Consider the following 144,179-nt stretch of genomic DNA (forward strand, 5'->3'; position numbering starts at 1 on the left):
ATATTTTGTGTACAGTATATAATATATACTTGGTGAAATTTGATATTTTATGTTCAGTACATAATATATATTTGCTGTACTTTTATATTTTATACACAGTATACAATATATATTTGTTTAAATTTGATATTTTATGTACAGTATATAATAATTATTTGGTGAAATTTGATATTTAATGTACAGTATCTGATGTGTATGTGGTGAAATTTGACATTTTATGTACAGTATATTATATATATCTGGTGAAATTTGGTATATTATGTACACTATATAATATATATTTGGTGAAATTGGATATTTTATGTAGAGTATATAATGTATACTTGCTGAAATTTGATATTTTATGTACAGTATATAATATATATTTGGTGAAATTTGATATTTTATGTACAGTATATCATATATATTTGGCGTGCTTTCATATTTTATATACAATATATTATATATTAGGTGAATTTTGATACTTTATGGACAGTATGTAATATTTATTTCGTGAAATTTCATGTTTTGTGAAGAGTATATAGTATATATTTCATGAAATTTGATATTTTATGTACAATATAATATATATATTTAGTGAAATTTGATATTTTATGTACATTATATCATATGTATTTGGTGAAATTTGATATTTTATGTGCAGTATATCATATATATTTGATGTACTTTCATATTTTATGCACAGTGTATGATATATATTTGGTGTACTTTGATATTTTAGGTACAGTATATAATATATATTTGGTTAAATTTGATATTTTGTGTACACTATAAAATAGAGAAGGGGAAATTCGATATTTAACGTACAGTATTTAATATATATTTGGTGAAATTTGATATGTTATGTACAGTTTATAACATATATTAGGTGAAATTTGATATTTAATGTACAGTATATAATATATATATGGTAAAATTTGTTGTTTTATGTACAGCATATAACATATATTTGGTGAAATATGATATTTTATGTAGAGTATATAATATATATTTGGTGAAATTTGATATTTTATGTACAGTATAGAATATATATTTTGTGAAATTTGATTTTTCATGTAATTTGATATTTTATGTACATTATATAATATATATTGATTTACTTTGATATTTACTTTCATATTTCATGTATAGTATAGTATATATTTGGTGAAATTTGATATTTTATCTACAGTATGCAATATATATTTGTGAAATTTGATATTTTATGTGCAGTATGTTATATATTTGGTGAAATTTGATATTTCATGTACAGTATATTATATATTTGGTGAAATTTTATATTTTATGTACACTACATAAGATATATTTTTTGAAATTTGAAATTTTATGTACAGTATATAATATATATTTGTTGAAATTTGATATTTTATGTACAGTATGAAGTATATATTTGGTGAAGTTAGATATTTTATTTACAGTATATAACATATATTTGGTATACTTTTACATTTTAGGTACAGTATACAATATACATTTGGTGTCCTTTGATATTTTATGTACAGTATATAATAAGTTTTTGGTGAAATTTGATATTTTATGTACAATATGAAATATATACTTGGTTTACTTTGATATTTTATGTACAGTATGTAATATATATCTTGTGTACTTTGATATATTATGTACAGTATCCAATGTATCTTTGGTGAAATTTGATATTTTATGTACAGTATATAATATATATTTCTTGAAATGTAACATTTTATGTACAGTATATAATATATATTTGGTGAAATTTGATATGCAATGAAATTTGATATTTTATGTACAGTATATAATATATATTTTTTGAAATTTGATATTTAATGTACAGTATGTGGTATATATTAGGTGAAGTTTGATATTTTATGTACAGTATGTGGTATATGTTTGGTGAAATTTGATATTTTATCTACAGTATATGACATATATTTGGTATACTTTTACATTTTAGGTACAGTTTATAATATATATTTGGTTTACTTTGATATTTTACATACAGTATATAATATATATTTGATGAAATTTGATATTTTATGTACAGTAGATAATATATATTTGGTTCACTTTGATATTTTATGTACAGTATGTAATATATATCTTATGCACTTTGATATATTATGTATAGTATCTAATATATCTTTGGTGAAATTTGATATTTTATATACAGCATATAGTATATGTGGTGAACTTTGATATGTTTTGTACAGTATGTAAAATATTTTTGGTGAAATTTGATATTTTTTGTACAGTATATAATATATACTTGGTGAAATTTGATATTTTATGTACAGTATATCAAATATATTTGGTGTGCTTTCATATTTTATGTACAATACATTATATATTTGATGAAATTTGATATTTTATGGACAGTATATAATATTTATTTCGTGAATTTTGATGTTTTGTGTACAGTATATAGTATATATTTCATGAAATTTGATATTTTATGTACACTATATTACATATATTTGGTGAAATTTGATATTTTATGTACAGTATATCATATATATTTGGTGAAATTTGATATTTTATGTGCAGTATATCATATATATTTCATGTACTTTCATATTTTATGCACAGTGTATGATATATATTTGGTGTACTTTGATATTTTAGGTACAGTATATAATATATATTTGGTGAAATTTGATATTTTGTGTACACTATAAAATATATATATGGGGAAATTCGATATTTCATGTACAGTATTTAATGTATATTTGGTGAAATTTGATATGTTATGTACAGTTTATAATATATATTAGGTGAAATTTGATATTTAATGTACAGTATATAATATATATTTGGTAAAATTTGTTGTTTTATGTACAGTATATAACGTATCTTTGCTGAAATATGATATTTTATGTAGAGTATATAATATATATTTGGTGAAATTTGATATTTTATGTACAGTATAGAATATATATTTTGTGAAATTTGATTTTTCATGTAATTTGATATTTTATGTACATTATATAATATATATTTATTTACTTTGATATTTACTTTCATATTTTTTGTATAGTATAGTATATATTTGGTGAAATTTGATATTTTATGTACAGTATGCAATGTATATTTGGTGAAATTTGTTATTTTATGTACAGTATGCAATATATATTTGGTGAAATTTGATATTTTATGTACAGTATAGTATATATTTGGTGAAATTTGATATTTTATGTACAGTATATAATATATATTTTGTGAAATTTGATATTTTATGTACAGTATATAATATATATTTGTTGAAATTTTATATTTTATGTACAGTATGAAGTATATATTTGGTGAAGTTTGATATTTTATCTACAGTATATAACATATATTTGGTATACTTTTACATTTTAGGTACAGTATATAATATATATTTGGTGTACTTTGATATTTTATGTACAGTATATATTATATATTTGATGAAATATGATATTTGATGTAAAGTATCTTATAGATATTTGGTTTACTTTGATATTTTATGTACAGTATGTAAGATATATCTCGTGTGCTTAGATATATTATGTACAGTATCTAATATATATCTGGTGAAATTTGATATTTTATGTACAGTATATAATATATATTTGGTGAAATTTGATATTTTATGCACAGCATATCATATATATTACATGAAATGTAATATTTTATGTACAGTGTGTGGTATATATTTGGTGAAGTTTGATATTTTATGTACAGTATGTGGTATATGTTTGGTGAAGTTTGATATCTTATCTACAGTATATAACAAACATTTGGTATACTTTTACATTTTAGGTACAGTTTATAATATATATTTGGTTTACTTTGATATTTTACATACAGTATATAATATATATTTGATGAAATTTGATATTTTATGTACAGTAGATAATATATATTTGGTTCCCTTTGATATTTTATGTACAGTATGTAATATATATCTTGTGCACTTTGATATATTATGTACAGTATCTAATAAATATTTGTTGAAATATGATATTTTATGTACAGTATAAAATATATGTGGTGAACTTTGATATATTTTGTACAGTATATAAAATATTTTTTTTGAAATTTGTTATTTTGTGTACAGTATATAAGATATACTTGGTGAAATTTGATATTTTATGTACAGTATATAATATATATTTCCTGTACTTTTATATTTTATACACAGTATACAATATATATTTGTTTAAATTTGATATTTTATGTACAGTATATAATACATATTTTGTGAAATATGATATTTTATGTACAGTATTTGATATATATGTGGTGAAATTTGACATTCTATGCACAGTATATCATATGTATCTGGTGAAATTTGGTATATTATGTACAGTATATAATATATATTTGGTGAAATTGGATATTTTATGTTCAGTATATAATATATACTTGGTGAAATTTGATATTTTATGTACAGTATATAATATATATTTGGTGAAATTTGATATTTTATGTACAGTATATCATATATATTTGGTGTGCTTTCATATTTTATGTACAATACATTATATATTTGGTGAAATTTGATATTTTATGGACAGTATATAATATTTATTTCATGAAATTTGATGTTTTGTGTACAGTATATAGTATATATTTCATGAAATTTGATATTTTATGTACACTATATTATATATATTTGGTGAAATTTGATATTTTATGTACAGTATATCATATATATTTGGTGAAATTTGATATTTTATGTGCAGTATATCATATATATTTGATGTAATTTCATATTTTATGCACAGTGTATGATATATATTTGGTGTACTTTGATATTTTAGGTACAGTATATAATATATATTTGGTGAAATTTGATATTTTGAGTTCACTATAAAATATATATATGGGGAAATTCGATATTTCATGTACAGTATTAAATATATATTTGGTGAAATTTGATATGTTATGTACAGTTTATAATATATATTAGGTGAAATTTGATATTTAACTTACTGTATATAATATATGTTTGGTGAAATTTGTTGTTTTATGTACAGTATATAACATATATTTGGTGAAATATGATATTTTATGTAGAGTATATAATATATATTTGGTGAAATTTGATATTTTATGTACAGTATAGAATATATATTTTGTGAAATTTGATTTTTCATGTAATTTGATATTTTATGTACATTATATAATATATATTGATTTACTTTGATATTTACTTTCATATTTTATGTATAGTATAGTATATATTTGGTGAAATTTGATATTTTATCTGCAGTATTCAATATATATTTGGTGAAATTTGATATTTTATGTAGAGTATATTATATATTTGGTGAAATTTGATATTTTATGTACAGTATATAATATATTTTTGTGAAATTTGATATTTTATGCACAGTATATAATATATATTTGTTGAAATTTTATATTTATGTACAGTATGAAGTACATATTTGGTGAAGTTTGATATTTTATCTACAGTATATAACATATATTTGGTATACTTTAACATTTTAGGTATAGTATATAATTTATATTTGGTGTACTTTGAATTTTTATGTACAGAGTATATTATATATTTGATGAAATTTGATATTTTATGTAAAGTATCTAATGTATATTTGGTTTACTTTGATATTTTATGTACAGTGTGTAACATATATCTTGTGTACTTTGATATATTATGTACAGTATCTAATATATATCTGGTGAAATTTGATATTTTATGTACAGTATACAATACATATTTGGTGAAATTTGATATTTTATGTACAGCATATCATATATATTTCTTGAAATGTAATATTTTATGTATAGTATATAATATATATTTGGTGAAATTTGATATGCAATGAAATTTGATATTTTATGTACAGTATATAATATATATTTTTTGAAATTTGATATTTTATGTGCAGTATGTTGTATATATTTGGTGAAGTTTGATATTTTATGTACAGTATGTGGTATATATTTGGTGAAGTTTGATGTTTTATCTACAGTATATAACATATATTTGGTATATATTTGGTCAAGTTTGATGTTTTATCTACAGTATATAACATATATTTGGTATACTTTTACATTTTAGGTACAGTTTATAATATATATTTGGTGTACTTTGATATTTTACATACAGTATATAATATATATTTGATGAAATTTGATATTTTATGTACAGTAGATAATATATATTTGGTTCACTTTGATATTTTATGTACAGTATGTAATATATATCTTGTGCACTTTGATATATTATGTACAGTATCTAATATATATTTGGTGAAATTTGATATTTTATGTACAGTATAAAATATATGTGGTGAACTTTGATATGTTTTGTACAGTATATAATATATTTTTGGTGAAATGTGATATTTTGTGTACAGTATATAATATATACTTGGTGAAATTTGATATTTTATGTACAGTATATAATATATATTTCCTTTACTTTTATATTTTATACACAGTATACAATATATATTTCTTTAAATTTGATATTTTATGTACAGTATATCATACATATTTGGTGAAATATGATATTTTATGTACAGTATTTGATATATATGTGGTGAAATTTGACATTTTATGTACAGTATGTCATATATATCTGGTGAAATTTGGTATATTATGTACAGTATATAATATATATTTGGTGAAATTGGATATTTTATGTAGAGTATATAATATATACTTGGTGAAATTTGATATTTTATGTACAGTATATAATATATATTTGGTGAAATTTGATATTTTATGTAAAGTATATCATATATATTTGGTGTGGTTTCATATTTTATGTACAATACATTATATATTTGGTGAAATTTGATATTTTATGGACAGTATGTAATATTTATTTCGTGAAATTTGATGTTTTGTGTACAGTATATTGTATATATTTCATGAAAATTGATATTTTATGTACACTATGTTATATATATTTGGTGAAATTTCATATTTTAGGTAGAGTATATCATATATATTTGGTGAAATTTGATATTTTATGTGCAGTATATCATACATATTTGATGAACTTTCATATTTTATGCACAGTGTATGATATATATTTGGTGTACTTTGATATTTTAGGTACAGTATATAATATATATTTGGTGAAATTTGATATTTTGTGTACACTATAAAATATATATGGGGAAATTCGATATTTCATGTATAGTATTTAATATATATTTGGTGAAATTTGATATGTTATGTACAGTTTATAATATATATTAGGTGAAATTTGATATTTAATGTGCAGTATATAATATATATTTCGTAAAATTTGTTGTTTTATGTACAGTATATAACATATATTTGGTGCAGTATGATATTTTATGTAGAGTATATAATATATATTTGATGAAATTTGATATTTTATGTACATTACATAATATATATTGATTTACTTTGATATTTACTTTCATATTTTATGTATAGTATATTATATATTTGGTGAAATTTGATATTTTATGTACAGTATGCAATATATATTTGGTGAAATTTGATATTTTATGTACAGTATATTATATATTTGGTGAAATTTGATATTTTATGTACAGTATATAATATATATTTTGTGAAATTTGATATTTTATGTACAGTATGAAGTATATATTTGGTGAAGTTTGATATTTTATCTACAGTATATAACAAATATTTGGTATAGTTTTACATTTTAGGTACAGTATATAATATATATTTGGTATAGTTTGATATTTTATGTACAGTATAGAATATATATTTGGTGAAATTTGATATTTTATGTACAGTGTAAAATATATATTTGGTGAAATTTGATATTTTATGTACAGTATAAAACATATATTTGGTGTACTTTGATATTTTATGTACAGTATAGAATATATATTTGTTGAAATTTGATATTTTATGTACAGTATATCAAATATATTTGGTGAAATTTGATATTTTATGTGCAGTATATCATATATTTGATGTACTTTCATTTTTTATGCACAGTATATAATATGTATTTGGTTTACTTTGATCTTTTAGGTACAGTATATAATATATATTTGGTGAAATTTGATATTTTATGTACAGTATGTAATATATATTTGTTGTACTTTGATATTTTATCTATAGTATATAATATATATTTAGTGAAATTTGATATTTTATTTACAGTATATCATGTATATTTGGTGAAATTTGATATTTTTTGTTCAGTATCTCATATATATTTGATGTCCTTTCATATTTTATGCACGGTATATAATATATATTTGGTGTACTTTGATATTTAGTGTACAGTATATAATACATATTTGGTGAAATTTGATATTTTATGGGCAGTATATAAGATATAATTGGGGAAATTCAATATTTTATGTACAATATATAATATATATGGTGAACTTTGTTATATTTTGTACAGTATATAAAATATTTTTGGTGAAATTTGTTATTTTGTGTACAGTATATAATATATACTTGGTGAAATTTGATATTTTATGTACAGTATATAATATATATTTGGTGTACTTTTATATTTTATACACACTATACAATATGTATTTGTTTAAATTTGATATTTTATGTACAGTATATAATACATATTTGGTGAAATTTGATATTTTATGTACAGTATCTGATATATATGTGGTGATATTTGACATTTTATGTACAGTATATTATATATATCTGGTGAAATTTGGTATATTTTGTACAGTATATAATATATATTTGGTGAAATAGGACATTTTATGTAGAGTATATAATATATATTTGGTGAAAATTGATATTTTATGTACAGTATATAATATATACTTGTTGAAATTTGATATTTTATGTACAGTATATCATATATATTTTGTGTACTTTCATATTTTATGTACAATACTTTATATATTTGGTGAAATTTTATATTTTATGTACAGTATATAGTATATATTTGGTGAAATTTGATATTTTATGTCCAGTATATAATAAATATTTGGTGAAATTTCATATTTTATATACAGCATATAAGGTATATTTGGTGTACTTTCATATTTTATGTACAGAATATAATATACATTTGGTGAAATTTGATATTTTATGTACACTATATAATATATATGTTGTGAAATTTGATATTTTATGTACAGTATATAATATATATGGGGAAATTTTACATGTTTTGTACAGTAGATAATATATGTTTGGTGAAATTTGATATTTTAAGTACAGTATATAATATTTATTTGGTGAAATTTTATATTTTTTACAGAATATAATACATATTCGTTGTTCTTTTATATTTTATATACAGTATACAATATATATTTGGTGAAATACGATATTTTACGTATACTATATAACATATATTTGGTGAAATTTGATATTTTATGTACAGTATATAATATATAATTGGTGAAATTTGATATTTTATGTACAGTATATATTATATGGTGAAATTTGATATTTTATCTACAGTATATGATATTTATTTGGTACACTTTGATATTTTATGTACAGTATATAATATATATTTGGTTAAATTTGACATTTTATGTTCAGTGTGTAGTATATATTTGGTGAAATTCGATATTTTATGTACAGTATATAATATATACTTGGTTAAATTTGATAATTTATGGACAGTATACAATATATATTTGGTGGTATTTGATATTTTATGTACAGTATATAGTATATATTTGGTGAAATTTGATATTGTATGCACAGTATGTAATATACATTTGGTGAAATTTGATATTTCATATACAGTATATAATCTATATTTGGTGTACTTTCATATTTTATGTACAGTATATTATATATTTGGTGAAATTTGATATTTTATGTACAGTATATAATATATATTGGGTGTACGTTCAAATGTTATTTGCAGTATATGTTATATATTTGGTGAAATTTGATGTTTCATATTTGGTGAAATTTGATATTTTATGTACAGTATATAATATATATTTGGTGTACTTTGATATTTTATGTAAGTATATCAAATATAGTTGGTGAAATTTGATATTTTATGTACAGTATATAATATATGTTCGGGGAATTCGATATTTTATGTACAGTATATAATATATATGTTGAAATATGATATGTTTTTTACAGTATATAATATATATTTGGTGAAATTTGAAATTTTATGTACAGTTTAAAATATATACTTGGTGAAATTTGATATTTTATGTAGATTATATAATATACATTTGGTGTACTTTTGTATTGTATATACAGTATACTCTATATGTTTGGTTAAATTTGATATTTTATGTAATGTATATAATATATATTTGGTGAAATTTGATATTTTATATACACTATATAATATATATTTGTTGTACTTTCATATTTTATGTACAATACATTATATATCTGGTGAAATTTGTTATTTTATGGACAGTATATATTTATTTCGTGAAATTTGATGTTTTGTGTACAGTATATAGTATATATTTCATGAAATTTGATATTTTATGTACACTATATAACACATATTTGGTGAAATTTGATATTTTAAGTACAGTATATAATACATGTTTGCTGAAATTTGATATTTTATGTACGGCATATAATACATATTTGGTGAAATTTGATATTTTGTATACTGAATATCATATATAATTGGTGTACTTTGATATTTTATGTACAGTATGCAAGATATGTTTGGTGTTCTTTTATATATTATCTACAGCATATAGTATATATTTGGTGAATTTTGATACTTTATGTACAGTATATAGTATATATTTGGCGAAATTTGATATTTTATATACAGTATATAACATATATTTGTAGTAATTTCATAGTTTATGTAGAGCATATAGTATATATTTGGTGAAATTTCATATTTTATACACAGTATACAGTATATTTTTGGAGAAATTTTATATTTTATGTACAGTATACAGTATATATTTGGTGAAATTGATATTTAATGTACAGTATAAAATATATATTTTGTGAAATTTGATATTGTATGTACAGTATATAATATATATTTGGTGAAATTTGATATTTTGTGTACAGTATATAATATGTATTTGGTGTACTTTGATATTTTATGTACACTATAAAATATATATTAGGAGTAGTATGATATTTTAAATACAGTATATAACATATATTTGTTGTATTTTGTTATTTTTTGTACAGTATATAATATATATTTGGTGTAATTAGATATTATTTCTGCAGTATATAATATATATTTGGTGAAATTTGATATTTTATGTGCAGTATATAATATATATTTGGTGTACTTTGTTATTTTATGTATAGTGTACAATATATATTTCGTGAAATTTGATACTTTATGTTCAGTATATCATATATATATGAGGAAATTTGATATTTTATGTGCAGTATCTAATATATATTTGATGTACTTTCATATTTTATGCACAGAATCCAATATAGGTTTGGTGTACTTTCATATTTTGTGTACAGTATATAATATATATTTGGTGAAATTTGATATTTTATGTAGAGTTTATAATATATATTTTGGGGAAATTCGATATTTTATGTACAGTATATAATATATAGGGTGAAATTTGATATGTTTTGTACTGTATATAATATATATTTGGTGAAATTTGATATTTTAAGTACAGTACATAATATATATTTGGTGAAATTTCATATTTTATCTACAGCATATAAAACATATTTGGTGAAATTTGACATTTTATGTATAGAATATAGTATATATGTTGTGAAATCCGATATTGTATGTACAGTATATAATATATATTTGGTGAAATTTGATATTTTATGTACAGTATAAAATATATATATCGTAAAATTTGATATTTTATTTACAATATATCATACATAATTGGTGTACTTTGATATTTTATGTACAGAATGTAAGATATATTTCGTGTACTTTCATATTTTATGTACAACCTATAGAATATATTTGATGAAATTTGATACTTTATGTACAGTATATAGTATATATTTGGCGAAATTTGATATTTTATGTACAGTATATAAAATATATTAGGTGTACTTTCATATTTTATGTACAGAATATAGTATATATTTGGTGAAATTTCATATTTTATATACAGTATACAGTATATATTTGGTGAAAGTTGATATTTCATGTACAGTATATGAGATATATTTGGTGAAATTTCATATTTTATGTACAGTACATAATATATATTTCGTGTACTTTGATATTTTATGTACAGTATGTAATATATATTTGGTGTTCATTCATATTTTATGTACAGTATATAGTATATATTTGGTGGAACTTGATATTTTATGTTCAGTATATAATATATATTTGGTGTACTTCGATATTTTATGTACAGTATGTAATGTATACTTGGAGAAATTTGATATTTTATGTACAGTATAAAATATATATTTGGTGAAATTTGATATTTTATGCACAGTATGTAATATGTATTTGGTGTACTTGGATATTTTATGTACAGTATATAATATATATTTGGTGAAATTTGATATTTTATGAACAGTATGTAATACATATTTGGGGAAATTCGATATTTTATGTATAGTATGTAATATATATGATGAAATTTGATATGTTTTGTACAGTATATAATATATATTTGTTGAAATTTGATATTTTAATTACGGTATATATGATATATTTCATGAAATTTGGTATATTATGAACAGTATTTAACATATATTTGCTGTAGTTTTATATTTTATATACAGTACACAGTATATATTTGGTGAAATTTGATATTTTATATACAGTATATTATATATTTCCGGTGAAATTTGGTATTTTATGTACACTATATAATATATATTTGGTGAAATTTGATATTTTATGTGGAATATATAATATATATTTGGTGAAATTTGATATTTTATGTACACTACATAATATATATTTGGTGAAATTTGATATTTTATGTACAGTATATAATATATATTTGGTGTACTTTCATATTTTATGTACATTATATTACATATTTGGTGAAATTTGATATTCTATGGACAGTATATAATATTTATTTGGTGAAATTTGATGTTTTGTGTACAGTGTATACTATATATTTCTTATTATTTGATATTTTACGTTCACTATATAATATATATTTGGTGAAATTTGATATTTTATGTACAGTATATAATATATATTTGGTGAAATTTGACATTTTATGTATAGTATATAGTATATATTTGGTGAAATTCGATATTTTATGTACAGTATATAATATATTTCTGGTGAAATTTGTTATTTTATATACGGTATATAGTATATATTTGGAGTACTTTGATATGATATATACAGTATATAGCACATATTTGGTGTACTTTGATATTTTATGTACAGTATATTATATATATTTGGTGAAATTCGATATTTTATGTGCAGTACATAGTATATATTTGGTGAAATTTGATATTTTATGTACAGTATAAAATATATATTTGGTGAAATTCGATATTTTATGTACAGTATATGATATATATTTGGTGTAGTTTGATATTTTATGTACAGTATTTAGTATATATTAGGTGCAATTTGATATTTTATGTACAGTACATAATATATATTTGGTGAAATTTGATATTTTATGTACAGTATATAATACATATTCGGTGAAATTTCATATTATATGTACAGTATATAATATTTATTTCATGAAATTTTATATTTTATGTAGAATATATAATATATATTTTTTTGAAATTTTTTTTTTATGTACAGTATATAATATATATTTGGTGAAATTTGATATTTTATGTACAGTATATAATATATATTTGGTGAAATTTGACATTTTATGTATAGTATATAGTATATATTTGGTGAAATTCGATATTTTATGTACAGTATATAATATATTTTTGGTGAAATTTGTTATTTTATATACGGTATATAGTATATATTTGGAGTACTTTGATATCATATATACAGTATATAGCACATATTTGGTGTACTTTGATATTTTATGTACAGTATATTATATATATTTTGTGTACTTTCATATTTTATGTACAGTGTATAGTATATATTTGGTGACATTTGATATTTAATGTACAGTATATAGTATATATTTGGTGAAATTCGATATTTTATGTGCAGTACATAGTATATATTTGGTGAAATTTGATATTTTATGGACATTATAAAATATATATTTGGTGAAATTTGATATTTTATGTACTGTATATGATATATATATTTGGTGTAGTTTGATATTTTATGTACAGTATATAATATTTATTAGGTGAAATTTGATATTTTATGTACAGTATATCATATGTTTGGTGAAATTTGATATTTTAGGTGCAGTATATCATATGTATCTGATGTACTTTCAAATTTTATGCAGAGTATATAATAAATACTTGGTGTTGTTTGATATTTTGTGTACAGTATATAATATATATTTTTTAAAATTTGATATTATATGTACAGTATATAATATATATTTGGTGAAATTTGACATTTTATGTGCAGCATACAATATATATTTGTTGAAATATGATATTTTACGTTCAGTATATAATATATATTTGGTGATAATTGATATTTTATGTACAGTTTATAATATATATTTGTTGAAATTTGATATTTTATTTACAGTATGTAGTATATATTTGAAGTTTGATATTTTATCTACAGTATATGATATGTATTTGTTATACTTTTATATTTTATGTACAGTATATAATATATATTAGGTGTACTTTGAGGTTTCATGTTCAGTATATAATACATATTTGATGATATTTGATATTTAATGTGCAGTATATAATATATATTTGTTTTACTTTGATATTTCATGTACAGTATATAGTATAGATTTGGTGTACTTTGATATATTATGTAGAGTATATTACATATATATGGTGAAATTTCATATTTTATGTACAGTATATAATATACATTTGGTGATGTTTGATATTCTCTGTACAGTATATAATATATATTTTGTTAAATTAGATATTTTATGTACAGTATTTATTACATATTTGTTGAAATTTGATATTTTATGTACAGTATATAGTATATATTTGGTGAAGTTTGATATTTTATGTACAGTATACAATATTTATTTGATATACTTTGATATTCTATGTACAGTATATAATATATTTTTGGCTTAATTTGATATTTTATGTACAGTATATAATATATAATTGATTTACTTTGATATTTTATGTACACTATATAATATATATTTGGTGAAATTTGATATTTTATGTACTGTATATAATATATATTTGATGAAATAAGATGTTTTATGTAGAGTATATAATATATATTTGATTTACATTGATATTTTATGTACAGTATATAATATATATTTGATGTATTTTGACATTCATGTACAGTATATAATACATATTTGGTGAAATTTGATATTTCATGAAATTTGATATTTTATGTGCATTATATAATATATATTTGATTTACTTTGATATTTACTTTCATATTTTATGTACATTATAGTATATATTTGGTGTAATTTGATATTTTATGTACAGTATATAATATATATTTGGTGTACTTTCATATTTTATGTACAATATATTACATATTTGGTGAAATTTGATATTCTATGGACAGTATATAATATTTATTTGGTGAAATTTGAAGTTTTGTTTACAGTGTATACTATATATTTCTTATAATTTGATATTTTATGTTCACTATATAATATATATTTCGTGAAATTTGATATTTTATGTACAGTATATAATATATAGTTGGTGAAATTTGATATTTTATTCACAGTATATAATATATATTTCATGAAATTTGGTATTTTTTATACAGTATATAAGATATATCTGTTGTATTTTCAAGTTTTATGTACAGAATAAAAGATACCTTTGATGAAATTTGATATTTTATGTACAGTGTATAATACATATTCGGTGAAATTTCATATTATATGTACAGTATATAATATTTATTTCGTGAAATTTTATATTTTATGTAGAATATATAATATATATGATTTTGAAATTTTATATTTTATGTACAGTATATATTATATATTTGGTGAAATTTGATATTTTATGTACAGTATATAATATATATTTGGTGAAATTTGATATTTTATGTATAGTATATAGTATATATTTGGTGAAATTCGATATTTTATGTACAGTATATAATATATTTTTGGTGAAATTTGTTATTTTATATACGGTATATAGTATATATTTGGAGTACTTTGATATGATATATACAGTATATAGCACATATTTGGTGTACTTTGATATTTTATGTACAGTATATTATATATATTTTGTGTACTTTCATATTTTATGTACAGTGTATAGTATATATTTGGTGACATTTGATATTTAATGTACAGTATATAGTATATATTTGGTGAAATTCGATATTTTATGTGCAGTACATAGTATATATTTGGTGAAATTTGATATTTTATGTACTGTGTATGATATATATTTGGTGAAATTTGATATTTTATGTACTGTGTATGATATATATTTGGTGTAGTTTGATATTTTATGTACAGTATATAATATATATTAGGTGAAATTTGATATTTTATGTACAGTATATCATATATTTGGTGAAATTTGATATTTTAGGTGCAGTATATCATATGTATCTGATGTACTTTCAAATTTTATGCAGAGTATATAATAAATACTTGTTGTTGTTTGATATTTTGTGTACAGTATATAATATATATTTTTTAAAATTTGATATTATATGTACAGTATATAATATATATTTGGTGAAATTTGCCATTTTATGTGCAGCATACAATATATATTTGTTGAAATTTGATATTTTACCTTCAGTATATAATATATATTTGGTGATAATTGATACTTTATGTACAGTTCATAATATATATTTGTTGAAATTTGATATTTTATGTACAGTATGTAGTATATATTTGAAGTTTGATATTTTATCTACAGTATATGATATGTATTCGTTATACTTTTATATTTTATGTACAGTATATAATATATATTAGGTGTACTTTGAGGTTTCATGTTCAGTATATAATACATATTTGATTATATTTGATATTTAATGTGCAGTATATAATATATATTTGTTTTACTTTGATATTTCATGTACAGTATATAGTATATATTTGGTGTACTTTGATATATTATGTAGAGTATACTACATATATATGGTGAAATTTCATATTTTATGTACAGTATATAATATACATTTGGTGATGTTTGATATTCTCTGTACAGTATATAATATATATTTTGTTAAATTAGATATTTTATGTACAGTATTTATTACATATTTGTTGAAATTTGATATATTATGTACAGTATATAGTATATATTTGGTGAAGTTTGATATTTTATATACAGTATACAATATTTATTTGGTATACTTTGATATTCTATGTACAGTATATAATATATTTTTGGCTTAATTTGATATTTTATGTACAGTATATAATATATAATTGATTTACTTTGATATTTTATGTACACTATATAATATATATTTGGTGAAATTTCATATTTTATGTACAGTATGTAATATATATTTGATGAAATAAGATGTTTTATGTAGAGTATATAATATATATTGGATTTACATTGATATTTTATGTACAGTGTATAATATATATTTGATGTATTTTGACATTCATGTACAGTATATAATACATATTTGGTGAAATTTGATATTTCATGAAATTTGATATTTTATGTGCTTTATATAATATATATTTGATTTACTTTGATATTTACTTTCATATTTTATGTACAATATAGTATATATTTGGTGTAATTTGATATTTTGTGTACATTATATAATATATATAGTGAAATTTGATATTTTATGTACAGTATAGTATATATATTTGGTGAAATTTGATATTTTATGTGCAGTATCATATATATTTGATATCCTTTCATATTTTATGCACAGTATATAATATATATTTGGTGTACTTTGATGTTTAGGTACAGTATATAATACATACTTGGTGTACTTTGATATTTTATGTATAGCGTATAATATATGTTTGGTGAAATTTGATATTTTATGTACAGTATATAACTTTTATTTGGTGAAATTGTATATTTTATGTACAGTATATAATATATATTTGGTGTACTTTGATATTTTATGTAAAGTATGTAATATATATTTGAAGTACTCTGATATTTTATGAACGGTATATAATATATATTTGATGAAGTTTGATATTTTATGTACAGTATATAATATGTATTTGGTGTACTTTGATATTTTATATCCATTTTTTAATACATATTTGATTTACTTTGATATTTTATTTATAGTATATAATATTGGTTTGTTGTATTTTCACATTTTATGTACAGTATATAATATATATTTGGTGTACTTTGATATGTTATGTACACTATATAATATATATTTGGTGAAATTTGATATTTTAAACAGTATATAATACATATTGGGTTAAATTTGATATTTTATATACAACAGATAAGATATATTTGGTGTACTTTCATATTTTATGTACAGAATGTAATATATATTTGGTGAAATTTGATATTTTATGTACACTATATAATATATATTTGGTGAAATTTCATATTACATGTACAGTATATTTTATATATTTGGTGAAATTTCATATTTTATGTACTGTATATAATATATATTTGGTGTATTTTGATATTTTTTGTACAGCATATAATATATATATGGTGAAATTTGGTATTTTATGTATGGTATATAGTATATATTTGGTGAAATTTCACAATTTATGTACAGTATATAGTAGAAATTTCGTGAAATTCGGTATTTTATATACAGTACATAATATATACTTGGTGAAATTTGATATTTTATACACAGTATATAGTATATATTTGGTGTACTTTGATATGTTATATACAGTGTATAGTACATATTTGGTGTACTTTGATATTTTATGTACAGTATATAATCTATATTTGGTGTACATTCATATTTTATTTTCTGTATATAGTATATATTTGGTGAAAATTGATATTTTGTGTAGATTATATAATAAATACTTGGTGAAATTTGATATTTTATGAACAGTGTATAATATATATTTGGTGTACTTTGATATTTTATGTACAGTATAAAATACATGTTTGGTGACATTTGACATTTTAAGTACATTATTTCTTATATATTTGGTGAAATTTGATATTTTATGTGCAGTATCTCATATATATTTGATGTTCTTTCATATTTTATGCACAGTATACAATATATATTTGGTGTACTTTGATATTTTATGTACAGTATAAAATATATATTTGGTGTACGTTGATATTTTATATACAGTATATAATATATATTTGGTGTACTTTGATATTTTATGTACAGTATAAAATATATGTTTGGTAAAATTTGACATTTTATGTACATTATTTCATATATATTTGGTGTAATTTGATATTTTATGAACCGTATCTCATGTATATTTGATGTCCTTTCATATTTTATGCACATTATATAATACATATTTGGTGTACTTTGATATTTTATGTATGGTATAAAATATGTATTCGGTGTATGTTGTTATTTTATGTACTGTATATAATATATATTTGGTGTATTTTGATATTTTATGTACAGTGTATAGTATATATTTCGTGAAGTTTGATATTTTATCCACAGTATATGAAATGCATTTGGTATATTTTATATTTTATGTACAGTATACAATATATATTTTGTGTTCTTTGATATTTTATGTATAGTATATAATATATATTTGATGAAATTTTATATTTTGTGTACAGTATATAATATATATTTTGTGAAATTTGATATTTTATGTGCAGAATCTCATATATATTTGAAGTCCTTTCATATTTTATGCACTGTATATAATATATATTTGGTGTACTTTGATATTTTATGTATAGTATAAAATATATATTTGGAGTAGGTTTATATTTTATGCACAGTATATAGTATATATTTGGTGTATTTTGATATTTTATGTACAGTATAATGTATATATTTGGTGAAGTTTGTTATTTTATCCACAGTATATGATATGTATTTGGTATACTGTTATATTTCATGTACAGTATACAATACATATTTGGTGTACTTTGATATTTTATGTAAAGTATATAATATATATTTGATGAAATTTGATATTTATGTACAGTATATAACATATATTTCATTTACTTGGATATTTCATTTACAGTATATAGTATATATCTGCTGTTCTTTGATATTTTCTGTACAGTATATAATATATATTTGGTGAAATGTGATATTTCATGCATAGTATATAATATATATTTGGTGTACTTTGATATTTTGTGTACAGTATTTCATATATATTTGGCGAAATTTGATATTTCATTTACAGTATATAATATATATTTGGGGAAATTCGATATTTTATGTACTGTATATAATATACATTTGGAGAAATTTGATATTTTATACACAGTACATAGTATATATTTGGTGAAATTTGATATTTCATATACAGTATTTAATATATATTTCGGGTAGATTCATATTTTATGCACAGTATATTATATATTTGGTGAAATTTGATATTTCTGGTTCAGTATATAATTTATATTTGGTGTTCATTCATATTTTATCTGCAGTATATAGTGCATATTTGGTGAAATTTGATATTCTATATTTGGTGAAATTTGATATTTTATGTACAATATATTATATATATTTGGGGTACTTTGATATTTTTTGTACAGTATATTATATATATTTGGTGAAATTTGATATTTCATGTACAGTATATCATATACATTTGGTGAAATTTGATATTTTATGTGCAGAATCTCATATATATTTGATGTCCTTTCATATTTTATGCACTGTATATAATATATATTTGGTGTACTTTGATATTTTATGTACAGTATAAAATATATATTTGGTGTAGGTTGATATTTTATGTACAGTATATAATATATACTTGGTGTACTTTGATATTTTATGTTCAGTATAAAATATATGTTTGGTGAAATTTGACATTTTATGTACTTTATTTCATATATATTTGGTGAAATTTGATATTTTATGTGCAGTATCTCATATATATTTGATGTCCTTTCATATTTTATGTACAATATATAATATATATTTGGTGTACTTTGATATTTTATGCACAGTATAAAATATATAATTGGTGTAGGTTGATATTTTATGTACAGCATATAACATAAGTTTGGTGTATTTTCATATTTTATGTACAGTTTATAGTAAATATTTGGCGAAGTTTGATATTTTATCCAGAGTATATGTTATGTATTTTGTATAGTTTAATATTTTATGTACAGTATACAATATATATTTGGTGTACTTTGATATTTTATGAACAGTATATAATATATATTTGATGAAATTTGATATTTTATGTACAGTATATCATATATATTTCGTGAAATTTGATATTTTATGTGCAGAATCCAATATATATTTTATGTCCTTTCATATTTTATGTACTGTATATAATATATATTTGGAGTAATTTGATATTTTATGTACAGTATAAAATATATATTTGGAGTAGGTTGATATTTTATGTACAGTATATAATATATATTTGGTGTATTTTGATATTTTATGTACAGTATATAGTATATATTTGGTGAAGTTTGATATTTTATCCACAGTATATGATATGAATTTGGTATACTTTTATATTTTATGTACAGTATACAATATATATTTGGTGTACTTTGATATTTTATGTACAGTATATAATATATATTTGATGAAATTTGATATTTTATGTACAGTGTATTATATATATTTCGTTTACTTGGATATTTCAAGTACAGTATATAGTATATATTTGGTGTTCTTTGATAATTATCTACAGTACATAATATATATTTGGTGAAATTTGATATTTTATGCACAGTATATAGTATGCATTTGGTGTACTTTGATATTTTGCGTACAGTATGTAATATATATTTGGCAAAAGTTGATGTTTCATTTACAGTATGTAATATATATTTGGGGAAATTCGATATTTTATGTACAGTATATAATATATATTTTGTGTTCTTTGATATTTTGTGTACAGTATGTAATATATATTTGGTGAAATTTGATATTTTATATACAGTATATAGTATATATTTGGTGAAATTTGATATTTTATATAGAGTATGTAATATATATTTGGTGTACTTTCATATTTTATGCACAGTATAATATATATTTGGTGAAATTTGATATTTATGTACGGTATATAATATATATTTGGTGAAATTTGATATATTATGTACAGTATATAATACATATTTGGTGAAGTTTGATATTTTATATACAGTATATAGTATATATATGGCATACATTGATATGTTATATACAGTATATAGTACATATTTGGTGTACTTTGATATTTTATGTACAGTATATAATCTATATTTGGTGTGCATTCATATTTTATGTTCAGTATATACCATATATTTGGTGAAATTTGATATTTAATGTACAATATATTATATATTTGGTGAAATTGCATATTTTATGCACAGTATATGATAAATATTTGGTATACTTTGATATTTTATGTACAGTATGTAATATATAATGGATGAAATTTGATATTTTATGTACAGTATATAATATATATTTACTGTACTTTGATATTTTATGTATAGTATATCATATATATTTGGTGAAATTTGATAATTTATGTGCAGTATATCATATATATTTGATGTAATTTCAAATTTTGTGCACAGTATATAATAAGTATTTGGTGTTCTTTGATATTTTGTGTGCAGTATGTAATGTATAATTGGGGAAATTTGATATTTTTTGTACAGTTTATAATATATATTTGGTGAAATTTGATATTGCATATACATTAAATAGTGTATATTTGTTGAAATTTGATATTTTATGTACAATATATATTATATATTTGGTGAAATTTGATATTTCACTTACAGCATAAAATAAATATTTGATGTAGTTTGATATTTTATATACTGTATATAATATGTATTGGTGAAATTTGATATTTTATGTACAGTATATAATATATAATTGGTGAAATTTGATATTTTATGTACGGTATATAATATATATTTTGTGAAATTTGATATTTCATCTACAGTTCATAATATATATTCGATGAAATTTGATATTTTATGTACAGTGTATAATATACACTTGGTGAAATTTGATATTTTATGTACAGTATATAATATTTATTTGGTGTATTTTGATATTTTATGTACAGTATAAAATATATGTTTGGTGAAATTTGAAGTTTTATGCACATTATTTCATATATATTTTGTGAAATTTGATATTTTATATGCAGTATCTCATATATATTTGATATCCTTTCATATTTTATGCACAGTATATAATATATATTTGGTGTACTTTGATATTTTATGTGCAGTATAAAATATATATTTGGTGTAGGTTGATATTTTATGTAAAGTATATAATATATGTTTGGTGAAGTTTGATATTTTATGCACAGTATATGATATGTATTTGGTATACTTTTATATTTTATGCACAGTATACAATATATATTTGGTGTACTTTGATATTTTTTCTGCAGTATATAAAATATATTTGATGAAATTTGATATTTTATGTACAGAATATAGTATATATTTCGTTTACTTGGATATTTCATGTACAGTATATAGTATATATTTGGTGTTCTTTGATATATTATTTACAGTATATAATATATATTTGGTGAAATTTGATATTTTATGCACAATATATAATATATATTTGGTGAACTTTGATATTTTTTGTACAGTATATAATATATATTTGGCGAAATTTGATATTTCACTTACAGTATATAATATATATTTGGGGAAATTCGATATTTTATGTACAGTATATAATATACATTTGGTGAAATTTGATATTTTATATACAGTATATAGTATATATTTTGTTAAATTTGATATTTTATATACAGTATGTAATATATATTTGGTGTACTTTCATATTTTATGCACAGTATGTTATATATTTGGTGAAATTTGATATTTTATGTATAGTATATAATATACACTTGGTGTACGTTCTTATTTTATCTGCACTATATAGTGCAATTTTGGTGAAATTTGATATTTTATATTTGGTGAAATTTGATATTTTATGTTCAATATATAATATATATTTGGTGTACTTTGATATTTTATGTACAGTATATAATATAAATTTGGTGAAATTTGATATTTTATGTACATTATATCATATGTACCTGGTGAAATTTTATATTTTTTGTGCAGAATCTCATATATATTTGACGTCCTTTCATATTTTATGCACTGTATGTAATAAATATTTGGTGTACTTTGACATTTTGTGTTCAGTATATGATATATATTTGGTGAAATTTGATATTTTATGTGCAGTATATAATATATATTTGGGTAAATTGTATATTTTATGTATAGTATATAATATATATGGTGAAATTTGATATGTTTTGTATAGTATATAATATATATTTGGTGAAATTTGATATTTTGTCAAGAGTATATAATATATACTTTGTGAAATTTGATGTTTTATGAACAGTATATAATATATATTTGGTGTACTTTTATATTTTATGTACAGTATGCAATATATATTTGGTTAAATTTGATATTTTATGTACAGTATATAATATATATTTGGTGAAATTTGATATTTTATGTACGGTATATAATATATATTTGGTGTACTTTCATATTTTATGTACAGTATATTATATATTTGGTGAAATTTGATATTTTATGGACTGTACATAACATTTATTCGGTGAAATTTGATGTTTTGTGTACAGTATACAGTATATATTTCTTACAATATGGTATTTTATGTACACTATATAGTATATATTTGGTTAAATTTGATATTTTATGTGCAGTATATAATTTATATTTGGTGAAATTTGATATTTTATGTACAGTATGTAGTATATATTTGGTGTAATTTGATATTTTATGTACAGTATATAATAGATATTTGGTGAAATTTGATATTTTATATACAGTGTATAATATATATTTGGTGAAATTTGATATTTTATATACAGTGTATAATATATATTTGGTGAATTTTGATATTTTATATACAGTATATAAGATATATATGGTGTCCTTTAAATTTTATGTGCAGAATATAATATATATTTGGTGAAATATGATATTTTATATTCACTATATAATACATATTTGGTGAAATTTCATATTATATGTACAGTATATAATATTTATTTGGTGAAATTTGGTATTTTATGTAGAGTATATAATATATATTTCGTGAAATTTGATATTTTTTGTACAGTATATAATACATGTTTGGTGAAATTTGATATTTTATGTACAGTATGTGGTATATATTAGTTGTAGTTTGATATTTTAAATACAGTATATAACATATATTTGGTGTATTTTGATATTTTATGTACAGTATGTAATATATATTTGGAGTAATTTGATATTTTTTGTACAGTATGAAGTATATATTTGGTGAAATTTGATATTTTATGTACAGTATATAATATATATTTGGTGTACCTTCATATTTTATGTACAGTTTATACTATATATTTGGTGTACCTTGATATTTTATGTACAGTATATAATATATATTTGATGAAATTTGATATTTTATGTACAGTATATACTATACATTGGGTTTCCTTTGATATTTTATGTAAAGTATGTAATATATATCTTGTGTACTTTGATATATTATGTACAGTATCTAATATATATTTGGTTAAATTTGACATTTTATGTACTGTACATAATATATATTTGGTGAAATTTGATATTTTATGTACGGTATATCAAATATATTTGTTGAAATTTGATATTTTATGTGCAGTATATCACATATATTTGATGTACTTTCATTTTTTATGCACATAATATAATATATATTTGGTGTACTTTAATATTTTAGGTACAATATATAATATATATATGGTGAAATTTGATATTTTATGTACAGTATATAATATATATTTCGGAAAATTCGATATTTTATGTGCAGTATATAATATATATTTGGTGAAATTTGTTATGTTACGTACTGTATATATTATATATATGTTGAAATTTGATATTTTATGTAGAGTATATTTTATATATTTGGTAAAATTTGATATTTTATGTACAGTACACAATATATATTTGGAGAAATATGATATTTTATGTAGAGTATATAATATATATTTGGTGATATTTGATATTTTGTGTACAGTATATAATATATATTTGGTGAAATTTGAAATTTCATGAAATTTGATATTTTATGTACATTATATAATATATATTAGATTTACTTTGATATTTACTTTCATATTTTATTTACAGTATAGTATATATTTGGTGAAATTTGATATTTTATATACAGTATATAATGTATATTGGGTTTACTTTGATATTTTATATACAGTATGTAATATATATCTTGTGTACTTTGATATATTATGTACGGAATCTAATATACATTTGGTGAAATTCGGAATTTTATGTACAGTATATAATATATATTTGATTTACTTTGAAATTTACTTTCATATTTTATGTCCAGTATGTTATATATTTGGTGAAATTTGATATTTTATGTATAGTATATAATATATATGGTGAAATTTGGTATGCTCTGAAATTTGAGATTTTATGTAAAGTATATATGTTTGTTGAGATTTGATATTTTATGTACAGTAAGTGGTTTATATTTGGTGAAGTTTGATATTTTATCTACAGTATATAATTTATATTTGGTATACTTTTACATTTTATTTATAGTATATAATATATATTTGGTGTAGAAATTTGATATATTATTAACAGTATATAATATATATTTGATGAAATTTGATACTTTATGTACAGTGTATAATATATATTTGGTTTACTTTGGTATTTTATGTACAGTATGTAATATATATCTTGTGTACTTTGATATATTATGTACAGTATCTAATATATATTTGGTTAAATTTGATATTTTATGTACTGTATATAATATATATTCGGTGAAATTTGATATTTTATGTACAGTATATCATATATATTTGGTGAAATTAGATATTTAATGTGCAGTATATCATATATATTTGATGTACTTTCATACTTTATGCACAGTATATAATATATATTTGCTGTACTTTAATATTTTAGGTACAGCATATAATATATATTTGGTGAAATTTGATATTCCATGTACAGTATATAATATATATTTGGGGAAATTCGATATTTTATGTGCAGTATATAATATATATTTGGTGAAATTTGATATGTTATGTACAGTATATAATATGTATTTGGTGAAATTTGATATTTTATGTACAGTATGTAATATATATTTGGTAAAATTTGATATTTTATGTACTGTATATTATATATTTTGTGAAATATGATATTTTATGTAGAGTATTTAATATATATTCCGTGAAATTTGATATTTCATGAAATTTGATATTTTATGTGCAGTATATTATATATTGGATTTACTTTTATATTTACTTTCATATTTTATGTACAGTATAGTATATATTCGGTGAAATTTGATAATTTATGTACAGTATGCAATATATATATGGTGAAATTTGGTATTTTATGTACAGTATATTATATATTTTGTGAAATTTGATATTTTATGTACAGTATATTATATATTTGGTGAAATTTGATATTTTATGTACAGTATATAATATATAATTGGTGAAATTTGATATTTTATGTGCAGTATATAGTATATATTTGGTGTAATTTGATATTTTATGTGCAGTGTATAATATATATTTGGTGAAGTGTGATATTTTATGTACAGTATATAGTATATATTTGGTGAAATTTCATATTTTATGTACAGTATATGATATATATGGTGTAGTTTCATATTTTAGGTACAGTATATTTTATATTTGGAGAAATTTGATATTTTATGTACAGTATATAATACATATTTGGTGAAATTTGATATTTTATGAAATTTGATATTTTATGTACATTATATTATATATTTGATCTTCATTGATATATACTTTCAAAATTTGCTTACAGTATAGTATATATTTTGTGAAATTTGATATTTTATGTAGAGAATATTATATATATTTGGTGAAATATGATATATTTTTTAGAGTATATAATATATATTTGGTGAAATTTGATATTTTATGTACAGTATATAGTATATATTTGGTGAAATTTGATATTTTATGTACATTATATAATATATATTTGATTTACATTGATATTTACTTTCATATTTTGCTTACAGTATAGTATATATTAGGTGAAATTTGATATTTTATGCACAGTATATAGTATATATTTGGTGAAATTTTATATTTTATGAAATTTGATATTTTATGTACAGTATATAATATATATTTGTTTTATTTTGATATTTTATGCACGGTAGATAATATATATTTGGTGTACATTGATATTTTATGTACAGTTTACAATATATATTTGGTGAAATTTGATATTTTATGTTCAGTATATTATATATTTGGCGAAATTTGTTATTTTGTATTGAGTATATAATATATATTTGGTTTACTTTGATATTTTATCTACAGTATGTAATATATATTTGATATAAATTGATATTTTATGTGTGTTATATAATATATATTTGTTGTATTTTGACATTTTATGTACAGTATCTAATATGTATTTGGTGTACTTTAGTATTTTATGTACAGTATATAATATATATTTGTTGAAATTTGATATTTTATGTACAGTATATAGCATATATTTGGTGAAGTTTGATATTTTATCTGCTGAATATGATACATATTTGCTATACTTTTATATTTTATGTACAGTATATAATATAAATTTAGTGTACTTTATTATTTTATGTACAGTATATAATGTATATTTGATGAAATTTGATATTTTATGTAGAGTATATAATACATATTTGATTTACTTTGATATTTTATGTACAGTATATAATATATATTTGAAGTATTTTGACATTTATGTACACTGTATAATATATATTTAGTGAAATTTGATATTTTATGTAGAGTATATAATATATATTTGGTGAAATTTGATATTTTTTGTACAGTATAAAGTATATATTTGTTGAAATTTGATATTTTATTTGCAGTATATAGTATGTATTTCGTGAAGTTTGATATTTTATGTACAGTATATTATATATTTGGTGAAGTTCCATATTTAATGTACGGTTTATATTATATATTTGGTGAAATTTGATATTTTATGAAATTTGATATTTTTTGTACAGTATATAATATGTATTTGTTGCATTTTGACATTTTATGTACAATATATAATATATATGGTGTAGTTTGATATTTTATGTACAGTATATAGTATATATTTGGTGAAATTTAATATTTTATGTACAGAATATAATATATATTTGGTGTAATTTGATATTTCATATACAGTATACAGTATATATTTGGTGAAATTTGATATTTTATTAACAGTATATAATATATATTTGGTGTACTTTGATGATTTATCTACAGTATATAATATATATTTGGTGTACTTTGATATTTTATGTAGAGTATATAATGTATATTTGGATTAGTGTGATATTTTATGTACAGTATACAATATTTATTTGCTGAAATTTGATATTTTATGTACAGTATATTATATATTTGGTGAAATTTGATATTTTATGTACAGTATATAATATTTATTTGGTATACTTTTACATTTTATGTACAGTATGTAATATATATTTGGTGTGCTTTGATAATTTATGTACAGTATATAATATATATTTGATGAAATTGGATATTTTATGACTGTATATAATATATATTTGGTGAAATTTGATATTTTATGTACAGTATTTAATATATATTTGTTGTACTTTGATATTTTATGTAGAGTATATAATTTATATTTGGTGTACATTCATATTTTATGTGCAGTACATAATATATATTTGTTGAACTGAGATATTTTATGTTCAGTATATAATACGTATATGGTGTACTTTCATATATTATGTACAATATATAATATTCATTTGGTGTAATTTGATAGTTTATGTACAGTATATAATATTTATTTTTTGTATTTTGATATTTAATGTACAGAATGTAATATATATTTTTTGTACTTTGATATTTTATGTACACTATATATTATATATTTGTTGTACATTGATATTTTAAGTTCAGTATATATTATATATTTGGTGTACTTTCATACTTTATGGACAGTATATAATACATATTTGGTGTACACTGATTTTTTTTGTACGATATATAATATTGATTTTGTGTACTTCGATATTTTATGTACGATATATAATATAGATTTTGTGTACTTTGATGTTTTATGTATGATACATAATATAGAATTATTGTACTTTGATATTTTATGGATGATTTATAATATAGATTTTATGTACTTTGATATTTCATGTATAATATATAAGATATATTTTCGGTACTTTCATAATTCATGAACAATATATGTTATATTTTGTGTCCTTTTATATTTTGTGTACATTACATAAGATATATTTTGTGTACTTTGATATTTTATGTACAATATATAATACATATTTTGTGTACTTTCATATCTTATGTACAATGTATAATAAATATTTTGTGTTCTTTGATATTTTATGTGCAATATATAACATATATTTTTTGTACTTTGATATTTATTCACAATATAGAAAATATATTTTGTGTAATTTGATATTTTCTGTACAATATGTAACACATATTTTGTGTACTTTGATATTTTATGTACAATATGTGATATATGTTTTCTGTACTTTGATATGTTATGTACAATATATAATATATATTTTGTGTACTTTGATATTTTATGTGCAATATATAATGTGAATTTTTTTTGTGCTTTGATAATTTGTGTACGAAATATAATATGCATTTTGTGTACTTTGATATTTTATGAACACTATGTAGTATGTACTTTTTGTATTTTGATATCTTTTGAAAGATATATGTTTTGTGTACTTTGATATTCTATCTACAATATATAATTGATATTTTCTGTACTTTAATATTGTATGTACAATGTGTAACATATATTTTGTATACTTTGATATTTTATGTATGAAATATAATACATGTTTTGTGTAGTTTGATATTTGAAGTACAATATATAAGTTTTGTGTAACTTGGTATTTTATGTACAATATATAATATAAGATTTGTGTACTTTGATATCTTAAGTACCATATATAAGATATATTTTGTGTACTTTGATACTTTATGTACAATATAAAATATATATTTGGTGTACTTTGATATTTTATGTACAATATGTAATACATATATTTTGTAATTTGATATTTTATGTAGGATATGTAATATATAATTAGTGTGCTTTGATATTTTATGTAGAATATATAATATATATTTAGTGTGCTTTGATATTTTATGTACAATATAAAATATATATATTGTGTACTTTGATATTTTATGTATAATATATAATATTTGTTTCATATACTTTATTATTTCCTGTACAATGTGAAATATGTATTTTGTGTACTTTGATATTTTACGTACCATACATAATATATGTTTTGTGTACTTTGATATTTCATGTACAATATATAATATGTTTCCTGTACTTTTACATTTTATGTACAATATATAAAATATATTGTGTACCTTCATATTTTTTGTACTCTATATAAATATCATATATTTCTTATAATATGTATCATATATTACATATGTCAGAAATTTTATTTAATATATACTATATGCTACAGGTTATTTATCTTAAATCTATATTATATGTTATATATCATATGTATATAATATAGTGTACTTTGATAATTTATGTACAATATGTAAGATACATTTTGTGTAGTTTGATATTTTATATACAATATATAAGATATATTTTGTGTACTTTGGTATTTTACGTACAATATAAAAGATATAGATTGTGAGTTTGATATTTTGCGTACAATATATAATATATAGCTTCTGTACTTTGATATTTTATGTACAACATATAAGATATAGTTTGTGTACTTTCATATTTTATGTACAATATATAAGATATAGTTTGTTTACTTTGATATTTTATGTACAGTATATAAGATATAGTTTGTGTAATTTGATATTTTATGGACATTACATAAGATATAGTTTGTGTACTTTGATATTTTATGTACAATATTTAAGATATGGTTTGTGTACTTTCATATTTTATGTACACTATATAAGAAATATTGTGTGTACTTTGATATTTTATGTACTATATATAAGATATAGCTTGTATACTTTGATATATTATGTACAATATATAAGATATAGTTTGTGTAATTTGATATTTTATGTAAAATTTATAACATATTGTTTGAGTACTTTCATATTTTATGTACAATATATAATATATGTTTTTTCTTCTTTGATATTTTATGCGCAATATAATATCTATTTTGTGTACTTTGGCCTTTTATGTACACTATATAACATATATTTTGTGTAAATTGAGAAGTTATGTACAATATGTAATATAATTTTTGTGTACTTTGATATTTTATGTACAATATATAATATAAGTGTTCTGTATATTGATATTTTATGTACAATATAAATTGTAGATTTTGTGTACTTTGATATTTTATGTACGATATATAAATATAATATATTATATATACTATATATCATTTATTACATATATCATACATTTTATGTAATACCTATCATATATTATATGTTATATATCATATATTATCAATAATATATACCATATGATTCAGTTAATATATATCATACATTATGTAATATATTACAGATGTTATAAAATATATATAATATATTATATAATATATAGCATATATTACACAATGTATATCATATATCATATTATATGCCACATATCATATAATATACATCAAACATTATATTATTTATATCTTTTTTATATAATATATGTCACTTATTATATTTATTACAGACGGTGTATATTACCGATAATACATTATGTACTTATCATATAGTATATAGTTTAAATATTATAAAATATATTATATATTTTGTTTAACATATAATACATATAATGTATATATTATAAGTTTTATGTATGATATATTTAATATACAATATATATAAAATATTTAGTATATAATATATATGTATAATATATAATATATGTATATTATAAATGTTATATAAAATAATATATATAATATAATATATATTTAAAAATATACATGTCATAAAATTAAACATATTTCATAGATTACTATATAAAACACATATTATATATTAGATAAAATATATAATATATATATTATATATAATATAAATAGTATATATTATATGTCATATATAAAATCATATAAAATATTCTATATATTATATGTAATATATAATATATATAATATATAATATGACATAATATTTTCTATTTATACTATGAGATATTATATATTATTTTGTATATTACAAATATAATATATTGTATTATAAATAATGCATATATATAATATATGTTATATATATAATTGTTTTTAGACAGAGTCTTGTTCTGTTGCACAGGCTGTGGTGCAATGGCACCATCTCGGCTCACTGCAACATCGGCCTCAGTGTTTCAAGAGATTGTCCTGCCTCAGCCTCCCAGGTAGGTGGGACTACACCATACTGGGGCTACTCCAGCTGCCACCATGCCTGGCTAATTATTTTTAGTTTTCGTGGAGACAGGATTTCACTTTATTGGCCACGATGGTCTTGATCTCCTCACGTTGTTATCCTCTTGCCCTGACCTCCCAAAGTGCTGGGATTAGAGGCCTGAGCCAAGATACATATTTTTTAAATGAAGAAAAATTTCAAAGGTACTCTGCTTGGTACAGTAATCAAACATATAAACTGAGGAATAAAACATAACCATCAAACATATTAATAACTGCATATGGAAAATACAGAGGATAATGTTTTAAATAACATATTTGGAAAGCACTAACTAATAATTTGAAGAGTTTGCATTTGACAGGCCAGTATGAACATACCTTGAAGGCAGCAACACAAGTTCCACATGAGAAAAATCAAAATCAGGGAAAATGAAACCACAAAGGTTCAATCTGCTCTGAGCTTTGAAAAACTCAGCACAGACAGTGGCACTCAGGACCAAGGGCAGGAGATCCCTAATCCCAACACCACGGCGATAGGGCACAAACATTCCAGGGTGAAGGCACAATCCACATTGTGAGGTTCAACGGCTGCCAGCCAGTCAGGAGTGCTTCTACATGTACAGGAAGGTGATTGAAAGCTCAGCGTTTTGTTTCAAAAACGGAATCCCAAGCCCACACATTACTATGCTGTACTTCTTAAAATAGGTGATGAGATGGGAAATAGGGCACAACAAAATATATATATATGTGTGTATATATATATAATTTATATAATGTAATTTATAGAGCTTACATAATATGTATAACACATATAAAATTTTCTTTTACATCCTGCATCCTTATATTATATATGATATATGATGTATAATATAATATATAATGATATGTCAGTATTATATACAATAAAATGCATGCAATAATAGATAATTATTACATAAAACATAATATATAATAATATATAAAATTATACAGTTATATATATACTTATATATAACATAATAATATATAATATATGTGATATATCACATATAATATATATGTTATCTAATATAGAATATCATATGTATAACATATTATATAATATATAATATTTACTATATGATATAATATATAATGTATTATATATTACATATGATAAGTAATATATTATACATCATACATAACATAGTAGATATTGTAAAATATATAATATATTATATACTAGATATTATGTATTATACAACATATTGTATATCATATCACATATTATATATTATAATATGTATATGACATATAATAGATAACATATTTTACAATATTTTACATTATCTATATTAATATAATATAATATATAAAATATTATGATGTATTATACATAATATATTTCGATATAATATATAATATATTAAGATATTTTATGTGAAATATATAATATAATCATACATCATAGAATAATATATATTATATATTGTAAAACTAATACAGTTCATTTATCATATATAACATATATTATGTATTATATTTCATATATCATATTTATTATGTATAATATATTTCATATATCATACATTATACATAATAAATATCATATAATATATGTCATATATCATATATTGTATGTTATATATCATATATTATCAGAAATATATATTATAGGTTCAATGTAATATGTATTATGCATTATATAATATCTAGCATATGTTATAAAACATATATAATATATAATAGAAAACTTAGCATAGATTTTATAATATATATCATATGTCATATTATATACCATATATATCATATAATATACATCATATATTATATAATATATATTTTAAGTTATATATTATATGTCATATATTATATTATATATAATATGTTATATAATATATGTCATATATTATATTTATTATAGATGGTATATATTACCTGTAATATATCATTTACATATCATGAATTATATAACTTAAATATTTTATAATATATTATATAATTTGTTTAATATATTATATATATAATGTATATATTACATATTTATATATCATATATTTGATATATTATATATAATATATGTTATATCCATGTCATAAAATATAATATATATTACAGATCATTATATAATACACATATTATATATTAGATAAATATGTATTATATAGATCATATACATTATATATAATATAAATAATATATTTTATGTGTAATATATAATGTCTTATAATAAATAATACATTATACATTATACGTAATATATAATACATATAATATATATTATATATAATATGACATAATATTTTTATGTATATTATGAGATATTATATATGATATATCTTATGTATTACAGATATTATATATTATATAATATATAATGCATAGATATTATGTATTATATATATAATTGTTTTTAGACAGAGTCTTGTTCTGTTGCACAGACTGGCGTGCAATTGCACCATCCTGGCTCACTGCAACATCTGCCTCATGGGTTCAAGCGATTGTCCTGCCTCAGACTCTCAGGTAGCTGGGACTACACCATACTGCGTCTACTCGGGCTGCCACCATGCCTGGCTAATTTTTTTTAGTTTTAGTAGAGACAGGATTTCACTGTATTGGCCACGATGGTCTTGATCTCCTCACGTTGTGATCCTCTTGCCTTGGCCTCCCAAAGTGCTGGATTTAGAGGCCTGAGCCAAGATACATATTTTTTAAATGAAGAAAAATTTCAAAGGTACTCTGCTTGGTACAATAATCAAATATACAAATTGAGCAATAAAACATAACCATGAAACATATTAATAACTGCATATGGAAAATACAGAGGATAATGTTTTAGATAACATATTTGGAAAGCACTAACTAATAATTTGAAGAGTTTGCATTTGACAGGCCAGTATGAACATACCTTGAATGCAGCAACACAAGTTCCACATGAGAAAAATCAAAATCAGGGAAAATGAAACCACAAAGGTTCAATCTGCTCTGAGCTTTGAAAAACTCAGCACAGACAGTGGCACTCAGGACCAAGGGCAGGAGATCCCTAATCCCAACACCACGGCGATAGGGCATAAACATTCCAGGGTAAAGGCACAATCCACATTGTGAGGTCCAACGGCTGCCAGGCAGTCAGGAGTGCATTTACATGTACAGGAAGGTCATCGAAGGCTCAGTGTTTTGTTTCAAAAACTGAATCCCAAGCCCACACTTTACTATGCTGTACTTCTTAAAATAAGTTATGAGATGGGAAATAGGGCACCCACAAATATATATAGATGTGTGTATATATATATAATTTATATAATGAAATATATGTAACTTATATAATATGTATAAAATATATTTAATTTTCCTTTACATACTGCATCCTTATATCATATATAATATGTATTATGTAATATATAATGATATGTTATTATTATATACAATATAATACATGTAATAACATAATTATTACAAATAATATAATATATTATTACATATATAATTATATATAATATAATAAAATTTAATATATAGTATATAATATACTATATAATATAGAATATCATACGTATAACATATTATATAACATATAATATTTACTATATAATATAATACATAATGTATTATATATTTTGTATAATATGTAATATATTATACATAATATATAATATATTACATATTATAAAATATATAATATATAATATATTATATATTATTATATATTATATCATAATATAATAAATATTATAATATTATATATGACATATACTAGATTGAATATTATATAATATATTACATTAGATATAATAATATAATATGATATATAATACCTTATGATATATTATATATAAATAATTATAGAATATAAATTATATATTGAAATTTTTTATATAATATATAATATAATCGCATATAATATAATATTATATATTATATATAATATGTAACGTAAATAATATATTTCATAAATCATATATAATATATATCATGAATTATATATCATATATTATATATAATATGAATCACATATGACATATTTCGTATATTTTGTGTAATATATATCATATATTTTATGGCATATATCATATATTATATGTTATATATCATATATTATGAATTATATATCATATATTCAATGATATATATATCATACATTGTATAATAAATAGCACATGTTATAAAATATGTATAATATATTATATAATATATAGCATATATTATATAATGTATGTCATATATCATATTATATACCATATATCATCTAATATACATCATACGTTATATTATATATCATATGTTATATAATATATGTCATATATTATATTTATTATAGACAGTATATATTACCAATAATACATTATTTACTTATCACATAATATATAATATAAATATTATCTAATGTATTATATATTTATTATTATATATTATATATTATATATTATATTATATTATTATATATTATTGTATATAATATATATTATTTATTTTATATATGATATATTTAATATATAATATATATCATCTATTATGTATATAATACCTAAGAGATTATATATATTATATACATGTCATAAAATATAATATATATTATAGATCATTATAGAATATGCATATTATATATTAGATAAATTATATAATATATATTATTGATATTACATATAATATAAATAGTATATATTATATGTAATGTATAATGTCATATAATATATATAGTGTATTATATGTAATATATAATCCATATAATATGTATTATAAATAATATGACATCCTATTTTTTATGTATATTATGAGATATATATTACAGATATATTATATAATATATAATGCATATATATAATACATGTCATATATATAATTGTTTTTAGACAGAGTCTTTTTCTGTTGCACAGACTGGGGTGCAATGGCACCATCTTGCCTCAATGCAACCTCTGCCTCACGGGTTCAAGAGAATGTCCTGCCTCAGCCTCCCAGGTAGATGTTACTACACCATACTGGACTACTCCAGCTGCCATCATGGCCGGCTAATGTTTTTTTTTAGTTTTAGTAGAGAGAGGATTTCACTGTATTGGCCAGGATGGTGTTGATCTCCTCAGGTTGTGATACTGTTGCCTTGGCCTCCCAAAGTGCTGGATTTAGAGGCCTGAGCCAAGATACATATTTTTTAAATGAAAAAAAATTTCAAAGGTAGTCTGCTTGGTACAATAATGAAATATATAAATTGAGTAATAAAACGTAACCATGAAACATATTGATAACTGCATATGGAAAATACAGAGGATAATGTTTTAAATAACATATTTGGATAGCACTAACTAATAATTTGAAGAGTTTGCATTTGACAGACCAGTATGAAAATACCTTGAATGCAGCAACACAGTTTCCACATGAGAAAAATCAAAATCAGGGAAAATGAATCCACAAAGGTTCAATCTGCTCTGAACTTTGAAAAACTCAGCACAGACGGTGGCACTTAGGACCAAGGTCAGGAGATCCCTAATCCCATCACCAAGGCAATAGGGCATAAACATTCCAGGGTGAAAGCACAATCCACATTGTGAGGTCCAAATGCCGCCAGGAAGCAAGGCGTGCTTTTACATGTTTAGGAAGGTTATTGAAGGCACAGTGTTTTGTTGCAAAAACTGAATTCCAAGCCAAAACATTACTATGCTGTACTTCTTAAAATAAGTTATGAGATGGGAAATAGGGCACAACCAAATATATATATGTGTGTGTATATATATATAATTATATACAATGTAATATATATAACATATACAATATGTATAACATATATATAATTTCCTTTTACATCCTGCACCCTTATATTATATATAATATATTACATATAATGTAATATATGATACATTTTTATTATACAAAATATAATACACATAAAAATATATAATTATTATACATAACATAATGTATGATTATATATACAATATAATAATATATATAATTATATATAATAAAATTATATATAATATAATATATATTATATAACATATTTTATATCTATTATATAACATATTATATAATATAGAATGTCATATGAATAGCATAGGATATATTATATAATATTTAATATATAATATAATATACAATGTATTATATATTACATATACTATGTAATATATTACAAATAATATTTAACATATTAGATATTATAAATTATACCATATAATATCTGTTATATATTATGTGTTATATAACATATCATATATTATATAATAATATAATATATATCATATTATATACTTGACATATATTAGACTAAATATTATATAATATGTTACTTTATGTACAGTAATAATATGATAAAATATAAAATATATTATGATATAATATATATAATATATGATGATATAATATATTATATATAGAGATATATTATATGAAGTACACAATATAATCTATATAACAGAATATTACATAATTATATATAATATATAAGATACGTTATATATATATTATATCACATATAATAAATATTTTATGTACAGTATAGAAAATATAATTTCTGTACATTGATATTTTATGTACAGTATAGAATATGTATTTCGTGTACATTGATATTTTATGTATAGTGTAGAACATATTTTTGGTGTACTTTGTTATATTATGTACAGTGTATAATATATATTTGGTATACTTTGATATTTTCTCTGGAGTATAGAATATATATTTGGTGTGCTTTCATATTTTGTGTACAGTATTGAGAATATATTTGGCGTACTTTGATATTTTAAGTACATTATAGAATATATATTTTGTGTAGTTTGATATTTTATGTACAATATGAAATATATATATGTTGTTCTTTGATATTTTATGTACAGTATGTAATATATATTTGGTGTTCTTTGATTTTTTATGTAGAGTATTGAATATATATGTTGCACTTTGATATTTTATGTACAGTATAGAATATATATTTGGTGTAGTTTGATATTTTATGTACAGTATAGAATATATATTTGGTGTACTTTGATATTTTATATACAGTACTAAATATATATATGGTGTAATTTGATATTTTATATACTGAATAGAGTATATATTTGGAGTGCATTGATATTTCATCTACAGTATACAATATATATTTGGTGTACTTTGATATTTTATGTACAGTATAAAATATATATTTGGTGTACTTTCATATTTTATGTAGAGTATACAATATATGTTTTGTATAGTTTGATGTTTTATGTACAGTATTGAATAAATAGTTCGGTTACTTTGATATTTTATGTACAGTACATAAAATATAGTTTGGGTACTTTGATATTTTATATACAGTACATAATGCATATTTTGGGTAATTTGATATTTTATGTACAGTACGTAATACATAGATTGGGAACTTTGATATTTTATGTACAGTACATAATATACAGTTGGGGTACATTGATATTTTATGTACAGTGTAGTATATATTTTTGTGTACTTTGATACACTTTGTGCAGTATAGTATGTATATTTTGGTTACTTTGATAAATTACGTACAGTATAGAATATATATTTTTTGTAATGTCATATTTTATGTGTAGTACAGAATATATATTTTGGGCACTTTCCTATTTTATGTACAGTAAAGGATATATATATTGGGTATTTTGATATTTTATATACTGTATAGAATATATATTTGGAGTAATTGATATATAATGTACAGTACAGAATACATATTTTGGACACTTTAATGTTTTATGCACCGACTAGAACTTATAATTTGGTTAATCTGATATTTTGTTCACATTATGGAATATATATTTTGGGTACTATGATATTTTATGTAGAGTATAGAATATATATTTTGGGTACTTTGATATTTTATGTACAGTATAGAATATATATTTGGTGTACTTTGATATTTTCTGAACAGTATAGGATATGTATTTTGTGTAGTTTGATATTTTATGTACAGGATGGAACATATATTTGGTGTACTTTGATATTTTATGTACAGCATGGAAAATATATTTGGAGTACTTTGATATATTATGCACAGTGTAGAGTATATATTTGGTGTACTTTGATATTTTTTGTACAGTATATGATACATGTTTGGTGTACTTTGATATTTTATGTACAGCAAATGATATCAAGTTGGTGTACTTTTATATTTTATGTAGAGTATATGATGCATATTCGGTGTACATCGACATTTTATTTACAATATATGATGCATATTTGGTGTACTTTGATAATTCATGAATAGTATATGATACATATTTGGTGTAATTTGATATTTTATGTACAGTATATGATACATGTTTGGTGTATTTTGATATTTTATTTAAAGTATGTGATTCATAGTTGCTGTATTTTGATAATTTATGTACAGAACATGGTACATATATGCTGTACTTTGATATTTTATGTACAGTATATGATACATATTTGGTGTACTTACATATTTTATGTACACTGTATATTAAATATTTTGTGTACTTTGATAATTTATGTACAGTAGATAGTATATATTTGGGGTATTTGGATATTTCATGTACAGTATATGATACGTATTTGGTGTACTTTGATATTTTATGTAAAGTATATACTATATATTTGGCATACTTTGATATTTTATGTACAATATATGTTACATATTTGGTGTAACTTGATATTTTATGTACAGTAAATAAAATATCTTTGGTGTACTTTGATATTTCATGTACAGTATGTAATACATAGTTGCTGTATTTTGATATTTTATGTACAGTATGTGATATATATGTGGTGAATTTTGATATTTTATGTATATTATATGATACATATCTGGAGTACTTTGATATTTTCTTTACAGTGTATGACACATATTTGTTGTACATTGATATTTTCTGTACAGTATATGATACCTATTTGGTGTACTTTGATATTTTATGTACAGTGTATGATACAAATTTCCTGCACTTTGATATTTTATGTACAGTATATAATATATATTTGTTGTATTTTTATATTTTTTGTGCGGTATATAATACATATTTGCTGTACTGAGATATTTTATATACAGTATATGATACTAATTTGGAGTACTTCATTATTTTATGTACAGTATACCATACATATTTGGTGTACTGTAATATTTTATGTACAGTATATGATATATTTTTGTGTACTTTAATATTTTATGTACTGTATATGATACATATTTCGTGTACTTTGATATTTTATGTACAGGATACAACACATATCTGGTGCATTTTGATATTTTATGGACAGTGTATGATACATAATTGGTGTACATTGGTATTTTATATAAAGTATATAATATATATTTTGTGTACTTTGGTATTTTATGTACAGTATATAATATATTGTTGGTGTACATTGATATTTTATGTACAGTTAATAATATACATTTGGTGTACTTTGATATTTTATGCACAGAATATATTATATATTTTGTGTACTTTAATATTTTATGTACAGTATATAATATATATTTGGTGAAATTTGATATTTTGTGTACAGTATATAATATATGTTTGGTGAAATTTGATATTTTATGTACAGTATATAATATATATTTGGTGAAATTTGATATTTTATGTATAGTATATAATATATATTTGGTGATATTTGATATTTTATATACAGTATATTATATATATTTGGTGAAATTTGATATTTTATGTACAGTATATAATATATTTGGTGAAGTTTGATATTTTATGTGCAGCATATTATATATTTGGTGAAGTTTCATATTTAATATACAGTATATAATATATATTTGGTGAAATTTGATATTTTATGTACAGTATGTGGTATACGTTTGGTGAAGTTTGATATTTTATCTACAGTATATAACATATATTTGATATACTTTTACATTTTAGGTACACTATATAATATATATTTGGTGTACTTTCATATTTTATGTACAGTATATTATATATTAGGAAAAATTTGATATTTTATGTACAGTACATAATATATATTTTGTGAAATTTGATATTTTATGTACAGAATATAATATATATTTGGGGAAATTTGATATTTTATGTACGGTATATAATATATATTTGGCGAAATTTGATATTTTATGAACAGTACACAATATATATTTCGTGAAATTTGATATTTTGTGTACAGTATATAGTATATATTTGGTGAAATTTCATATTTTATGTACAGTATGTTTTATATGTTTGGTGAAGTTTGATATTTTATGTACAGTATATTATATATTTGCTGAAGTTTCATATTTAATGTACAGTACATAATATATATTTGGTGAAATTTGTTATTTTATGAAATTTGATATTTTATGTACAGTATATAATATATATTTCACGGAATTTCATATTTTATGTGCAGTATATAATATATAGTTGGTGAAATTTGATATTTTATGTACAGTACATAACAAATATTTGTTGAAGTTTGATATTTTATGTACAGTATATTGTATATTTGGTGAAGTTTCATATTTAATGTACACTATATAACATATATTTGGTGAAATTTGATATTTTATGTACAGTATATAATATATATTTGTTGCATTTTGACATATTAAGTACATTACATAATATATATTTGGTGTAGTTTTATATTTTATGTACAGTATATAGTATATATTTGGTGAAATTTGATATTTTATGAACAGTATACAATATATATTTGGTGAAGTTTGATATTTTATATAAAGTATATAGTATATATTTGGTGAAATTTGATATTTTATGTAGAGTATATAATATATATTTTGTGTACTTTCATATTTTATGTACAGTATATTATATATTTGGAGAAATTTGATATTTTATGTACAGTATTTTATATTTATTTGGTGAAATTTGATATTTTATGAAATTTGATATTTTATGTACAGTATATAATATATATTTGCTTTACTTTGATACTTACTTTCATATTTTATGTACAGTATGTTATATATTTGGTGAAATTTGTTATTCTATGTACAGTATATAATATATATTTGGTGAAATTTGATATGTTATGAAATTTGATATTTTATGTACAGTATGTAATATATATTTGTTGAAATTTGATATTTTATGTACAGTATGTGGTATATATTTGGTGAAGTTTGATATTTAATCTACAGTATGTAATATATATTTGCTATACTTTTACATTTTATGTACAGTATATAATATTTATTTCGTGTAATTTGACATTTTATGTACAGTATATAATATATATTTGATGAAATTTGATAATTTATGAACATTTTATAATATATATTTGACTTACTTTGATATTTACTTTCATATTTTATGTACAGTATAGTAGATATTTTGTGAATTTTGATGTTTCATATACAGTATATAATATGTATTTGTTGTATTTTGACATTTTATGGACAGTATAAAATATATATTTGTTGTACTTTAATATTTTATGTACAGTATACAATATATATTTGGTGAAATTTGATATTTTATGTACAGTACTTAATATATATTTGGGGAAATTTCATGTTTTATGTGCAGTATCTCTTATATATTTGATGTCCCTTCATATTTTATGCACAGTATATAACATATATTTGATGAAATTTGATATTTTGTGTACAGTATATAATATTTATTTGGTGAAATTTGATATTTTATGTGCAGTATATAATATATATTTCATGAAATTTGATACTTTATGTACAGTATATAATATATGTTTCGTGAAATTTGGTATTTTATGTACAGTATAAAATATATATTTCGTGTACTTTCAAATTTTATGTAGAATATATTATATATTTGGTGAAATTTGATATGTTATGGACAGTGTATAATAGTTATTTCGTGAAATTTGATGTTTTGTGTACAGTATATAGTGTACATATGGTGAAATTTGATATTTTATGCACACTATATGAGATATATTTGGTGAAATTTGATATTTTATGTACAGTATATAGTTTATACTTGGTGTAATTTGATATTTTATGCACATTATATAATATACATTTAGTGTACTTTTGAATTTTATATACAGTATACTATATATTTGGTTAAATTTGATATTTTATGCACAGAATATATTATATATTTGGTGAAATTTGCTATTTTATCTACAGTATATGATATGAAATTGTTATAGTTTTATATTTTATGTGCAGTGTATAATATATGTTTGGTGTACTTTGATGTTTTATGTACAGTATATAAGACATATTTGATGAAATTTGATATTTTATGTACAGTATATAATATATATTTGGTGATATTTGATATTTTATGTACAGTATATGATATATATTTGGTGAAATTTGATATTTTATATACAGTATATAAGATATATTTTGTGTACTTTCATATTTTATGTACGCAATATAATATACATTTGGTAAAATTTGATATTTTCTGCACACTATATAATATATATTTGGTGAAATTTGATATTTTATGTACAGTATATAATATATATTTCGTGAAATTTGATATTTTATGTTCAGTATATAGTATATATTTGGCGAAGTTTGATATTTTTTCTACTGTATATAATATATATTTGGTATACTTTGATATTTTTTTGTACAGTATATAATATATACTTGGTGAAATTAGCTATTTTATGTACGCTATATAATATATATTTGGTGAAATTTGACATTTTATGTTCAGTATATAGTATATATTTGGTGAAATTCGATATTTTATGTACAGTTTATAATATATACTTGGTGAAATTTGATATTTTATGTACAACATTTAATATATATTTGGTGGAATTTGGTATTTTATGTACAGTATATAGTATATATTTGGTGAAATTTGGTATTTTATATACAGTATATAATATGTATTTGGTGTACTTTCATATTTTATGTACAGTATATTATATATTTGCTGAAATTTGATATTTTATGTACAGTATATAATATATATTTGTTGCACGTTCATATGTTATGTGCAGTATACAGTATCTATTTGGTGAAATTTGATATTTCGTATTTGGTGAAATTTGATATTTTATGAACAGTATATAATATATATTTGGTGTACTATGATATTTTATGTACAGTATATAATATATATTTGGTTAAGTTTGATATTTTATATGCAGTTTATCGTATATATTTGGTGAAATTTGATATTTTATGTGCAGTATCTCATATATATTTGATGTCCTTTCATATTTTATGCACAGTATATAATGTATATTTGGTATACTTTGATATTTTATGTAGAGTATGTAATATATATTTGGTGAAATTTGCTATTTTATGTACGGTATATAATATATATTTGTTGAAATTTGACATTTTATGTTCAGTATATAGTATATATTGTGTGAAATTCGATATTTTATGTACAGCATTTAGTATATACTTGGAGAAATTTGATATTTTATGAACAGTATATAATGCATCTTTGGTGGAATTTGATATTTTATTTACAGTATATAGTATATATTTGGTGAAATTTGATATTTCATATACAGTACATAATATATACTTGGTGAAATTTGACATCCTATATAGAGTATATAGTACATATTTGGTGAAATTTGATATTTTATATACATTATATAATATATATTTAGTGTACTTTCACATTTTATGTATATTATATTATATATTAGGTGAAATTTGATATTTTATGTTCAGTATATAATATATATTAAGTGTACGTTTACATGTTATGTGCAGTATACAGTATATATTTGGTGAAATTTGATATTTCATATTTGGTGAAATTTGATATTTTATGTACAGTATATAATATGTATTTGGTGTACTTTGATATTTTACGTACAGTATACAATATATATTTGGTGAAATTTGATATTTTATGTACAGTATATCACATATATTTGGTGAAATTTGATATTTTATGTGCAGTATCTCATATATATTTGACGTCCTTTCATATTGTATGCACTGTATATGATATATATTTGGTGAAATTTGATTTTTTGTGTACAGTCTATAATATATATTTGGTGAAATTTGATATTTTATGTACAGTATATAATATATATTTGGGGAAATACGATATTTTATGTACAGTATATAATATATATGGTGAAATTGGATATGTTTTGTACAGTATATAATATATATTTGGTGAAATTTGATATTTTATGTACAGTATATAATATATACTTGGTGAAATTTGATATTTTTTGTACATTATATAATATATATTTGGTGTACTTTTATATTTTTTAATCAGTATAAAATATATTTTTGGTTAAATTTGATATTTTATGTAAAGTATATAATATATATTTGGTGAAATTTGATATTTTAAGTACAGTATATCATATATATTTGGTGAAATTTGATATTTTATGAGCAGGAACTCATATACATTTGATGTCCCTTCTTATTTTATGCACAGTATATAATATATATTTGGTGGACTTTGATATTTTATGTACAGTATATAATATATATTTGGTGAAATTTGATATTTTATGTATAGTATATGATATATATTTGTTGAAATTCGGTATTTCATGTACAGTTTATAATATATATGGTGAAATTTGACATCTTTTTACAGTATATAATATATATTTGGTGAAATTTGGTATTTTATGTACAGTATATAATATATACTTGGTGAATTGTGGTATTTTATGTACATTATATAATATATATTTGGTGAACTTTTATATTTTATATACAGTATACAATATATATTTGGTTAAATTTGATATTTTATGTAAAGTATATAATATATATTTGGTGAAATTTGATATCTTAAGTACAGTATATAATATATATTTGGTGAAAATTGATATTTTATGTACAGTATATTATATATATCTGGTGAAATATGGTATTTTCTGTACAGTATATAATATATAATTGGTGAAATTTGATACTTTATGTACAGTATATAATATATATTTGGTAAAATTTGATATTTTATGTAGAGTACATAATATATATTTGGTGAAATATGATATTTTATGTAGAGTATATAATATATATTTGGTGAAATTTGATATTTCATGAAATTTGATATTTTATGTACATTATATAATATATATTTGATTTACTTTGATATTTACTTTCATTTTTTATGTACAGTATAGTAAATATTTGGTGAAATTTGATATTTTATGTACAGTATATAATATATATTTGGTAAAATTTGTTATTTTATGAAATTTGAAATTTTATGTACAGTATATAATATATATTTGTTGTATTTTGACATTTTATGTACAGTATATAATATATATTTGTGTACTATGATATTTTATGCACAGTATACAATATATTTTTGGTGAAATTTGATATTTTATGTTCAGTGTATTATATATTTGGTGAAATTTTTTATTTTATATATAGTATATAATATATATTTGGTTTACTTTGATATTTTATCTACAGTATATAATATATATTTGATTAAGTTTGACATTTTATGTACTTTATATAATATATATTTGTTGTATTTTGACATTTTATGTGCAGTACATAATATATATTTGGTTAAATTTGATATTTTATGTACAGTATATAATGTATATTTGTTGCATTTTGACATATTAAGTACATTACATAATTTATATTTGGTGTAGTTTTATATTTTATATACAGTATATAGTATATATTTGGTGAAATTTGATATTTTATGTACAGTATACAATATATATTTGGTGAAGTTTGATATTTTATATAAAGTATATAGTATATATTTGGTGAATTTTGAAATTTTTGTAGAGTATATAATATATATTTGGTGTACTTTCATATTTTATGTACAGTATATTATATATTTGGAGAAATTTAATATTTTATGTACAGTATGTTATATTTATTTGGTGAAATTTTATATTTTATGAAATTTGATATTTTATGTACAGTATATCATATATATTTGAATTATTTTGATATTTACTTTCATATTTTATGTACAGTATGTTATATATTTGGTGAAATTTGATATGTTATGAAATTTGATATTTTATGAAATATGATATTTTATGTACAGTATATTATATATTTGGTGAAATTTGATATTTTATATAGAGTATATAATATATATTTGGTTTACTTTGATATTTTATCTACAGTATATAATATATATTTGATTTAGTTTGACATTTTATGTACATTATATAATATATATTTGTTGTATTTTGACATTTTATGTGCAGCACATAATATATATTTGGTTGAATTTGATATTTTATGTACAGTATATAATATATATTTGTTGCATTTTGACATATTAAGTACATTACATAATATATATTTGGTGTAGTTTTATATTTTATATACAGTATATAGTATATATTTGGTGAAATTTGATATTTTATGTACAGTATACAATATATATTCGGTGAAGTTTGATATTTTATATAAAGTATATATTATATATTTGGTGAAGTTTGATATTTTATTTAGAGTATATAATATATATTGGGTGTACTTTCATATTTTATGTACAGTATGTTATATATTTGGTGAAATTTGATATTCTGTGTACTGTATATTATATATATTGGTGAAATTTGGTATTTTATGTACGGTATATAATATATATTTGGTGAAATTTGATATGTTATGAAATTTGATATTTTATGATATTTGATATTTTATGTACAGTATATAATATATACTTGATTTTCTTTGATATTTACTTTCATATTTTATGTACAGTATATTATATATTTGGTGAAATTTGATATTCTATGTACAGTATATAATATATATTTGGTGAAATTTGATATGTTATGAAATTTGATATTTTATGTACAGTATGTAATATAGATTTGTTGAAATTTGATATTTTATGTACAGTATGTGGTATATATTTGGTGAAGTTCGATATTTTATCTACAGTATATAATATATATTTGCTATAATTTTACATTTTATGTACAGTATATAATATATATTTGGTGTACTTTGATATTTTATGTACAGTGTATAATATATATTTGGTGAAGTTTGATATTTTATGTACAGTATACAATACATATATTGTGAAGTTTGATATTTTATATAAAGTATATAGTTTACATTTGGTGAAATTTGATATTTTATGTAGACTATATAATATATACTTGGCGTACTTTCATATTTTATGTGCAGTATATAATATATTTGGAGAAATTTAATGTTTTATGTACAGTATATAATATTTATTTGGTGAAATTTGATATTTTATGAAATTTGATATTTTATGTACAGTATATAATATATATTTGATTTCCTTTGGTATTTACTTTCATATTTCATGTACAGTATGTTATATATTTGGTGAAATTTGATATTCTGTGTACAGTATATTATATATATTTGGTGAAATTTGGTATTTTATGTACGGTATATAATATATATTTGGTGAAATTTGATATGTTATGAAATTTGATATTTTATGAAATTTGATATTTTATGTACAGTATATAATATATACTTGATTTTCTTTGATATTTACTTTCATATTTTATGTACAGTATGTTATATATTTGGTGAAATTTGATATTCTATGTACAGTATATAATATATATTTGGTGAAATTTGATTTGTTATGAAATTTGATATTTTAAGTGCAGTATATAATATATATTTGTCGAAATTTGATATTTTATGTACAGTATGTGGTATATATTTTGTGAAGTTTGATATTTTATCTACAGTATATAATATATATTTGCTATAATTTTACATTTTATGTACAGTATATAATATATATTTGGTGTACTTTGATATTTAATGTACAGTATATAATATATATTTGGTGAAGTTTATATTTTATGTACAGTATACAATACATATATAGTGAAGTTTGATATTTTATATAAAGTATATAGTATATATTTGGTGAAATTTGATATTTTATGTAGACTATATAATATATACTTGGCGTACTTTCATATTTTATGTGCAGTATATTATATATTTGGAGAAATTTAATGTTTTATGTTCAGTATATTATATTTATTTGGTGAAATTTGATATTTTATGAAATTTGATATTTTATGTACAGTATATAATATATATTTGATTTCCTTTGGTATTTACTTTCATATTTCATGTACAGTATGTTATATATTTGGTGAAATTTGATATTCTATGTACAGTATATAATATATATTTGGTGAAATTTGGTATTTTATGTACGGTATATAATACATATTTGGTGAAATTTGATATGTTATGAAATTTGATATTTTATGAAATTTCATATTTTATGTACAGTATATAATATATACTTGATTTTCTTTGATATTTACTTTCATATTTTATGTACAGTATGTTATATATTTGGTGAAATTTGATATTCTATGTACAGTATATAATATATATTTGGTGAAATTTGATTTGTTATGAAATTTGTTATTTTATGTGCAGTATATAATATATATTTGTCGAAATTTGATATTTTATGTACAGTATGTGGTATATATTTTGTGAAGTTTGGTGTTTTATCTACAGTATATAATATATATTTGCTATAATTTTACATTTTATGTACAGTATATAATATATAATTGGTGAACTTTGATATTTTATAAACAGTATTTAGTATATATTTGGTGTACTTTGATATTTTATGTATAGTATATAATATATATTTGGTGTACTTTCATATTTTATGTACAGTATACAGTATATATGGTGAAATTTGATATTTAATGGACAGTATATAATATACATTTTGTGAAATTTGATATTTTATGTACAGTACACAATATACATTTTGTGAAATTTGATATTTTATGTACAGTATATAATATATATCTGGTGAAATTTGATATTTTATGTACAGTATATCATATGTAATTGGGGAAATTTGATATTTTATGTGCAGTATCTCATATATTTTGATGTACTTTCATATTTTATGCACAGTATCTATTATAGATTTGGTGTACTTTGATATTTTGTGTACAGTATGTAGTATATATTAAGTGAAATTTGATATTTTATTTACAGTATGTAATATATATTTTGGGGAAATTCGATATTTTATGTACAGTATATAATATATATGGTGAAATTTGATATATTTTGTACAGTATATAATATATATTTGGTTAAATTTGATATTTTATGTACAGTATATAATACATATTTTGTGTACTTTTATATTTTATATACAGTATACAATATATGTTTGGTGAAATTTGATATTTTACGTAGAGTATGTAATATATATTTGGTGAAATTTGATATTTTAAGTACAGCATATAATATATATTTGGTGAAATTTGATATTTTATGTACCGCATATAATATATATTTGGTGAAATTTGATATTTCATCTACAGTATATTATATATATCTGGTGAAATTTGGTATTTTATGTACAGTATATAATATATATTTGGTGTACTTTGATATTTTATGTACAGTATATAATATATATTTGGTGAAGTTTGATATTTTATGTACAGTATACAATACATATATTGTGAAGTTTGATATTTTGTATAAAGTATATAGTATATATTTGGTGAAATTTGATATTTTATGTAGACTATATAATATATACTTGGCGTACTTTCATATTTTATGTGCAGTATATTATATATTTGGAGAAATTTAATGTTTTATGTACAGTATATTATATTTATTTGGTGAAATTTGATATTTTATGAAATTTGATATTTTATGTACAGTATATAATATATATTTGATTTCCTTTGGTATTTACTTTCATATTTCATGTACAGTATGTTGTATATTTGGTGAAATTTGATATTCCGTGTACAGTATATTATATATATTTGGTGAAATTTGGTATTTTATGTACGGTATATAATATATATTTGGTGAAATTTGATATGTTATGAAATTTGATATTTTATGAAATTTGATATGTTATGTACAGTATATAATATATACTTGATTTTCTTTGATATTTACTTTCATATTTTATGTACAGTATGTTATATATTTGGTGAAATTTGATATTCTATGTACAGTATATAATATATATTTGGTGAAATTTGATTTGTTATGAAATTTGATATTTTATATGCAGTATATAATATATATCTGTCGAAATTTGATATTTTATGTACAGTATGTGGTATATATTTGGTGAAGTTTGATATTTTATCTACAGTATATAATATATATTTGCTATAATTTTACATTTTATGTACAGTATATAATATATATTTGGTGTACTTTCACATTTAATGTACAGTATATAATATATATTTGGTGAAGTTTGATATTTTATGTACAGTATACAATACATATATTGTGAAGTTTGATATTTTATATAAAGTATATAGTATATATTTGGTGAAATTTGATATTTTATGTAGACTATATAATATATACTTGGTGTACTTTCATATTTTATGAGCAGTATATTATATATTTGGAGAAATTTAATGTTTTATGTACAGTATATTATATTTATTTGGTGAAATTTGATATTTTATGAAATTTGATACTTTATGTACAGTATATAATATATATTTGATTTCCTTTGGTATTTACTTTCATATTTCATGTACAGTATGTTATATATTTGGTGAAATTTGATATTCTATGTACAGTATATAATATATATTTGGTGAAATTTGGTATTTTATGTACGGTATATAATATATATTTGGTGAAATTTGATATGTTATGAAATTTGATATTTTATGAAATTTCATATTTTATGTACAGTATATAATATATACTTGATTTTCTTTGATATTTACTTTCATATTTTATGTACAGTATGTTATATATTTGGTGAAATTTGATATTCTATGTACAGTATATAATATATATTTGGTGAAATTTGATTTGTTATGAAATTTGATATTTTATGTGCAGTATATAATATATATTTGTCGAAATTTGATATTTTATGTACAGTATGTGGTATATATTTTGTGAAGTTTGGTGTTTTATCTACAGTATATAATATATATTTGCTATAATTTTACATTTTATGTACAGTATATAATATATAATTGGTGAACTTTGATATTTTATAAACAGTATTTAGTATATATTTGGTGTACTTTGATATTTTATGTATAGTATATAATATATATTTGGTGTACTTTCATATTTTATGCACAGTATACAGTATATATGGTGAAATTTGATATTTAATGGACAGTATATAATATACATTTTGTGAAATTTGATATTTTATGTACAGTACACAATATACATTTTGTGAAATTTGATATTTTATGTACAGTATATAATATATATCTGGTGAAATTTGATATTTTATGTGCAGTATCTCATAGATTTTGATGTACTTTCATATTTTATGCACAGTATCTAATATAGACTTGGTGTACTTTGATATCTTCTGTACAGTATGAAATATATATTTAGTGAAATTTGATATTTTATTTACAGTATATAATATATAATTTGGGGAAATTCGATATTTTATGTACAGTATATAATATATATGGTGAAATTTGACATATTTTGTACAGTATATAATATATATTTGGTTAAATTTGATATTTTATGTAAAGTATATAATACATATTTGGTGTACTTTTATATTTTATATACAGTATACAATATATGTTTACCAAAATTTGATATTTTACTTACAGTATATAGTATATATTTGGTGAAATTTGATATTTTATGTACAGTATATAATATACACTTGGTGAAATTTGATATTTTATGTACCGCATAAAATATATATTTGGTGAAATTTGATATTTCATCTACAGTACATTATATATATCTGGTGAAATTTGGTATTTTAAATACAGTATATAATATATATTTGGCGAAATTTGATATTTTATGTACAGTATATAATATATTTTTGGTGTACTTTCATATTTTATGTACAGTGTATTATATATTTGGTGAAGTTTCATATTTAGTGTACAGTATATAATATGTATTCGGTGAAATTTGATATTTTAAGTACAGTATTTATTATGAATTTTTGCATTTTGACATTTTATGTACATTTTATAATATATATTTTGTGTAGTTTTATATTTTATGTACAGTATATAGTATATAATTGGTTAAATTTGATATTTTATGTACAGTATATAATATATATTTGGTGAAGTTTGATATTTTATTTACAGTATATTGTATATATTTGGTGAAATTTGATACTTTATGTAGAGCATATTATATATATTTGGTGTACTTTCATATTTTATGTACAGTATATTATATATTTGGAGAAATTTGATATTTTGTGTACAGTACATAATATATATTTTGTGAAATTTGATATTTTATGCACAGTATATAATATATATTTGGTGAAATTTGTTATTTTATGTACGGTACATAATATATATTTGGTGAAATTTGATATGTTATGAAATTTGATATTTTATGAAATTTGATATTTTATGTACAGTATATAATATATATTTGATTTACTTTGATATTTGCTTTCATATTTTATGTACAGTATGTTATATATTTGGTGAAATTGGTATTCTATGTACAGTATAATATATATATTTAGTGAAATTTGATATGTTATGAAATTTGATATTTTATGTACCGTATATAATATATATTTGTTGAAATTTGATATTTTATTGGCAGTATGCGGTATATATTTGGTGAAGTTTGATATTTTATCTACAGTATATAATATATATATGCTATAATTTTACATTTTATGTACAGTATATAATATATATTTGGTGTACTTTGATATTTTATATACAGTATTTAGTATATATTTGGTGTACTTAGATATTTTATGTACAGTATATAATATGTATTTGGTGTACTTTCATATTTTGTGTACAGTATACAGTATATATATGGTGAAATTTAATATTTAATGGACAGTATATAATATACATTTTGTGAAATTTGATAATTTATGTACAGTACATAATATATATTTCATGAAATTTGGTATTTTATGTACAGTATATAATATACATTTGGTGAAATTTGATATTTTATGTAGAGTATATAATATATATTTGATAAAATTTTATATTTTATGTACAGTATATAATATATATTTGGTGATATTTGATATTGTATGTACAGTATATAATATGTATTTGGTGAAAATTGATATTTTATGTACAGTATATAATATGTATTTGATGAAATTTGACATTTTATGTACAGTATATAGTATACATTTTGTGAAATTCGGAATTGTATGTACAGTATATAATATATATTTGGTGAAATTTGATATTTTATTTACAGTATATCATATGTATTTCGTGAAATTTGATATTTCATGTGCAGTATCTCATATATATTTGATGTCCTTTCATATTTTATGCACGGTAAATAATATATATTTGGTGTACTTTGATAATTTGTGTACAGTATGTAAGACATATTTGGTGAAATTTGATATTTTATGTGCAGTATATAATATATAATTGTGGAAATTCGATATTTTATGTACAGTGTATAACATATGTGGTGAAATTTGATATGTCTTGTACAGTATATAATATAGATTTGGTGAAATTTGATACTTTGTGTACAGTATATAATATATACTTGGTGAAATTTGATATTTTATGTACAGTATATAATATATATTTGCTGTACTTTTATATTTTATATACAGTATACAATATATATTTGTTTAAATTTGATATTTTATGTACAGTATATAATATATATTTGCTGAAATTCGATATTTTATGTACAGTATATAATATATGTATGGTGAATTTTGACATTTTATGTACAGTATATTATATATATCTGGTGAAATTTGGTATTTTATGTACAGTATATAATATATATTTGGTGAAATTGGATATTTTATGTAGAGTATATAATATATATTTGGTGAAATTTGATATTTTAGCACAGTATATAATATATATATGGTGAAATTTGACATTTTATGTACAGTATATAATACATATTTGGTGAAATTTGATATTTCATGAAATTTGATATTTTATGTACAGTTTATAATACATATTTGGTGAAATTTGTTTTTTAGGAAATTTGATATTTTATGTACAGTATATAATATACATTTGATTTTCTTTGTTATTTACTTTCATATTTTATGTACAGTATGTTATATATTTGGTGAAATTTGATATTTTATGCACAGTATCTAATAAAGACTTGGTGTACTTTCATATCTTGTGTACAGTATGAAATATATATTTAGCAAAATTTAATATTTCATTTACAGTATATAATGTATATTTTGGGGAAATATGTACAGTGTATAATATGTATTTGGTGAAATTTGATATTTTATGAACAGTATATTATATATTTCTGGTGAAATTTGATATTTTATGTACAGTATATAATATGTATTTGTTGCATTTTGACATTTTATGTACATTATACAACATATATTTGGTGTAGGTTTATATTTTATGTACAGTATATAGTATATATTTGGTGAAATTTGATATTTTATATACAGTTTATAATATATACTTGCTGAAGTTTGATATTGTATATACAGCATATAGTATATATTTGGTGAAATTTGATATTTTGTGAAGAGCATATAATATATATTTGGTGTAGTTTCATATTTTATGTACAGTATATTATATATTTTAATATATTTGATATTTTATGTACAGTTCATAATATATATTTCATGAAATTTGATATTTTATGTACAGTATATAATATATATTTGGTGAAATTTGATATTTTATGTACGGTATATAATATATATTTGTCGAAATTTGATATTTTATGTACAATACATAATATATATTTTGTGAAATTTGGTATTTTATGTACAGTATATAATATATATTTGATTTACTTTGTTATTACTTTCATATTTTATGAACAGTATGTTATATATTTGATGAAATTTGATATTCTATGTACAGTATATAATATATATTTGGTGAAATTTGATATTTTAGCACAGTATATAATATATATATGGTGAAATTTGACATTTTATGTACAGTATATAATACATATTTGGTGAAATTTGATATTTCATGAAATTTGATATTTTATGTACAGTTTATAATACATATTTGGTGAAATTTGATTTTTTAGGAAATTTGATATTTTATGTACAGTATATAATATACATTTGATTTTCTTTGTTATTTACTTTCATATTTTATGTACAGTATGTTATATATTTGGTGAAATTTGATATTTTATGCACAGTATCTAATATAGACTTGGTGTACTTTCATATCTTGTGTACAGTATGAAATATATATTTAGCAAAATTTAATATTTCATTTACAGTATATAATGTATATTTTGGGGAAATATGTACAGTGTATAATATGTATTTGGTGAAATTTGATATTTTATGAACAGTATATTATATATTTCTGGTGAAATTTGATATTTTATGTACAGTATATAATATGTATTTGTTGCATTTTGACATTTTATGTACATTATACAACATATATTTGGTGTAGGTTTATATTTTATGTACAGTATATAGTATATATTTGGTGAAATTTGATATTTTATATACAGTTTATAATATATACTTGCTGAAGTTTGATATTGTATATACAGCATATAGTATATATTTGGTGAAATTTGATATTTTGTGAAGAGCATATAATATATATTTGGTGTAGTTTCATATTTTATGTACAGTATATTATATATTTTAAGATATTTGATATTTTATGTACAGTTCATAATATATATTTCATGAAATTTGATATTTTATGTACAGTATATAATATATATTTGGTGAAATTTGATATTTTATGTACGGTATATAATATATATTTGTCGAAATTTGATATTTTATGTACAATACATAATATATATTTTGTGAAATTTGGTATTTTATGTACAGTATATAATATATATTTGATTTACTTTGTTATTACTTTCATATTTTATGAACAGTATGTTATATATTTGATGAAATTTGATATTCTATGTACAGTATATAATATATATTTGGTGAAATTTGATATGTTATGAAATTTGATATTTTATGTACGGTATATAATATATATTTGTTGAAATTTGCTATTTTATGTACAGTATGTGGTATGTATTTGGTGAAGTTTGATATTTTATCTACAGTATATAATATATATTTGCTATACTTTTACATTTAATGTACGGTATACAATATATATATGGTGTACTTTGATATTTTATGTACAGTATTTTATATATGTTTGATGAAATTTGATATTTTATGTACATTATATAATATATATTTGATTTACTTTGATATTTACTATCATATTTTATGTATAATACTGTATATATTTGGTGAAATTATATATTTTATGTACAGTATGTAATGTATATTTGGTAAAATTTGATATTTTATGAAATTGAATATTTTATGTACAGTATATAATATATATTTGGTGTAATTTTATATTTTATATACAGTTTAAAGTATATATTTGGTGAAATTTGATATTTTCTGTACGGTATATATTATATGTTTATTGTAGTTTTATATTTTATTTACAGTATATAGTATATATTTGGTGAAATTTGATATTTTATGTAGAGTATATGATATATATTTGGTGTACTTTCATATTTTATTTACAGTATATTATATATTTGGAGAAATTTGATATTTTATGTACAGTACATAATATATATTTTGTGAAATTTGATATTTTATGTATAGTATATAATATATATTTGGTGTAATTTGATATTTTATGTACGGTATATAATATATATTTGGTGAAATTTGATACGTTATGAAATTTGATATTTTATGTAATTTGTTATTTTATGTACAGTTAATAATATATATTTAGTGTACTTTGATATTTACTTTCGTATTTTATGTACAGTATGTTATATATTTGGTGAAATTTCATATTCTATGTACTGTATATAATACATATTTGGTGAAATTTGATATGTTATGAAATATGATATTTTATGTACACTATAGAATATTTATTTGTTGTAATTTGATATTTTATGTACAGTATGTGGTATATATTTGGTGAAGTTTGATATTTTATCTACAGTATATAATATATATTTGCTATACTTTAATATTTTATGTGCAGTATATAATATATATTTGGTGTAATTTGATATTTTACGTACAGTATATTATATATATTTGATGAAATTTGATATTTTATGTAAATTATATACTATATATTTGATTTACTTTGATATTTACTTTCATATTTTATGTACTGTAGAGTATATATTTGGTGAAATTTGACATTTTATGTACAGTATATAATATATATTTGTTGATGTTTCATATTTTTTTAACAGTATATACTATATATTTGGTGAAATTTTATATTTTATGTACATTATATCATATATATTTGGTAAAATTTGATATTTTATGAAATTGAATATTTTATGTACAGCATATAATATATATTTGGTGTAATTTTATATTTTATATACAGTTTACAGTATATATTTGGTGAAATTTGATATTTTCTGTACAGAATATAATATATGTTTGGTGTAGTTTTATATTTTATATACAGTATATAGTATATATTTGGTGAAGTTTGATATTTTATCAACAGTATATAATATTTATATGGTTTATTTGATATTAAAAGTACAGTATATAATATATATTTGGTGAAATTTGCTATTTTATGTACGGTATATAATAAATATTTGGTTAAATTTGACATTTTATGTTCAGTATATATTTTGTATTTGGTGAAATTCGATATTTTATGTACAGAATATCATATATATTTGGTGTACTTTGATATTTTATGCACAGTATATGATATATGTTTGGTGTACTTTGATATTTTAGGTACAGTATATAATACATATTTGGTGAAATTTGATATTTCATGAAATTTGATATTTTATGAAAAGTTTATAATATATATTTGATTTACTTTGGTATTTACTTTCATATTTTATGTACAGTATAGTATATATTTGCTGAAATTTGATATTTTATGTACAGTATACAATATATATTTGGTGAAATTTGATATTTTACATACAGTATATTATATATTTGGTGAAACTTGATATTTTATGTACAGTATATAGTATATATTTGGTGAAATTTGATATTTTATGTACGGTATATAATATATATTTGGTAAAGTTTGATATTTTATATACAGTATATAGTATATATTTGGTGAAATTTGATATTTTATGTACAGTATATAATATATATTTGGTAAAGTTTGATATTTTATATACAGTATATAGTATATATTTGGTGAAATTTGATATTTTATGTACAGTATATAATATATATTTGGTAAAGTGTGATATTTTATATACAATATATAGTATATATTTGGTGAAATTTGATATTTTATGTACTTTATGTGGTTTATATTTGGTGAAGTTTGATATTTTATCTACAGTATATAATATATATTTGGTATAGATTGACATTTTATGTACAGTATATAATATATATTTGGTGTAGAAATTTGTTATTTTATTTACAGTATATAATATATATTTGATGAAATTTGGTATTTTACGTAAAGTATATAATATATATTTGGTGTACTTTGATATTTTATGTACAGTATGTAATATATATCTTGTGTACTTTGATGTATTATGTACAGTATCTAATATATATTTGCTTAAATTTGATATTTTATGTGCAGTATATCATATATATTTGATGTACTTTCATATTTTATACACGGTATAAAATATATATTTGGTGTACTTTGATATTTAAGGTACAGTATATAATATATATTTGGTGAAATTTGATATTTTATGTACAGTATATTATATATTTTTTGAAATGTTATATTTTATGTAGAGTATTTAATATATATTTCGTGAAATTTGAGATTTTTTGTAGAGTATATAATTTATATTTGTTGAAATTTGATATTTCATGAAATTTGATATTTTATGTACAGTATATTATAGATATTTGATTTACTTAGGTATTTACGTTCATATTTTATGTACAGCATAGAATATATTTGGTGAAATTTGATAGTTTATGTACAGTATACAATATATATTTGCTGAAATTTGATATTTTATGTACAGTATATTACATATTTGGTGAAATTTAATATTTTAAGTGCAGTTTATTATATATTTGGTGAAATTTTATATTTTATGTGCAGTATATATTATATATTTTGTTTAATTTGATATTTTCTGTGCAGTATATTGTATATATTTGGTGAAATTTGATATTTTATGTACTGTATATAATATATATTTGGTGAAGTGTGATATTTTATATACAGTATATAGTATATATTTGGTGAAATTTGTCATTTTATGTACAGTATATGATATATATTTGGTGTACTTTCATATTTTACGTACATTATATTTTATATTTGGAGAAATTTGATATTTTATGTACAGTATATAATGCATATTTGGTGAAATTTGATTTTTTAGGAAATCTGATATTTTATGTACAGTATATAATATATATTTGATTTTCTTTGTTATTTACTTTCATATTTTATGTACAATATGTTATATATTTGGTGAAATTTGATATTTTATGTACAGAATATAATATATATGGTGAAATTTGATATGCTATGAAATTTGATATTTTATTTACAGTATATAATATGTATTTGTTGCATTTTGACATTTTATGTACATTATACAATATATATTTGGTGTAGTTTTATATTTTAAGTACAGTATATAGTAAATATTTGGTGAAATTTGATATTTTATGTACAGTATATAATATATACTTGGTGAAATTTGATATTTTATGTACAGTATATAATATATATTTCGTGAAATTTGGTATTTTATGTACAGTATATTATACATATCTGGTGAAATTTGGTATTTTATGCACAGTGTATAATATGTATTTGGTGAAATTGGATATTTTATGTACAGTGTATAATATATAATTGGTGAAATTTGATATTTTATGTACAGTATGTAATATATATTTGGTGAAATTTGATATTTTATGTACAGTATATTATATATATTTGGTGTACTTTCATATTTTATGTACAATACATTATATATTTGGTGAAATTTGATATGTTATTGACAGTATATAATAGTTATTTCGAGAAATTTGATGTTTTGTGTACAGTATATAGTAAATATTTCGTGAAATTTGATATTTTGTGCACACTATATGATATATATTTGGTGAAATTTGATATTTTATGTACAGTATATAATATATATTTGGTGAAGTTTGTTATTTTACATACAGTATATAGTATATATTTGGTGAAATTTGATATTTTATGTAGAGTATATAATATATATTTGGTGTACTTTCATAATTTATGTACAGTATATTGTATATTTGGAGAAATTTGATATTTTATTTACAGTTCATAATATATATTTTGTGAAATTTGATATTTTATGTACAGTATATAATATATATTTTGTGAAATTTGATATTTTATGTACGGTATAAAATATATATTGGTGAAATTTGATATGATATGAAATTTGATATTCTATGAAATTTGATATTTTATGTACAGTATATAATATATATTTGATTTACTTTGTTATTTAATTTCATATTTTATGTACAGTATGTTATATATTTGGTGAAATTTGATATGCTATGTACAGCACATAATATATATTTGGTGAAATTTGATATGTTATGAAATTTGATATTTTATGTACAGTATATAATATATATTTGTTGAAATTTGATATTTTAAGTACAGTATGTGGTATATATTTGGTGAAGTTTGATATTTTCTCTACAGTGCATAATATATATTTGCTATACTTTTACATTTTACATACAGTATACAATATATATTTGGTGTACTTTGATATTTTATATACAGTATTTAGTATATATTTGGTGTACTTTGATATTTTATGTGCAGTATATAACATATATTTGGTGTACTTTCATATTTTATGTACAATATACAGTATATATATGGTGAAATTTGATATTTAATGGACAGTATATAAAATACATTTTGTGAAATTTGATATTTTATGTACAGTACATAATATATATTTCGTGAAATTTGATATTTTATGTACAGTATATGATATATATTTGGTGAAATTTGATGTTTTATGTACAGTATGTCATGTATATTTGGTGAAATTTGATATTTTATGTGCAGTATCTCATAGATTTTGATGTACTTTCATATTTTATGCACAGTATCTAATATAGACTTGGTGTACTTTGATATCTTGTGTACAGTATGAAATATATATTTAGTGAAATTTGATATTTTATTTACAGTATATAATGTATATTTTGGGGAAATTCGATATTTTATGTACAGTATATAATATATATGGTGAAATTTGACATATTTTGTACAGTATATAAAATATATTTGGTTAAATTTGATATTTTATGTACAGTATATAATACATATTTGGTGTAATTTTATATTTTATATACAGTATACAATATATGTTTGGTGAAATTTGATATTTTACTTACAGTATATAGTGTATATTTGGTGAAATTTGATATTTTATGTACAGTATATAATATATATTTGGTGAAATTTGATATTTTATGTACCGCATAAAATATATATTTGGTGAAATTTGATATTTCATCCACAGTACATTATTCATATCTGGTGAAATTTGATATTTTATGTACAGTATATAATATATATTTGGTGAAATTTGATATTTTATATACAGTGTATAATATATATTTGGGTAAATTTGATATTTTATGTACGGAATAAAATATACATTTGGCAAAATTTGATGTTTTATGTACAGTACATTATATATATTTCGTGAAATTTGATATTTTATGTACAGTATATAATATATATTTGGTGAAATTTGATGTTTTATGTACAGTACATCATATATATTTGGTGAAATTTGATATTTTATGTGCAGTATTTCATAGATTTCGATGTACTTTCATATTTTATGCACAGTATCTAATATAGACTTGGTTTACTTTGATATCTTGTGTACAGTATGTAATATATATTTCGTGAAATTTGATATTTTATGTACAGTATATAATATATATTTGGTGAAATTTGATATTTTATGTACCGCATATAATATATATTTGGTGAAATTTGATATTTCATCTACAGTATTTTATATATATCTGGTGAAATTTGGTATTTTATGTACAGTAGATAATATATATTTGCTGAAGTTTGATATTTTATGTACAGTATATTATATATTTGGTGACGTTTCATATTTAATGTACAGTATATAATATATATTTGGTGAAATTTGATATTTTATGTACAGTATATAATATGTATTTGTTGAATTTTGACATTTTATGTACATTATACAATATATATTTGGTGTAGTTTTATATTTTATGTACAGTATATAGTATATATTTGGTGAAATTTGATATTTTATGTACAGTGTATAATATATACTTCGTGAAATTTGATATTTTATGTGCAGTGTAAAATATGTATTTCGTGAAATTTGGTATTTTATGTACGGTATATTATACATATCTGGTGAAATTTGGTATTTTATGTACAGTGTATAATACGTATTTGGTGAAATTGGATATTTTATGTACAGTATATAATATATAATTGGTGAAATTTGATATTTTATGTACAGTATGTAACATATATTTGGTGAAATTTGATATTTTATGTACAGTATATAATATATGTTTGGTGAAATTTGATATTTTATGTTCAGTATATTATATATATTTGGTGTACTTTCATATTTTATGTACAATACATTATATATTTGGTGAAATTTGATATGTTATGGACAGTATATAAAAGCTATTTCGTGAAATTTGAGGTTTTGTGTACAGTATATAGTAAATATTTCGTGAAATTTGATATTTTATGCACACTATATGATATATATTTGGTGAAATTTGATATTTTATGTACAGTATATAATATATGTTTGGTGAAGTTTGTTATTTTACATACAGTATATAGTATATGTTTGGTGAAATTTGATATTTTATCTAGAGTATATAATATATATTTGGTGTACTTTCATAATTTATGTACAGTATATTGTATATTTGGAGAAATTTGATATTTTATTTACAGTACATAATATATATTTTGTGAAATTCGATATTTTATGTACAGTATATAATATATATTTGGTGAAATTTGATATTTTATGTACGGTATATAATATATATTGGTGAAATTTGATATGTTATGAAATTTGATATTCTATGAAATTTGTTATTTTATGTACAGTATATAATATATATTTGTTTTACTTTGATATTTACTTTCATATTTTATGTACAGTATGTTATATATTTGGTGAAATTTGATATGCTATGTACAGTACATAATATATATTTGGTGAAATTTGATATGTTATGAAATTTGATATTTTATGTACAGTATATAATATATATTTGTTGAAATTTGATATTTTAAGTACAGTATGTGGTATATATTTGGTGAAGTTTGATATTTTCTCTACAGTACATAATATATATTTGCTATACTTTTACATTTTACATACAGTATACAATATATATTTGGTGTACTTTGATATTTTATATACAGTATTTAGTATATATTTGGTGTACTTTGATATTTTATGTGCAGTATATAACATATATTTGGTGTACTTTCATATTTTATGTACAATATACAGTATATATATGGTGAAATTTGATATTTAATGGACAGTATATAAAATACATTTTGTGAAATTTGATATTTTATGTACAGTACATAATATATATTTCGTGAAATTTGATATTTTATGTACAGTATATGATATATATTTGGTGAAATTTGATGTTTTATGTACAGTATGTCATGTATATTTGGTGAAATTTGATATTTTATGTGCAGTATCTCATAGATTTTGATGTACTTTCATATTTTATGCACAGTATCTAATATAGACTTGGTGTACTTTGATATCTTGTGTACAGTATGAAATATATATTTAGTGAAATTTGATATTTTATTTACAGTATATAATGTATATTTTGGGGAAATTCGATATTTTATGTACAGTATATAATATATATGGTGAAATTTGACATATTTTGTACAGTATATAAAATATATTTGGTTAAATTTGATATTTTATGTACAGTATATAATACATATTTGGTGTAATTTTATATTTTATATACAGTATACAATATATGTTTGGTGAAATTTGATATTTTACTTACAGTATATAGTGTATATTTGGTGAAATTTGATATTTTATGTACAGTATATAATATATATTTGGTGAAATTTGATATTTTATGTACCGCATAAAATATATATTTGGTGAAATTTGATATTTCATCCACAGTACATTATTCATATCTGGTGAAATTTGATATTTTATGTACAGTATATAATATATATTTGGTGAAATTTGATATTTTATATACAGTGTATAATATATATTTGGGTAAATTTGATATTTTATGTACGGAATAAAATATACATTTGGCAAAATTTGATGTTTTATGTACAGTACATTATATATATTTCGTGAAATTTGATATTTTATGTACAGTATATAATATATATTTGGTGAAATTTGATGTTTTATGTACAGTACATCATATATATTTGGTGAAATTTGATATTTTATGTGCAGTATTTCATAGATTTCGATGTACTTTCATATTTTATGCACAGTATCTAATATAGACTTGGTTTACTTTGATATCTTGTGTACAGTATGTAATATATATTTCGTGAAATTTGATATTTTATGTACAGTATATAATATATATTTGGTGAAATTTGATATTTTATGTACCGCATATAATATATATTTGGTGAAATTTGATATTTCATCTACAGTATTTTATATATATCTGGTGAAATTTGGTATTTTATGTACAGTAGATAATATATATTTGCTGAAGTTTGATATTTTATGTACAGTATATTATATATTTGGTGACGTTTCATATTTAATGTACAGTATATAATATATATTTGGTGAAATTTGATATTTTATGTACAGTATATAATATGTATTTGTTGAATTTTGACATTTTATGTACATTATACAATATATATTTGGTGTAGTTTTATATTTTATGTACAGTATATAGTATATATTTGGTGAAATTTGATATTTCATGTACAGTGTATAATATATACTTCGTGAAATTTGATATTTTATGTGCAGTGTAAAATATGTATTTCGTGAAATTTGGTATTTTATGTACGGTATATTATACATATCTGGTGAAATTTGGTATTTTATGTACAGTGTATAATATGTATTTGGTGAAATTGGATATTTTATGTACAGTATATAATATATAATTGGTGAAATTTGATATTTTATGTACAGTATGTAACATATATTTGGTGAAATTTGATATTTTATGTACAGTATATAATATATGTTTGGTGAAATTTGATATTTTATGTTCAGTATATTATATATATTTGGTGTACTTTCATATTTTATGTACAATACATTATATATTTGGTGAAATTTGATATGTTATGGACAGTATATAAAAGCTATTTTGTGAAATTTGAGGTTTTGTGTACAGTATATAGTAAATATTTCGTGAAATTTGATATTTTATGCACACTATATGATATATATTTGGTGAAATTTGATATTTTATGTACAGTATATAATATATGTTTGGTGAAGTTTGTTATTTTACATACAGTATATAGTATATGTTTGGTGAAATTTGATATTTTATCTAGAGTATATAATATATATTTGGTGTACTTTCATAATTTATGTACAGTATATTGTATATTTGGAGAAATTTGATATTTTATTTACAGTACATAATATATATTTTGTGAAATTCGATATTTTATGTACAGTATATAATATATATTTGGTGAAATTTGATATTTTATGTACGGTATATAATATATATTGGTGAAATTTGATATGTTATGAAATTTGATATTCTATGAAATTTGTTATTTTATGTACAGTATATAATATATATTTGTTTTACTTTGATATTTACTTTCATATTTTATGTACAGTATGTTATATATTTGGTGAAATTTGATATGCTATGTACAGTACATAATATATATTTGGTGAAATTTGATATGTTATGAAATTTGATATTTTATGTACAGTATATAATATATATTTGTTGAAATTTGATATTTTAAGTACAGTATGTGGTATATATTTGGTGAAGTTTGATATTTTCTCTACAGTACATAATATATATTTGCTATACTTTTACATTTTACATACAGTATACAATATATATTTGGTGTACTTTGATATTTTATATACAGTATTTAGTATATATTTGGTGTACTTTGATATTTTATGTGCAGTATATAACATATATTTGGTGTACTTTCATATTTTATGTACAATATACAGTATATATATGGTGAAATTTGATATTTAATGGACAGTATATAAAATACATTTTGTGAAATTTGATATTTTATGTACAGTACATAATATATATTTCGTGAAATTTGATATTTTATGTACAGTATATGATATATATTTGGTGAAATTTGATGTTTTATGTACAGTATGTCATGTATATTTGGTGAAATTTGATATTTTATGTGCAGTATCTCATAGATTTTGATGTACTTTCATATTTTATGCACAGTATCTAATATAGACTTGGTGTACTTTGATATCTTGTGTACAGTATGAAATATATATTTAGTGAAATTTGATATTTTATTTACAGTATATAATGTATATTTTGGGGAAATTCGATATTTTATGTACAGTATATAATATATATGGTGAAATTTGACATATTTTGTACAGTATATAATATATATTTGGTTAAATTTGAAATTTTATGTACAGTATATAATACATATTTGGTGTAATTTTATATTTTATATACAGTATACAATATATGTTTGGTGAAATTTGATATTTTACTTACAGTATATAGTGTATATTTGGTGAAATTTGATATTTTATGTACAGTATATAATATATATTTGGTGAAATTTGATATTTTATGTACCGCATAAAATATATATTTGGTGAAATTTGATATTTCATCCACAGTACATTATTCATATCTGGTGAAATTTGATATTTTATGTACAGTATATAATATATATTTGGTGAAATTTGATATTTTATATACAGTGTATAATATATATTTGGGTAAATTTGATATTTTATGTACGGAATAAAATATACATTTGGCAAAATTTGATGTTTTATGTACAGTACATTATATATATTTCGTGAAATTTGATATTTTATATACAGTATATAATATATATTTGGTGAAGTTTGATATTTTATGTACAGTATATAATATATATTTGGTGAAGTTTGATATTTTATGTACAGTGTATAATATATATTTGGTGATGTTTGACATTTTATTTACAGTATATTGTAAATATTTGGTGAAATTTGATATTTTATGTACAGCATATAATATATATTTGGTGTACTTTCATATTTTATGAACAGTATATTATATATTTGGGGAAATTTGATATTTTGTGTACAGTACATAATATATATTATGTGAAATTTGATATTTTATGTACAGTATATAATATATATTTGGTGAAATTTGTTATTTTATGTACGGTATATAATATATATTTGGTGAAATTTGATATGTTATGAAATTTGATATTTTATGAAATTTGATATTTTATGTACAGTTTATAATATGTATTTGATTTACTTTGATATTTGCTTTCATATTTTATGTACAGTATGTTATATATTTGGTGAAATTGGTATTCTATGTACAGTATAACATATATATTTGGTGAAATTTTATATGTTATGAAATTTGATATTTTATGTACCATATATAATATATATTTGTTGAAATTTGGTATTTTATGTGCAGTATGTGGTATATATTTTTGAAGTTTGATATTTTATCTACAGTATATAATATATATATGCTATACTTTTACATTTTATGTACAGTATATAATATATATTTGGTGTACTTTGATATTTTATATACAGTATTTAGTATATATTTGGTGTACTTTGATATTTTATGTACAGTATATAATATGTATTTGGTGTACTTTCATATATTATGTGCAGTTTACAGTATATATATGGTGAAATTTGATATTTAATGGACAGTATATAATATACATTTTGTGAAATCTGATATTTTATGTACAGTACATAATATATATTTCGTGAAATTTGATATTTTATATACAGTTTATCATATATACTTATTGAAATTTGATATTTTATGTGCAGTATCTCATATATTTTGATGTATTTTCATATTTTATGCACAGCATCTTATATAGATTTGGTGTAGTTTGATATTTTGTGTACAGTATGTAATATAAATTTAGTGAAATTTGATATTTTATTTACAGTATATAATATATATTTTGGGGGAATTCGATATTCTATGAACAGTATATAATATATATGGTGAAATTTGATATATTTTGTACAGTATATAATATATATGTGGTTAAATTTGATATTTTATGTACAGTATATAATACATATTTGGTGTACTTTTATATTTTATATACAGTATAAAATATATGTTGGGTGAAATTTGATATTTTACTTACAGTATATAATATATATTTGGTGAAATTTGATATTTTATGTACAGTATATAATATATATTTGGTGAAATTTGATATTTTATGTACCGCATATAATATATATTTGGTGAAATTTGATATTTCATCTACAGTATATTATATATATCTGGTGAAATTTGGTATTTTATGTACAGTATATAATATATATTTGCTGAAGTTTGATATTTTATGTACAGTATATCATATATTTGGTGACGTTTCATATTTTATGTACAGTATATAGTATATATTTGGTGAAATTTGATATTTTATGTACAGTATATAATATATACCTGGTGAAATTTGATATTTTATGTGCAGTGTATAATATATATTTCGTGAAATTTGGTATTTTATGTACAGTATATTATACATATCTGGTGAAATTTGGTATTTTATGTACAGTGTATAATATGTATTTGGTGAAATTGGATATTTTATGTACAGTATATAATATATAATTGGTGAAATTTGATATTTTATGTACAGTATGTAATATATATTTGGTGAAATTTGATATTTTATGTTCAGTATATTATATATATTTGGTGTACTTTCATATTTTATGTACAATACATTATATATTTGGTGAAATTTAATATGTTATGGAGAGTATATAATAGCTATTTCGAGAAATTTGATGTTTTGTGTACAGTATATAGTAAATATTTCGTGAAATTTGATATTTTATGCACACTATATGATATACATTTGGTGAAATTTGATATTTTATGTACAGTATATAATATATATTTGGTGAAGTTTGTTATTTTACATACAGTATATAGTATATATTTGGTGAAATTTGATATTTTATGTAGAGTATATAATATATATTTGGTGTACTTTCATAATTTATGTGCAGTATATTGTATATTTGGAGAAATTTGATATTTTATTTACAGTACATAATATATGTTTTGTGAAATTTGATATTTTATGTACAGTATATAATATATATTTGGTGAAATTTGATATTTTATGTACGGTATATAATATATATTGGTGAAATTTGATATGTTATGGAATTTGATATTCTATGAAATTTGTTATTTTATGTACAGTATATAATATATATTTGATTTACTTTGATATTTACTTTCATATTTTATGTACAGTATGTTATATATTTGGTGAAATTTGATATGCTATGTACAGTACATAATATATATTTGGTGAAATTTGATATGTTATGAAATTTGATATTTTATGTACAGTATAAAATATATATTTGTTGAAATTTGATATTTTAAGTACAGTATGTGGTATATATTTGGTGAAGTTTGATATTTTCTCTACAGTACATAATATATATTTGCTATACTTTTACATTTTACATACAGTATACAATATATATTTGGTGTACTTTGATATTTTATATACAGTATTTAGTATATATTTGGTGTACTTTGATATTTTATGTGCAGTATATAATATATATTTGGTGTACTTTCATATTTTATGTACAGTATACAGTATATATATGGTGAAATTTGATATTTAATGGACAGTATATAAAATACATTTTGTGAAATTTGATATTTTATGTACAGTACATAATATATATTTCGTGAAATTTGATATTTTATGTACAGTATATGATATATATTTGGTGAAATTTGATGTTTTATGTACAGTATGTCATGTATATTTGGTGAAATTTGATATTTTATGTGCAGTATCTCATAGATTTTGATGTACTTTCATATTTTATGCACAGTATCTAATATAGACTTGGTGTACTTTGATATCTTGTGTACAGTATGAAATATATATTTAGCGAAATTTGATATTTTATTTACAGTATATAATGTATATTTTGGGAAAATTCGATATTTTATGTACAGTATATAATATATATGGTGAAATTTGACATATTTTGTACAGTATATAATATATATTTGGTTAAATTTGATATTTTATGTACAGTGTATAATACATATTTGGTGTACTTTTATATTTTATATACAGTATACAATATATGTTTGGTGAAATTTGATATTTTACTTACAGTATATAGTATATATTTGGTGAAATTTGATATTTTATGTACAGTATATAATATATATTTGGTGAAATTTGATATTTTATGTACCGCATAAAATATATATTTGGTGAAATTTGATATTTCATCTGCAGTACATTATATATATCTGGTGAAATTTGATATTTTATGTACAGTATATAATATATATTTGGTGAAATTTGATATTTTATATACAGTGTATAATATATATTTGGGGAAATTTGATATTTAATGAACGGAATAAAATATACATTTGGCAATATTTGATGTTTTAAGTACAGTACATTATATATATTTCGTGACATTTGATATTTTATGTACAGTATACAATATATATTTGGTGAAATTTGATATTTTATGTACAGTATACAATATATATTTGGTGAAGTTTGATATTTTATGTACAGTGTATTATATATTTGGTGAAGTTTCATATTTAGGGTACAGTTTATAATATGTATTCGGTGAAATTTGATATTTTATGTACAGTATTTATTATGTATTTGTTGCATTTTCACATTTTATGTACATTTTATAATATATATTTGGTGTAGTTTTATATTTTATGTAAAGTATATAGTATATATTTGGTGAAATTTGATATTTTATGTACAGTATATAATATATATTTGGTGAAGTTTTACATTTTATTTACAGTATATTGTATATATTTGGTGAAATTTGATATTTTATGAAGAGCATATAATATATGTTTGGTGTACTTTCATATTTTATGTACAGTATTTTATATATTTGGAGAAATTTGATATTTTGTGTACAGTACATAATATATATTTTGTGAAATTTGATATTTTATGTACAGTATATAATATATATTTGTTGAAATTTGTTATTTTATGTACGGTATATAATATATATTTCGTGAAATTTGATATGTTATGAAATTTGATATTTTATGTACAGTATATAATATATATTTGATTTACTTTGATATTTGCTTTCATATTTTATGTACAGTATGTTATATATTTGGTGAAATTGGTATTCTATGTACAGTATAACATATATATTTGGTGAAATTTGTTATGTTATGAAATTTGGTATTTTATGTGCCGTATATAATATATATTTGTTGAAATTTGATGTTTTATGTGCAGTATGTGGTATATATTTTGGAAGTTTGATATTTTATCTACAGTATATAATATATATATGCTATAGTTTTACATTTTATGTACAGTATATAATATATATTAGGTGTACTTTGATAATTTATATATAGTATTTAGTATATATTTGGTGTACTTTGATATTTTATGTACAGTATATAATATGTATTTGGTGTACTTTCATATTTTATGTACAGTTTACAGTATATATGTGGTGAAAGTTGATATTTAATGGACAGTATATAATATACATTTTGTGAAATTTGATATTTTATGTACAGTACATCATATATATTTCGTGAAATTTGGTATTTTATGTACAGCATATAATATATATTTGGTGAAATTTGATATTTTATATACAGTTTATCATATATACTTATTGAAATTTGATATTTTATGTGCAGTATCTCATATATTTTGATGTATTTTCATATTTTATGCACAGCATCTTATATAGATTTGGTGTAGCTTGATATTTTGTGTACAGTATGTAATATAAATTTAGTGAAATTTGATATTTTATTTACAGTATATAATATATATTTTGGGGGAATTCGATATTCTATGAACAGTATATAATATATATGGTGAAATTTGATATATTTTGCACAGTATATAATATATATTTGTTTAAATTTGATATTTCATGTACAGTATATAATACATATTTGGTGTACTTTTATATTTTATATACAGTATACAATATATGTTGGGTGAAATTTGAAATTTTACTTACAGTATATAATTTATATTTGGTGAAATTTGATATTTTATGTACAGTATATAATATATATTTGTTGAAATTTGATATTTTATGTACCGCATGTAATATATATTTGGTGAAATTTGATATTTCATCTACAGTATATTATATATATCTGGTGAAATTTGGTATTTTATGTACAGTATATAATATATATTTGCTGAAGTTTGATATTTTATGTACAGTATATTATATATTTGGTGACGTTTCATATTTTATGTACAGTATATAGTATATATTTGGTGAAATTTGATATTTTATGTACAGTATATAATATATACTTGGTGAAATTTGATATTTTATGTGCAGTGTATAATATATATTTCGTGAAATTTGGTATTTTATGTACAGTATATTATACATATCTGGTGAAATTTGGTATTTTATGTACAGTGTATGATATGTATTTGGTGAAATTTGATATTTTATGTACAGTATATAATATGTATTTGGTGAAATTTGATATTTTATGTTCAGTATATTATATATATTTGGTGTACTTTCATATTTTATGTACAATACATTATATACTTGGTGAAATTTGATATGTTATGGACAGTATATAACAGCTATTTCGTGAAATTTGATGTTTTGTGTACAGTATATAGTAAATATTTCGTGAAATTTGATATTTTATGCACACTATATGATATATATTTGGTGAAATTTGATATTTTATGTACAGTATATAATATATATTTGGTGAAGTTTGTTATTTTACATACAGTATATAGTATATATTTGGTGAAATTTGATATTTTATGTAGAGTATATAATATATATTTGGTGTACTTTCATAATTTATGTACAGTATATTGTATATTTGGAGAAATTTGATATTTTATTTACAGTACATAATATATGTTTTGTGAAATTTGATATTTTATGTACAGTATATAATATATATTTGGTGAAATTTGATATTTTATGTACGGTATATAATATATATAGGTGAAATTTGATATGTTATGAAATTTGATATTCTATGAAATTTGTTATTTTATGTACAGTATATAATATATATTTGATTTACTTTGATATTTACTTTCATATTTTATGTACAGTATGTTATATATTTGGTGAAATTTGATATGCTATGTACAGTACAAAATATATATTTGGTGAAATTTGATATGTTATGAAATTTGATATTTTATGTACAGTATAAAATATATATTTGTTGAAATTTGATATTTTAAGTACAGTATGTGGTATATATTTGGTGAAGTTTGATATTTTCTCTGCAGTACATAATATATATTTGCTATACTTTTACATTTTACATACAGTATACTATATATATTTGGTGTACTTTGATATTTTATATACAGTATTTAGTATATATTTGGTGTACTTTGATATTTTATGTGCAGTATATAATATATATTTGGTGTACTTTCATATTTTATGTACAGTATACAGTATATATGGTGAAATTTGATATTTAATGGACAGTATATAAAATACATTTTGTGAAATTTGATATTTTATGTACAGTACATAATATATATTTCGTGAAATTTGATATTTTATGTACAGTATATGATATATATTTGGTGAAATTTGATGTTTTATGTACAGTATGTCATGTATATTTGGTGAAATTTGATATTTTATGTGCAGTATCTCATAGATTTTGATGTACTTTCATATTTTATGCACAGTATCTAATATAGACTTGGTGTACTTGTGTACAGTATGAAATATATATTTAGCTAAATTTGATATTTTATTTACAGTATATAATGTATATTTTGGGGAAATTCGATATTTTATGTACAGTATATAATATATATGGTGAAATTTGACATATTTTGTACAGTATATAATATATATTTGGTTAAATTTGATATTTTATGTACAGTATATAATACATATTTGGTGTACTTTTATATTTTATATACATTATACAATATATGTTTGGTGAAATTTGATATTTTACTTACAGTATATAGTATATATTTGGTGAAATTTGATATTTTATGTACAGTATATAATAGATATTTGGTGAAATTTGATATTTTATATACACTGTATAATATATATTTGGGGAAATTTGATATTTTATGAACGGAATAAAATATACATTTGGCAAAATTTGATGTTTTAAGTACAGTACATTATATATATTTCGTGAAATTTGATATTTTATGAACAGTATATAATATATATTTGGTGAAATTTGATATTTTATGTACAGTATATAATATATATTTGGTGAAGTTTGTTATTTTATGTACAGTGTATTATATATTTGGTGAAGTTTCATATTTAGGGTACAGTATATAATATGTATTCGGTGAAATTTGATATTTTATGTACAGTATTTATTATGTATTTGTTGCATTTTCACATTTTATGTACATTTTACAATATATATTTGGTGTAGTTTTATATTTTATGTACAGTATATAGTATATATTTGTTGAAATTTGATATTTTATGTACAGTATATAATATATATTTGGTGAAGTTTGACATTTTATTTACACTATATTGTATATATTTGGTGATATTTGATATTTTATGTAGAGCATATAATATATATTTGGTGTACTTTCATATTTTATGTACAGTATTTTATATATTTGGAGAAATTTGATATTTTGTGTATAGTACATAATATATATTTTGTGAAATTTGATATTTTATGTACAGTATATAATATATATTTGGTGAAATTTGTTATTTTATGTACGGTATATAATATATATTTGGTGAAATTTGATATGTTATGAAATTTGATATTTTATGTACAGTATATACTATATATTTGATTTACTTTGATATTTGCTTTCATATTTTATGTACAGTATGTTATATATTTGGTGAAATTGGTATTCTATGTACAGTATAATATATATATTTGGTGAAATTTGATATGTTATGAAATTTGATATTTTATGTACCGTATATAATATATATTTGTTGAAATTTGATATTTTGTGTGCAGTATGTGGTATGTATTTTTGAAGTTTGATATTTTATCTACAGTATATAATATATATATGCTATACTTTTACATTTTATGTACAGTATATAATATATATTTGGTGTACTTTGATATTTTATATACAGTATTTAGTATATATTTGGTGTACTTTGATATTTTATGTACAGTATATAATATGTATTTGGTGTACTTTCATATTTAATGTACAGTATACAGTATATATATGGTGAAATTTGATATTTAATGGACAGTATATAATATACATTTTGTGAAATTTGATATTTTATGTAGAGTACATAATATATATTTCGTGAAATTTGGTATTTTATGTACAGTATATAATATATATTTGGTGAAATTTGATATTTTATATACAGTTTATCATATATACTTATTGAAATTTGATATTTTATGTGCAGTGTCTCATATATTTTGATGTATTTTCATATTTTATGCACAGCATCTTATATAGATTTGGTGTAGTTTGATATTTTGTGTACAGTATGTAATATAAATTTAGTGAAATTTGATATTTTATTTACAGTATATAATATATATTTTGGGGGAATTCGATATTCTATGAACAGTATATAATATATATGGTGAAATTTGATATATTTTGTACAGTATATAATATATATGTGGTTAAATTTGATATTTTATGTACAGTATATAATACATATTTGGTGTACTTTTATATTTTATATACAGTATACAATATATGTTGGGTGAAATTTGATATTTTACTTACAGTATATAATATATATTTGGTGAAATTTGATATTTTATGTACAGTATATAATATATATTTGGTGAAATTTGATATTTTATGTACAGTACATAGTATATATTTGGTGGAATTTGATATTTTACGTGCAGTATATAATATATATTTGGTGAAATTTCATATTTTATGTACAGTATATAATATATATTTGGTGAAGTTTGATATTTTATGTACACTATAAAATATATATTTGGTTAAATCACATATTTTATGTACAGTATATAGTATATATTTGTTGAAATTTGTTATTTTATGTACATTATAAAGTATATATTTGGTGAAGTTTGGTATTTTAACTACATTATATCATATTTATTTGGTATACTTTGATATTTTATGTTCAGTATATAATATATATTCGGTTTACTTTGATATTTTATGTTCAGTGTATAATATGTGTTTGATTTACTTTGATATTTTATGTACGGTATATAATATATATTTGGTGAAATTTGATATTTTATGTACAGTATAGCATATATATTTAGTGTAATTTGATATTTTATGTACAGTATATAATATATATTTGGTGAAATTTGATATTTTATGTGAAGTATATAAAATATATTTGGGGAAATTCGATATTTTGTGTACAGTATGTTACACATATCTGGTGAAATTTGGTATTTTATGTACAGTATATAATACATATTTGGTGTACTTTCATATTTTATTTACAATGCATTATATATTTGGTGAAATTTGTTATGTTATGGACAGTATATAATAGTTATTTCACGAAATATGATGTTTTGTGTACAGTCTATAGTATATATTTCGTGAAATTTGATGTTTTATGCACACTATATGATATATATTTGGTGAAATTTGATATTTTATGTACAGTATATAATATATATTTGGTGAAATTTGATATTTTATGTAGAGTATATAACATATATTTGGTGAAATTTGATATTTTATGTACAGTATATAGCATATATTTAGTGAAGTTTGATATTTTATCTACTGTATATAATATTTATTTGGTATACTTTGATATTTTATCTACAGTATATAATATATATTTGGTGAGATTTGCTATTTTATGTACGCTACATAATATATATTTGGTGAAATTTGACATTTTATGTTCAGTACATAGTATATATTTGGTGAAATTCGATATTTTATGTACAGTATATAATATACACTTGGTGAAATTTGATATTTTATGTGCAGTGTATGATATATATTTGGTGAAATTTGATATTTTATGTACAGTGTATAATATATATTTGGGGAAATTTCATATTTTATGTGCAGTATCTCTAATATATTTGATGTCCTTTCATATTTTATGCACAGTATATAATATATGTTTGGTGAAATTTGATATTTTGTGTACAGTATATAATATTAATTTGGTGAAATTTGATATTTTATGTGCAGCATATAATATATATTTCGTGAAATTTGATACTTTATGTACAGTATATAATATATATTTCGTGAAATTTGGTATTTTATATACAGTATATAATATATATTTGGTGTACTTTCAAATTTTATGTACAATATATTATATATTTGGTGAAATTTGATATGTTATGGACAGTATATAATAGTTATTTCGTGAAATTTGATGTTTTGTGTACAGTATATAGTGTATATATGGTGAAATTTGATATTTTATGCACACTATGTGATATATATTTGGTGAAATTTGATATTTTATGTACAATATATAATATATACTTGGTGAAATTTGATATTTTATGCACATTATATAATATATATATAGTGTAGTTTTGTATTTTGTATAGAGTATACAATATATATTTGGTTAAACTTGATATTTTATGTACAGTAGATATTATATATTTGGTGAAATTTGCTATTTTATCTACAGTATATGATATGAAATTGTTATACTTTAATATTTTATGTACAGTATATAATATATATTTCGTGTACTTTGATGTTTTATGTACAGTATATAATACATATTTGATGAAATTTGATATTTTATGTACAGTATACAATATATTTTTGGTTTACTTTCATATATCATGTACAGTATATAATATATATTTGGTGTACTTTGATATATTATGTACAGTATATAATATATATTTGGTGAAATTTGATATTTTATGTACAGTATATAATATATTTTTGCTGAAATTTGATATTTTATGTACAGTACATAGTATATATTTGGTGGAATTTGATATTTTACGTGCAGTATATAATATATATTTGGTGAAATTTCATATTTTATGTACAGTATATAGTATATATTTGGTGAAGTTTGATATTTTATGTACACTATAGAATATATATTTGGTTAAATTACATATTTTATGTACAGTATATAGTATATATTTGTTGAAATTTGTTATTTTATGTACAGTATAATGTATATATTTGGTGAAGTTTGGTATTTTATCTACACTATATAATATTTATTTGGTATTCTTTGATATTTTATGTTTAGTATATAATATATATTCGGTTTACTTTGATATTTTATGTTCCGTGTATAATATGTGTTTGATTTACTTTGATATTTTATGTACGGTATATAATATATATTTGGTGAAATTTGATATTTTATGTACAGTATAGCATATATATTTAGTGTAATTTGATATTTTATGTACAGTATATAATATATATATGGTGAAATTTGATATATTATGTGCAGTATATAATATATATTTGGGGAAATTCAATATTATGTGTATAGTATGTTACACATATCTGGTGAAATTTGGTATTTTATGTACAGTATATAATACCTATTTGGTTTACTTTCATATTTTATGTACAATACATTATATATTTGGTGAAATTTGTTATGTTATGGACAGTATATAATAGTTATTTCGTGAAATTTTATGTTTTGTGTACAGTCTATAGTATATATTTCGTGAAATTTGATATTTTATGCACACTATATGATATATACTTGGTGAAATTTGATATTTTATGTACAGTATATTATATATATTTGCTGAAATTTGATATTTTATGTACAGTATATGATATATATTTGGCGAAATTTGATATTTTATATACAGTATGTAAGATATATTTGGTGTACTTTCTTATTTTATGTACAGAATATAATATACATTTGGTGAAATTTGATATTTTATGTACACTGTAATATATATTTGTTGAAATTTGATATTTTATGTACAGTATATAACATATATGGGGAAATTTCATGTTTTGTACAGTATATAATATATATTTGGTGAAATTTGATATTTTAAGTACAGTATATAATATATATTTGATGAAATTTGATATTTAATGTACAGTGTATAATATATATTGGGTGTACTTTTATATTTTATATACAGTATACAATATATATTTGGTGAAATTTGTTATTTTATGTACAATATATAATTTATATTTGGTGAAATTTGATATTTTATGTACAGTATATAACATATATTTGGTGAAATTTGATATTTTATGTACAATATATAGTATATATTTAGTGAAGTTTGATATTTTATCTACTATATAAAATATTTATTTGGTATACTTTGATATTTTATCTACAGTATATAATATATATTTGGTGAAATTTGCTATTTTATGTACGCTACGTAATATATATTTGGTAAAATTTGATATTTTATGTTCAGTACATAGTATATATTTGGTGAAATTCGATATTTTATGTAGAGTATATAATATATACTTGGTGAAATTTGATATTTTATGTGCAGTATATAATATATATTTGGTGAAATTTGATATTTTATGTACAGTATATCATATATATTTGCTGAAATTTGATGTTTTGTGTACAGTATATAGTATATATTTCGTGAAATTTGATATTTTATGTACAATATACAATATATATTTGGTGAAATTTGATATTTTATATACAGTATATCATATATATTTGGTGAAATTTGATATTTTATGTGCAGTATCTCATATATATTTGAAGTCCTTTCATATTTTATGTACAGTATATAATATATATTTGGTGAAATTTGATATTTTGTGTACAGTATATAATATTTATTTGGTGAAATTTAATATTTTATGTGCAGTATATAATATATATTTGCTGTACTTTCAAATTTTATGTACAATATATTATATATTTGGTGAAATTTGATATGTTATGGACAGTATATACTAGTTATTTCGTGAAATTTCATGTTTTGTGTACAGTATATAGTGTATATATGGTGAAATTTGATATTTTATGCACACTATATGAGATATATTTGGTGAAATTTGATATTTTATGTACAGTATATTGTATATACTTGGTGAAATTTGATATTTTATGCACATTATATAATATACACTTAGTGTACTTTTGTATTTTATATACAGTATACTATATATTTGGTTAAATTTGATATTTTATGTACAGTATATAATATATATTTGGTGTACTTTAATGTTTTATGTAGAGTATATAATACATATTTGATAAAATTTGATATTTTATGTACAGTATATAATATATATTTGGTGACATTTGATATTTTATGTACAGTATATGATATATATTTGGTGAAATTTGATATTTTATATACAGTAGGTAAGATATATTTTGTGTACTTTCACATTTTATGTACACAGTATAATATACATTTGGTGAAATTTGATATTTTCTGCACACTATATAATATATATTTGGTGAAATTTGATATTTTATGTACAGTATATAATATATATTTGGTGAAATTTGATATTTTATGTTCAGTATATAGTATATATTTGATGAAGTTTGATATTTATCTACTGTATATAATATTTATTTGGTATACTTTGATATTTTATGTACAGTATATAATATATATTTGGTGAAATTTGCTATTTTATGTATGCTATATAATATATGTTTGGTGAAATTTGACATTTTATGTTCAGTATATAGTATATGTTTGGTGAAATTCGATATTTTATGTACAGTATATAATATATACTTGGTGAAATTTGATATTTTATGCACATTATATAATATATATTTAGTGTACTTTTGTATTTTGTATAGAGTATACAACATATATTTGGTTAAATTTGTTATTTTATGTACAGTATATATTATATATTTGGCGAAATTTGCTATTTTATCTACAGTATATGATATGAAATTGTTATACTTTAATATTTTATGTACTGTATATAATATATATTTCGTGTACTTTGACATTTTATGTACAGTATATAATACATATTTGATGAAATTTGATATTTTATGTACACTATACAATATATATTTGGTTTACTTTGATATTTCATGTACAGTATATAATATATATTTGGTGTACTTTGATATATTATGTACAGTATATAATATATATTTGGTGAAATTTGATATTTTATGTACAGTATATAATATATTTTTGCTGAAATTTGATATTTTATGTACAGTACATAGTATATATTTGGTGGAATTTGATATTTTACGTGCAGTATATAATATATATTTGGTGAAATTTCATATTTTATGTACAGTATATAATATATATTTGGAGAAGTTTGATATTTTATGTACACTATAAAATATATATTTGGTTAAATTACATATTTTATGAACAGTATATAATATATATTTGTTGAAATTTGTAATTTTATGTACAGTATAAAGTATATATTTGGTGAAGTTTGATATTTTATCTACACTATATAATATTTATTTGGTATACTTTGATATTTTATGTTCAGTATATAATATATATTCGGTTTGCTTTGATACTTTATGTTCAGTGTATAATATATGTTTGATTTACTTTGATATTTTATGTACGGTATATAATATATATTTGGTGAAATTTGACATTTCATGTACAGTATAGCATATATATTTAGTGAAATTTGATATTTTATGTACAGTATATAATATATATTTGTTGAAATTTGATATTTTATGTGCAGTATATAATATATATTTGGGGAAATTCGATATTTTGTGTACAGTTTATAATATATGTTTAGTGTACTTTCATATTTTATGTACAGTATACAGTATATATAGTTAAATTTGATATTTAGTGGACAGTATATAATATACATATTGTGAAATCTGATATTTTATGTACAGTACATAATATATATTTCGTGGAATTTGATATTTTATGTACAGTATATAATATATATTTGGTGAATTTGATATTTTATGTACAGTATATCATATATATTTGGTGAAATTTGTTATTTTATGTGCAGTATCTCATATATTTTGATGTACTTTCATATTTTATGCACAGTATGTAACATAGATTTGGTGTACTTTGATATTTTGTGTACAGCATGTAATGTATGTTTAGTGAAATTTGATATTTTATTTACAGTATGTAATATATATTTTGGGGAAATTCGATATTTTATGTACAGTATATAGTATATATTGTGAAATTTGATATATTTTGTACAGTATATAACATATATTTGGTTAAATTTGATATTTTATATACAGTATATAATACATATTTGGTGTACTTTCAAATTTTATATACAGTATATAATGTATATTTGGTGAAATTTGATATTTTATGTACCGTATATAATATATATTTGGTGAAGTTTGATATTTTATGTACCGCATAAAATAGATATTTGTTGTAATTTGATATTTCATCTACAGTATATTATATATATCTGGTGAAATTTGGTATTTTATGTACAGTATATAATATATATTTGGTGAATTTGATATTTTATGTACAGTATATCATATATATTTGGTGAAATTTGTTATTTTATGTGCAGTATCTCATATATTTTGATGTACTTTCATATTTTATGCACAGTATGTAACATAGATTTGGTGTACTTTGATATTTTGTGTACAGTATGTAATGTATGTTTAGTGAAATTTGATATTTTATTTACAGTATGTAATATATATTTTGGGGAAATTCGATATTTTATGTACAGTATATAGTATATATTGTGAAATTTGATATATTTTGTACAGTATATAACATATATTTGGTTAAATTTGATATTTTATATACAGTATATAATACATATTTGGTGTACTTTCATATTTTATGTACAGAATATAATATATATTTGGTGAAATTTGATATTTTATGTACAGTATATAATATATATTTGGTGTACTTTGATATTTTATGTACAGTATGTAATATATACTTGGAGAAATTTGATATTTTATGTACAGTATAAAATGTATGTTTGCTGAAATTTGATATTTTATGTACACTATTTAATATATATTTGTTGTACTTTGATATTTTATGTACAGTATATGAGATATATTTGGTGAAAACTGATATTTTATGTACAGTATATAATATATATTTGGTGAAATTTGACCTTTTATGTACACTATATAGTATATATTTGGTGAAATTCGATATTGTATGTACAGTATATAATATATATTTGGTGAAATTTGATAATTTATGTACAGTGTATAATATATATGAGTTGAAATTTGGTATTTTATATACAGTATATCATACATAATTGGTGTACTTTGATATTTTATGTACAGTATGTAAGATATATTTGGTGTACTTTCATATTTTATGTACATCAGATAGTATATATTTGATGAAATTTGATAGTTTATGTACAGTATGTAGTATATATTTGGCGAAATTTGATATTTTATCTACAGTATATAACATATATTTGGTGTACTTTCATACTTTATGTACAGCATATAGTATATATTTGGTGAAATTTCATATTTTATGTACAGTATACAGTATATATTTGGTGAAATTTGATATTTTATGTACAGTATATGAGATATATTTGGTGAAATTTCATATTTTATGTACAGTATATAATATATATTTGGTGTAGTTTGATATTTTAAGTACAGTATATAATATATACTCGGTGTTCTTTCATATTTAATGTACAGTATATAGTATATATTTGGTGAAATTTGATATTTTATGTACAGTATATAATATATATTTGGTGTACTTTGATATTTTATATACAGTATGTAGTATATACTTGGAGAAATTTGATATATTATGTACAGTATAAAATATATGTTTGGTGAAATTTGATATTTTATATACAGTATATAATATATATTTGTTGTACTTTGATATTTTATGTACAGTATATGAGATATATTTGGTGAAAACTGATATTTTATGTACAGTATATAATATATATTTGGTGAAATTTGACCTTTTATGTACAGTATATAGTATAAGTTTGGTGAAATTCGATATTGTATGTACAGTATATAATATATATTTGGTGAAGTTTGATATTTTATGTATAGTGTATAATATATACGAGTTGAAATTTGGTATTTTATATTCAGTATACCATACATAATTGGTGTACTTTGATATTTTATGTACAGTATGTAAGATATATTTGGTGTACTTTCATATTTTATGTACATCATATAGTATATATTTGATGAAATTTGATAGTTTATGTACAGTATGTAGTATATATTTGGCGAAATTTGATATTTTATCTACAGTATATAACATATATTTGGTGTGCTTTCATACTTTATGTACAGCATATAGTATATATTTGGTGAAATTTCATATTTTATGTACAGTATATGAGATATATTTGGTGAAATTTCATATTTTATGTACAGTATATGAGATATATTTGGTGAAATTTCATATTTTATCTACAGTATATAATATATATTTGGTGTAGTTTGATATTTTAAATACAGTATATAATATGTACTCAGTGTTCTTTCTTATTTAATGTACAGTATATAGTATATATTTGGTGAATTTTGATATTTTTTGTACAGTATATGAGATATGTTTGGTGAAATTTGATATTTTATGTACAGTATGTAATATATACTTGGAGAAATTTGATATTTTATGTACAGTATAAAATATATGTTTGGTGAAATTTGATATTTTATGTATAGTATATGAGATATATTTGGTGAAAATTGATATTTTGTGTACAGTATATGAGATATATTTGGTGAAAATTGATATTTTATGTACAGTATATAATATATATTTGGTGAAATTTGACATTTTATGTACAGTATATAGTATACATTTGGTGAAATTCGATATTGTATGTACAGTATATAATATATATTTGGTGAAATTTGATATTTTATGTACAGTGTATAATATATATGAGGTGAAATTTGGTATTTTACATATAGTATATCATACATAATTGGTGTACTTTGATATTTTATGTACAGTATGTAAGATATATTTGGTGTACTTTCATATTTTATGTACAACATATAGTATATATTTGATGAAATTTGTTAGTTTATGTACAGTATATAGTATATATTTGGCGAAATTTGATATTTTATCTTCAGTATATAACATATATCTGGTGTACTTTAATACTTTATGTACAGCATGTAGTATACATTTGGTGAAATTTCATATTTTATGTACAGTATACCGTATATATTTGGTGAAATTTGATATTTTATGAACAGTATATGAGATATATTTGGTGAAATTTCATATTTTATGTACAGTATATAATATATATTTGGTGTAGTTTGATATTTTAAGTACAGTATATAATATATACTCGGTGTTCTTTCATATTTAATGTACAGTATATAGTATATATTTGGTGAAATTTGATATTTTATGTACAGTATATAATATATATTTGGTGTACCTTGATATTTTATGTACAGTATGTGATGTATACTTGGAGAAATTTGATATTTTATGTACAGTATAAAATATATGTTTGGTGAAATTTGATATTTTATGTATAGTATATAATATATATTTGTTGTACTTAGATATTTTATGTACAGTATATGAGATATATTTGGTGAAAATTGATATTTTATGTACAGTATATAATATATATTTGGTGAAATTTGACATTTTATGTACAGTATATAGTATACATTTGGTGAAATTCGATATTGTATGTACAGTATATAATATATATTTGGTGAAATTTGATATTTTATGTACAGTGTATAATATATATGAGGTGAAATTTGGTATTTTATATACAGTATATCATACATAATTGGTGTACTTTGATATTTTATGTACAGTATGTAAGATATATTTGGTGTACTTTCATATTTTATGTACAACATATAGTATATATTTGATGAAATTTGATAGTTTATGTACAGTATATAGTATATATTTGGCGAAATTTGATATTTTATCTACAGTACATTATGTATATTTGGTGTGCTTTCATACTTTATGTACAGCATATAGTATATATTTGGTGAAATTTCATATTTTATGTACAGTATACAGTATATATTTGGTGAAATTTGATATTTTATGTACAGTATATGAGATATATTTGGTGAAATTTCATATTTTATGTACAGTTTATAATATATATTTGGTGTAGTTTGATATTTTATGTGCAGTATATAATATATACTCGGTATTCTTTCATATTTAATGTACAGTATATATTATATATTTGGTGAAATTTGATATTTTATTTACAGTATATAATATATATTTGGTGTACTTTGATATTTTATGTACAGTATGTAATATATACTTGGAGAAATTTGATATTTTATGTACTGTATAAAATATATGTTTGGTGAAATTTGATATTTTATGTACAGTATATAATATATATTTGTTGTGCTTTGATATTTTATGTACAGTTTATGAGATATATTTGGTGAAAACTGATATTTTATGTACAGTATATAATATATATTTGGTGAAATTTGACCTTTTATGTACAGTATATAGTATACATTTGGTGAAATTCGATATTGTATGTACAGTATATAATATATATTTGGTGAAATTTGATATTTTATGTACAGTGTATAATATATACGAGTTGAAATTTGGTATTTTATATACAGTATATCATACATAATTGGTGTACTTTGATATTTTATGTACAGTATGTAAGATATATTTGGTGTACTTTCATATTTTATGTACAACATATAGTATATATTTGATGAAATTTGATAGTTTATGTACAGTATGTAGTATATATTTGGCGAAATTTGATATTTTATCTACAGTATATAACATATATTTGGTGTGCTTTCATACTTTATGTACAGCATATAGTATATATTTGGTGAAATTTCATATTTTATGTACAGTATACAGTATATATTTGGTGAAATTTGATATTTCATGTACAGTATATGAGATATATTTGGTGAAATTCCATATTTTATGTACAGTATATAATATATATTTGGTGTAGTTTGATATTTTAAGTGCAGTATATAATATATACTCGGTATTCTTTCATATTTAATGTACAGTATATATTATATATTTGGTGAAATTTGATATTTTATGTACAGTATATAATATATATTTGGTGTACTTTGATATTTTATGTACAGTATGTAATATACACTTGGAGAAATTTGATATTTTATGTACTGTATAAAATATATGTTTGGTGAAATTTGATATTTTATGTACAGTATATAATATATATTTGTTGTGCTTTGATATTTTATGTACAGTTTATGAGATATATTTGGTGAAAACTGATATTTTTTGTACAGTATATAATATATATTTGGTGAAATTTGACCTTTTATGTACAGTATATAGTATACATTTGGTGAAATTCGATATTGTATGTACAGTATATAATATATATTTGGTGAAATTTGATGTTTTATGTACAGTGTATAATATATATGAGTTGAAATTTGGTATTTTATATACAGTATTTCATACATCATTGGTGTACTTTGATATTTTATGTACAGTATGTAAGATATATTTGGTGTACTTTTATATTTTATGTACATCATATAGTATATATTTGATGAAATTTGATAGTTTATGTACAGTATGTAGTATATATTTGGCGAAATTTGATATTTTATCTACAGTATATAACATATATTTGGTGTGCTTTCATACTTTATGTACAGCATATAGTATATATTTGGTGAAATTTCATATTTTATGTACAGTATACAGTATATATTTGGTGAAATTTGATATTTTATGTACAGTATATGAGATATATTTGGTGAAATTTCATATTTTATGTACAGTATATAATATATATTTGGTGTAGTTTGATATTTTAAGTACAGTATATAATATATACTCGGTGTTCTTTCATATTTAATGTACAGTATATAGTATATATTTGGTGAAATTTGATATTTTATGTACGGTATATAATATATATTTTGTGTACTTTGATATTTTATGTACAGTATGTAATATAAACTTGGAGAAATTTGATATTTTATGTACAGTATAAAATATAATTTTGGTGAAATTTGATATTTTATGTACAGTACATAATATATATTTGTTGTACTTTGATATTTTATGTACAGTATATGAGATATATTTGGTGAAAATTGATATTTTATGTACAGTATAAATTTTATATATTTGGTGAAATTTGAGATTTTATGTACAGTATATAGTATACATTTGGTGAAATTCGATATTGTATGTACAGTATATAATATGTAATTGGTGAAATTTGATATTTTATGTACAGTGTATAATATATATGAGGTGAAATTTGGTATTTTATATACAGTATATCATACATAATTGGTGTACTTTGATATTTTATGTATAGTATGTAAGGTATATTTGGTGTACTTTCATACTTTATGTCCAACATATAGTATATATTTGAGGAAATTTGATAGTTTATGTACAGTATATAGTATATATTTGGCGAAATTTGATATTTTATCTACAGTATATAACATATATTTGGTGTACTTTCATACTTTATGTACAGCATATAGTATATATTTGGTGAAATTTCATATTTTATGTACAGTATACAGTATATATTTGGTGAAATTAGATATTTTATGTACAGTATAAGAGATATACTTGGTGAAATTTCATATTTTATGTACAGTATATAATATATATTTGGTGTAGTTTGATATTTTAAGTACAGTATATAATATATACTCGGTGTTCTTTCATATTTAATGTACAGTATATAGTATATGTTTGGTGAAATTTGATATTTTATGTACAGTATAAAATATATGTTTGGTGAAATTTGATATTTTATGTACAGTATGTAATATATACTTGGAGAAATTTGATATTTTATGTACAGTATAAAATATATGTTTGGTGAAATTTGATATTTTATGTACAGTATATGAGATATATTTGGTGAAAATTGATATTTTGTGTACAGTATATGAGATATATTTGGTGAAAACTGATATTTTATGTACAGTATATAATACATATTTGGTGAAATTTGACATTTTATGTACAGTATATAGTATACATTTGGTGAAATTCGATATTGTATGTACAGTATATAATATATATTTGGTGAAATTTGATGTTTTATGTACAGTGTATAATATATACGAGTTGAAATTTGGTATTTTATATACAGTATTTCATACATAATTGGTGTACTTTGATATTTTATGTACAGTATGTAAGATATATTTGGTGTACTTTCATATTTTATGTACATCATATAGTATATATTTGATGAAATTTGATAGTTTATGTACAGTATGTAGTATATATTTGGCGAAATTTGATATTTTATCTACAGTATATAACATATATTTGGTGTGCTTTCATACTTTATGTACAGCATATAGTATATATTTGGTGAAATTTCATATTTTATGTACAGTATACAGTATATATTTGGTGAAATTTGATATTTTATGTACAGTATATGAGATATATTTGGTGAAATTTCATATTTTATGTACAGTATATAATATATATTTGGTGTAGTTTGATATTTTAAGTACAGTATATAATATATACTCGGTGTTCTTTCATATTTAATGTACAGTATATAGTACATATTTGGTGAAATTTGATATTTTATGTACAGTATATAATATATATTTGGTGTACCTTGATATTTTATGTACAGTATGTGATGTATACTTGGAGAAATTTGATATTTTATGTACAGTATAAAATATATGTTTGGTGAAATTTGATATTTTATGTATAGTATATAATATATATTTGTTGTTCTTTGATATTTTATGTACAGTATATGAGATATATTTGGTGAAAATTGATATTTTATGTACAGTATATAATACATATTTGGTGAAATTTGACATTTTATGTACAGTATATAGTATACATTTGGTGAAATTCGATATTGTATGTACAGTATATAATATATATTTGGTGAAACTTGATATTTTATGTACAGTGTATAATATATATGAGGTGAAATTTGGTATTTTATATACAGTATATCATACATAATTGGTGTACTTTGATATTTTATGTACAGTATGTAAGATATATTTGGTGTACTTTCATATTTTATGTACAACATATGGTATATATTTGATGAAATTTGATAGTTTATGTACAGTATATAGTATATATTTGGCGAAATTTGATATTTTATCTACAGTACATAACGTATATTTGGTGTGCTTTCATACTTTATGTACAGCATATAGTATATATTTGGTGAAATTTCATATTTTATGTACAGTATACAGTATATATTTGGTGAAATTTGATATTTTATGTACAGTATATGAGATATATTTGGTGAAATTTCATATTTAATGTACAGTATATAATATATATTTGGTGTAGTTTGATATTTTAAGTGCAGTATATAATATATACTCGGTATTCTTTCATATTTAATGTACAGTATATATTATATATTTGGTGAAATTTGATATTTTATGTACAGTATATAATATATATTTGGTGTACTTTGATATTTTATGTACAGTATGTAATATATACTTGGAGAAATTTGATATTTTATGTACTGTATAAAATATATGTTTGGTGAAATTTGATATTTTATGTACAGTATATAATATATATTTGTTGTGCTTTGATATTTTATGTACAGTTTATGAGATATATTTGGTGAAAACTGATATTTTATGTACAGTATATAATATATATTTGGTGAAATTTGACCTTTTATGTACAGTATATAGTATACATTTGGTGAAATTCGATATTGTATGTACAGTATATAATATATATTTGGTGAAATTTGATATTTTATGTACAGTGTATAATATATACGAGTTGAAATTTGGTATTTTATATACAGTATATCATACATAATTGGTGTACTTTGATATTTTATGTACAGTATGTAAGATATATTTGGTGTACTTTCATATTTTATGTACATCATATAGTATATATTTGATGAAATTTGATAGTTTATGTACAGTATGTAGTATATATTTGGCGAAATTTGATATTTTATCTACAGTATATAACATATATTTGGTGTGCTTTCATACTTTATGTACAGCATATAGTATATATTTGGTGAAATTTCATATTTTATGTACAGTATACAGTATATATTTGGTGAAATTTGATATTTCATGTACAGTATATGAGATATGTTTGGTGAAATTCCATATTTTATGTACAGTATATAATATATATTTGGTGTAGTTTGATATTTTAAGTACAGTATATAATATATACTCGGTATTCTTTCATATTTAATGTACAGTATATATTATATATTTGGTGAAATTTGACATTTTATGTACAGTATATAGTATACATTTGGTGAAATTCGATATTGTATGTACAGTATATAATATATAATTGGTGAAATTTGATATTTTATGTACAGTGTATAATATATATGAGGTGAAATTTGGTATTTTATATACAGTATATCAAACATAATTGGTGTACTTTGATATTTTATGTATAGTATGTAAGATATATTTGGTGTACTTTCATATTTTATGTCCAACATATAGTATATATTTGAGGAAATTTGATAGTTTATGTACAGTATATAGTATATATTTGGCGAAATTTGATATTTTATCTACAGTATATAACATATATTTGGTGTACTTTCATACTTTATGTACAGCATATAGTATATATTTGGTGAAATTTCATATTTTATGTACAGTATACAGTATATATTTGGTGAAATTAGATATTTTATGTACAGTATAAGAGATATACTTGGTGAAATTTCATATTTTATGTACAGTATATAATATATATTTGGTGTAGTTTGATATTTTAAGAACAGTATATAATATATACTCGGTGTTCTTTCATATTTAATGTACAGTATATAGTATATATTTGGTGAAATTTGATATTTTATGTACAGTATAAAATATATGTTTGGTGAAATTTGATATTTTATGTACAGTATGTAATATATACTTGGAGAAATTTGATATTTTATGTACAGTATAAAATATATGTTTGGTGAAATTTGATATTTTATGTACAGTATATGAGATATATTTGGTGAAAATTGATATTTTGTGTACAGTATATGAGATATATTTGGTGAAAACTGATATTTTATGTACAGTATATAATACATATTTGGTGAAATTTGACATTTTATGTACAGTATATAGTATACATTTGGTGAAATTCGATATTGTATGTACAGTATATAATATATATTTGGTGAAATTTGATGTTTTATGTACAGTGTATAATATATACGAGTTGAAATTTGGTATTTTATATACAGTATTTCATACATAATTGGTGTACTTTGATATTTTATGTACAGTATGTAAGATATATTTGGTGTACTTTCATATTTTATGTACATCATATAGTATATATTTGATGAAATTTGATAGTTTATGTACAGTATGTAGTATATATTTGGCGAAATTTGATATTTTATCTACAGTATATAACATATATTTGGTGTGCTTTCATACTTTATGTACAGCACATAGTATATATTTGGTGAAATTTCATATTTTATGTAGAGTATACAGTATATATTTGGTGAAATTTGATATTTTATGTACAGTATATGAGATATATTTGGTGAAATTTCATATTTTATGAAATGTATATAATATATATTTGGTGTAGTTTGATATTTTAAGTACAGTATATAATATATACTCGGTGTTCTTTCATATTTAATGTACAGTATATAGTATATATTTGGTGAAATTTGATATTTTATGTACGGTATATAATATATATTTTGTGTACTTTGATATTTTATGTACAGTATGTAATATAAACTTGGAGAAATTTGATATTTTATGTACAGTATAAAATATAATTTTGGTGAAATTTGATATTTTATGTACAGTACATAATATATATTTGTTATACTTTGATATTTTATGTACAGTATATGAGATGTATTTTTGGAAAATTGATATTTTATGTACAGTATATAATACATATTTGGTGAAATTTGACATTTTATGTACAGTATATAGTATTCATTTGGTGAAATTCGATATTGTATGTACAGTATATAATATATAATTGGTGAAATTTGATATTTTATGTACAGTGTATAATATATATGAGGTGAAATTTGGTATTTTATATACAGTATATCATACATAATTGGTGTACTTTGATATTTTATGTACAGTATGTAAGATATATTTGGTGTACTTTCATATTTTATGTCCAACATATAGTATATATTTGAGGAAATTTGATAGTTTATGTACAGTATATAGTATATATTTGGCGAAATTTGATATTTTATCTACAGTATATAACATATATTTGGTGTACTTTCATACTTTATGTACAGCTTATAGTATATATTTGGTGAAATTTCATATTTTATGTACAGTATACAGTATATATTTGGTGAAATTAGATATTTTATGTACAGTATAAGAGATATACTTGGTGAAATTTCATATTTTATGTACAGTATATAATATATATTTGGTGTAGTTTGATATTTTAAGAACAGTATATAATATATACACGGTGTTCTTTCATATTTAATGTACAGTATATAGTATATATTTGGTGAAATTTGATATTTTATGTACAGTATAAAATATATGTTTGGTGAAATTTGATATTTTATGTACAGTATGTAATATATACTTGGAGAAATTTGATATTTTATGTACAGTATAAAATATATGTTTGGTGAAATTTGATATTTTATGTACAGTATATGAGATATAATTGGTGAAAATTGATATTTTGTGTACAGTATATGAGATATATTTGGTGAAAACTGATATTTTATGTACAGTATATAATATATATTTGGTGAAATTTGACATTTTATGTACAGTATATAGTATACATTTGGTGAAATTCGATATTGTATGTACAGTATATAATATATATTTGGTGAAATTTGATATTTTATGTACAGTGTATAATATATATGAGTTGAAATTTGGTATTTTATATACAGTATATCATACATAATTGGTTTACTTTGATATTTTATGTACAGTATGTAAGATATATTTGGTGTACTTTCATATTTTATATTCAACATATAGTATATATTTGATGAAATTTGATAGTTTATGTACAGTAAGTAGTATATATTTGGCGAAATTTGATATTTTATCTACAGTATATAACATATATTTGGTGTGCTTTCATATTTTATGTACAGCATATAGTATATATTTGGTGAAATTTCATATTTTATGTACAGTATACAGTATATATTTGGTGAAATTTGATATTTTATGTACAGTATATGAGATATATTTGGTGAAATTTCATATTTTATGTACAGTATATAATATATATTTGGTGTAGTTTGATATTTTAAGTACAGTATATAATATATACTCGGTGTTCTTTCATATTTAATGTACAGTATATAGTATATATTTGGTGAAATTTGATATTTTATGTACAGAATGTAATATATACTTGGAGAAATTTGATATTTTATGTACAGTATAAAATATACGTTTGGTGAAATTTGTTATTTTATGTAAAGTATATGTGATATATTTGGGGAAAATTGATATTTTGTGTACAGTATATGAGATATATTTGGTGAAAACTGATATTTTATGTACAGTATATAATACATATTTGGTGAAATTTGACATTTTATGTACAGTATATAGTATACATTTGGTGAAATTTGGTATTGTATGTACAGTAAATAATATATATTTGGTGAAATTTGATATTTTATGTACAGTGTATAATATATATGAGTTGAAATTTGGTATTTTATATACAGTATATCATACATAATTGGTGTACTTTGATATTTTATGAACAGTATGTAAGATATATTTGGTGTACTTTCATATTTTATGTACAACATATAGTATATATTTGATGAAATTTGGTAGTTTATGTACAGTATGTAGTACATATTTGGCGAAATTTGATATTTTATCTACAGTGTATAACATATATTTGGTGTGCTTTCATACTTTATGTACAGCATATAGTATATATTTGGTGAAATTTCATATTTTATGTACTGCATACAGTATATATTTGGTGAAATTTGATATTTTATGTACAGTATATGAGATATATTTGGTGAAATTTCATATTTTATGTACAGTATATAATATATATTTATTGTAGTTTGATATTTTAAGTAAAGTATATAATATATACTCGGTGTTCTTTCATATTTAATGTACAGTATATAGTATATATTTGGTGAAATTTGATATTTTATGTACGGTATATAATATATATTTGGTGTACTTTGATATTTTATGTACAGTATGTAATATATACTTGGAGAAATTTGATATTTTATATACAGTATAAAATATATGTTTGGTGAAATTTCATATTTTATGTACAGTATATAATATATATTTGTTGTACTTTGATATTTTATGTACAGTATATGAGATATATTTGGTGAAAACTGATATTTTATGTACAGTATATAATATATATTTGGTGAAATTTTACATTTTATGTACAGTATATAGTATACATTTGGTGAAATTCGATATTGTATGTACAGTATATAATATATATTTGGTGAAATTTGATATTTTATGTACAGTGTATAATATATATGAGGTGAAATTTGGTATTTTATATACAGTATATCATACATAATTGGTGTACTTTGATATTTTATGTACAGTATGTAAGATATATTTGGTGTACTTTCATATTTTATGTCCAACATATAGTATATATTTGAGGAAATTTGATAGTTTATGTACAGTATATAGTATATATTTGGCGAAATTTGATATTTTATCTACAGTATATAACATATATTTGGTGTACTTTCATACTTTATGTACAGCATATAGTATATATTTGGTGAAATTTCATATTTTATGTACAGTATACAGTATATATTTGGTGAAATTAGATATTTTATGTACAGTATAAGAGATATACTTGGTGAAATTTCATATTTTATGTACAGTATATAATATATATTTGGTGTAGTTTGATATTTTAAGAACAGTATATAATATATACACGGTGTTCTTTCATATTTAATGTACAGTATATAGTATATATTTGGTGAAATTTGATATTTTATGTACAGTATAAAATATATGTTTGGTGAAATTTGATATTTTATGTACAGTATGTAATATATACTTGGAGAAATTTGATATTTTATGTACAGTATAAAATATATGTTTGGTGAAATTTGATATTTTATGTACAGTATATGAGATATAATTGGTGAAAATTGATATTTTGTGTACAGTATATGAGATATATTTGGTGAAAACTGATATTTTATGTACAGTATATAATATATATTTGGTGAAATTTGACATTTTATGTACAGTATATAGTATACATTTGGTGAAATTCGATATTGTATGTACAGTATATAATATATATTTGGTGAAATTTGATATTTTATGTACAGTGTATAATATATATGAGTTGAAATTTGGTATTTTATATACAGTATATCATACATAATTGGTTTACTTTGATATTTTATGTACAGTATGTAAGATATATTTGGTGTACTTTCATATTTTATATACAACATATAGTATATATTTGATGAAATTTGATAGTTTATGTACAGTAAGTAGTATATATTTGGCGAAATTTGATATTTTATCTACAGTATATAACATATATTTGGTGTGCTTTCATATTTTATGTACAGCATATAGTATATATTTGGTGAAATTTCATATTTTATGTACAGTATACAGTATATATTTGGTGAAATTAGATATTTTATGTACAGTATATGAGATATATTTGGTGAAATTTCATATTTTATGTACAGTATATAATATATATTTGGTGTAGTTTGATATTTTAAGTACAGTATATAATATATACTCAGTGTTCTTTCATATTTAATGTACAGTATATAGTATATATTTGGTGAAATTTGATATTTTATGTACAGAATGTAATATATACTTGGAGAAATTTGATATTTTATGTACAGTATAAAATATACGTTTGGTGAAGTTTGTTATTTTATGTAAAGTATATGTGATATATTTGGGGAAAATTGATATTTTGTGTACAGTATATGAGATATATTTGGTGAAAACTGATATTTTATGTACAGTATATAATACATATTTGGTGAAATTTGACATTTTATGTACAGTATATAGTATACATTTGGTGAAATTTGGTATTGTATGTACAGTAAATAATATATATTTGGTGAAATTTGATATTTTATGTACAGTGTATAATATATATGAGTTGAAATTTGGTATTTTATATACAGTATATCATACATAATAGGTGTACTTTGATATTTTATGTACAGTATGTAAGATATATTTGGTGTACTTTCATATTTTATGTACAACATATAGTATATATTTGATGAAATTTGATAGTTTATGTACAGTATGTAGTACATATTTGGCGAAATTTGATATTTTATCTACAGTATGTAACATATATTTGGTGTGCTTTCATACTTTATGTACAGCATATAGTATATATTTGGTGAAATTTCATATTTTATGTACTGCATACAGTATATATTTGGTGAAATTTGATATTTTATGTACAGTATATGAGATATATTTGGTGAAATTTCACATTTTATGTACAGTATATAATATATATTTGATGTAGTTTGATATTTTAAGTACAGTATATAATATATACTCGGTGTTCTTTCATATTTAATGTACAGTATATAGTATATATTTGGTGAAATTTGATATTTTATGTACGGTATATAATATATATTTGGTGTACTTTGATATTTTATGTACAGTATGTAATATATACTTGGAGAAATTTGATATTTTATATACAGTATAAAATATCTGTTTGGTGAAATTTGATATTTTATGTACAGTGTATAATATATATTTGTTGTACTTTGATATTTTATTTACAGTATATGAGATATATTTGGTGAAAACTGATATTTTATGTACAGTATATAATATATATTTGGTGAAATTTTACATTTTATGTACAGTATATAGTATACATTTGGTGAAATTCGATATTGTATGTACAGTATATAATATATATTTGGTGAAATTTGATATTTTATGTACAGTGTATAATATATATGAGGTGAAATTTGGTATTTTATATACAGTATATCATACATCATTGGTGTACTTTGATATTTTATGTACAGTATGTAAGATATATTTGGTGTACTTTCATATTTTATGTACAACATATAGTATATATTTGATGGAATTGGATAGTTTATGTACAGTATGTAGTATATATTTGGCGAAATTTGATATTTTATCTACAGTATATAACATATATTTGGTGTGCTTTGATATTTTATGTACAGCATATAGTATATATTTGGTGAAATTTCATATTTTATGTACAGTATACAGTATATATTTGGTGAAATTTGATATTTTATATACAGTATATGAGATATATTTGGTGAAATTTCATATTTTATGTACAGTATATAATATATATTTGGTGTAGTTTGATATTTTAAGAACAGTATATAATATATACTCGGTGTTCTTTCATATTTAATGTACAGTATATAGTATATTTTTGGTGAAATTTGATATTTTATGTACGGTATATAATATATATTTGGTGTACTTTGATATTTTATGTACAGTATTTAATACATACTTGGAGAAATTTGATATTTTATGTACAGTATAAAATATATGTTTGGTGAAATTTGATATTTTATGTACAGTATATAATATATATTTGTTGTACTTTGATATTTTATGTACAGTGTATAATATATGTGAGGTGAAATTTGGTATTTTATATACAGTATATCATACATAATTGGTGTAATTTGATATTTTATGTACAGTATGTAAGATATATTTGGTGTACTTTCATATTTTATGTACAACATATAGTATATATTTGATGAAATTTGATAGTTTATGTATAGTATATAGTATATATTTGGCGAAATTTGATATTTTATCTACAGTACATAACATATATTTGGTGTGCTTTCATACTTTATCTACAGCATATAGTATATATTTGGTGAAATTTCATATTTTATGTACAGTATACAGTATATATTAGGTGAAATTTGATATTTTATGTACAGTATATGAGATATATTTGGAGAAATTTCATATTTTATGTTCAGTATATAATATATATTTGGTGTAGTTTGATATTTTAAGTACAGTATATAATATATACTTGGTGTTCTTTCATATTTAATGTGCAGTATATAGTATATATTTGGTGAAATTTGATATTTTATGTACAGTATATCATATATATTTGGTGTACTTTGATATTTTATGTACAGTATGTAATATATACTTGGAGAAATTTGATATTTTATGTTCAGTATAAAATATATGTTTGGTGAAATTTGATATTTTATGTACAGTTCATAATATATATTTGTTGTACTTTGATATTTTGTGTAGAGTATATGAGATATATTTGGTGAAAATTGATATTTTATGTACAGTATATAATATATATTTGGTGAAATTTGACATTTTATGTACAGTATATAGTATACATTTGGTGAAATTCGATATTGTATGTACAGTATATAATATATATTTGGTGAAATTTGATATTTTATGTACAGTGTATAATATATATGAGGTGAAATTTGGTATTTTACATACAGTATATCATACATAATTGGTGTACTTTGATATTTTATGTACAGTATGTAAGATATATTTGGTGTACTTTCATATTTTATGTACAACATATAGTATATATTTGATGAAATTTGATAGTTTATGTACAGTATATAGTATATATTTGGCGAAATTTGATATTTTATCCACAGTATATAACATATATTTTGTGTACTTTCATACTTTATGTACAGCATATAGTATATATTTGGTGAAATTTCATATTTTATGTACAGTATACAGTATATATTTGGTGAAATTAGATATTTTATGTACAGTATAAGAGATATACTTGGTGAAATTTCATATTTTATATACAGTATATAATATATATTTGGTGTAGTTTGATATTTTAAGAAGAGTATATAATATATACTCGGTGTTCTTTCATATTTAATGTACAGTATATAGTATATATTTGGTGAAATTTGATATTTTATGTACAGTATAAAATATATGTTTGGTGAAATTTGATATTTTATGTACAGTATGTAATATATACTTGTAGAAATTTGATATTTTATGTACAGTATAAAATATATGTTTGGTGAAATTTGATATTTTATGTACAGTATATGAGATATATTTGGTGAAAATTGATATTTTGTGTACAGTATATGAGATATATTTGGTGAAAATTGATATTTTATGTACAGTATATAATATATATTTGGTGAAATTTGACATTTTATGTACAGTATATAGTATACATTTGGTGAAATTCGATATTGTATGTACAGTATATAATATATATTTGGTGAAATTTGATATTTTATGTACAGTGTATAATATATATGAGGTGAAATTTTTTACTTTACATACAGTATATCATACATAATTAGTGTACTTTTGATATTTTATGTACAGAATGTAAGATATATTTGGTGTACTTTCATATTTTATATTCAACATATAGTATATATTTGGTGAAATTTGATATTTTATGTACAGTATAAAATATATGTTTGGTGAAATTTGATATTTTATGTACAGTATGTAATATATACTTGTAGAAATTTGATATTTTATGTACAGTATAAAATATATGTTTGGTGAAATTTGATATTTTATGTACAGTATATGAGATATATTTGGTGAAAATTGATATTTTGTGTACAGTATATGAGATATATTTGGTGAAAATTGATATTTTATGTACAGTATATAATATATATTTGGTGAAATTTGACATTTTACGTACAGTATATAGTATACATTTGGTGAAATTCGATATTGTATGTACAGTATATAATATATATTTGGTGAAATTTGATATTTTATGTACAGTGTATAATATATATGAGGTGAAATTTTTTACTTTACATACAGTATATCATACATAATTAGTGTACTTTTGATATTTTATGTACAGTATGTAAGATATATTTGGTGTACTTTCATATTTTATATTCAACATATAGTATATATTTGATGAAATTTGATAGTTTATGTACAGTATATAGTATATATTTGGCGAAATTTGATATTTTATCTACAGTACATAACGTATATTTGGTGTGCTTTCATAGTTTATGTACAGCATATAGTATATATTTGGTGAAATTTCATATTTTATGTACAGTATACAGTATATATTTGGTGAAATTTGATATTTCATATACAGTATATGAGATATATTTGTTGAAATTTCATATTTTATGTACAGTATATAATATATATTTGGTGTAGTTTGATATTTTAAGTACAATTTATAATATATACTCGGTGTTCTTTCATATTTAATGTACAGTATATAGTATATATTTGGTGAAATTTGATATTTTATGTACGGCATATAATATATATTTTGTGTACTTTGATATCTTATGTACAGTATGTAATATAAACTTGGAGAAATTTGATATTTTATGTACAGTATAAAATATAATTTTGGTGAAATTTGATATTTTATGTACAGTACATAATATATATTTGTTCTCCTTTGATATTTTATGTACAGTATATGAGATATATTTGGTGAAAATTGATATTTTATGTACAGTATATAATATATATCTGGTGAAATTTGACATTTTATGTACAGTATATAGTATACATTTGGTGAAATTCGATATTGTATGTACAGTATATAATATATAATTGGTGAAATTTGATATTTTATGTACAGTGTATAATATATATGAGGTGAAATTTGGTATTTTATATACAGTATATCATACATAATTGGTGTACTTTGATATTTTATGTATAGTATGTAAGATATATTTGGTGTACTTTCATATTTTATGTACAACATATAGTATATATTTGATGAAATTTGATAGTTTATGTACAGTATATAGTATATATTTGGCGAAATTTGATATTTTATCTACAGTATATAACATATATTTGGTGTACTTTCATACTTTATGTACAGCATATAGTATATATTTGGTGAAATTTCATATTTTATGTACAGTTTACAGTATATATTTGGTGAAATTAGATATTTTATGTACAGCATAGGAGATATACTTGGTGAAATTTCATATTTTATGTACAGTATATAATATATATTTGGTGTAGTTTGATATTTTAACAACAGTATATAATATATACTCGGTGTTCTTTCATATTTAATGTACAGTATATAGTATATATTTGGTGAAATTTGATATTTTATGTACAGTATAAAATATATGTTTGGTGAAATTTGATATTTTATGTACAGTATGTAATATATACTTGGAGAAATTTGATATTTTATGTACAGTATAAAATATATGTTTGGTGAAATTTGATATTTTATGTACAGTATATGAGATATATTTGGTGAAAATTGATATTTTGTGTACAGTATATGAGATATATTTGGTGAAAATTGATATTTTATGTACAGTATATAATATATATTTGGTGAAATTTGATATTTTATGTACAGTATATAGTATACATGTGGTGAAATTCGATATTGTATGTACAGTATATAATATATATTTGGTGAAATTTGATATTTTATGTACAGTGTATTATATATATGAGGTGAAATTTGGTATTTTATATACAGTATATCATACATAATTGGTGTACTTTGATATTTTATGTACAGTATGTAAGATATATTTGGTGTACTTACATATTTTATGTACAACATATAGTATATATTTGATGAAATTTGATAGTTTATGTACAGTATATAGTATATATTTGGCGAAATTTGATATTTTATCTACAGTACTTACGTATATTTGGTGTTCTTTTATACTTTATGTACAGCATATAGTATATATTTGGTGAAATTTCATATTTTATGTACAGTATACAGTATATATTTGGTGAAATTTGATATTTTATGTACAGTATATGAGATATATTTGGTGAATTTTCATATTTTATTTACAGTATATAATATATATTTGGTGTAGTTTGATATTTTAAGTACAGTATATAATATATACTCGGTGTTCTTTCATATTTAATGTACAGTATATAGTATATATTTGGTGAAATTTGATATTTTATGTACAGTATATAATATATATTTGGTGTACTTTGATATTTTATGTACAGTATGTAATATATACTTGGAGAAATTTGATATTTTATGTACAGTATAAAATATATGTTTGGTGAAATTTGATATTTTACGTACAGTATATAATATATATTTGTTGTACTTTGATATTTTATGTACAGTATATGAGATATATTTGGTGAAAACTGATATTTTATGTACAGTATATAATATATATTTGGTGAAATTTGACCTTTTATGTACAGTATATAGTATACTTTTGGTGAAATTCGACATTGTATGTACAGTATATAATATATATTTGGTGAAATTTGATATTTTATGTACAGTGTATAATATATACGAGTTGAAATTTGGTATTTTATATACAGTATATCATTCATAATTGGTGTACTTTGATATTTTATGTACAGTATGTAAGATATATTTGGTGTACTTGCATATTTTATGTACATCATATAGTATATACTTGATGAAATTTGATAGTTTATGTACAGTATGTAGTATATATTTGGCGAAATTTGATATTTTATCTACAGTATATAACATATATTTGGTGTGCTTTCATACTTTATGTACAGCATATAGTATATATTTGGTGAAATTTCATATTTTATGTACAGTATACAGTATATATTTGGTGAAATTTGATATTTTATGTACAGTATATGAGATATATTTGGTGAAATTTCATATTTTATGTACAGTATATAATATATATTTGGTGTAGTTTGATATTTTATGTACAGTATATAATATATACTCGGTGTTCTTTCATATTTAATGTACAGTATATAGTATATATTTGGTGAAATTTGATATTTTATGTAGGGCATATAATATATATTTGGTGTACTTTGATATCTTATGTACAGTATGTAATATAAACTTGGAGAAATTTGATATTTTATGTACAGTATAAAATATAATTTTGGTGAAATTTGATATTTTATGTACAGTACATAATATATATTTGTTCTACTTTGATATTTTATGTACAGTATATGAGATATATTTGGTGAAAATTGATATTTTATGTACAGTGTATAATATATATGAGGTGAAATTTGGTATTTTATATACAGTATATCATACATAATTGGTGTACTTTGATATTTTATGTATAGTATGTAAGATATATTTGGTGTACTTTCAAATTTTATGTACAACATATAGTATATATTTGATGAAATTTGATAGTTTATGTACAGTATATAGTATATATTTGGCGAAATTTGATATTTTATCTACAGTATAGAACATATATTTGGTGTACTTTCATACTTTATGTACAGCATATAGTATATATTTGGTGAAATTTCATATTTTATGTACAGTATACAGTATATATTTGGTGAAATTAGATATTTTATGTACAGTATAAGAGATATACTTGGTGAAATTTCATATTTTATGTACAGTATATAATATATATTTGGTGTAGATTGATATTTTAAGAACAGTATATAATATATACTCGGTGTTCTTTCATATTTAATGTACAGTATATAGTATATATTTGGTGAAATTTGATATTTTATGTACAGTATAAAATATATGTTTGGTGAAATTTGATATTTTATGTACAGTATGTAATATATACTTGGAGAAATTTGATATTTTATGTACAGTATAAAATATATGTTTGGTGAAATTTGATATTTTATGTACAGTATATGAGATATATTTGGTGAAAATTGATATTTTGTGTACAGTATATGAGATATATTTCGTGAAAATTGATATTTTATGTACAGCATATAATATATATTTGGTGAAATTGGACATTTTATGTACAGTATATAGTATACATTTGGTGAAATTCGATATTGTATGTACAGTATATAATATATATTTGGTGAAATTTGATATTTTATGTACAGTGTATAATATATATGAGGTGAAATTTGGTATTTTACATACAGTATATCATACATAATTGGTGTACTTTGATATTTTATGTACAGTATGTAAGATATATTTGGTGTACTTTCATATTTTATGTACAACATACAGTATATATTTGATGAAATTTGATAGTTTAAATACAGTATATAGTATATATTTGGCGAAATTTGATATTTTATCTAGAGTACATAACATATATTTGGTGTGCTTTCATACTTTATGTACAGCATATAGTATATATTTGGTGAAATTTCATATTTTATGTAGAGTATACAGTATACATTTGGTGAAATTTAATTTTTTATGTACAGTATATGAGATATATTTGGTGAAATTTCATATTTTGTGTACAGTATATAATATATGTTTGGTGTAGTTTGATATTTTAAATACAGTATATAATATATACTCGGTGTTCTTTCATATTTAATGTACAGTATATAGTATATATTTGGTGAAATTTGATATTTTATGTACAGTATATCTTATATATTTGGTGTACTTTGATATTTTCTGTACAGTATGTAATATATACTTGGAGAAATTTGATATTTTTTGTACAGTATAAAATATTTGTTTGGTGAAATTTGATATTTTATTTACAGTATATAATATATATTTGTTGTACTTTGATATTTTATGTACAGTATATGAGATATATTTGGTGAAAACTGATATTTTATGTACAGTATATAATATATATTTGGTGAAATTTGAACTTTTATGTACAGTATATAGTATACATTTGGTGAAATTCGACATTGTATGTACAGTATATAATATATATTTGGTGAACTTTGATATTTTATGTACAGTGTATAATATATACGAGTTGAAATTTGGTATTTTATATACAGTATATCATACATAATTGGTGTACTTTGATATTTTATGTACAGTATGTAAGATATATTTGGTGTACTTTCATATTTTATGTACATCATATAGTATATATTTGATGAAATTTGATAGTTTATGTACAGTATGTAGTATATATTTGGCGAAATTTGATATTTTATCTACAGTATATAACATATATTTGGTGTGCTTTCATACTTTATGTACAGCATATAGTATATATTTGGTGAAATTTCATATTTTATGTACAGTATACAGTATATATTTGGTGAAATTTGATATTTTATGTACAGTATATGAGATATATTTGGTGAAATTTCACATTTTATGTACAGTATATAATATATATTTGATGTAGTTTGATATTTTAAGTACAGTATATAATATATACTCGGTGTTCTTTCATATTTAATGTACAGTATATAGTATATATTTGGTGAAATTTGATATTTTATGTACAGTATATAATATATATTTGGTGTAATTTGATATTTTATGTACAGTATGTAATATATACTTGGAGAAATTTGATATTTTATGTACAGTATAAAATATATGTTTGGTGAAATTTGATATTTTACGTACAGTACATGAGATATATTTGGTGAAAATTGATGTTTTGTGTACAGTATATGAGATATATTTGGTGAAAATTGATATTTTATGTACAGTATATAATATATATTTGGTGAAATTTGACATTTTATGTACAGTATATAGTATACATTTGGTGAAATTCGATATTGTATGTACAGTATATAATATATATTTGGTGAAATTTCATATTTTATGTACAGTGTATAATATATATGAGGTGAAATTTGGTATTTTACATACAGTATATCATACATAATTGGTGTACTTTGATATTTTATGTACAGTATGTAAGATATATTTGGTGGACTTTCATATTTTATGTACAACATATAGCATATATTTGATGAAGTTTGATAGTTTATGTACAGTATATAGTATATATTTGGCGAAATTTGAAATTTTATCTACAGTACATGACGTATATTTGGTGTGCTTTCATAATTTATGTACAGCATATAGTATATATTTGGTGAAATTTCATATTTTCTGTACAGTATACCGTATATATTTGGTGAAATTTGATATTTTATGTACAGTATATGAGATATATTTGGTGAAATTTCATATTTTATGTACAACATATAGTATATATTTGATGAAATTTGATAGTTTATGTACAGTATATAGTATATATTTGGCGAAATTTGAAATTTTATCTACAGTACATAACGTATATTTGGCGTGCTTTCATAATTTATGTACAGCATATAGTATATATTTGGTGAAATTTCATATTTTATGTACAGTATACAGTATATATTTGGTGAAATTAGATATTTTATGTACAGTATATGAGATATATTTGGTGAAATTTCATATTTTATGTACAGTATATAATATATATTTGGTGTAGTTTGATATTTTAAGTACAGTATATAATATATACTCGGTGTTCTTTCATATTTAATGTACAGTATATAGTATATATTTGGTGAAATTTGATATTTTATGTACGGCATATAATATATATTTGGTGTACTTTGATATCTTATGTACAGTATGTAATATAAACTTGGAGAAATTTGATATTTTATGTACAGTATAAAATATAATTTTGGTGAAATTTGATATTTTATGTACAGTACATAATATATATTTGTTGTACTTTGATATTTTATGTACAGTATATGAGATATATTTGGTGAAAATTGATATTTTATGTACAGTATATAATATATATCTGGTGAAATTTGACATTTTATGTACAGTATATATTATACATTTGGTGAAATTCGATATTGTATGTACAGTATATAATATATAATTGGTGAAATTTGATATTTTATGTACAGTGTATAATATATATGAGGTGAAATTTGGTATTTTATATACAGTATATCATACATAATTGGTGTACTTTGATATTTTATGTATAGTATGTAAGATATATTTGGTGTACTTTCATATTTTATGTACAACATATAGTATATATTTGATGAAATTTGATAGTTTATGTACAGTATGTAGTATATATTTGACGAAATTTGATATTTTATCTACAGTATATAACATATATTTGGTGTACTTTCATACTTTATGTACAGCATATAGTATATATTTGGTGAAATTTCATATTTTATGTACAGTATACAGTATATATTTGGTGAAATTAGATATTTTATGTACAGTATAAGAGATATACTTGGTGAAATTTCATATTTTATGTACAGCATATAATATATATTTGGTGTAGTTTGATATTTTAAGAACAGTATATAATATATACTCGGTGTTCTTTCATATTTAATGTACAGTATATAGTATATATTTGGTGAAATTTGATATTTTATGTACAGTATAAAATATATGTTTGGTGAAATTTGATATTTTATGTACAGTATATGAGATATATTTGGTGAAAATTGATATTTTGTGTACAGTATATGAGATATATTTGGTGAAAATTGATATTTTATGTACAGTATATAATATATATTTGGTGAAATTTGACATTTTATGTACAGTATATAGTATACATGTGGTGAAATTCGATATTGTATTTACAGTATATAATATATATTTGGTGAAATTTGATATTTTATGTACAGTGTATAATATATATGAGGTGAAATTTGGTATTTTACATACAGTATATCATACATAATTGGTGTACTTTGATATTTTATGTACAGTATGTAAGATATATTTGGTGTACTTTCATATTTTATGTACAACATACAGTATATATTTGATGAAATTTGATAGTTTAAATACAGTATATAGTATATATTTGGCGAAATTTGATATTTTATCTACAGTACATAACATATATTTGGTGTGCTTTCATACTTTATGTACAGCATATAGTATATATTTGGTGAAATTTCATATTTTATGTAGAGTATACAGTATATATTTGGTGAAATTTGATTTTTTATGTACAGTATATGAGATATATTTGGTGAAATTTCATATTTTATGTACAGTATATAATATATGTTTGGTGTAGTTTGATATTTTAAGTACAGTATATAATATATACTCGGTGTTCTTTCATATTTAATGTACAGTATATAGTATATATTTGGTGAAATTTGATATTTTATGTACAGTATATCTTATATATTTGGTGTACTTTGATATTTTATGTACAGTATGTAATATATACTTGGAGAAATTTGATATTTTATGTACAGTATAAAATATATGTTTGGTGAAATTTGATATTTTACGTACAGTACATGAGATATATTTGGTGAAAATTGATATTTTGTGTACAGTATATGAGATATATTTGGTGAAAATTGATATTTTATGTACAGTATATAATATATATTTGGTGAAATTTGACATTTTATGTACAGTATATAGTATACATTTGGTGAAATTCGATATTGTATGTACAGTATATAATATATATTTGGTGAAATTTCATATTTTATGTACAGTGTATAATATATATGAGGTGAAATTTGGTATTTTACATACAGTATATCATACATAATTGGTGTACTTTGATATTTTATGTACAGTATGTAAGATATATTTGGTGGACTTTCATATTTTATGTACAACATATAGCATATATTTGATGAAGTTTGATAGTTTATGTACAGTATATAGTATATATTTGGCGAAATTTGAAATTTTATCTACAGTACATAACGTATATTTGGTGTGCTTTCATAATTTATGTACAGCATATAGTATATATTTGGTGAAATTTCATATTTTCTGTACAGTATACCGTATATATTTGGTGAAATTTGATATTTTATGTACAGTATATGAGATATATTTGGTGAAATTTCATATTTTATGTACAACATATAGTATATATTTGATGAAATTTGATAGTTTATGTACAGTATATAGTATATATTTGGCGAAATTTGAAATTTTATCTACAGTACATAACGTATATTTGGCGTGCTTTCATAATTTATGTACAGCATATAGTATATATTTGGTGAAATTTCATATTTTATGTACAGTATACAGTATATATTTGGTGAAATTTGATATTTTATGTACAGTATATGAGATATATTTGGTGAAATTTCATATTTTATGTACAGTATATAATATATATTTGGTGTAGTTTGATATTTTAAGTACAGTATATAATATATACTCGGTGTTCTTTCATATTTAATGTACAGTATATAGTATATATTTGGTGAAATTTGATATTTTATGTACGGCATATAATATATATTTGGTGTACTTTGATATCTTATGTACAGTATGTAATATAAACTTGGAGAAATTTGATATTTTATGTACAGTATAAAATATAATTTTGGTGAAATTTGATATTTTATGTACAGTACATAATATATATTTGTTGTACTTTGATATTTTATGTACAGTATATGAGATATATTTGGTGAAAATTGATATTTTATGTACAGTATATAATATATATCTGGTGAAATTTGACATTTTATGTACAGTATAGATTATACATTTGGTGAAATTCGATATTGTATGTACAGTATATAATATATAATTGGTGAAATTTGATATTTTATGTACAGTGTATAATATATATGAGGTGAAATTTGGTATTTTATATACAGTATATCATACATAATTGGTGTACTTTGATATTTTATGTATAGTATGTAAGATATATTTGGTGTACTTTCATATTTTATGTACAACATATAGTATATATTTGATGAAATTTGATAGTTTATGTACAGTATGTAGTATATATTTGGCGAAATTTGATATTTTATCTACAGTATATAACATATATTTGGTGTACTTTCATACTTTATGTACAGCATATAGTATATATTTGGTGAAATTTCATATTTTATGTACAGTATACAGTATATATTTGGTGAAATTAGATATTTTATGTACAGTATAAGAGATATACTTGGTGAAATTTCATATTTTATGTACAGTATATAATATATATTTGGTGTAGTTTGATATTTTAAGAACAGTATATAATATATACTCGGTGTTCTTTCATATTTAATGTACAGTATATAGTATATATTTGGTGAAATTTGATATTTTATGTACAGTATAAAATATATGTTTGGTGAAATTTGATATTTTATGTACAGTATATGAGATATATTTGGTGAAAATTGATATTTTGTGTACAGTATATGAGATATATTTGGTGAAAATTGATATTTTATGTACAGTATATAATATATATTTGGTGAAATTTGACATTTTATGTACAGTATATAGTATACATGTGGTGAAATTCGATATTGTATGTACAGTATATAATATATATTTGGTGAAATTTGATATTTTATGTACAGTGTATAATATATATGAGGTGAAATTTGGTATTTTACATACAGTATATCATACATAATTGGTGTACTTTGATATTTTATGTACAGTATGTAAGATATATTTGGTGTACTTTCATATTTTATGTACAACATACAGTATATATTTGATGAAATTTGATAGTTTAAATACAGTATATAGTATATATTTGGCGAAATTTGATATTTTATCTACAGTACATAACATATATTTGGTGTGCTTTCATATATTATGTACAGCATATAGTATATATTTGGTGAAATTTCATATTTTATGTAGAGTATACAGTATATATTTGGTGAAATTTGATTTTTTATGTACAGTATATGAGATATATTTGGTGAAATTTCATATTTTATGTACAGTATATAATATATGTTTGGTGTAGTTTGATATTTTAAGTACAGTATATAATATATACTCGGTGTTCTTTCATATTTAATGTACAGTATATAGTATATATTAGGTGAAATTTGATATTTTATGTACAGTATATCTTATATATTTGGTGTACTTTGATATTTTATGTACAGTATGTAATATATACTTAGAGAAATTTGATATTTTTTGTACAGTATAAAATATTTGTTTGGTGAAATTTGATATTTTATTTACAGTATATAATATATATTTGTTGTACTTTGATATTTTATGTACAGTATATGAGATATATTTGGTGAAAACTGATATTTTATGAACAGTATATAATATATATTTGGTGAAATTTGAACTTTTATGTACAGTATATAGTATACATTTGGTGAAATTCGACATTGTATGTACAGTATATAATATATATTTGGTGAACTTTGATATTTTATGTACAGTGTATAATATATACGAGTTGAAATTTGGTATTTTATATACAGTATATCATACATAATTGGTGTACTTTGATATTTTATGTACAGTATGTAAGATATATTTGGTGTACTTTCATATTTTATGTACATCATATAGTATATATTTGATGAAATTTGATAGTTTATGTACAGTATGTAGTATATATTTGGCGAAATTTGATATTTTATCTACAGTATATAACATATATTTGGTGTGCTTTCATACTTTATGTACAGCATATAGTATATATTTGGTGAAATTTCATATTTTATGTACAGTATACAGTATATATTTGGTGAAATTTGATATTTTATGTACAGTATATGAGATATACTTGGTGAAATTTCATATTTTATGTACAGTATATAATATATATTTGGTGTAGTTTGATATTTTAAGTACAGTATATAATATATAGTCGGTGTTCTTTCATATTTAATGTACAGTATATAGTATATATTTGGTGAAATTTGATATTTTATGTACAGTATATAATATATATTTGGTGTACTTTGATATTTTATGTACAGTATGTAATATATACTTGGAGAAATTTGATATTTTATGTACAGTATAAAATATATGTTTGGTGAAATTTGATATTTTACGTACAGTACATGAGATATATTTGGTGAAAATTGATATTTTGTGTACAGTATATGAGATATATTTGGTGAAAATTGATATTTTATGTACAGTATATAATATATATTTGGTGAAATTTGACATTTTATGTACAGTATATAGTATACATGTGGTGAAATTCGATATTGTATGTACAGTATATAATATATATTTGGTGAAATTTCATATTTTTTGTACAGTGTATAATATATATGAGGTGAAATTTGGTATTTTACATACAGTATATCATACATAATTGGTGTACTTTGATATTTTATGTACAGTATGTAAGATATATTTGGTGTACTTTCATATTTCATGTACAACATATAGTATATATTTGATGAAGTTTGATAGTTTATGTACAGTATATAGTATATATTTGGCGAAATTTGAAATTTTATCTACAGTACATAACGTATATTTGGTGTGCTTTCATAATTTATGTACAGCATATAGTATATATTTGGTGAAATTTCATATTTTCTGTACAGTATACCGTATATATTTGGTGAAATTTGATATTTTATGTACAGTATATGAGATATATTTGGTGAAATTTCATATTTTATGTACAACATATAGTATATATTTGATGAAATTTGATAGTTTATGTACAGTATATAGTATATATTTGGCGAAATTTGAAATTTTATCTACAGTACATAACGTATATTTGGCGTGCTTTCATAATTTATGTACAGCATATAGTATGTATTTGGTGAAATTTCATATTTTATGTACAGTATACAGTATATATTTGGTGAAATTTGATATTTTATGTACATTATATGAGATATATTTGGAGAAATTTCATATTTTATGTACAGTATATAATATATATTTGGTGTAGTTTCATATTTTAAGTACAGTATATAATATATACTCGGTGTTCTTTCATATTTAATGTACAGTATGTAGTATATATTTTGTGAAATTTGATATTTTATGTACGGCATATAATATATATTTGGTGTACTTTGATATCTTATGTACAGTATGTAATATAAACTTGGAGAAATTTGATATTTTATGTACAGTATAAAATATAATTTTGGTGAAATTTGATATTTTATGTACAGTACATAATATATATTTGTTCTACTTTGATATTTTATGTACAGTATATGAGATATATTTGGTGAAAATTGATATTTTATGTACAGTATATAATATATATCTGGTGAAATTTGACATTATATGTACAGTATATAGTATACATTTGGTGAAATTCGATATTGTATGTACAGTATATAATATATAATTGGTGAAATTTGATATTTTATGTACAGTGTATAATATATATGAGGTGAAATTTGGTATTTTATATACAGTATATCATACATAATTGGTGTACTTTGATATTTTATGTATAGTATGTAAGATATATTTGGTGTACTTTCATATTTTATGTACAACATATAGTATATATTTGATGAAATTTGATAGTTTATGTACAGTATATAGTATATATTTGGCGAAATTTGATATTTTATCTACAGTATATAACATATTTGGTGTACTTTCATACTTTATGTACAGCATATAGTATATATTTGTTGAAATTTCATATTTTATGTACAGTTTACAGTATATATTTGGTGAAATTAGATATTTTATGTACAGCATAAGAGATATACTTGGTGAAATTTCATATTTTATGTACAGTATATAATATATATTTGGTGTAGTTTGATATTTTAAGAACAGTATATAATATATACTTGGTGTTCTTTCATATTTAATGTACAGTATATAGTATATATTTGGTGAAATTTGATATTTTATGTACAGTATAAAATATAATTTTTGTGAAATTTGATATTTTATGTACAGTACATAATATATATTTGTTCTACTTTGATATTTTATGTACAGTATATGAGATATATTTGGTGAAAATTGATATTTTATGTACAGTATATAATATATATCTGGTGAAATTTGACATTTTATGTACAGTATATAGTATACATTTGGTGAAATTCGATATTGTTTGTACAGTATATAATATATAATTGGTGAAATTTGATATTTTATGTACAGTGTATAATATATATGAGGTGAAATTTGGTATTTTATATACAGTATATCATACATAATTGGTGTACTTTGATATTTTATGTATAGTATGTAAGATATATTTGGTGTACTTTCATATTTTATGTACAACATATAGTATATATTTGATGAAATTTGATAGTTTATGTACAGTATATAGTATATATTTGGCGAAATTTGATATTTTATCTACAGAATATAACATATATTTGGTGTACTTTCATACTTTATGTACAGCATATAGTATATATTTGGTGAAATTTCATATTTTATGTACAGTTTACAGTATATATTTGGTGAAATTAGATATTTTATGAACAGCATAAGAGATATACTTGGTGAAATTTCATATTTTATGTACAGTATATAATATATATTTGGTGTAGTTTGATATTTTAAGAACAGTATATAATATATACTCGGTGTTCTTTCATATTTAATGTACAGTATATAGTATATATTTGGTGAAATTTGATATTTTATGTACAGTATGTAATATATACTTTGAGAAATTTGATATTTTATGTACAGTATAAAATATATGTTTAGTGAAATTTGATACTTTATGTAAAGTATATGTGATATATTTGGGGAAAATTGATATTTTGTGTACAGTATATGAGATATATTTGGTGAAAATTGATATTTTATGTACAGTATATAATATATATTTGGTGAAATTTGACATTTTATGTACAGTATATAGTATACATGTGGTGAAATTCGATATTGTATGTACAGTATATAATATATATTTGGTGAAATTTGATATTTTATGTACAGTGTATAATATATATGAGGTGAAATTTGGTATTTTATATACAGTATATCATTCATAATTGGTGTACTTTGATATTTTATGTACAGTATGTAAGATATATTTGGTGTACTTGCATATTTTATGTACAACATATAGTATATATTTGATGAAATTTGATAGTTTATGTACAGTATATAGTATATATTTGGCGAAATTTGATATTTTATCTACAGTACATAACGTATATTTGGTGTGCTTTTATACTTTATGTACAGCATATAGTATATATTTGGTGAAATTTCATATTTTATGTACAGTATACAGTATATATTTGGTGAAATTTGATATTTTATGTACAGTATATGAGATATATTTGGTGAATTTTCATATTTTATGTACAGTATATAATATATGTTTGGTGTAGTTTGATATTTTAAGTACAGTATATAATATGTACTCGGTGTTCTTTCATATTTAATGTACAGTATATAGTATATATTTGGTGAAATGTGATATTTTATGTACAGTATATAATATATATTTGGTGTACTTTGATATTTTATGTACAGTATGTAATATATACTTGGAGAAATTTGATATTTTATGTACAGTATAAAATATATGTTTGGTGAAATTTGATATTTTACGTACAGTATATAATATATATTTGTTGTACTTTGATATTTTATGTACAGTATATGAGATATATTTGGTGAAAACTGATATTTTATGTACAGTATATAATATATATTTGGTGAAATTTGACCTTTTATGTACAGTATATAGTATACATTTGGTGAAATTCGACATTGTATGTACAGTATATAATATATATTTGGTGAACTTTGATATTTTATGTACAGTGTATAATATAGACGAGTGGAAATTTGGTATTTTATATACAGTATATCATACATAATTGGTGTACTTTGATATTTTATGTACAGTATGTAAGATATATTTGGTGTACTTTCATATTTTATGTACATCATATAGTATATATTTGATGAAATTTGATAGTTTATGTACAGTATGTAGTATATATTTGGCGAAATTTGATATTTTATCTACAGTATATAACATATATTTGGTGTGCTTTCATACTTTATGTACAGCATATAGTATATATTTGGTGAAATTTCATATTTTATGTACAGTATACAGTATATATTAGGTGAAATTTGATATTTTATGTACATTATATGAGATATATTTGGAGAAATTTCATATTTTATGTACAGTATATAATATATATTTGGTGTAGTTTCATATTTTAAGTACAGTATATAATATATACTCGGTGTTCTTTCATATTTAATGTACAGTATATAGTATATATTTGGTGAAATGTGATATTTTATGTACAGTATATAATATATATTTGGTGTACTTTGATATTTTATGTACAGTATGTAATATATACTTGGAGAAATTTGATATTTTATGTACAGTATAAAATATATGTTTGGTGAAATTTGATATTTTACGTACGGTATATAATATATATTTGTTGTACTTTGATATTTTATGTACAGTATATGAGATATATTTGGTGAAAACTGATATTTTATGTACAGTATATAATATATATTTGGTGAAATTTGACCTTTTATGTACAGTATATCGTATACATTTGGTGAAATTCGACATTGTATGTACAGTATATAATATATATTTGGTGAAATTTGATATTTTATGTACAGTGTATAATATATACGAGTTGAAATTTGGTATTTTATATACAGTATATCATACATAATTGGTGTACTTTGATATTTTATGTACAGTATGTAAGATATATTTAGTGTACTTTCATATTTTATGTACAACATATAGTATATATTTGATGAAATTTGATAGTTTATGTACAGTATGTAGTATATATTTGGCGAAATTTGATATTTTATCTACAGTATATAACATATATTTGGTGTGCTTTCATACTTTATGTACAGCATATAGTATATATTTGGTGAAATTTCATATTTTATGTACAGTATACAGTATATATTAGGTGAAATTTGATATTTTATGTACATTATATGAGATATATTTGGAGAAATTTCGTATTTTATGTACAGTATATAATATATATTTGGTGTAGTTTCATATTTTAAGTACAGTATATAATATATACTCGGTGTTCTTTCATATTTAATGTACAGTATGTAGTATATATTTGGTGAAATTTGATATTTTATGTACGGCATATAATATATATTTGGTGTACTTTGATATCTTATGTACAGTATGTAATATAAACTTGGAGAAATTTGATATTTTATGTACAGTATAAAATATAATTTTGGTGAAATTTGATATTTTATGTACAGTACATAATATATATTTGTTCTACTTTGATATTTTATGTACAGTATATGAGATATATTTGGTGAAAATTGATATTTTATGTACAGTATATAATATATATCTGGTGAAATTTGACATTATATGTACAGTATATAGTATACATTTGGTGAAATTCGATATTGTATGTACAGTATATAATATATAATTGGTGAAATTTGATATTTTATGTACAGTGTATAATATATATGAGGTGAAATTTGGTATTTTATATACAGTATATCATACATAATTGGTGTACTTTGATATTTTATGTATAGTATGTAAGATATATTTGGTGTACTTTCATATTTTATGTACAACATATAGTATATATTTGATGAAATTTGATAGTTTATGTACAGTATATAGTATATATTTGGCGAAATTTGATATTTTATCTACAGTACATAACATATATTTGGTGTGCTTTCATACTTTATCTACAGCATATAGTATATATTTGGTGAAATTTCATATTTTATGTACAGTATACAGTATATATTAGGTGAAATTTGATATTTTATGTACATTATAAGAGATATATTTGGAGAAATTTCATATTTTATGTACAGTATATAATATATATTTGGTGTAGTTTGATATTTTAAGTACAGTATATAATATATACTCGGTGTTCTTTCATATTTAATGTACAGTATATAGTATATATTTGGTGAAATTTGATATTTTATGTACAGTATATGAGATATATTTGGTGAAATTTCATATTTTATGTACAACATATAGTATATATTTGATGAAATTTGATAGTTTATTTACAGTATGTAGTATATTTTTGGCGAAATTTGATATTTTATCTACAGTATATAACATATATTTGGTGTGCTTTCATATGTTATGTACAGCATATAGTATATATTTGGTGAAATTTCATATTTTATGTACAGTATACAGTATATATTTGGTGAAATTTGATATTTTATGTACAGTATATGAGATATATTTGGTGAAATTTCATATTTTATGTACAACATATAGTATATATTTGATGAAATTTGATAGTTTATGTACAGTATATAGTATATATTTGGCGAAATTTGAAATTTTATCTACAGTACATAACGTATATTTGGCGTGCTTTCACAATTTATGTACAGCATATAGTATATATTTGGTGAAATTTCATATTTTATGTACAGTATACAGTATATATTAGGTGAAATTTGATATTTTATGTACATTATATGAGATATATTTGGAGAAATTTCATATTTTATGTACAGTATATAATATATATTTGGTGTAGTTTCATATTTTAAGTACAGTATATAATATATACTCGGTGTTCTTTCATATTTAATGTACAGTATATAGTATATATTTGGTGAAATGTGATATTTTATGTACAGTATATAATATATATTTGGTGTATTTTGATATTTTATGTACAGTATGTAATATATACTTGGAGAAATTTGATATTTTATGTACAGTATAAAATATATGTTTGGTGAAATTTGATATTTTACGTACGGTATATAATATATATTTGTTGTACTTTGATATTTTATGTACAGTATATGAGATATATTTGGTGAAAACTGATATTTTATGTACAGTATATAATATATATTTGGTGAAATTTGACCTTTTATGTACAGTATATAGTATACATTTGGTGAAATTCGACATTGTATGTACAGTATATAATATATATTTGGTGAAATTTGATATTTTATGTACAGTGTATAATATATACGAGTTGAAATTTGGTATTTTATATACAGTATATCATACATAATTGGTGTACTTTGATATTTTATGTACAGTATGTAAGATATATTTAGTGTACTTTCATATTTTATGTACAACATATAGTATATATTTGATGAAATTTGATAGTTTATGTACAGTATGTAGTATATATTTGGCGAAATTTGATATTTTATCTACAGTATATAACATATTTGGGGTGCTTTCATACTTTATGTACAGCATATAGTATATATTTGGTGAAATTTCATATTTTATGTACAGTATACAGTATATATTTGGTGAAATTTGATATTTTATGTACAGTATATGAGATATATTTGGTGAAATTTCATATTTTATGTACAGTATATAATATATATTTGGTGTAGTTTGATATTTTAAGTACAGTATATAATATATACTCGGTGTTCTTTCATATTTAATGTACAGTATGTAGTATATATTTGGTGAAATTTGATATTTTATGTACGGCATATAATATATATTTGGTGTACTTTGATATCTTATGTACAGTATGTAATATAAACTTGGAGAAATTTGATATTTTATGTACAGTATAAAATATAATTTTGGTGAAATTTGATATTTTATGTACAGTACATAATATATATTTGTTCTACTTTGATATTTTATGTACAGTATATGAGATATATTTGGTGAAAATTGATATTTTATGTAAAGTATATAATATATATCTGGTGAAATTTGACATTATATGTACAGTATATAGTATACATTTGGTGAAATTCGATATTGTATGTACAGTATATAATATATAATTGGTGAAATTTGATATTTTATGTACAGTGTATAATATATATGAGGTGAAATTTGGTATTTTATATACAGTATATCATACATAATTGGTGTACTTTGATATTTTATGTATAGTATGTAAGATATATTTGGTGTACTTTCATATTTTATGTACAACATATAGTATATATTTGATGAAATTTGATAGTTTATGTACAGTATATAGTATATATTTGGCGAAATTTGATATTTTATCTACAGTACATAACATATATTTGGTGTGCTTTCATACTTTATCTACAGCATATAGTATATATTTGGTGAAATTTCATATTTTATGTACAGTATACAGTATATATTAGGTGAAATTTGATATTTTATGTACATTATAAGAGATATATTTGGAGAAATTTCATATTTTATGTACAGTATATAATATATATTTGGTGTAGTTTGATATTTTAAGTACAGTATATAATATATACTCGGTGTTCTTTCATATTTAATGTACAGTATATACTATATATTTGGTGAAATTTGATATTTTATGTACAGTATATGAGATATATTTGGTGAAATTTCATATTTTATGTACAACATATAGTATATATTTGATGAAATTTGATAGTTTATTTACAGTATGTAGTATATTTTTGGCGAAATTTGATATTTTATCTACAGTATATAACATATATTTGGTGTGCTTTCATATGTTATGTACAGCATATAGTATATATTTGGTGAAATTTCATATTTTATGTACAGTATACAGTATATATTTGGTGAAATTTGATATTTTATGTACAGTATATGAGATATATTTGTTGAAATTTCATATTTTATGTACAACATATAGTATATATTTGATGAAATTTGATAGTTTATGTACAGTATATAGTATATATTTGGCGAAATTTGAAATTTTATCTACAGTACATAACGTATATTTGGCGTGCTTTCACAATTTATTTACAGCATATAGTATATATTTGGTGAAATTTCATATTTTATGTACAGTATACAGTATATATTAGGTGAAATTTGATATTTTATGTACATTATATGAGATATATTTGGAGAAATTTCATATTTTATGTACAGTATATAATATATATTTGGTGTAGTTTCATATTTTAAGTACAGTATATAATATATACTCAGTGTTCTTTCATATTTAATGTACAGTATATAGTATATATTTGGTGAAATGTGATATTTTATGTACAGTATATAATATATATTTGGTGTACTTTGATATTTTATGTACAGTATGTAATATATACTTGGAGAAATTTGATATTTTATGTACAGTATAAAATATATGTTTGGTGAAATTTGATATTTTACGTACGGTATATAATATATATTTGTTGTACTTTGATATTTTATGTACAGTATATGAGATATATTTGGTGAAAACTGATATTTTATGTACAGTATATAATATATATTTGGTGAAATTTGACCTTTTATGTACAGTATATAGTATACATTTGGTGAAATTCGACATTGTATGTACAGTATATAATATATATTTGGTGAAATTTGATATTTTATGTACAGTGTATAATATATACGAGTTGAAATTTGGTATTTTATATACAGTATATCATACATAATTGGTGTACTTTGATATTTTATGTACAGTATGTAAGATATATTTAGTGTACTTTCATATTTTATGTACAACATATAGTATATATTTGATGAAATTTGATAGTTTATGTACAGTATGTAGTATATATTTGGCGAAATTTGATATTTTATCTACAGTATATAACATATTTGGGGTGCTTTCATACTTTATGTACAGCATATAGTATATATTTGGTGAAATTTCATATTTTATGTACAGTATACAGTATATATTTGGTGAAATTTGATATTTTATGTACAGTATATGAGATATATTTGGTGAAATTTCATATTTTATGTACAGTATATAATATATATTTGGTGTAGTTTGATATTTTAAGTACAGTATATAATATATACTCGGTGTTCTTTCATATTTAATGTACAGTATGTAGTATATATTTGGTGAAATTTGATATTTTATGTACGGCATATAATATATATTTGGTGTACTTTGATATCTTATGTACAGTATGTAATATAAACTTGGAGAAATTTGATATTTTATGTACAGTATAAAATATAATTTTGGTGAAATTTGATATTTTATGTACAGTACATAATATATATTTGTTCTACTTTGATATTTTATGTACAGTATATGAGATATATTTGGTGAAAATTGATATTTTATGTAAAGTATATAATATATATCTGGTGAAATTTGACATTATATGTACAGTATATAGTATACATTTGGTGAAATTCGATATTGTATGTACAGTATATAATATATAATTGGTGAAATTTGATATTTTATGTACAGTGTATAATATATATGAGGTGAAATTTGGTATTTTATATACAGTATATCATACATAATTGGTGTACTTTGATATTTTATGTATAGTATGTAAGATATATTTGGTGTACTTTCATATTTTATGTACAACATATAGTATATATTTGATGAAATTTGATAGTTTATGTACAGTATATAGTATATATTTGGCGAAATTTGATATTTTATCTACAGTACATAACATATATTTGGTGTGCTTTCATACTTTATCTACAGCATATAGTATATATTTGGTGAAATTTCATATTTTATGTACAGTATACAGTATATATTAGGTGAAATTTGATATTTTATGTACATTATAAGAGATATATTTGGAGAAATTTCATATTTTATGTACAGTATATAATATATATTTGGTGTAGTTTGATATTTTAAGTACAGTATATAATATATACTCGGTGTTCTTTCATATTTAATGTACAGTATATACTATATATTTGGTGAAATTTGATATTTTATGTACAGTATATGAGATATATTTGGTGAAATTTCATATTTTATGTACAACATATAGTATATATTTGATGAAATTTGATAGTTTATTTACAGTATGTAGTATATTTTTGGCGAAATTTGATATTTTATCTACAGTATATAACATATATTTGGTGTGCTTTCATATGTTATGTACAGCATATAGTATATATTTGGTGAAATTTCATATTTTATGTACAGTATACAGTATATATTTGGTGAAATTTGATATTTTATGTACAGTATATGAGATATATTTGTTGAAATTTCATATTTTATGTACAACATATAGTATATATTTGATGAAATTTGATAGTTTATGTACAGTATATAGTATATATTTGGCGAAATTTGAAATTTTATCTACAGTACATAACGTATATTTGGCGTGCTTTCACAATTTATTTACAGCATATAGTATATATTTGGTGAAATTTCATATTTTATGTACAGTATACAGTATATATTAGGTGAAATTTGATATTTTATGTACATTATATGAGATATATTTGGAGAAATTTCATATTTTATGTACAGTATATAATATATATTTGGTGTAGTTTCATATTTTAAGTACAGTATATAATATATACTCAGTGTTCTTTCATATTTAATGTACAGTATATAGTATATATTTGGTGAAATGTGATATTTTATGTACAGTATATAATATATATTTGGTGTACTTTGATATTTTATGTACAGTATGTAATATATACTTGGAGAAATTTGATATTTTATGTACAGTATAAAATATATGTTTGGTGAAATTTGATATTTTACGTACGGTATATAATATATATTTGTTGTACTTTGATATTTTATGTACAGTATATGAGATATATTTGGTGAAAACTGATATTTTATGTACAGTATATAATATATATTTGGTGAAATTTGACCTTTTATGTACAGTATATAGTATACATTTGGTGAAATTCGACATTGTATGTACAGTATATAATATATATTTGGTGAAATTTGATATTTTATGTACAGTGTATAATATATACGAGTTGAAATTTGGTATTTTATATACAGTATATCATACATAATTGGTGTACTTTGATATTTTATGTACAGTATGTAAGATATATTTAGTGTACTTTCATATTTTATGTACAACATATAGTATATATTTGATGAAATTTGATAGTTTATGTACAGTATGTAGTATATATTTGGCGAAATTTGATATTTTATCTACAGTATATAACATATTTGGGGTGCTTTCATACTTTATGTACAGCATATAGTATATATTTGGTGAAATTTCATATTTTATGTACAGTATACAGTATATATTTGGTGAAATTTGATATTTTATGTACAGTATATGAGATATATTTGGTGAAATTTCATATTTTATGTACAGTATATAATATATATTTGGTGTAGTTTGATATTTTAAGTACAGTATATAATATATACTCGGTGTTCTTTCATATTTAATGTACAGTATGTAGTATATATTTGGTGAAATTTGATATTTTATGTACGGCATATAATATATATTTGGTGTACTTTGATATCTTATGTACAGTATGTAATATAAACTTGGAGAAATTTGATATTTTATGTACAGTATAAAATATAATTTTGGTGAAATTTGATATTTTATGTACAGTACATAATATATATTTGTTCTACTTTGATATTTTATGTACAGTATATGAGATATATTTGGTGAAAATTGATATTTTATGTACAGTATATAATATATATCTGGTGAAATTTGACATTATATGTACAGTATATAGTATACATTTGGTGAAATTCGACATTGTATGTACAGTATATAATATATATTTGGTGAAATTTGATATTTTATGTACAGTGTATAATATATACGAGTTGAAATTTGGTATTTTATATACAGTATATCATACATAATTGGTGTACTTTGATATTTTATGTACAGTATGTAAGATATATTTAGTGTACTTTCATATTTTATGTACAACATATAGTATATATTTGATGAAATTTGATAGTTTATGTACAGTATGTAGTATATATTTGGCGAAATTTGATATTTTATCTACAGTATATAACATATTTGGGGTGCTTTCATACTTTATGTACAGCATATAGTATATATTTGGTGAAATTTCATATTTTATGTACAGTATATAATATATATTTGGTGTAGTTTGATATTTTAAGTACAGTATATAATATATACTCGGTGTTCTTTCATATTTAATGTACAGTATGTAGTATATATTTGGTGAAATTTGATATTTTATGTACGGCATATAATATATATTTGGTGTACTTTGATATCTTATGTACAGTATGTAATATAAACTTGGAGAAATTTGATATTTTATGTACAGTATAAAATATAATTTTGGTGAAATTTGATATTTTATGTACAGTACATAATATATATTTGTTCTACTTTGATATTTTATGTACAGTATATGAGATATATTTGGTGAAAATTGATATTTTATGTACAGTATATAATATATATCTGGTGAAATTTGACATTATATGTACAGTATATAGTATACATTTGGTGAAATTCGATATTGTATGTACAGTATATAATATATAATTGGTGAAATTTGATATTTTATGTACAGTGTATAATATATATGAGGTGAAATTTGGTATTTTATATACAGTATATCATACATAATTGGTGTACTTTGATATTTTATGTATAGTATGTAAGATATATTTGGTGTACTTTCATATTTTATGTACAACATATAGTATATATTTGATGAAATTTGATAGTTTATGTACAGTATATAGTATATATTTGGCGAAATTTGATATTTTATCTACAGTACATAACATATATTTGGTGTACTTTCATACTTTATGTACAGCATATAGTATATATTTGGTGAAATTTCATATTTTATGTACAGTTTACAGTATATATTTGGTGAAATTAGATATTTTATGTACAGCATAAGAGATATACTTGGTGAAATTTCATATTTTATGTACAGTATATAATATATATTTGGTGTAGTTTGATATTTTAAGAACAGTATATAATATATACTTGGTGTTCTTTCATATTTAATGTACAGTATATAGTATATATTTGGTGAAATTTGATATTTTATGTACAGTATAAAATATAATTTTTGTGAAATTTGATATTTTATGTACAGTACATAATATATATTTGTTCTACTTTGATATTTTATGTACAGTATTTGAGATATATTTGGTGAAAATTGATATTTTATGTACAGTATATAATATATATCTGGTGAAATTTGACATTTTATGTACAGTATATAGTATACATTTGGTGAAATTCGATATTGTTTGTACAGTATATAATATATAATTGGTGAAATTTGATATTTTATGTACAGTGTATAATATATATGAGGTGAAATTTGGTATTTTATATACAGTATATCATACATAATTGGTGTACTTTGATATTTTATGTATAGTATGTAAGATATATTTGGTGTACTTTCATATTTTATGTACAACATATAGTATATATTTGATGAAATTTGATAGTTTATGTACAGTATGTAGTATATATTTGGCGAAATTTGATATTTTATCTACAGTATATAACATATATTTGGTGTACTTTCATACTTTATGTACAGCATATAGTATATATTTGGTGAAATTTCATATTTTATGTACAGTATACAGTATTTATTAGGTGAAATTTGATATTTTATGTACATTATATGAGATATATTTGGAGAAATTTCATATTTTATGTACAGTATATAATATATATTTGGTGTAGTTTCATATTTTAAGTACAGTATATAATATATACTCGGTGTTCTTTCATATTTAATGTACAGTATATAGTATATATTTGGTGAAATGTGATATTTTATGTACAGTATATAATATATATTTGGTGTACTTTGATATTTTATGTACAGTATGTAATATATACTTGGAGAAATTTGATATTTTATGTACAGTATAAAATATATGTTTGGTGAAATTTGATATTTTACGTACGGTATATAATATGTATTTGTTGTACTTTGATATTTTATGTACAGTATATGAGATATATTTGGTGAAAACTGATATTTTATGTACAGTATATAATATATATTTGGTGAAATTTGACCTTTTATGTACAGTATATAGTATACATTTGGTGAAATTCGACATTGTATGTACAGTATATAATATATATTTGGTGAAATTTGATATTTTATGTACAGTGTATAATATATACGAGTTGAAATTTGGTATTTTATATACAGTATATCATACATAATTGGTGTACTTTGATATTTTATGTACAGTATGTAAGATATATTTAGTGTACTTTCATATTTTATGTACAACATATATTATATATTTGATGAAATTTGATAGTTTATGTACAGTATGTAGTATATCTTTGGCGAAATTTGATATTTTATCTACAGTATATAACATATATTTGGTGTGCTTTCATACTTTAGGTACAGCATATAGTATATATTTGGTGAAATTTCATATTTTATGTACAGTATACAGTATATATTTGGTGAAATTTGATATTTTATGTACAGTATATGAGATATATTTGGTGAAATTTCATATTTTATGTACAGTATATAATATATATTTGGTGTAGTTTGATATTTTAAGTACAGTATATAATATATACTCGGTGTTCTTTCATATTTAATGTACAGTATGTAGTATATATTTGGTGAAATTTGATATTTTATGTATGGCATATAATATATATTTGGTGTACTTTGATATCTTATGTACAGTATGTAATATAAACTTGGAGAAATTTGATATTTTATGTACAGTATAAAATATAATTTTGGTGAAATTTGATATTTTATGCACAGTACATAATATATATTTGTTCTTCTTTGATATTTTATGTACAGTATATGAGATATATTTGGTGAAAATTGATATTTTATGTACAGTATATAATATATATCTGGTGAAATTTGACATTATATGTACAGTATATGGTATACATTTGGTGAAATTCGATATTGTATGTACAGTATATAATATATAATTGGTGAAATTTGATATTTTATGTACAGTGTATAATATATATGAGGTGAAATTTGGTATTTTATATACAGTATATCATACATAATTGGTGTACTTTGATATTTTATGTATAGTATGTAAGATATATTTTGTGTACTTTCATATTTTATGTACAACATATAGTATATATTTGATGAAATTTGATAGTTTATGTACAGTATATAGTATATATTTGGCGAAATTTGATATTTTATCTACAGTATATAACATATATTTGGTGTACTTTCATACTTTATGTACAGCATATAGTATATATTTGGTGAAATTTCATATTTTATGTACAGTTTACAGTATATATTTGGTGAAATTAGATATTTTATGAACAGCGTAAGAGATATACTTGGTGAAATTTCATATTTTATGTACAGTATATAATATATATTTGGTGTAGTTTGATATTTTAAGAACAGTATATAATATATACTCGGTGTTCTTTCATATTTAATGTACAGTATATAGTATATATTTGGTGAAATTTGATATTTTATGTACAGTATGTAATATAAACTTGGAGAAATTTGATATTTTATGTACAGTATAAAATATATGTTTGGTGAAATTTGATACTTTATGTAAAGTATATGTGATATATTTGGGGAAAATTGATATTTTGTGTACAGTATATGAGATATATTTGGTGAAAATTGATATTTTATGTACAGTATATAATATATATTTGGTGAAATTTGACATTTTATGTACAGTATATAGTATACATGTGGTGAAATTCGATATTGTATGTACAGTATATAATATATATTTGGTGAAATTTGATATTTTATGTACAGTGTATAATATATATGAGGTGAAATTTGGTATTTTATATACAGTATATCATACATAATTGGTGTACTTTGATATTTTATGTACAGTATGTAAGATATATTTGGTGTACTTGCATATTTTATGTACAACATATAGTATATATTTGATGAAATTTGATAGTTTATGTACAGTATATAGTATATATTTGGCGAAATTTGATATTTTATCTACAGTACTTACGTATATTTGGTGTGCTTTTATACTTTATGTACAGCATATAGTATATATTTGGTGAAATTTCATATTTTATGTACAGTATACAGTATATATTTGGTGAAATTTGATATTTTATGTACAGTATATGAGATATATTTGGTGAATTTTCATATTTTATGTACAGTATATAATATATGTTTGGTGTAGTTTGATATTTTAAGTACAGTACATAATATATACTCGGTGTTCTTTCATATTTAATGTACAGTATATAGTATATATTTGGTGAAATGTGATATTTTATGTACAGTATATAATATATATTTGGTGTACTTTGATATTTTATGTACAGTATGTAATATATACTTGGAGAAATTTGATATTTTATGTACAGTATAAAATATATGTTTGGTGAAATTTGATATTTTACGTACAGTATATAATATATATTTGTTGTACTTTGATATTTTATGTACAGTATATGAGATATATTTGGTGAAAACTGATATTTTATGTACAGTATATAATATATATTTGGTGAAATTTGACCTTTTATGTACAGTATATAGTATACATTTGGTGAAATTCGACATTGTATGTTCAGTATATAATATATATTTGGTGAAATTTGATATTTTATGTACAGTGTATAATATATACGAGTTGAAATTTGGTATTTTATATACAGTATATCATACATAATTGGTGTACTTTGATATTTTATGTACAGTATGTAAGATATATTTGGTGTACTTTCATATTTTATGTACATCATATAGTATATATTTGATGAAATTTGATAGTTTATGTACAGTATGTAGTATATATTTGGCGAAATTTGATATTTTATCTACAGTATATAACATATATTTGGTGTGCTTTCATACTTTATGTACAGCATATAGTATATATTTGGTGAAATTTCATATTTTATGTACAGTATACAGTATATATTTGGTGAAATTTGATATTTTATGTACAGTATATGAGATATATTTGGTGAAATTTCATATTTTATGTACAGTATATAATATATATTTGGTGTAGTTTGATATTTTAAGTACAGTATATAATATATACTCGGTGTTCTTTCATATTTAATGTACAGTATATAGTATATATTTGGTGAAATTTGATGTTTTATGTACGGCATATAATATATATTTGGTGTACTTTGATATCTTATGTACAGTATGTAATATAAACTTGGAGAAATTTGATATTTTATGTACAGTATAAAATATAATTTTGGTGAAATTTGATATTTTATGTACAGTACATAATATATATTTGTTCTACTTTGATATTTTATGTACAGTATATGAGATATATTTGGTGAAAATTGATATTTTATGTACAGTATATAATATATATCTGGTGAAATTTGACATTATATGTACAGTATATAGTATACATTTGGTGAAATTCGATATTGTATGTACAGTATATAATATATAATTGGTGAAATTTGATATTTTATGTACAGTGTATAATATATATGAGGTGAAATTTGGTATTTTATATACAGTATATCATACATAATTGGTGTACTTTGATATTTTATGTATAGTATGTAAGATATATTTGGTGTACTTTCATATTTTATGTACAACATATAGTATATATTTGATGAAATTTGATAGTTTATGTACAGTATATAGTATATATTTGGCGAAATTTGATATTTTATCTACAGTACATAACATATATTTGGTGTACTTTCATACTTTATGTACAGCATATAGTATATATTTGGTGAAATTTCATATTTTATGTACAGTTTACAGTATATATTTGGTGAAATTAGATATTTTATGTACAGCATAAGAGATATACTTGGTGAAATTTCATATTTTATGTACAGTATATAATATATATTTGGTGTAGTTTGATATTTTAAGAACAGTATATAATATATACTTGGTGTTCTTTCATATTTAATGTACAGTATATAGTATATATTTGGTGAAATTTGATATTTTATGTACAGTATAAAATATAATTTTTGTGAAATTTGATATTTTATGTACAGTACATAATATATATTTGTTCTACTTTGATATTTTATGTACAGTATATGAGATATATTTGGTGAAAATTGATATTTTATGTACAGTATATAATATATATCTGGTGAAATTTGACATTTTATGTACAGTATATAGTATACATTTGGTGAAATTCGATATTGTTTGTACAGTATATAATATATAATTGGTGAAATTTGATATTTTATGTACAGTGTATAATATATATGAGGTGAAATTTGGTATTTTATATACAGTATATCATACATAATTGGTGTACTTTGATATTTTATGTATAGTATGTAAGATATATTTGGTGTACTTTCATATTTTATGTACAACATATAGTATATATTTGATGAAATTTGATAGTTTATGTACAGTATGTAGTATATATTTGGCGAAATTTGATATTTTATCTACAGTATATAACATATATTTGGTGTACTTTCATACTTTATGTACAGCATATAGTATATATTTGGTGAAATTTCATATTTTATGTACAGTATACAGTATTTATTAGGTGAAATTTGATATTTTATGTACATTATATGAGATATATTTGGAGAAATTTCATATTTTATGTACAGTATATAATATATATTTGGTGTAGTTTCATATTTTAAGTACAGTATATAATATATACTCGGTGTTCTTTCATATTTAATGTACAGTATATAGTATATATTTGGTGAAATGTGATATTTTATGTACAGTATATAATATATATTTGGTGTACTTTGATATTTTATGTACAGTATGTAATATATACTTGGAGAAATTTGATATTTTATGTACAGTATAAAATATATGTTTGGTGAAATTTGATATTTTACGTACGGTATATAATATGTATTTGTTGTACTTTGATATTTTATGTACAGTATATGAGATATATTTGGTGAAAACTGATATTTTATGTACAGTATATAATATATATTTGGTGAAATTTGACCTTTTATGTACAGTATATAGTATACATTTGGTGAAATTCGACATTGTATGTACAGTATATAATATATATTTGGTGAAATTTGATATTTTATGTACAGTGTATAATATATACGAGTTGAAATTTGGTATTTTATATACAGTATATCATACATAATTGGTGTACTTTGATATTTTATGTACAGCATGTAAGATATATTTAGTGTACTTTCATATTTTATGTACAACATATATTATATATTTGATGAAATTTGATAGTTTATGTACAGTATGTAGTATATCTTTGGCGAAATTTGATATTTTATCTACAGTATATAACATATATTTGGTGTGCTTTCATACTTTAGGTACAGCATATAGTATATATTTGGTGAAATTTCATATTTTATGTACAGTATACAGTATATATTTGGTGAAATTTGATATTTTATGTACAGTATATGAGATATATTTGGTGAAATTTCATATTTTATGTACAGTATATAATATATATTTGGTGTAGTTTGATATTTTAAGTACAGTATATAATATATACTCGGTGTTCTTTCATATTTAATGTACAGTATGTAGTATATATTTGGTGAAATTTGATATTTTATGTATGGCATATAATATATATTTGGTGTACTTTGATATCTTATGTACAGTATGTAATATAAACTTGGAGAAATTTGATATTTTATGTACAGTATAAAATATAATTTTGGTGAAATTTGATATTTTATGCACAGTACATAATATATATTTGTTCTTCTTTGATATTTTATGTACAGTATATGAGATATATTTGGTGAAAATTGATATTTTATGTACAGTATATAATATATATCTGGTGAAATTTGACATTATATGTACAGTATATAGTATACATTTGGTGAAATTCGATATTGTATGTACAGTATATAATATATAATTGGTGAAATTTGATATTTTATGTACAGTGTATAATATATATGAGGTGAAATTTGGTATTTTATATACAGTATATCATACATAATTGGTGTACTTTGATATTTTATGTATAGTATGTAAGATATATTTTGTGTACTTTCATATTTTATGTACAACATATAGTATATATTTGATGAAATTTGATAGTTTATGTACAGTATATAGTATATATTTGGCGAAATTTGATATTTTATCTACAGTATATAACATATATTTGGTGTACTTTCATACTTTATGTACAGCATATAGTATATATTTGGTGAAATTTCATATTTTATGTACAGTTTACAGTATATATTTGGTGAAATTAGATATTTTATGAACAGCGTAAGAGATATACTTGGTGAAATTTCATATTTTATGTACAGTATATAATATATATTTGGTGTAGTTTGATATTTTAAGAACAGTATATAATATATACTCGGTGTTCTTTCATATTTAATGTACAGTATATAGTATATATTTGGTGAAATTTGATATTTTATGTACAGTATGTAATATAAACTTGGAGAAATTTGATATTTTATGTACAGTATAAAATATATGTTTGGTGAAATTTGATACTTTATGTAAAGTATATGTGATATATTTGGGGAAAATTGATATTTTGTGTACAGTATATGAGATATATTTGGTGAAAATTGATATTTTATGTACAGTATATAATATATATTTGGTGAAATTTGACATTTTATGTACAGTATATAGTATACATGTGGTGAAATTCGATATTGTATGTACAGTATATAATATATATTTGGTGAAATTTGATATTTTATGTACAGTGTATAATATATATGAGGTGAAATTTGGTATTTTATATACAGTATATCATACATAATTGGTGTACTTTGATATTTTATGTACAGTATGTAAGATATATTTGGTGTACTTGCATATTTTATGTACAACATATAGTATATATTTGATGTAATTTGATAGTTTATGTACAGTATATAGTATATATTTGGCGAAATTTGATATTTTATCTACAGTACTTACGTATATTTGGTGTGCTTTTATACTTTATGTACAGCATATAGTATATATTTGGTGAAATTTCATATTTTATGTACAGTATACAGTATATATTTGGTGAAATTTGATATTTTATGTACAGTATATGAGATATATTTGGTGAATTTTCATATTTTATGTACAGTATATAATATATGTTTGGTGTAGTTTGATATTTTAAGTACAGTACATAATATATACTCGGTGTTCTTTCATATTTAATGTACAGTATATAGTATATATTTGGTGAAATGTGATATTTTATGTACAGTATATAATATATATTTGGTGTACTTTGATATTTTATGTACAGTATGTAATATATACTTGGAGAAATTTGATATTTTATGTACAGTATAAAATATATGTTTGGTGAAATTTGATATTTTACGTACAGTATATAATATATATTTGTTGTACTTTGATATTTTATGTACAGTATATGAGATATATTTGGTGAAAACTGATATTTTATGTACAGTATATAATATATATTTGGTGAAATTTGACCTTTTATGTACAGTATATAGTATACATTTGGTGAAATTCGACATTGTATGTTCAGTATATAATATATATTTGGTGAAATTTGATATTTTATGTACAGTGTATAATATATACGAGTTGAAATTTGGTATTTTATATACAGTATATCATACATAATTGGTGTACTTTGATATTTTATGTACAGTATGTAAGATATATTTGGTGTACTTTCATATTTTATGTACATCATATAGTATATATTTGATGAAATTTGATAGTTTATGTACAGTATGTAGTATATATTTGGCGAAATTTGATATTTTATCTACAGTATATAACATATATTTGGTGTGCTTTCATACTTTATGTACAGCATATAGTATATATTTGGTGAAATTTCATATTTTATGTACAGTATACAGTATATATTTGGTGAAATTTGATATTTTATGTACAGTATATGAGATATATTTGGTGAAATTTCATATTTTATGTACAGTATATAATATATATTTGGTGTAGTTTGATATTTTAAGTACAGTATATAATATATACTCGGTGTTCTTTCATATTTAATGTACAGTATATAGTATATATTTGGTGAAATTTGATGTTTTATGTACGGCATATAATATATATTTGGTGTACTTTGATATCTTATGTACAGTATGTAATATAAACTTGGAGAAATTTGATATTTTATGTACAGTATAAAATATAATTTTGGTGAAATTTGATATTTTATGTACAGTACATAATATATATTTGTTCTACTTTGATATTTTATGTACAGTATGTGAGATATATTTGGTGAAAATTGATATTTTATGTACAGTATATAATATATATCTGGGGAAATTTGACATTTTATGTACAGTATATAGTATACATTTGGTGAAATTCGATATTGTATGTACAGTATATAATATATAATTGGTGAAATTTGATATTTTATGTACAGTGTATAATATATATGAGGTGAAATTTGGTATTTTATATACAGTATATCATACATAATTGGTGTACTTTGATATTTTATGTATAGTATTTAAGATATATTTGGTGAACTTTCATATTTTATGTACAACATATAGTATATATTTGATGAAATTTGATAGTTTATGTACAGTATATAGTATATATTTGGCTAAATTTGATATTTTATCTACAGTATATAACATATATTTGGTTTACTTTCATACTTTATGTACAGCATATAGTATATATTTGGTGAAATTTCATATTTTATGTACAGTTTACAGTATATATTTGGTGAAATTAGATATTTTATGTACAGCATAAGAGATATACTTGGTGAAATTTCATATTTTATGTACAGTATATAATATATATTTGGTGTAGTTTGATATTTTAAGAACAGTATATAATATATACTCGGTGTTCTTTCATATTTAATGTACAGTATATAGTATATATTTGGTGAAATTTGATATTTTATGTACAGTATAAAATATATGTTTGGTGAAATTTGATATTTTATGTACAGTATGTAATATATACTTGGAGAAATTTGATATTTTATGTACAGTATAAAATATATGTTTGGTGAAATTTGATATTTTATGTACAGTATATGAGATATATTTGGTGAAAATTGATATTTTGTGTACAGTATATGAGATATATTTGGTGAAAATTGATATTTTATGTACAGTATATAATATATATTTGGTGAAATTTGATATTTTATGTACAGTATATAGTATACATGTGGTGAAATTCGATATTGTATGTACAGTATATAATATATATTTGGTGAAATTTGATATTTTATGTACAGTGTATAATATATATGAGGTGAAATTTGGTATTTTATGTACAGTATATCATACATAATTGGTGTACTTTGATATTTTATGTACAGTATGTAAGATATATTTGGTGTACTTGCATATTTTATGTACAACATATAGTATATATTTGATGAAATTTGATAGTTTATGTACAGTATATAGTATATATTTGGCGAAATTTGATATTTTATCTACAGTACATAACGTATATTTGGTGTGCTTTTATACTTTATGTACAGCATATAGTATATATTTGGTGAAATTTCATATTTTATGTACAGTATACAGTATATATTTGGTGAAATTTGATATTTTATGTACAGTATATGAGATATATTTGGTGAATTTTCATATTTTATGTACAGTATATAATATATGTTTGGTGTAGTTTGATATTTTAAGTACAGTATGTAATATATACTCGGTGTTCTTTCATATTTAATGTACAGTATATAGTATATATTTGGTGAAATTTGAAATTTTAAGTACAGTATATAATATATATTTGGTGTACTTTGATATTTTATGTACAGTATGTAATATATACTTGGAGAAATTTGATATTTTATGTACAGTATAAAATATATGTTTGGTGAAATTTGATATTTTACGTACAGTATATAATATATATTTGTTGTACTTTGATATTTTATGTACAGTATATGAGATATATTTGGTGAAAACTGATATTTTATGTACAGTATATGATATATATTTGGTGAAATTTGACCTTTTATGTACAGTATATAGTATACATTTGGTGAAATTCGACATTGTATGTACAGTATATAATATATATTTGGTGAAATTTGATATTTTATGTACAGTGTATAATATATACGAGTTGAAATTTGGTATTTTATATACAGTATATCATACATAATTGGTGTACTTTGATATTTTATGTACAGTATGTAAGATATATTTGGTGTACTTTCATATTTTATGTACATCATATAGTATATATTTGATGAAAGTTGATAGTTTATGTACAGTATGTAGTATATATTTGGCGAAATTTGATATTTTATCTACAGTATATAACATATATTTGGTGTGCTTTCATACTTTATGTACAGCATATAGTATATATTTGGTGAAATTTCATATTTTATGTACAGTATACAGTATATATTTGGTGAAATTTGATATTTTATGTACAGTATATGAGATATATTTGGTGAAATTTCATATTTTATGTACAGTATATAATATATATTTGGTGTAGTTTGATATTTTAAGTACAGTATATAATATATACTCGGTGTTCTTTCATATTTAATGTTCAGTATATAGTATATATTTGGTGAAATTTGATATTTTATGTACGGCATATAATATATATTTGGTGTACTTTGATATCTTATGTACAGTATGTAATATAAACTTGGAGAAATTTGATATTTTATGTACAGTATAAAATATAACTTTGGTGAAATTTGATATTTTATGTACAGTACATAATATATATTTGTTGTACTTTGATATTTTATGTACAGTATATGAGATATATTTGGTGAAAATTGATATTTTATGTACAGTATATAATATATATCTGGTGAAATTTGACATTTTATGTACAGTATATATTATACATTTGGTGAAATTCGATATTGTATGTACAGTATATAATATATAATTGGTGAAATTTGATATTTTATGTACAGTGTATAATATATATGAGGTGAAATTTGGTATTTTATATACAGTATATCATACATAATTGGTGTACTTTGATATTTCATGTATAGTATGTAATATATATTTGGTGTACTTTCATATTTTATGTACAACATATAGTATATATTTGATGAAATTTGATAGTTTATGTACAGTATATAGTATATATTTGGCGAAATTTGATATTTTATCTACAGTATATAACATATATTTGGTGTACTTTCATACTTTATGTACAGCATATAGTATATATTTGGTGAAATTTCATATTTTATGTACAGTATACAGTATATATTTGGTGAAATTAGATATTTTATGTACAGTATAAGAGATATACTTGGTGAAATTTCATATTTTATGTACAGTATATAATATATATTTGGTGTAGTTTGATATTTTAAGAACAGTATATAATATATACTCGGTGTTCTTTCATATTTAATGTACAGTGTATAGTATATATTTGGTGAAATTTGATATTTTATGTACAGTATAAAATATATGTTTGGTGAAATTTGATATTTTATGTACAGTATGTAATATATACTTGGAGAAATTTGATATTTTATGTACAGTATAAAATATATGTTTGGTGAAATTTGATATTTTATGTACAGTATATGAGATATATTTGGTGAAAATTGATATTTTGTGTACAGTATATGAGATATATTTGGTGAAAATTGATATTTTATGTACAGTATATAATATATATTTGGTGAAATTTGACATTTTATGTACAGTATATAGTATACATGTGGTGAAATTCGATATTGTATGTACAGTATATAATATATATTTGGTGAAATTTGATATTTTACGTACAGTGTATAATATATATGAGGTGAAATTTGGTATTTTACATACAGTGTATCATAAATAATTGGTGTACTTTGATATTTTATGTACAGTATGTAAGATATATTTGGTGTACTTTCATATTTTATGTACAACATACAGTATATATTTGATGAAATTTGATAGTTTAAATACACTATATAGTATATATTTGGCGAAACTTGATATTTTATCTACAGTACATAACATATATTTGGTGTGCTTTCATACTTTATGTACAGCATATAGTATATATTTGGTGAAATTTCATATTTTATGAAGAGTATACAGTATATATTTGGTGAAATTTGATATTTTATGTACAGTATATGAGATATATTTGGTGAAATTTCATATTTTATGTACAGTATATAATATATGTTTGGTGTAGTTTGATATTTTAAGTACAGTATATAATATATACTCGGTGTTCTTTCATATTTAATGTACAGTATATAGTATATATTTGGTGAAATTTGATATTTTATGTACAGTATATCTTATATATTTGGTGTACTTTGATATTTTATGTACAGTATGTAATATATACTTGGAGAAATTTCATATTTTTTGTACAGTATAAAATATTTGTTTGGTGAAATTTGATATTTTATTTACAGTATATAATATATATTTGTTGTACTTTGATATTTTATGTACAGTATATGAGATATATTTGGTGAAAACTGATATTTTATGTACAGTATATAATATATATTTGGTGAAATTTGAACTTTTATGTACAGTATATAGTATACATTTTGTGAAATTCGACATTGTATGTACAGTATATAATATATATTTGGTTAACTTTGATATTTTATGTACAGTGTATAATATATACGAGTTGAAATTTGGTATTTTATATACAGTATATCATACATAATTGGTGTACTTTGATATTTTATGTACAGTATGTAAGATATATTTGGAGTACTTTCATATTTTATGTACATCATATAGTATATATTTGATGAAATTTGATAGTTTATGTACAGTATGTAGTATATATTTGGCGAAATTTGATATTTTATCTACAGTATATAACATATATTTGGTGTGCTTTCATACTTTATGTACAGCATATAGTATATATTTGGTGAAATTTCATATTTTATGTACAGTATACAGTATATATTTGGTGAAATTTGATATTTTATGTACAGTATATGAGATATATTTGGTGAAATTTCATATTTTATGTACAGTATATAATATATATTTGGTGTAGTTTGATATTTTAAATACAGTATATAATATATACTCGGTGTTCTTTCATATTTAATGTACAGTATATAGTATATATTTGGTGAAATTTGATATTTTATGTACAGTATATAATATATATTTGGTGTACTTTGATATTTTATGTACAGTATGTAATATATACTTGGAGAAATTTGATATTTTATGTACAGTATAAAATATATGTTTGGTGAAATTTGATATTTTACGTACAGTATATGAGATATATTTGGTGAAAATTGATATTTTGTGTACAGTATATGAGATATATTTGGTGAAAATTGATATTTTATGTACAGTATATAATATATATTTGGTGAAATTTGACA

Source organism: Gorilla gorilla, chromosome 14 (assembly GCF_029281585.2).
Source record: "Gorilla gorilla gorilla isolate KB3781 chromosome 14, NHGRI_mGorGor1-v2.1_pri, whole genome shotgun sequence".
NCBI classification, from domain to species: domain Eukaryota; kingdom Metazoa; phylum Chordata; class Mammalia; order Primates; family Hominidae; genus Gorilla; species Gorilla gorilla.